General features: G+C 43.0%; 2 protein-coding genes across 2 annotated transcripts; one reads left to right on the top strand and one right to left on the bottom strand.

Annotated features, from left to right (window-relative positions):
• Nucleotides 1-36,304: 36,304 nt before the first annotated feature.
• Nucleotides 36,305-45,005, bottom strand: LOC112250956 (prostaglandin G/H synthase 2). The gene is made up of 10 exons (XM_024421533.2): nucleotides 44,870-45,005; nucleotides 44,435-44,551; nucleotides 44,190-44,333; nucleotides 43,833-43,976; nucleotides 43,259-43,440; nucleotides 41,137-41,220; nucleotides 40,782-41,028; nucleotides 38,539-38,825; nucleotides 38,109-38,256; nucleotides 36,305-37,225 (listed from the first exon to the last, which is right to left on the bottom strand). Exons 1-10 carry the CDS (start codon nucleotides 44,931-44,933, stop codon nucleotides 36,813-36,815), a joined length of 1,830 nt encoding a protein of 609 aa, XP_024277301.1. The 5' UTR covers nucleotides 44,934-45,005; the 3' UTR covers nucleotides 36,305-36,812.
• An 11,229-nt stretch (nucleotides 45,006-56,234) lies between these two features.
• On the top strand, nucleotides 56,235-112,168 carry LOC112250949 (cytosolic phospholipase A2). The gene is made up of 18 exons (XM_024421520.2): nucleotides 56,235-56,665; nucleotides 77,205-77,329; nucleotides 78,238-78,319; nucleotides 78,614-78,762; nucleotides 78,897-79,013; nucleotides 79,450-79,487; nucleotides 83,119-83,263; nucleotides 84,150-84,286; nucleotides 84,493-84,715; nucleotides 84,867-84,981; nucleotides 92,415-92,552; nucleotides 92,728-92,817; nucleotides 93,594-93,659; nucleotides 99,906-100,151; nucleotides 105,893-106,077; nucleotides 109,384-109,573; nucleotides 110,926-111,083; nucleotides 111,760-112,168. Exons 2-18 carry the CDS (start codon nucleotides 77,297-77,299, stop codon nucleotides 111,886-111,888), a joined length of 2,241 nt encoding a protein of 746 aa, XP_024277288.1. The 5' UTR covers nucleotides 56,235-56,665; nucleotides 77,205-77,296; the 3' UTR covers nucleotides 111,889-112,168.
• The last annotated feature ends 32,011 nt before the right edge of the window (nucleotides 112,169-144,179 follow it).

The following is a 144,179-nucleotide window of genomic DNA, read 5'->3' as shown; positions in this document are numbered from 1 at the left end:
CGGACCTGCTTACTCTGTCCCTGCTCCCTTTGCCACAGACTCAGCCTCAGTTCCTGGTTCCTGGCTACCTGCCCAAGCTCTCCCTGGCCTGCACCCCATCTCCCCCTGCTTTTCAGTAAATACTTTGGTTACCTTATCCCTGTCTCCTCATCTGAGTCTGCACTTGGGTTCACCTGCTCCACCCCGCATAACAGCTGCTCTGCCTAAACAACTATCAGCAAGGCAGGTTCTACAGGACTACTGTTCAGTAGTGTGATCAGGTGCCACAAAGAGGGATTTAGGAAAACTGCAGTTGGCTCAGAACAGGGCAGCACAGCTGGCCCTTAAAAGTACACAGAGAGTTGACATTAATGAAATGCATGTCAATCTCTCATGGCTGAAAGTGGAAGAGAGATTGACTTCATCACTACTTGTTTTTGTAAGCGGTGTGGACAAGCTGAATGTACTGAGCTGTATGTTTAAAATACTTGCACACATTGTTATTTTCAATGACAGCCTAGGAACAGGTAAACTGCCTGTTCAGGTTTGAACTTGTAACCTTCCGGTTAGAAGTCCCACGCTCTAACCACTAGGCTACCCTGCTGCCCCGGGTATCTGATGCAAGTAGATTCAGATCAATTAAAAAAACTGGTAAAAATACACGTTATGGAACAACGGGGACTGTGAAGAGACACGCTCAAAGGTACAGACACATACGCATACATTGTGATATTGTATGGTGGTATTAAACATTTTGTATTGTAGATATGTAGCGGTGTAATGTTATATGATGTATAATGTATAATGTAATGTAATGTTATATGTACTGTTTTATATTTAGTTTTATATATAATGTAAGTGCTAACATGTTTGGACCCCAGGAAGAATAGTAGCAAAAACATTTTTACCTTTTTTAAGAACCAATTCTTATTTACAATGACAGCCTTGGAACTGTGGGATAACTGCCTTGTTCAGAACAGATTTTTACCTTGTCAAATCAGGGATTTGATCTTGCAACCTTTTGGTTACCAGCCCAACACTCTAGCTACTAGGCTACCTGCCACCCCAATGGGTGTGTAATGGGGATCTCTAATAAATACAGAATTCCATATGTGTTATTTCATAGTTTTCTTATCTTCACTATTATTCTACAATGTAGAACATTTTTAAAATAAAGAAAAAACCCTTGAATGAGTAGGTGTGTCCAAACCTTTGACTGGTACAGTTTATAGCATTAAATTAGCATTTACCACAACCATTTCGCTCCCCATATCCTAATTTATGCCACCATGAGTGAGAAACCTACATTTAACTGCCAAAATAAAGGAACTACCAAGATGAAGTGTCTTGATAGGGCATTGGGCGACCACGAGCTGCTAGAACTGTGCTTTGTTATAGAGTCTGTTTTATTTATGGTGGTGGAAAATGCTGTCTCATAATTGTCTCCCATAATTGTTCAATTGGGTTGAGATCTGGTGACTGAGATACACACTTTAAACCCCCTATGCTCCCTTGAGAAGCCTCTTTCAAAGCGACATCTTTTTCTAGTCATGGTTGCCAAAATAATGGGCAACTGAACATTTTATACATGGCCCTAAGCTTTGCTTAATTAACACAGGAACCACACCTGTGTGGAAGCACCTGCTTTCAATATACTTTCTATCCCTCATTTACTCAAGTGTTTCCTTTATTTTGTCAGTTACTTGTACATGCCAAGTATACACCATATATTGTGTTCCCTACAGCTTAAAGAAAAGAGCTGAAGCTCTAAACTATGCGTTCAGTCTCCAGTCCTACCTACCTACATTATGGAAAATGTGCTTTTTTAGTATTTACCCAGTAGGTTTCAAGGAGAAAGCTCCCACTTTTATGTCAAAGATAATACAACAAAAATACTACAGTATAGTACAGTCATTTCCGCAAACACAATTTTCACTGGAGTGTTTTTATGCAAAAATACTACAGTGAATATTACAGTAAAATCTGCAAAAAGTCTACAGTGTAGGTTGCGTAGCCTAGCAGTTAAGAGCATTAGGCCAGTAACCGAAAGGTTAGGTGAGCTGACTGCTGATATGCCCTTAAGCAAGGCACTTAACCCAAATTGCTCTGATGTAAATAGTATAGTAATATTACATTATAGTAATATTACAGTATAGCATTTTTTTTTACTTGGGACCAGACAAAATTAGGTCGAACTCTCATAGTGCTATGCTTAGATGTTGTCTTTATCCGCTCACTGCCATTATCTGAGGGGTATACCTAGTGTCTAATCTAGTGTTTAGTTTACACTTTGACTCCGATACCCAGATGTCTTGCATAACGTATCAAACATGTAAGCTGTCCGTTGACAGGAACCACCTTTCCGGAGCCATATAAGGACTCTCTGGGAATGATGTAAGACCAGCTGTGACTGAGGAGCTTTAGGCCCACATTAGACAAACACTATCTTTGAATACGCACTGGAGGGCAGGCAGCTCCAACACATCACGCACAAAAACACACTCAAGTACATACAGTATACAACACACACTGTGACATCACATACAGTATATAGTACCGGTCAAAGGTTTGGGCACACCTACTCATTCAAAGGTTTTTCTTTTTTTAAACTATTTTCAACTATAAGGGCACAAGCCGAGACCCAGATGCAGACACAGGAGGCAGATGGTTGGAGTCTTAGATGTTTATTAATCCAAAAAGGGGTAGGCAAGAGAATGGTCGTGCACAGGCAAAAGTTTAAATCCAGTAGGTACCGAAGGGCAGGCTGGCTCGAGATCAGGGCAGGCAGAATGGTCAGGCATGCGGAAATGGAGTCCAGAAAACAGGCAAGGGTCAAAACCGGGAGGACTAGCAAAGAGAAGAGAAAAAGTAGTACAGGAAAAAACACGCTTGTTGACTTGACAAACATACACGACAAACTGGCACAGAGAGACAGGAAACACAGGGATAAATACACTGGGGAAAATAAGTGACACCTAGAGGGGGTGGAGACAATCACAAGGACAGGTGAAACAGATCAGGGTGTGACATCTACATTATAGAATAATAGTGAAGATCAAATCTATGAAATAATACATAATGAATAATGTAGTAAGCAAAAAGGTGTCAAATAAGTATTGAAATGTATTACAGGTGACTAACTCATAAATCTGGTTAAGAGAATGCAAAGCTGTTCTTTGGTCTGATGATTCCAAATTTCTTGTGAAAGCATGTGGAGCACTGTGAAGCATGGAGGAGGTGTGAAAGTGTGGGTGTGCTTTGCTGATGACACTGTCTGTGATTTACTTAAAATTCAAGTCGCACTTAACCAGTATGGCTACCACAGCATTCTGCAGTGATATGCCATCCCATCTGGTTTGCATTTAGTGGGACTATCATTTGTTTTTCAACAGGATATTGACCCAAAACACACCTCCAGGCTGTGTAAGGGCTATTTGACCAATAAGGCGATGGAGTGATGGAGTGCTGCATCAGATGACCTGACCTCCACAATCACCTGACCTCAACCCAATTGAGATGGTTTGGGATGAGTTGGACCACAGAGTGAAGGAAAAGCGGCCAACAAGTGCTAAGCATATGTGAGAACTCCTTCAAGACTGTTGAAAAAGCATTCCAGGTAAAGCTGGTTGAGAGAATGCCAAGAGCGTGCAAAGCTGTCATCAAGACAAAGGGTGGCTACTTTGAAGAATCTCAAATATAACATATATTTTGATTTGTTTAACACTTTTTTTGGTTACTACTTGATTCCATATGTGTTATTTCATAGTTTTGATGTCTTCACAATTTTTTGAAATGTAGAAAATCGTAAAAATTAAGAAAAACCCATGAATGAGTAGGTATGTCAAAACTTTTGACTGGTACTGTATTTCGTACATCAATCATATGCATCACACAGACATCCTTCAAGTGCACCTTCATGGTACCCAACAGTACAGTGTCATGCCAACATCATTAGTAAGTCCTATACTTAGACTGCTAATAGAACAATAATCATTGTCTTCGTGACAGAGAAGACCAAACAAGCGAAATAATTATGGGATTGTCTCTTATAAGTGGGGTAATTGCTAATTAGACTCTCAGCTGAAAGTAGGCTTGAGATATCAGTCAGTCAGCTAGACTTGTAATTGTGAAATAAATAGCCTAACGCTGCATGCCTTAGACATATTGCATTGGTAACTTGATCTATTATTAATTAAGATTTTTAAAAAGTGTTAATACAATATCATCACAAATATATATCACAAGATTTGCACATGCTTCCAGTTATTACTGGCAAATAATGTAATCTCACCAAGAAATTCCAATATTCTGGTAGTCATAGAAGCATACAGAAAACAGAATATCACACAATTTATCACAAGACAGCAAATGACTACCAATGCTACTACTGTAACTGTGTAATGTATACTCAACGGAGGCCGATTGTCTACAATGTGATCACTAGTCTAACTGCTGTAAAATTCTACATTACGCACTACACAATCGAGGGATAGTATAGTGTGTAGTATAGTATTCTACAGTATACTATGAAATTATAAATTAAGCGCTACACATTATCAAGGGTTACTACAGTGTGGAGTATATTATTGTACAGTATATTACAGTTTACTACAGTCTGCTATATAATTCTATAGTAAGTACTTTAGTATTCTCTAGTAAACTGTAATATTTTTTAATGTAGGATTCAATGTAAATAAAGACAACTAAATAAGTTATACTGTCTATGACAATGAGAACCATTTGGGCTCAATGATCTATTCTCTAGTTTTCCATAGCTGTACAGTTGAAGTCGGAAGTTTACATACACTTAGGTTGGAGTCATTAAAACTCATTTTTTCAACCACTCCACAAATTTCTTGTTAACAAACTATGGTTTTGGCAAGTCGGTTAGGACATCTACTTTGTACATGACACAAGTCATTTTTTCCAACAATTGTTTACAGACAGATTATTTAAAATAGAAAATATTAAATAAATCATTCTCTCTACTATTATTCTGACGTGTCACATTCTTAAAATAAAGTGGTGATCCTAACTGACCTAAGACAGGGAATTTTTACTAGGATTAAATGTCAGGAATTGTGAAAAACTGAGTTGAAATGTATTTGGCTAAGGTGTATGTAAACTTCTGACTTCGACTGTATATGTAGTAAACAGCCAGTCACAGATAATGTACAGAGCTTTGTCCATCTCCATCTGGACAACACAGCACATGACTGAGAAGCCCAGTCACACAGCAGCAGAGTATCATGTTTAAAACTATTTGTTTTATTCATCTTTGGTCCTCTGTCCAAAACAAACATGCAAGTCCAGGCTGGATCCATTGCTCCCTGAAGGCATGCTGACGTGCCTACTAGCACAGAAAGTTCAGAGTTCTGAGTCAGGCCTAGAAAGTAAAACCCCAAACAACATCCTAGACATTGACTCCCCATCGATTCACACACTGACTGATCTAATTCATCTCTCCAGTCACAAACACATATCAAACTCCAGAGGCTTGAGTCAATGCTTCAGGATCCACTGTATCTGCACTGTTTCATAGTGATTAGTTCCAGCACACACAAGCACGCCAGGGAGGCACGTGTGCAAACCCACACATACATGCGAGCACACACACATGCACACACACCTAGAAAGACACATGTCAGATTTAATGAGTCATGAGTCATGTTCATCAGGTGTCATCCCATCCGAAAGCTGTCCGGCCCCCTCACAATCTATAGTCCTTCCTAACTTCAAAGAGCTGGGCGTAGGACAGCCTGTCATATGTCGTTTCACTTGGCACGTCATGGCAGGAAAATGACCTGATTGTGCGTGCAACATTATTAGTGTTCCCCTTTCCGAGTGGCCTGGAGGGAAGGCTTACTGCTGCAGAGGGCCAATGTGGCATGCCCATACCTAGGCTATGAGCTCTGAGAGGAGCAAGCGGGGGAACACATCGGTCTTTGTGTGTGTGTAATGAGCGTGATTGGGTCGTGAGTGGTGGTGTGGGAGAGTATTGGGGCGATAGACCTGTGTGTTTTCCCGCTGACCGCTCCTTGGCTCTGCCTCTCCTCCGCCTACGCCTCGCATCTGCTGGCCCAAGCCCCAGTGTGGACGCTGACACTGTGCTCTGGGGAAAGAATTACGTGCCGGTCCTCAGGTAGAGGGGAGCCGCCGGATAGGCTACTGGGTCCTGGACGCCACCACCATAGTCTTATATAATGATGGCCTTCCACACACATGAGGGCCTGGCAGGGAGATGACACTGCTAATTGTGATTAATGCTAATGATGTTCAATAGCCGGTCATGTTATATAGATGCTAAATGTAAACGCACCAGCAGAGCACACATGATATGGTGCCAGTCTTTGGCTGTCAAATAAGTTTTGTTCTTTGTTCAAATTAATATTTTTTGTTTACTGTGTTGTCATTAGATGTGTTTATGTAGGGGAATATGAGAGTATCTTCACATAATGTGTGAGCCCTTTGAATGGGTGCGTGTGCGTATCATAAATATATGGTGTGTACTGTATGTGTATCTGTATGCATACGTCTCTATGTCTCGGGGAATGTGTTTATGTGTTTGTTTTGAATGTGTGCTGTAGCTGTGTGGTGACAACCTGTCCATACCTGCCCCAGGGGAGCCTCTGATTGGTTATCTCTGGTGCATGAGGTCACACTCTCAGTCTAACTGAGACCTGATTCTCAGACATGATCTGAGCAAACAAAGAGCACTCTACTAATGAATCACTGACATAATCTTCCCATAACACTGCTCTGTCAGACAGAGAGTTACCTGGCTGTGTGTTTATGTTTTGCCTGTCATGGGGACACAAAAGCACTGTATGACACTAGTAGTGAGATGAAGCCTACTGGCACTATGAGTATTAATGTGCCTGGAATCTATCCAACATACAGTGTGGGATTCTGTTTTAAGTCAAAACACTCATCACTCATCATTGACAAAGTGTATCTAATGAACTAAAAAAACAAGTCCCTGAGTCAAGCACCTGATTCCCTTTTTTGTTCATGCTGGGTTGAAGCTTGTTTGGGTACCCTTTCTATCCAATGTATCTAAAGAACTTTCAGTTGATTGATGCCTTGTTGTTTATCTAAGGTGTCATATAACAACAGATGACATTCCTGAAGAGGAGCAGAGAGATAGTGGCTGGCATGTGGACATACTCTGCACGTTTGTAAATTCGCTCTGGCTGTCTACTCTGATTTCAGAGCACTCTCGTCTGAATGTTCCAGAGTGCAGAATAACTCATGTTATCACCAACGCTCTGGATAACATGAAAACAGCCTAAACAGCTCTGCTAGAAGAAGTAAAATGGTCAGAGTGAGGTGTTCTCTCATTTATGTCTGGAAGTAGCTAGCAATCTAGCCAACTTTCCCCAACTACCTCTAAGCCAAATGGAGAGAGTTGTTATAACTGCAGTCAACTGAGTGTTGCTCTTTTAATTAGGAAGCGTGGTGCCGTCTGTAGATTAAGGAGTGTGTTGCAGTCTGTTAGCTGTCAAACTGTGTAAATGTCAAACCGAAACTAACCTTGATGGTTAAGGTAAGAAATTAATTCTGACTGGTTTCATTGGGTTAATTAGAATTGGGTTAATTTGCCGCCTCAATAGTCTAGGCAAGCTCCTGGAGAGTGGCTTGGCTGACAGGCTTCAGAAGCATTTTGATGCAATAGGAGCCTTAGGGGTCAACCAGACAGGGTTCCAAAAAAACATGGTCCACCACGGACAACATTCTGAGATTGACAGAAGACACTCAAAGAGCTTTTAACAAAAAACAAGTAACCATTGATCTATTCTTCGACACTTCGAAAAAGCATTTGACAATATGTGACACAACGGGCTTATGTACAGATTACAGGACGCCAACTTGAAGCTTCCAAAACAGATGGTTGTGATTTTAATCAGTTTTGTCAACCAGTGAGGGTATGGGTAGCTACGTCTGACAGGTTCTCCCAGAGTTGAGAGTTCAGATATTTATTACCTCAATCCCAGAGAGGGCCAGGTCCCTCAGTTCGCTGCTACCTGTGCTACTGAGCATCATCTTTCAACTTCCCCCATGGAGCAAAAAAGCTCCAAAGAAGCACAAATTACATTTTATCCTGGGCAAACACGTGGAGAGTGAAACTGAACCCGATAAAAACCCAGTGTGTCCTATTCTCCAAGACAAGAAAGAGAAACAAAACAGTTGACCTCGCACTCTATGGGCAGACACTTCAGACCACTCCCCACAACCAAGTTCCTGTGTATTACATTCCAAGAAGACATTAAGTGAAACACACATATTGAGAACCTGGCGAAGGAGCCCCTATAACAGCCATCAAAGTATACATTTATGTAATTTATACCAAAGCTATATAATATAAGATAATTAGTTTGGTGCTTACTTTTGTCCTATTTCACATATATACAGTACAAGTGCATGTGTAAATTGGAAATGTTTTTTTTTTTGCTTATCCCACTCCCCGAGACACACTTGGAGAGTGGGGTCAAAGCCAGGGATCAGCCACCAGGGGCACATCTTGTGTTTTTAGATAGAATTCAGGCTATATTAGAACAAATCCAGACAGGAACTATTATTTTAGCAGGTGTCACGTTCTGACCTTTATTTCCGTTGTTTTGTCATTATTTAGTATGGTCAGGGCGTGAGTTGGGGTGGGCAGTCTATGTTTGTTTTTCTATGATTTGGGGATTTCTATGTTTCGGCCTAGTATGGTTCTCAATCAGAGGCAGGTGTCATTAGTTGTCTCTGATTGAGAATCATACTTAGGTAGCCTGGGTTTCATTGTTTGTTTGTGGGTGTTTATTTTCCATGTCAGTGTTTGTTTCCACACGGGACTGTTTCGGTTTTCTTATCTATTCACTTGGTTATTTTTGTATTGTTGTCGTGTTCAGTATTTATTAAATATAATGGACACTTACCACGCTGCGCATTGGTCCGACATTTCTTACTCCTCCCCAGAGGACGAAAGCCGTTACAGCAGGTGACCAAAATCAAACATTAGATAAGATTGACAGACATTGTAATGCAAAAGGAAAATTAAGGGAGCCTCCAAAGAGACTTAACATTTTCATCTCTACAAATAATTTACAGAATCTGGAGATTACTATTCCCAACTTCAAAGGATTATTCCTTTTTTTCTGAAAGTAAGAAAAGTTATTCAAAAATGGACATACTTATTTCCAAAAATGCAATCAACAATTTACTGGATAAAATGTTTATGATATAGTGATATCGGATCATTCTCCGGTATCATGCTTAAATACACCGACAGAAAATTATTCAAGAGACTAAATTCACAAATTCTACAGCACAATGGCAGAGTCATGTCTTAAGTGTAAAACTAGCAATAGTCCATGCTTTCTGGGAATGTAACGAAAGTTACGGGCAGAGCTGGAAAGTTGGCTGTCAGAAGTATTACAAATCAAATCAAATCAAATGCATTTGTCACATACACATGGTTAGCAGATGTTAATGCGAGTGTAGCGAAATGCTTGTGCTTCTAGTACCGACAATGCAGTAATAACCAACAAGTAATCTAGCTAACAATTCCAAAACTACTACCTTATAGACACAAGTGTAAGGGGATAAAGAATATGTACATAAAGATATATGAATGAGTGATGGTACAGAGCGGCATAGGCAAGATACAGTAGATGGTATAGAGTACAGTATATACATATGAGATGAGTATGTAAACAAAGTGGCATAGTTAAAGTGGCTAGTGATACATGTATTACATAAAGATGCAGTAGATGATATAGTGTACAGTATATACATATACATATGAGATGAATAATGGAGGGTATGTAAACATTATATTAGGTAGCATTGTTTAAAGTGGCTAGTGATATATTTTACATAATTTCCCATCAATTCCCATTATTAAAGTGGCTGGAGTTGAGTCAGTGTGTTGGCAGCAGCCACTCAATGTTAGTGGTGGCTGTTTAACAGTCTGATGGCCTTGAGATAGAAGCTGTTTTTCAGTCTCTCGGTCCCAGCTTTGATGCACCTGTACTGACCTCGCCTTCTGGATGATAGCGGGGTGAACAAGGCAGTGGCTCGGGTGGTTGTTGTCCTTGATGATCTTTATGGCCTTCCTGTGACATCGGGTGGTGTAGGTGTCCTGGAGGGCAGGTAGTTTGCCCCGGTGATGCGTTGTGCAGACCTCACTACCCTCTGGAGAGCCTTACGGTTGTGGGCGGAGCATTTGCCGTACCAGGCGGTGATACAGCCCGACAGGATGCTCTCGATGGTGCATCTGTAGAAGTTTGTGAGTGCTTTTGGTGACAAGCCGAATTTCTTCAGCCTCCTGAGGTTGAAGAGGCGCTGCTGCGCCTTCTTCACGATGCTGTCTGTGTGGGTGGACCAATTCAGTTTGTCTGTGATGTGTACGCCGAGGAACTTAAAACTTACTACCCTCTCCACTACTGTTCCATCGATGTGGATAGGGGGGTGTTCCCTCTGCTGTTTCCTGAAGTCCACAATCATCTCGTTAGTTTTATTTCCTGACACCACACTCCGAGGGCCCTCACCTCCTCCCTGTAGGCCGTCTCGTCGTTGTTGGTATTCAAGCCTACCACTGTTGTGTCGTCCGGAAACTTGATGATTGAGTTGGAGGCGTGCGTGGCCACGCAGTCGTGGGTGAACAGGGAAGTACAGGAGAGGGCTCAGAACGCACCCTTGTGGGGCCCCAGTGTTGAGGATCAGCGGGGTGGAAATGTTGTTGCCTACCCTCACCACCTGGGGGGCGGCCCGTCAGGAAGTCCAGTACCCAGTTGCACAGGGCGGGGTCGAGACCCAGGGTCTCGAGTTTGATGACGAGCTTGGAGGGCACTATGGTGTTAAATGCCGAGCTGTAGTCGATGAACAGCATTCTCTCATAGGTATTCCTCTTGTCCAGATGGGTTAGGGCAGTGTGCAGTGTGGTTGAGATTGCATCGTCTGTGGACCTATTTGGGCGGTAAGCAAATTGGAGTGGGTCTAGGGTGTCAGGTAGGGTGGAGGTGATATGGTCCTTGACTAGTCTCTCAAAGCACTCCATGATAACGGAAGTGAGTGCTAGTCGTTTAGCTCAGTTACCTTAGCTTTCTTGGGAACAGGAACAATGGTGGCCCTCTTGAAGCATGTGGGAACAACAGACTGGGATAGGGATTGATTGAATATGTCCGTAAACACACCAGCCAGCTGGTCTGCGCATGCTCTGAGGGTGCGGCTGGGGATGCCGTCTGGGCCTGCAGCCTTGCGAGGGTTGACATGTTTAAATGTTTTCCTCACGTCGGCTGCAGTGAAGGAGAGTCCGCATGTTTTGGTTGCGGGCCGTGTCAGTGGCACTGTATTGTCCTCAAAGCGGGCAAAGAAGTTATTTAGTCTGCCTGGGAGCAAGACATCCTGGTCCGTGACTGGTTTTCTTTTTGTAATCCGTGATTGACTGTAGACCCTGCCACATACCTCTTGTGTCTGAGCCGTTGAATTGAGATTCTACTTTGTCTCTATACTGACGCTTAGCTTGTTTGATTGCCTTGCGGAGGGAATAGTTACACTGTTTGTATTCGGTCATGTTTCCGGTCACCTTGCCCTGATTAAAAGCAATGGTTTGGGCTTTCAGTTTCACGCGAATGCTGCCATCAATCCACGGTTTCTGGTTTGGGAATGTTTTAATCGATGCTATGGGAACGACATCTTCAACGCACGTTCTAATGAACTCGCTCACCGAATCAGCGTATTCGTCAATGTTGTTGTCTGACGCAATACGAAACATATCCCAGTCCACGTGATGGAAGCAGTCTTGGAGTGTGGAATCAGATTGGTCGGACCAGCGTTGAACAGACCTCAGCGCGGGAGCTTCTTGTTTTAGTTTCTGTCTGTAGGCAGGGATCAACAAAATGAAGTCGTGGTCAGCTTTTCCGAAAGGAGGGCGGGGCAGGGCCTTATATGCGTCGTGGAAGTTAGAATAGCAGTGATCCAAGGTTTTTCCAGCCCTGGTTGCGCAGTCGATATGCTGATAAAATTTAGAGAGTCTTGTTTTCAGATTAGCCTTGTTAAAATCCCCAGCTACAATGAATGCAGCCTCCGGATAAATGGATTCCAGTTTGCAAAGAGTCAAATAAAGTTCGTTCAGAGCCATCGATGTGTCTGTTTGGGGGGGAATATATACGGCTGTGATTATATTCGAAGAGAATTCCCTTGGTAGATAATGCGGTCGACATTTGATTGTGAGGAATTCTAAATTAGGTGAACAGAAGGACTTGAGTACCTGTATGTTGTTATGATCACACCACGTCACGTTAACCATGAAGCATACGCCCCCGCCCCTCTTCTTACCAGAAAGATTTTTGTTTCTGTCTTCGCGATGCGTGGAGAAACCAGTGGGCTGCACTGACTCCGATAGCGTCTCTCCAGTGAGCCATGTTTCCGTGAAGCAAAAAACGTTACTGTCTCTGATGTCTCTCTGGAATGCTACCCTTGCTCGGATTTCATCAACCTTGTTGTCAAGAGACTGGACATTGGTGAGAAGAATGCTAGGGAGTGGTGCACGATGTGCCCGTCTCCGGAGTCTGACCAGAAGACCGCTCCGTTTCCCCCTTTTACGAAGTATTTTTTTTGGGTCGCCGGCTGGGATCCATTCCGTTGTCCTGGGTGAAAGGCAGAACACAGGATCCGCTTCGCGAAAGTCATATTCTTGGTCGTACTGATGGTGAGTTGACGCTGCTCTTATGTTCAGTAGTTATTCTCGACTGTATGTAATGAAACCTAAGATGACCTGGGGTACCAATATAAGAAATAACACGTAAAAAAACAAAAAACTGCAGTTTCCTAGGAACGCGAAGCGAGGTGGCCATCTCTGTCGGCGCCGGAAGTACAGTAAACCTACTTTGAATCGATCTGTCTGCATATTTCTAGACATAGCATATGGGGTGTAGTGAGATAACTAATTGGCTGGATGATTTTCTTCTCATCACTCATCTTGAAAAAAACATACATTAAAAAGCTGGAAATCAATCCGCCCCATTAACACAATGGAGAAATCGAATGATTTTTATTGAAATACAAATACAATTTGAGGCCGTGTGGCAAACAATAATGCAGGCACTAGGGAAGGTGGTGTGAATCTGGGCAGATGAGATGTAGCTGTTGTTTGTGTGCATCTGTAAGTTGTTATTAATATGTGTAAGTTTGTATCTGGTGTGAGGAAAAAATGAAAGAAAACAGAGAAAAAAATATTATTAAAAAAGATGGCTTTCACGAAACCATGGTGGTTGCCATGTTACCATGAGGTTGCCTAGGCAGAGCGTTCTTGTACATTTTGTGAATATGTAATCATAAAAATAAAATAAAAAAATATTTTTTTATGAACAATTTATTTTTGATAATGTCTTCAAGTTACAGGACTTTGATTTTACAGTGCCTTCAGAAAGTGTTCAAACTCCTTCACTTTTAACACTTTTTGTTGTGTTACGTTTTTTATGAATTAAAATTATATTTTTTTGTCACTGGTCTACACACAATAACCCATAATATATTTTTTTAAATGTGTAAAATTAAATATGAAAAGCTGAAATGTCTTGAGTCAATAAGTATTCAACCTATTTGCTATGGAAAGCCTAAATAATGTCACGGTCATCGTATGGAGGGGACCAAAGCGCAGCGTGATGTGAATACATACTTTAATGAAAGGATGAAAAAGCACGAAGTACACGAAACAAAACAAACAAACTAACAAGACGAACGTGACTGCTATTGAAACACTGTGATAACATGCAACATAACATAGACAATAACCCACAAACCCAAACTGGAAAATGGCAACCTAAATAGGTTCCCCAATCAGAGACAACGATAAACAGCTGCCTCTGATTGGGAACCAATCCAGGCCACCGTAGACCTACAATATGCCTAGACTAGACACACACACCTAGACAAACAAAACTATAGATGAGACAAAAACACACCTACCACCCTAGTCACACCCTGACCTAACCAAAATATATAAAGAAAACAGAGAATACTCAGGTCAGGGTGTGACAGTAACCCCCCACAAAGGTGCGGACTCCGGCCGCAAAAAACCTAATCTAAAGGGGAGGGTCCGGGTGGGCCTCTTTCACGGCGGCGGCTCGGGTGCGGGACGTGGACCCCGCCCTACCTCAGTCTTGGCCCACTTAGGTGGTGCCTTAGGAACGGGGACCCTCGCATCGGGCCCCGGACTGAAGATCATCGTAGAGGGCGCCACTGGACGGAAAGGCACCTCTGGACTGAGGAGCGACTCTGGCAGCTCCGGACAGCAGGGCGACTCCGGCATCGCCGGCGTGACAGGTGGCTCTGGCAGCTCCTGGCTGGCTGACAACTCTGGCAGCTCCTGGCTGGCTGACGGCTCTGGCGGGTCCTGGCTGACAGACGGCTCTGGCGGCTCCTGGCTGGCTGACGGCTCTGGCGGCTCCTGGCTGGCTGACGGCTCTGGCGGCTCCTGGCTGGCTGACGGCTCTGGCGGCTCCTGGCTGGCTGACGGCTCAGGACAGACTCTGCTTTGGGGCGGCCATATTCCCCTGGCTGTGCCCAGGGTCCTTCGCCGTCTAGAATCTCCTCCCAAGTCCTGCGTTCTTTGCCGTTGCTGCTGCTGGTCGTTACCACGCTGCTGGGTCCATTGTAGGTGGGTTATTCTGTCACGGTCGTCGTATGGAGGGGACCAAAGCGCAGCGTGGTGTGAATTCATACTTTAAGGTTGGAACCAACATGCAGTACCTCAAGCAGGAAGAGGCCAGAACCATTCGTCCGCCAGCTCAGGAACTAGCTACACTATTCACAGCCTTGTGTAATGTTTAATGTTATTGCATTGCTGGACTTTTTGAAACTTCCTGCATTTTATTTAATTTTTGGTACAAATATAAGTATTTGTCTTTAATGTTTATTTGTTTTAACTGTTAGTAATATTTTCATAAGTACATTTGTGTTTACAACATTAAGACTTTATGTATGTGTTATGAATGACCAAAGGTGTCAGACATTATAGTAAGTACAGCGTCAAATGATACGAGGCATTTATGTATGTGTTATAAATGACCAAACGAGTCTGACTTTAAACTACAGTTGAAGTTGGAAGTTTACATGCACTTAGGTTGGAGTCATTAACACTCGTTTTTCAACCACTCCACAAATGTCTTGTTAACAAACTGTAGTTTTGGCAAGTCGGTTATCTACTTTGTGCAGATAGTACTTTTTCCAACAATTGTTTATAGACAGATTATTTCACTTAGAATCCACTGTATCTCAATTCCAGTGGGTCAGAAGTTTACATACACTAAATTGACTGTGCCTTTAAACAGCTTGGAAAATTCCAGGAAATGATGTCATGGCTTTAGAAGCTTCTGATAGGCTAATTGACATCATTTGAATCAATTGGAGGTGTACCTGCGGATGTATTTAAAGGCCTACCTTCAAACTCAGTGCCCCTTTGCTTGACATCATGAGTGAATCCAAAGAAATCAGCCAAGTCTGGTTCATCCTTGGGAGCAATTTCCAAACGCCTGGTACCACGTTCATCTGTACAAACAATAGCACGCAAGTATAAACACCATGGGACCATGCAGGCATCATACCACTCAGGAAGGAGAAGCATTCTGTCTCCTAGAGATAAACGAACTTTGTTGCAAAAAATGCAAATCAATCCCAGAACAACAGCAAAGGACCTTGTGAATATGTTGGAGGAAACAGGTACAAAAGTATCTATATTCACAGTAAAACAAGTCCTATATTGGCATAACCTGAAAGGCCACTTAGCAAGGAAGAAGCCATTGCTCAAAAACCGCCATAAAAAAGCCAGATTACGGTTTGCAACTGCACAGGGGGACAAAGATCGTACTTTTTGGTGAAATTTGGTCCTCTGGTCTGATGAAACAAAAATATAACCGCCATAATGACCATTGTTATGTTTGGAGGAAAAAGGGGGAGGTTTGCAAGCCAAAGAACACCATTCAACCGTTAAGCACAGGAGTGTCAGCATCATGTTGGTGGGGTGCCTTGCTGCAGGAGGGACTGGTGCACTTCACAAAATACATGGCATCATGAGGGAGGACAAATATGTGGATATATTGAAGCAACATCTCAAGACATCAGTCAGGAAGTTAAAGCTTCGGTCTTCCAAATGGGTCTTCCAAATGGACAATGACCCCAAGCATACTTCCAAAGTTGTGGCAAAATGGCTTAAGGACAACAAAGTCAAGGTATTGGAGTGACCATCACAAAGCCCTGACCTCAATCCTATAGAACATTTCTGGGCAGAACTGAAAAAGCGTGTGCGAGCAAAGAGGCCTACAAACCTGACTCAGTAGCATCAGCTCTGTCAGGAGGAATGGGCTGAAATTCACCCAACTTATTGTGGGAAGCTTGTGGAAGGCTACCCGAAAAGTTTGACACAAGTGAAACAATTTAAAGGCAATACTACCAAAAACTAATTGAGTGTATGTAAACTACTAACCCACTGGGAAAGAAATAAAAGCTGAAATAAATAATTCTATCTACTATTATTCTAACATTTCAAATTCTTAAATTAAAGTGGTGATCCTAACTGACCTAAAACAGGGAATTTCTACTAGGGATAAATGTCAGGAATTGTAAAAAAACTGAGTTTAAATGTATTTGGCTAAGGTGTATGTAAACTTCTGACTTCAACTGTAAGTACAGCGTCATGTGATATAGAGTCTTTATCGATGTGTTATGAATGACTGAAGGTAACTCACTTCAATACTCAACTGAGTATTATAGGAAATTACATAAAAGTGTCAATAAATAGGTTTTTAACGTTCTTCTGATTTATGAAGATTATTTCATGATCCACAGGTTACTGTAGGGTGTGAGAGGTTTTTAAATGGTTTGATGGGCCTGCAAAGTTTGCGTTTGGGTTTGTGTGTGTGTCAGAACCAAGCTGATTTGGAGTAGTCCAACCTAAGACTACCGCACCAGGTACTCCTCTTCTGTTCTCATGCTGGAGACCAGGGCTTGACTTCAACCTGTTACAATGGTGCCAACATTTTGTGACTGATCTTTCAGCAGGGGAGTGGGGGAATGTGTCAAAGACCTGACTGGGCCCAGCACCACAAGGTATGGCAAATTTTTGTTGTGTGCGTGTTTGTGTACTGAGGAACATGTAACTTGGTTCCAGAAGAAATACACTTACAATTTATTTAGGTTGGGGGCTTTCATCAAGATAAGTGTTTATTTGTCTAATGTTGTCCACAAGATATTGCACACGTAGAATATGTAAGCCTAGGATGTTAATCATTCAAGTTGGCCTTAGTGGGAGTGACCATATAATTCTATTGGAGTGACCGTACTGAGTAAATTATTTGTCATCGTCACTATTTAACACAGTCAAAAAAAGTCATAATTATTGCTAAACCTTGCCCATTTCCTCATTGTATATCCTCTTAAAATTTGATTTTAAAACTAACACTAAATCATGCATTGGTCCACCAGACCTTCCGCCTATTTGGGCTGAAGTGTCGGGAACGAGATTAGGTTTAATGTGACTAACATGACATCACTTTAGAGTGTATGCCATCCTTCAGCCCAACATGTCACCCTTTATAAAGCGGCTTATATCATATTCGACATAATGGGTTGTCACATTTGACATTGGTGATTAAATCACACAGTTATTCCACATGTATAGCATAACTGACATAGGGTTACAGTTGCTTTGTAACACATGTATGTAGTGCTTAGAAAGGCTTTATGAAGCCTTTATAAATTGAAAGTCATTTAAAGCGAGAGCCAGATAATTGTATGCATGGTGTATAGAGATGATGTAATCATTCAAAAATCATGTTAAACACTATTCTTGCACACGGAGTGAATCCATTCAACTTAGTATGTGACTTGTTAATTCAGCAAAGTTTTACTCCTGAACTTATTTAGGCTTGCCATAACAAAGGTGTTAAATACTTATTGACTCAAGAAATTTCAGCTTTTTATTCACTATTAATTTGTAAAAATGAATTCCATAATTCTACTTTGACATTATAGGGTATTATGTGCAAACCAGTGACAATTTTTTTATTTGATACATTTTGAATTCAGACTGTAACACAACAAAATATGAAAAAAGTAAAGGGCTGTGAATATTTTCTGAAGGCATTGTAGATGTCCTGGAGGGTGGGAGCTCAGTCCCAGTGATGTACAGGGCCGTCTTCTCCACCTGGAGGGCCTTGCAGTCAGCAATTCCCAGACCAAGCTCTCGATGGTACAGCGGTAGCATCTGGAGAGGACCCAGGGTTACATACCACATTTCTTCAGCCGTTGCACCCTCTTAACTAGAGTGGTGGTGTTATTGGTCCATGTAACGTTCTCGGTGATGTGGACACTAGGGGATTTACAACTGCTGACTCTCTCTGCTGCAGTCCCATTGATGTGAATCGGGCAATTTTCCCTCCTCTGCTTCCTGAAGTCAACAATCAACTCCTTTGTTTTGCTGACGTTGAGGGAGACGTTGTCGTCCTTGCACCACAACTCCAGTTCACCTTTAGACTGACTCGTCGCTGTTGGTTATCAGGCCTACAACCTTGGTGTTGTCAGCAGACTTGGTGATGGAGTTGGGGTCGTGCTAAGCCATGTAGTTGTGGGTGAACAGGGAGTACAGCAGAGGGCTGAGGACACATCCCTGGTTGGCCCCTGTGTTAAGAGTCAGTGTGGAGGAGGGGTTGTTGCCAATCCTCACAGCCTGTAGTTTGCCCGTCAAGAAATCCAAGATCAAGTTGCAGAGGGTGGTGTCCAGACCCAGGGCACTGAGCTTGGTTTTGAGCTTGGAGGTAACAATAGGGTTGAATGCTGAACTGTAGTTAATAAAGTTTTTTCTCACATAGATGTTCCTCTTGTCCAGATGTGTTACTGCAGTGTGAATAGCTATGGAAATGGCATCTTCCGTGGATCTGTTGGTGGATAGGCAAATTGGAGTGGGTCCAGCATGCCTGGCCTTGATGTGGGCCATGACCAGACTCTTGGCACACTTCATGATGACTGGGGTGAGTGCGACAGAGTGATAGTCATTTGGGCATGTCACCTTGTTTTTCTTAGGCACTTGTCTTATCTTATTAAAGTAAGCGTGTGTGTGTGTGTGTCCATCCCTATCTAAGTTTGTAGCTCCGACAGCAGATATGCGTCCCGTTTCAGGAAAATAGGCGTATATCGTGTGTCACAAGAGTCATTTTTATCTAAATGCGTTTTCTGCCAGAAAGGCCTTCTGAAACATGTGAACTTTCATGTGCCTTAATAACAAACTTGTATGCCATCTGTAAATAGAAATAAAATTGTTAAATTACGAGCCTAGTTGGTTTAGCCACAGAAAAGGTCAGCAACCTTCCCACTAGCCATCATTGGCTGAGATAATGAGTTCAGATTGGTCTGCCATATAGCACGCGTATGTCTATTTGCGAAGGTCTAACGCTGCTTTAAAAATATATATATATTGCTTTATAGAACTGCATAAGTGTTGCTCTCCACTTTCTGGAGGACCGAGTTTTGAAATCAGTGGAATTAGAATATGATAGCTAAGGAGATGGAGAAAATGCCTGTCTCCGGATTCCATTTTCCAACTAAGTGCAACCATGGCATCCATGACAGGTAGAGTGTCCAACCATGATGTATACGGGCTAGCTACATTTTCAGATGTTACTTGTTTCTAATTTTGACAAAGTCGTTTTCATTTCAAGTTAAAGTGTACTGTTAGCTAGCTAGCAAGCGTGCGCTGGCTGGCTGGATCACTAGACAACATTACGTGTATGATCTTATTATTAATTTCTCAGAGCCATTTGCTAGGCTAGTTATAACCTAATGTTAGCTAGCTAACATTGAACCTGGTTGGTTAGGTACCTGCAGGTTTATGCTGGGTAGTAACGTAATGAGTTGGGGTTCATTGTTTAGCTAGCTAGCTACATGCCTTAACAAAAGTCTCCACTATGCAAGTGTCCTTTAGAATAGAATGTCACTGCGACAACTGTTAGCCAGTTAGATTGGGTGCTTGACTGCTGTTAGGACAGAATACTTTGATCAACCCTTAAAGAGATTGGTGGAGCTAAAGCTTAAGAGAGTGAACGATGCTGAATGGGTGTAGATAAGAGCTCTCCAGTAGGTACCAAAGCAGTCAAGGCCATTTTCTCGAAAGTGAGGTTATAAGTTTATCAACTTTGATAGCAGAATTACTTTCCCAATGTTCCTCAAATGCAGTGCATGATATACCATTTTGTCTCTGCTTTTATTCAATGTATAAAAAACACATTTTGCTACATAAGACCGAGTCAAGGCGGTCGGTCACATATGGAGGACAGAAAAGGGGAGAGAGGGAGGTTTGGCAGCACTGAGACAAGAACCTCTTTAACTACATTTTTATCTTTGCACAAAGTGCCCTCTTAAACAAAAAGACATGACTGAGGATATCACAGTGATGGAGTAAGAGGACTGAATATGAACTTCTGCTTGGAGTGTCATTTAGCAAATGTGAAAAGATAATGGAGTCATGTATTTCATTATAGACAGTGTTTTATTAGAACAATAAGGAGTCAGCTCAAGATTAAAAAATCACAAAGAAAATACTTTAAGGGTTAGAGTATCAAAGTACAATGGACTTTACATACCTAACTAGCTTTTCCCTTGCACAATAAGTGAAGAAGCATCTGTAAGTTAGGTGGAATGTAACATTGTAACATGCAGTTAAGACGGAATGTTAGAGTCATGTTGTCAACTAAACGTGTTGAATTCAAGTATCAGTTGTTAAACAAAGTAAAATGACAAGCATAAATAATATTGCTAGTGCTATTTCTGAGGTCAATAAAATAACAGAATACATTAAATTAGCTCTTAGAATAAATATAACCCAAACGTAAGGATTGGTTTTCATTAAACTTACAAAAGTCATGTCAAAACAATGAGACATTACAAAAAATGTTCTCAACAACATTTCTCAATAATGCTTCCAGAATACAATAAATTAAATAAATATTAACATAAATAAATACATTAAATGCTTATACATTTAAATGCTGAATTGTCTTATCAGAGCTCAGTGGTCCTTTCTCTTAGAAGTACTGTGGGGTTGCGATCGTTACTTCCCGAATGTGCAGTACTGGAATTATTGACATTGGATCCATTGTCTTTTACGTCGGGCACATGAAAGGATGCCAAAGGGCAGGGGCCCTTGATGTTGCTGCACACCAGCCTCTGTAGGGACGCTGTGTTGATGATGTTAAAGCCAATGCTCCCACCGAAGGTGCTGGGCTTCCAGTACTCTGGCGAACAAATGGGGTTTCCCATCAGGCCTTTCAGGGAATAAGGGGCGCCCATCTCCACCGCCATCTCCCCAACGATGGCATTGGTTCTTGGCTTCTCCACCAGCAGGCCTGGGTAGAGCTCCACAGCATCCACATGCCCATACATCTCCTCCAGCTCTGCAGCCATCTCCTTATTGTCACGCTCTGACCATAGTTCTGTTATTTTATCTTTGTTTTAGTATGGTCAGGGCGTGAGTTGGGTGGGCAGTCTATGTTTATTTTTCTATGTTGGTTTTTGAGTTCGGCCTAGTATGGTTCTCAATCAGAGGCAGCTGTCAATTGTTGTCCCTGATTGAGAATCATACATAGGTAGCCTGGGTTTCAGTTTTGGGTTGTGGGTGTTTGTCTTCCGTGTCAGTGGTTGTCGCCATACGGGACTATTTCGTTCATTTCACATTTATTGTTTTGTATTTCGTAGTGTTCAGTTTATGTTTTAAAATAAACATTATGGACACTTACCATGCGTGGAGGGTGGAGAATATCTCCACCCCAAAGCTGAGCTGGGGGCAGTGAAAGCCGAGAGGCGGTGGTATGAGGAGGCAGCACGGCGGCGCGGCTGGCAGCCCGAGAGGCAGCCCCAAAAATGTCTTGGGCGGAGGCACACGGGGAGTGTGGCGAAGGCAGGTAGGAGACCTGCGCCAACTTCCCATGCTTACCGGAGAGATAGAGGGACCGAGCATGCACCGTGTTATGCCGTGAGGCGCACGGTGTCCCAGGTGCGTGTGCATAGCCCGGTGCGGTACATCCCAGCTCCTCGTATCTGCCGGGCTAGAGTGGGCATCGAGCCAGGTGCCATGAAGCCGGCTCAGCGCATCTGGTCTCCAGTGCATCTCCTCGGGCCGGTGTACATGGCACCAGCCTTACGCATGGTGACCCCGGTTCGCCAGCACAGCCCAGTGCGGGCTATTCCACCTCGCCGCACTGGCCTGGCTACGGGGAGCATTCAACCAGGTAAGGTTGGGCAGGCTCAGTGCTTGAGACCTCCTGTGCACCTTCATGGTTCGGTCTATCCGGTGCCACCTCCACGTACCAGCCCTCCGGTGGCAGACCCCGCACCAGGCTGTCTCTCCGTCTTCTCCCTACAGGTGCTCCCGCCTTTCCAGTGCTGTCAGAGCCTTCCTCTCCAGCGCTGCCAGAGTCTCCCGTCTGTCCTGAGCTGCCAGAGTCTTCCGTCTGTCCTGAGCTGCCAGAGTCTCCCGTCTGTCCTGAGTTGTCAGAGTCTCCCGTCTGTCCTGAGCTGCCAGAGTCGCCCGTCTGTCCTGAGCTGCCAGAGTCGCCCGTCTGTCCTGAGCTGCCAGAGCCGCCAGTCTGTCCTGAGCTGCCAGAGCCGCCAGTCTGTTCTGAGCTGCCTGAGCCGCCAGTCTGTCCTGAGCTGCCAGAGCCGCCAGACTGTCCTGAACCGTCAGTCAGCCAGGACCTGCCAGAGCCGTCAGTCAGCCAGGACCTGCCAGAGCCGTCAGTCAGCATGGAGCTGCCAGAGCCGTCAGTCAGCATGGAGCTGCCAGAGCCGTCAATCAGCCAGGAACTGCCAGAGCCGTCAGTCAGCCAGGAGCTGCCAGAGCCGTCAGTCAGCCAGGAGCTGCCAGAGATGCCTGTCATGCCGGCGATGCCAGAATCGCACTTCACTCCGGAGCTGGAATCTTCCGTCCATTCGGGACCCGTGGCGAGGGTCCTCAGTCCTCAGTCGGCGGCGAGGGTCGCTGCTCTTAAGAGGCCACGGAGGCGAATAGAGAGGCGGAGAAGGACTATGGTGGAGTGGGGTCCACGTCCCGCGCCAGAGCCGCCACCGCGGACAGACACACACCCAGACCCACCGTACCTTTGGGGGGGGGGGGGTGTACTGTCACGTTCTGACCATAGTTCTGTTATTTTATCTTTGTTTTAGTATGGTCAGGGCGTGGGTTGGGTGGGCAGTCTATGTTTTTCTATGTTGGTTTTTGAGTTCGGTCTAGTATAGTTCTCAATCAGAGGCAGCTGTCAATTGTTGTACCTGATTGAGAATCATACTTAGGTAGCCTGGGTTTCCGTTTTGGGTTGTGGGTGTTTGTCTTCCGTGTCAGTGTTTGTCGCCACATGGGACTGTTTCATTCATTTCACGTTTATTGTTTTGTATTTCGTAGTGTTCAGTTTATGTTTTAAAATTAAAATTATGGACACTTACCACGCTGCGTTTTGGTCCTCTGATCCTTCTCGCTTCTCCTCCTCTTCTGAGATCCCTTACACTTATCCCCTGAGAAACACACAGAGAGAGAGGGGGAAATGTTACATTACTCAGTCTGGCTTCTGGGAGAAAGGGTTATGTTAGGTACTCTACTCAACCTGGATTATCTCAGTCTGAATAAGCTGATGTGGACATAATGATGATGGCACACTGATGTAATGTATCTACATCTGACCTCGTGTCTTTCCATCTGTGTTTTTGTGTTAACTGTGCCTTTAAACAGCTTGGAAAATTCCAGGAAATGATGTCATGGCTTTAGAAGCTTCTGATAGGCTAATTGACATCATTTGAATCAATTGGAGGTGTACCTGTGGATGTATTTAAAGGCCTACCTTCAAACTCAGTGCCCCTTTGCTTGACATCATGAGAGAATCAAAAGAAATCAGCCAGGTCTGGCTCATCCTTGGGAGATATTTACAAACGCCTGAAGGTACCACGTTCATCTGTACAAACAATTGTATGCAAGTATATACACCATGGGACCATGCAGGCATCATACCACTCAGGAAGGAGATGCGTTCTGTCTCCTAGAGATTAATGTACTTTGGTGTGAAAAATGCAAATCAATCCCAGAACAACAGCAAAGGACCTTGTGAATATGTTGGAGGAAACAGGTACAAAAGTATCTATATTCACAGTAAAACAAGTCCTATATTGGCATAACCTGAAAGGCCACTTAGCAAGGAAGAAGCCACTGCTCAAAAACCGCAGTAAAAAAGACAGATTACAGTTTGCAACTGCACATGGGGACAAAGATCGTACTTTTTGGAGAAATGTCCTCTGGTCTGATGAAACAAAAACAGAACTGTTTGCCCATAATGACCATCATTGTGTTTGGAGGAAAAAGGGGGACGCTTGCAAGCCGAAGAAGACCATTCAACCGCGAAGGACAGGGGTGGCAGCATCATGTTGGTGGGGTGCTTTGCTGCAGGAGGGACTGGTGCACTTCACAAAATACGTGGTATGTGGATATATTGTGGATATATTGGATATATTGAAGCAACATCTCAAGACATCAGTCAGGAAGTTAAAGCTTGGTCGCAAATGGGTCTTCCAAATGGACAATGACCCCAAGCATACTTCGAAAGTTGTGGCAAAATGGTTTAAAACCTGTTATGGCTGCAATCCCCCTATCGGGATAAGTGTCATCAACAACCGCTGAATAGCATAGCGCTCCATACAAGAATTATTACAATAAATATTTATATTCATGAAATCACAAGGGCAATATAGGAAAACACAGTTTAGCCATTTGTTAATCCACCTGTCTTGTCAGATTTTGAAATTATGCTTTACAGCGAAAGCAATCCAAGCGTTTGTGTAAGTTTATCGATCGCACGATAAAACGTTAAGTACACTTAGCATCAGGTAGCTCGGTCACGAAAATCAGAAAAGCAATCAAATTAATCGTTTACCTTTGATGATCTTCAGATGTTTTCACTTACGAGACTCCCAGTTACACAACAAATGTTCCGTTTGTTCCATAAAGATAATTTTTATATCCAAAATACCTCTGTTTGTTTGTCGCGTTATGTTCAGAAATCCACAAGAAAGAGCGGTCACGACAACGCAGATGAAAATTCCAAATAGTTTCCATTATGTCCACAGAAATATGTCAAACATTTTTTTTAATCAATCCTCAGGTTGTTTTTAAAATATATAATCGATAATATATCAACCGCAAATGTCTTTCACAGTAGGAGAGGGGAAAACAATGGCTGTCCAAATTCTGTTGCGTAAGGAAAACTCATGTGACCACTTGACGCGATGTTATCGTTCTGGCTCATTTTTCAAAATAAAAGCCTGAAACTATGTCTGAAGACTGTTGACACCTTGAGGAAGCGATAGGAAAAGGAATCATATCCCTTTAAATGGAGCAAAGGGAGGCTATGGAACATGGAGTTTTCAAAATAGAAGCCACTTCCTGATTTGATTTTCCTCAGGGTTTCACCTACAATATCAGTTCTGTTATACTCACCGACAATATTTGGACAGTTTTTGAAACTTTAGAGTGTTTTCTATCCAATACTAATAATAATATGCATATATTAGCAACTGAGACTGAGGAGCTGGCCGTTTACTATGGGCACCTTTTCATCCAAGCTACTCAATACTGCCCCTGCAGCCATATGAAGTTAAGGACAACAAAGTCAAGGTATTGGAGTGGCCATCACAAAGCCCTGACCTCAATACTATAGACAATTTGTGGGCAGAATTGAAAAAGCGTGTGCGAGCAAAGATGCCTACAAACCTGACTCAGTTGCACCAGCTCTGTCAGGAGGAATGGGCCAAAATTCACCCAACTTATTGTGGGAAGCTTGTGGAAGGCTTCCCGAAAAGTTTGACCCAAGTGAAACAATTTAAAGGCAATACTACCAAAAACTAATTGAGTGTATGTAAACTTCTAACCCACTGGGAATGTGATGAAAGAAATACAAGCTGAAATAAATAATTCTATCTACTATTCTGACATTTCAAATTCTTAAAATAAAGTGGTGATCCTTACTGACCTAAGACAGGGAATTTCTACTAGGATTACATGTCAGGAATTGTGAAAAACTGAGTTTAAATGTATTTGGCTTAGGTGTATGTAAACTTCTGACTTCAACTCTATGTACAGCGTCATGTGATATAGAGTCTTTATCGATGTGTTATGAATGACTGAAGGTAACTCACTTCAATACTCAACTCAGTATCATAGGAAATTACATAAAAGTTTCAATAAATAGGTTTTTAACGTTCTTCTGATTTATGAAGATTATTTCATGATCCACAGGTTACTGTAGGGTGTGAGAGGTTTTTAAATGGTTTGATGGGCCTGCAAAGTTTGCGTTTGGGTTTGTGTGTGTGTCAGAACCAAGCTGATTTGGAGTAGTCCAACCTAAGACTACCGCACCAGGTACTCCTCTTCTGTTCTCATGCTGGAGACCAGGGCTTGACTTCAACCTGTTACAATGGTGCCAACATTTTGTGGCTGATCTTTCAGCAGGGGAGTGGGTGAATGTGTCAAAGACCTGACTGGGCCCAGCACCACAAGGTATGGCAAATTTTTGTTGTGTGCGTGTTTGTGTACTGAGGAACATGTAGCTTGGTTCCAGAAGAAATACACTTACAATTTATTTAGGTTGGGGGCTTTCATCAAGATAATTGTTTATTTGTCTAATGTTGTCCACAAGATATTGCACACGTAGAATATGTAAGCCTAGGATGTCAATCATTCTGTCACGGTTCATGAATCCACTGCCTCCCTCTCTCTTTCTCTTTCTCTTTCTCTCTCTCTCTCTCTCTCTCTCTCTCTCTCCCGTGTTTGTGTGGGCGTGGTTCCCAATCTCGGCCTGATTGTCTGTGCCAGCTGGAATCACTTATCTTCCCTTTATATGTTCTGTAACCAGTGTTTCTTGTTGTCAGATCGTTGTTACTTCTCTGAGGTTGTGTCGTGTGTCCGTGCTCATCTCTCACCTCCCTTGTGTGGATTATCTGCTGTGCTTCCTCCTACCCATCCGGACACACTCCCTGGATTTCTCAGCACGCTATCATCGGAAGATGCGCCCTAGTCCCTGGGTCGGGTTCCGTCTGAGTACAGTCTGTCTGTCCTGTTGCTGCTGTAAACTGTATTCATTAAACCATCGTTGCTTGCATCTTGCATCCGCCTCTGTATTGTCACAGAACGATCTGACCAGACCATGGATGCAGCGAGTTCAACGAGTCTGACCGAATTCATTTCCCGCAGTATCACGAGAATGGATCAACAAGAGGAGAACATCTCCAGCACAGGTCGGGCAGTACAAGCCCTTGCGACGCAGGTATCCCAGCTGACCCAACAATTACAACATCTGAGGGGTCTCGATGCGCCACCTACACCGGCAGTTCAACCCGCCCCGCCAGAGCCGGATTCCCAGCTAGAGCCACGGCTACCGACACCAGAGGGTTATTCAGGTGATCCTGACTATTGCAGAGCTTTTCTTACGAGATGTTCCATGCAATTCTCGTTGCAGCCACGGACCTTCAACCGTGAACAGTCTAAGGTAGCATTCGTACTCACACTGCTATCAGGCAAAGCGGCTCTTTGGGGAACGGCGGTGTGGGCGAACCAGGACCCATGCTGCACCTCTTTCCAGACACTCTCCGAGGAGATGAGAAGGGTCTTCGATCGGGCCGTGGCGGGTAGGGAGGCGGCCAGACTACTCGCTGACCTTCGCCAAGGAGACCGTTCAGTATCGGAATACTCCATCCAATTCCGCACTCTGGCCGCAGAGTGTCAGTGGAACGAGGAGGCGCAGTGGGACATGTTCCTGCATGGGCTGGAGGACCGGATCCAGAAGGAGATTTATGTTCTGGACCTTCCCAGGAATTTAAATGGACTAGTGGAACTAGCCTTGAGGGTCGACGCTCGTCTGAGTCGTATTGGCCGCCGAGCATGCCCTAACAGACCGTATAACGACAGCGGCGGGAACACGGCCAGTTCAGCCTCCGCTCACGAACCCATGCAGCTGGGGAGAGCTCGCCTCTCCCGGGAAGAGAGGGAGAGTCGGAGATCCCAAGGACTCTGTCTCTACTGTGGTAGAGCGGGCCACTTTATCCACTCCTGCCCGGTAAAAGATCAGGCCCGGTAGTAAGCATGAGGCTACTATCGGGTGGTGTCACCACAGAGAAGACCTCATCATCTACTCTCCTCCCGGTAAGACTAAGATGGGCCACCCACACGCACGACACCCAAGCCTTACTGGACTCAGGAGCAGAGGGTAATTTCATGGACTTCAAGCTCGCTCACAAACTCCAGATTCCTATCACCTCACTCTCGCACAAGATATCCGTCAACGCTCTCAATGGTCAAGAACTCCCCAACATTTCTCACACCACTGAACCTATCACACTCATCACTTCTGGCAATCACACTGAGACACTATCATTTCTACTCATGGACTCACCCCTTGCACCATTAGTTCTCGGCCACCCTTGGCTCACCCAACACAACCCCAGAGTTGACTGGGGTCATAACTCTATATCCATGTGGAGTAACAAGTGCCTTGAGTCCTGTTTGGTGTCTGCTTGTTCGTCTGTGTCTGATTCTGTGTTTCTAGAGGAGGCAGTGGATTTGTCTAACGTGCCCGTTGAATACCTCGACCTGAAGGAGGTGTTCAGTAAGTCCCGTGCTGCTTCTCTTCCTCCGCATCGTCCCTATGACTGTGCAATAGAATTATTGCCAGGTGAGTCTCCGCCTAAAGGCAAGTTATATTCACTCTCTGTTCCTGAGAGGGAGGCTATGGAGAGATACATCTCTGATTCTCTGGCATCTGGATTCATTCGTCCTTCCTCTTCTCCAGCGGGGCGGGGTTCTTCTTTGTGGGGAAGAAGGACGGTTCTCTGCGTCCTTGCATTGATTACCGTGGGTTGAATAACATCACAGTGAAGAATACCTATCCCTTACCGTTGATGTCCTCAGCCTTTGAAAGGTTACAGGGAGCATCCGTGTTCACTAAGTTGGATTTACGGAATGCATATCATTTGGTTCGCATAAGGGGGGACGAATGGAAGACGCGTTTAACACCCCCAGAGGGCACTTCGAATATTTGGTCATGCCTTTTGGGCTATCCAACTCCCCAGCGGTTTTCCAGGCACTCGTCAATGACGTGCTGAGAGATATGATTGATCAGTTCATATATGTTTACCTGGATGACATACTGATTTTTTCTTCTTCTCTCCAGGAACACGTTCAGCACGTCAGACGAGTGCTTCAGAGGTTGTTGGAGAATGAACTTTTTGTCACGGCGGAGAAATGCATTTTTCATGCACAATCTGTTCCATTCCTAGGTTACATCGTCTCGACTGAAGGTATTCGCATGGATCCTGACAAGGTTAAGGCTGTGGTGGATTGGCCAAGCCCAGATTCCCGTAAGGCCCTACAGAGGTTTCTGGGATTCGCCAATTTCTACCGGCGTTTCGTTCGCAACTTTAGCCAGATAGTCGCTCCTCTTACCGCCTTAACCTCCCCCAGAGTGACGTTCAGGTGGTCCGATACAGCCGAGGCTGCATTCGCCAAACTCAAGAGCTGCTTTGTTTCGGCTCCCATCCTCATAGCTCCCGATCCCCCTCAGTCAGTTCGTGGTGGGGGTGGACGCTTCAGAGGTGGGGGTAGGTGCGGTACTTTCCCAACGTTCCTCTTCTGACGACAAGATGCACCCTTGCGCGTTCCTTTCCCATCGGTTATCACCTGCGGAACGCAACTACGACATTGGCAACAGAGAGTTGTTGGCAGTGAAGTTAGCACTGGAGGAGTGGCGCCATTGGTTAGAGGGTTCGGGGTACCTTTTATAGTTTGGACCGATCACAAAAATTTAGAATATATCAGAACCGCCAAGCGACTCAACTCCAGGCAGGCGCGGTGGGCACTCTTTTTCGGACGTTTTGACTTCTCTCTCTCGTATCGCCCGGGTTCCAAGAATGTCAAACCCGATTCCCTTTCTCGCATTTTTGACCATTCCGAACGCCCATCCACTCCCGAGTGTATCCTACCCGGGACCCTAGTGGTCTCCACACTCACATGGGAGGTTGAATCGAGGGTCAAAACGGCCTTAGAAGGGGTAACGCCTCCGCCCGGTTGCCCGCCTAATCGGTTGTTTGTGCCGGAGGGGTGTCAGTCCGATGTTATTCGGTGGGGGCATTGCTCCAACGTAGCGTGTCATCCAGGAGTCAGCCGCACTAGCTTTTTGGTTAAGCAACGCTTTTGGTGGCCACTGATGGCTCGTGACATTCACAGTTTTGTCTTGGCTTGCTCGGTTTGTGCCACTGGGAAGACTTCTAATCGACCCCCAGATGGGTTACTCCAACCGCTGTCGGTCCCTTCGAGACCCTGGTCCCACATCGCGCTAGATTTTGTTACCGCCCTCCCGCCCTCCCAGGGCAAGACGGTTGTTTTGACCGTGGTGGACCGGTTCTCGAAGGCGGCTCATTTTATTCCCTTGCCTAAATTACCATCTGCCAAGGAGACAGCGGTAACTGTCGTGGATCACGTCTTTCGCTTACATGGCCTGCCGATGGACGTAGTTTCTGACAGGGGGCCCCAATTTGTGTCCAAGTTTTGGCAAGAGTTTTGTAGGTTACTGGGAGCGAGTGTCAGCCTGTCTTCAGGGTTTCATCCCCAGAGCAACGGTCAAACGGAGAGGGCCAACCAAGATTTGGAGAGAGTGTTGCGATGTTTGGTTTCTAAGAATCCCTCTTCCTGGAGTCAACAACTCTCTATGGTTGAGTACGCTCACAATTCGTTGCCAGTGGCAGCCACGGGTCTCTCTCCGTTTGAGTGTAGTTTAGGTTACCAGCCACCTATCTTTCCCAGTACGGAGTCCGAGGTCACTGTTCCCTCCGCTCACGCTTTCATCCAGAGGTGCCGTCACGCATGGAGCAGAGCCTGTGAGACTCTTCTCCGGGTGGGGGCGCGCACCAAGGCTAAGGCCGATCGCCACCGGTCGAAGCCTCCGGTATACGTCGTTGGCCAAAGAGTGTGGCTTTCTACTAAGAACATTCCACTCCGATCCGTTTCGAACAAGCTTGCCCCCAAATTTATCGGCCCGTTCAAAGTCACCAGGATCATTAGTCCGGTGGCGGTCCGGCTCAAGCTTCCTCCGGCGTATAGGAGAATTCATCCTACCTTTCATGTGTCTAAAATAAAACCTGTGTTTCAGGCACGCATTAACCCGCCGGTCCCGGTTCCCCCGCCGCCACGACTTGTTGATGGGGAACCCACCTTTTCTGTCAATCGTATTTTGGACTCTAGAAGGAGGGGACGCGGATTCCAGTACCTGGTGGACTGGGAGGGTTACGGCCCGGAGGAGAGAAGTTGGGTACCTGCTAGGGACATTCTGGATCACTCCCTTATCGATGATTTCAATCGACAGGTAAATTCGCCTGGGAACGCCAAGAGGCGTTCCTAGGGGGGGGGTATTGTCACGGTTCATGAATCCACTGCCTCCCTCTCTCTTTCTCTTTCTCTTTCTCTCTCTCTCTCTCTCTCTCTCCCGTGTTTGTGTGGGCGTGGTTCCCAATCTCGGCCTGATTGTCTGTGCCAGCTGGAATCACTTATCTTCCCTTTATATGTTCTGTAACCAGTGTTTCTTGTTGTCAGATCGTTGTTACTTCTCTGAGGTTGTGTCGTGTGTCCGTGCTCATCTCTCACCGCCCTTGTGTGGATTATCTGCTGTGCTTCCTCCTACCCATCCGGACACACTCCCCTGGATTTCTCAGCACGCTATCATAGGAAGATGCGCCCTAGTCCCTGGGTCGGATTCCGTCTGAGTACAGTCTGTCTGTCCTGTTGCTGCTGTAAACTGTATTCATTAAACCATCGTTGCTTGCATCTTGCATCCGCCTCTGTATTGTCACACATTCAACTTGGCCTTAGTGGGAGAGACCATATAATTCTATTGGAGTGACCGTACTGAGTAAATTATTTGTCATCGTCACTATTTAACACAGTCAAAAAACGTCAGAATTATTGCTAAACCCTGCCCATTTCCACAATGTATATCCTCTTAAAATTTGATTTTAAACCTAACACTAACTCATGCATTGGTCCAACAGACCTTCCGCCCATTTGGGCGGAAGTGTCTGGAAACGAGATTAGGTGTAATTGTGACTAACATGACATCACTTCAGAGTGTATGCCATCCTTCAGCACAACATGTCACCCTTTATAAAGCTGTTTATATCATATTCAACATAATGGGTTATGTCACATTTGACATTGGTGATTACATCACACAGTTATGCCACATTTATAGCACAACCCTTTAAACAGCATGACATAAGGTTACAGATGCTTTGTAACATGTATGTAGTGCTTATGAAGGCATTATGAAGGCTTTATAAGTTGAACGTCATTTAAAGCGAGAGCCAGATAATTGTATGCATGGTCTACAGAGATGATGTAATCATTCAAAATTCATGTTAAACACTATTCTTGCACACTGAGTGAATCCATTCAACTTAGTATGTGACTTGTTAATTAAGCAAAGTTTAACTCCTGAACTTATTTAGGCTTGCCTTAAACCTCTAGTGACTCCCCATCCCGCATGAGGGAGCGTAATCATCGACTGACACTAATTAGCATAACGCAGCAGACATAAATATTCCTAGAAAATATTCCTATTCATGAAAATTACAAGTGAAATATATTGAGACACAGCTTAGCCTTTTGTTAATCACCCTGTCATCTCAGATTTTCAAAATATGCTTTACAGCCAAAGCTAGACAAGCATTTGTGTAAGTTTATCGATAGCCTAGCATAGCATTTTGTCCAGCTAGCAGCAGGTAACTTGGACACTGAAATCAGAAAAGCAATCTAATTAAATCGTTTACCTTTGATGAGCTTCGGATGTTTTCACTCCCAGTTAGATAGCCAATGTTCCTTTTTTCCCAAAATATAATTTTTGTAGGCGAAATAGCTCCGTTTGTTCTTCACGTTTGGCTGAGAAATCGCCCGGAAATTGCAGTCACGAAAACGCCGAAAAATATTCCAAATTAGCTCCATAATATCGACAGAAACATGGCAAACGTTGTTTATAATCAATCCTCAATGTGTTTTTCAAATATCTATTCGATAATATATCCACCGGGACAATTAGTTTTTCAGTAGGACCGATTGGAATAATGGCTACCTCTGTATTTTACGAGAGAATCTCTCTGGGAGCATCAGGTAACCACTTGCGCAATGTAGCCGCTTACGCGTATTCTTCAACATAAATGCGTAAAACTACGTCACATTGTTGTAGACCCCTTGGGGAATACGGAGAAAAAGTAATCTGGTTGATAGTCCATTCACTGCTCAATAGGGACGCATTGGAATGCAACGCTTTCAAAACATGAGGCACTTCCGGATTGTATTTTTCTCAGGCTTTCGCCTGCGACAATATTTTTGCAGTTTTGGAAACTTTAGAGTGTTTTCTATCCTAAGCTGTCAATTATATGCATATTCTAGCATCTTGTCCTGACAAAATATCCCACTTAGTACAGGCACATTATTTTTCCAAAAATGAAAATACTGCCCCCTAGTCACAAAAGGATAACAAAGGTGTTGAATACTTATTGACTCAAGAAATGTCAGCTTTTTATTCATTGTTAATTTGTAAAAATGTATTCCATAATTCCACTTTGACATTATAGGATATTATGTGTAAACCAGTGACAATTTTTTTTATTTGATACATTTTGAATTCAGACTGTAACACAACAAAATATGAAAAAAGTAAAGGGCTGTGAATATTTTCTGAAAGCATTGTAGATGTCCTGGAGGGTGGGAGCTCAGTCCCAGTGATGTACAGGGCCGTCTTCTCCACCTGGAGGGCCTTGCAGTCAGCAATTCCCGGACCAAGCTCTCGACGGTACAGCGGTAGCATCTGGAGAGGAGCCAAGGTGGCATACCACATTTCTTCAGCCGTTGCACCCTCTTAACTAGTGTGGTGGTGTTATTGGTCCATGTAAAGTTCTCGGTCATGTGGACACTGGGGAATTTACAACTGCTGACTCTCTCTGCTGCAGTCCCATTGATGTGAATCGGGGAATTTTCCCTCCTCTGCTTCCTGAAGTCAACAATCAACTCCTTTGTTTTGCTGACGTTGAGGGAGACGTTGTTGTCCTTGCACCACAATTCCAGTTCACTTGCCTCCTCCATTTAGACTGACTCGTCGCTGTTGGTTATCAGGCCTACAACCTTGGTGTTGTCAGCAGACTTGATGATGGAGTTGGGGTCGTGCTAAGCCATGCAGTTGTGGGTGAACAAGGAGTATGGCAGAGGGCTGAGGACACATCCCTGGGTGGCCCCTGTGTTAAGAGTCAGTGTGGAGGAGGGGTTGTTGCCAATCCTCACAGCCTGTAGTTTACCCGTCAAGAAATCCAGGATCAAGTTGCAGAGGGTGGTGTCCAGACCCTGGGCACTGAGCTTGGTTTTGAGCTTGGAGGTAACAATAGGGTTGAATGCTGAACTGTAGTTAATAAAGTTTTTTCTCACATAGATGTTCCTCCAGATGTCCAGATGTGTTACTGCAGTGTGAATAGCTATGGAAATGGCATCTTCCGTGGATCTGTTGGTGGATAGGCAAATTGGAGTGGGTCCAGCATGCCTGGCCTTGATGTGGGCCATGACCAGACTCTTGGCACACTTCATGATGACTGAGGTGAGTGCGACAGAGCGATAGTCATTTGGGCATGTCACCTTGTTTTTCTTAGGCACTTGTCTTATCTTATTAAAGAGTGTGTGTGTGTGTGTGTGTGTGTGTGTGTGTGTGTGTGTGTGTGTGTGTGTGTGTGTGTGTGTGTGTGTGTGTGTGTGTGTGTGTGTGTGTGTGTGTGTGTGTTGTGTGTGTGTGTGTCCATCCCAATCTAAGTTTGTAGGTCCTACAGCAGATATGCGTCCCGTTTCATGGAAAATAGGCGTATATCATGGGTCACAAGAGTCATTTTTTATCTAAATGCATTTTTTTTGTCAGAAAGGCCTTCTGAAACATTTGAACTTTCATGAGCCTTAATAACGAACTTGCATGCCATCTGTAAATAGAAATAAAATTGTTAAATTACGAGCCTAGTTGGTTTAGCCACAGAAAAGGTCAGCAACCTTCCCACTAGCCATGATTGGCTGAGATAATGAGTTCAGATTGGTCTGCCATATAACACGCTTATGTCTATTTGAGCTGGTTAGTATGTGTAGGTAATTATGTCTAACACTGCTTTAAAAAATATATATATTGCTTTATAGAACTGCATAAGTGTTGCTCTCCACTTTCTGGAGGACCGAGTTTTGAAATCAGTGGAATTAGAGTATGATAGCTAAGTAGATGGAGAAAATGCCTGTATCCGGATTCCATTTTCAAACCAAGGGCATCCATGACAGGGAGAAGTGTTCAACCATGATGTATACGGGTAAGATAGTCTAGCTAGCTACATTTTCAGATGTTACTTGTTTCTTATTTTGACAAAGTTGTTTTCATTTCAAGTTAAAGTGTACTGTTAGCTAGCTAGCAAGCGTGTGCTGGCTGGCTGGCTCACTAGACAACATTACGTGTATGATCTTATTAATTTCTCAGAGCCATTTCTCAGAGCTAGGCTAGTTATAACCTAATGTTAGCTAGCTAACATTGAACCTGGTTGGTTAGGTACCTGCAGGTTTATGCAGGGTAGTAACATAATGAGTTGGGGTTCATTGTTTAGCTAGCTAGCTACATGCCTTAACAAAAGACTCCACTATGCAAGTGTCCTTTAGAATAGAATGTCACTGCGACAACTGTTAGCCAGTTAGATTGGGTGCTTGACTGCTGTTGTTAGGACAGAATACTTTGATCAACCCTTAAAGAGATTGGTGGAGCTAAAGCTTAAGAGAGTGAACGATGCTGAATGGGTGTAGATAAGAGCTCTCCAGTAGGTACCAAAGCAGTCAAGGCCATTTTCTCAAAAGTGAGGTTAGAAGTTTATCAACTTTGATAGCAGAATTACTTTCCCAATGTTCCTCAAATGCAGTGCATGATATACCATTTTGTCTCTGTTTTTATTCAATGTAAAAAACACATTTTGCTACATAAGACCGAGTCAAGGCAGTCGGTCACATATGGAGGACAGAAAAGGGGAGAGAGGGAGGTTTGGCAGCACTGAGACAAGAACCTCTGTAACTACATTTATCTTTGCACAAAGTGCCCTCTTAAACAAAAAGACATGAATGAGGATATCACAGTGATGGAGTAAGAGGACTGAATAGCAACCTCTGCTGCAGTGTCATTTAGCAAATGTGAAAAGATAATGGAGTCATGTATTTCATTATAGACAGTGTTTTATTAGAACAATAAGGAGTCAGCTCAAGATTAAAAATACACAAAGAAAATACTTTAAGGGTTAGAGTATCAAAGTACAATGGACTTTACATACCTAACTAGCTTTTCCCTTGCACAATAAGTGGAGAAGCATCTGTAAGTTAGGTGGAATGTAACATTGTAGAGTCATGTTGTCAACTAAACGTGTTGAATTCAAGTATCAGTTGTTAAACAAAGTAAAATGACAAACATAAACAATATTGCTAGTGCTATTTCTGAGGTCAATAAAATAACTAAATACATTAAATTAGCTCTTAGAATAAATATAACCCAAAACGTAAGGTTTGGTTCTCTTTAAACCTACAAAAGTCATGTCAAAACAATGAGACATTACAAAAAATGTTCTCAACAACATTTCTCAATAACGCTTCCAGAATACAATAAATTAAATAAATATTAACATAAATAAATACATTAAATGCTTATACATTTAAATGCTGAATTGTCTTATCAGAGCTCAGTGGTCCTTTCTCTTAGAAGTACTGTGGGGTTGCGATCGTTACTTCCCGAATGTGCCGTACTGGAATTATTGACATTGGATCCATTGTCTTTTATGTCGGGCACATGAAAGGATGCCAAAGGGCAGGGGCCCTTGATGTTGCTGCACACCAGCCTCTGTAGGGACGCTGTGTTGATGATGTTAAAGCCGATGCTCCCACCGAAGGTGCTGGGCTTCCAGTACTCTGGCGAACAAATGGGGTTTCCCATCAGGCCTTTCAGGGAGTAGGGGGCACCCATCTCCACCATGGTCTCCCCAAAGATGGCATTGGTTCTTGGCTTCTCCACCAGCAGGCCTGGGTAGAGCTCCACAGCATCCACATGCCCATACATCTCCTCCAGCTCTGCAGCCATCTCCTTATCCCCTGAGAAACAGAGAGAGAGAGAGAGAGAGAGAAATGTTACATTACTCAGTCTGGCTTCTGGGAGAAAGGGTTATGTTAGGTACTCTACTCAACCTGGCTTATCTCAGTCTGACTAAGCTGATGTGGACATTATGATGACGACACACTGATGTAATGTATCTACATCTGACCTCGTGTCTCGTGTCTTGTTTTGTCTACAGAACAAGTGTTAGTGAAAACGATACAAGTTTGAGAGCTGTTTCATAAGCATTTAGAGATTGAGTTTGCATACTTGATGCAATACACATAGAAAGTACTTCAAACTCATTCAACATCTTTCTCTCTCACTCTTACTCCCTCTGTGTGAAAAAGAGCGAGAGACACTTTCTCTCACACACACACTTTTTGTTTATTCTCACACTGTCATTAAAGAAAAGCTTCTTCTTTCTGAGAGGAATGCAGCAGGCCTGTGTGAGGCAGTGCAGTTTGTCGACCTCCCAGACGCCCCTCTGCTTCTGCCTGTTTACACCCGGCTCTTTGACATCACTAACTGCTTACACTATCTTTAACTAAAGTACACATCTGTTTGCCTTTGCTCCCTTAAAAGGAGCTCAGTATTGCTCCAATATAACTTACAGCAGCAGGCTCAAATCTGCCCAGGCTAGTTTTATTACTATTTTAATGACCTTCCATCCATTCCCTTTACAGGCCTTAATCGAAAGCAGTATACCACAGGATGTCACACCTTCTACTGTTAATTCTACTCTAAAAAGTGAATTACACTAAATGATCACTGTATTACAATCTTATCACTGTATTACAATCTTATCACTATATACTCAATCCCAATGCTTAGGATGATAAGTGTTTATGTAATAGCTGTGATGCTAATGGTGGTTCTCACCTGTGAGGTCTTCGAAGGAGATGTATGGCTTCATGGAGAAGCGTTTCCTGTAGGCATTAAGGGACTGGTAGCGCATCTGTCTGCTGTTCTCTATGGACTTCAGAGCCACCATTAGCACTGCAGGGGGGACATTACGACCTCCAGCAACCTAAGGAGGAACGAGGGACAAGATGTAAGTCGACCAGCCTTCAATAACGAGTTTCTCTTTATTTTGAATGACTGACATTCCCTCAGGGTAAGCACTAAAGTAAAATATCAAGTCTGCTTAAAACTCACATAATAACATGCAACAATACCATTATCATTCACCCACATTTCAACGTTGGTTCACCAGGCCCCATTTACATTCTTAATTCTGAACCGCACCTTAAGCAGCCACCCAGAGCCCACAGTGTACAACCTAAATCCCACACAGAAAGTGCCTCTTTACCCGTCCAGCAATCTGCTTGGTGAAGGACTCCACCAGGTTGGTGATTCCATGTGTGGTGACCACAGAGGTGTTGAAGACAAACTGTGGGTAGGAGTAGACCTGCTCCTGGATATGGAAGGCGTCGGGCATCAGTGGGTGCCAGTGGTACAGGGTGTTGAACTCTGATGCGATGCGGTTCTGATACTGGAAACGCTCTTTGAAGAGAAGCTCTGGGTCGAACTTTAGCTTGAAGTGGTAGCCGCTCAGGTGCTGCACGTAGTCCTCAATCACAATTTTGATGGTCTCACCTACAGCAAGGAGAGGGGCAATTAGTTATCACCTTTGTTGTTTCTTTATATATGCATGCATCTACTCTTTACTTCAGGTTGTCCCACTGGAACAAAATCCCTTTTTTCAAGAGGGAAGTTATTAAAAATCTCCATAAAGTCAAATTTTGACAAAATATCACAGAGTGATATCAACTCTCAAGTGTTGTTTTGGCGCCATTAAACTGCTGTAATGTTAGGATTATTTACACAGTGACCGATCGACAACTTTTGTTAACTGACATTAACACATTTTACATTTACATTTTAGTCATTTAGCAGAACTCTTATCCAGAGCGACTTACATGAGCAATTAGGGTTAAGTGCCTTGCTCACTCAATCTCAATCACTCAATCTCAATCACACTCCAAAGCTGTTCATTGACTACAGCTCAGCGTTCAACACCATAGTACCCACGAAGATCATCACTAAGCTAAGAACTTTGGGGCTAAACACCTCCCTCTGCAACTGGATCCTGGACTTCCTGATGGGCCGCCCCCAGGTGGTAAGAGTAGGCAACAACACATCTGCCACGCTGATCCTTAACACTGGGGCCCACCAGGGGTGTGTACTTAGTCCCCTCCTGTATTCCCTGAATACCCACGACTGCGTGGCCAAACACAACTCCAACGTCATCATTACGTTTGCTGACGACACAACAATGGTAGGCCTGATCACCGACAAAGATGAGACGGCCTATAGGGAGGTCAGAGAACTGGCAGTGTGGTGCCAGGACAACAACCTCTCACTCAATGTGAGCAAGACTAAGGAGCTGATCGTGGACAACAGGAAAAGGCGAGCCATACAGGCCCCCATTAACATTGATGGGGCTGTAGTGGAGTGGGTGGAGAGATTCAAGTTCCTTGGTGTCCACATCATTGTCCAAACATACCGAGACAGCCGTGAAGAGGGCACGACAAAACCTTTTCCCCCTCAGGAGACTGAAAAGATTTGGCATGGTTCCTCAGATCCTCAAAAGGTTCTACAGCTGCACCATCGAGAGCATCACTGCCTGATATGGCAACTGCTCGGCATCTGACCGTAAGGCGCTACAGAGGGTAGTGTGAACGGTCCAGCACATCACTGGGGCCAAGCTTCCAGCCATCCAGGACTTATATAATAGGCTGTGTCAGAGGAAAGCCCATAAAATTGTCAGAGACTCCAGTCACCCAAGTTATAGACTGTTTTCTCTGTTACCGCACTGTTTTCTCTGGTACCGGAGCGCCATGTCTAGGACCAAAAGGCTCAACAGCTTCTACCCCCAAGCCATAAGACTGCTGAACAATTCATAAAATCGACAATAATATCAACAATTTATGTTGACACCCCTCCCTTTGATACACTGCTGCTACTCGCTGTTTGTTTGTTACTTATGCATAGTCACTTCGCCCCCACCTACATGTACAGATTACCTCAACTAGCCTGTACCCCCACACATTGACTCGGTACCGGTGCCCCCTGTATATAGGCTCGTTATTGTGTTACTTTTTATTATTACTTTTTATTTTAGTGTACTTGGTAAATATTTTCTTCTTCTTGAACTGCACTGTTGGTTAAGGGCTTGTAAAGTAAGCATTTCACGGTAAAGTCTACATTTCTTGTATTTGGCACGTGACAAATAAAGTTTGATTTGATTTATTATCAAGGAGAAGGCCACTTCCTGTGGTCAGACCCATAGAGAGGAAGTGAAAACAATGAGCACTGCTATAAATATGGGTCCACACTTTGGTTCATTAGGTCGAAATACAATAGAATTTTGTAGAATATTGGGTCTGCATACAATATAATAGCTGTTTGCAAATAAATGCAATATTTGATGGGCACAAGCTACAATAGACAATGTAAGATCTGCAGGATCTGACCACATGGCTTCCTTGTTATAATAAGCAGCAAGTCCTATACATCTCTCTTCACATACTGCTCGATTAGACTGCTTACCAATGAGAATGAGGCGAGATGTCTGGAAGAGCCTATCATCATCCCAGTCCGGATGTACCTCCTTCAGGACATCACAGACTCGGTTGTGTTCTCTCAGCCAGATGGTAGCATACATCATAAGACCAGGCACCAGGCCGAATGCCTCATGGCCCACAGCGAAGCGGTGAGACTCAGGGACATGGGGAGGGTAGTGCATATCCACCCCTACCTCCTTCACTGTAGGTGGGTACACCTCTCCCTCCAAGACCTATAGAGAGTAAAGGTAAGAGAAGAGACAGTCAGCTGGGAATATGACAAACAGAATCTGTTCAGTGATGTTCAAGGTTATTTATAGTTGACAAGATCTGTCCAGTACCTGAAACTTCAGCTTGCCATCCTTGAAGAGCCGCAGATTGTGTTGCCTCTCAAGGTTATCACCGTAAATGTGACCCAGGTCCACCTAGAAATCAAGCACATACAGACGTAGGATCTTAATTTGAGTAAATTTGCTACAGCAGGAAAATAATCCTGCAGCAACAGGAAAAGTGAATTATTATGTGGATTATAATTAATGGATATTTTTGTAAGGGATGATACATTTTTAGTAAGGGAAAATAAAGTCTGAGTTTTCAAAATGGAAATTAAACTTCAGAAGCTTTTTTAAACCTCAAATATACTACAAAGTTTACATTTCCTACATTGCAGGAAAGCTCTCCTGCAACAGGGTGATCAATTTAAGATCCTACATACAGTGTATTCTGAAAGTATTCAGACCCCTTGACTTTTTCCACATTTTGTTATGTTACAGCCTTCTAAAATTGATTTTAAAATAATTATTCCCTCAATCTACACACGATACCCCATAATGACAAAGCAAAAACGGGTTTTTAGAAATGTTTGCAAATGAATAAAAAAAATTAAATATCAGTACTCAGTACTTTGGTGAAGCACCTTATAGCCTCGAGCAGCAATTATAGCCTCGAGTCTTGTGTGTAACGCTACAAACTTGGCACGCCAGTATTTAGGGAGTTTCTCCCATTCTTCTCTACAGATCCTCTCAAGCTCTGTCAGGTTGGATGGGGAGTGTCGCTGCACAGCTATTTCCAGGTCTCTCCAGAGATGTTCGATTGGGTTCAAGTCCTGGCTTTAGCTGGACCACTCAAGGACATTCAGAGACTTGCTCCGAAGCCACTCCTGCATTGTCTTGACTGTTTGCTTAGGGTCATTGTCCTGTTGGAAGGTGAACCTTCACCCCAGTCTGAGGTCCTGAGCACTCTGGAGCAGGTTTTCATCAAGGATCTCTCTGTACTTAACTCCGTTCATATTTCCCCTCTGCTGACTAGTCTCACAGTCCCTGCTGTTGAAAAACCTCCCGACAGCATGAAGCTGCCACAACCATGCTTCACTATATGGATGGTGCTAGGTTTCCTCCAGGTCAAAGAGTTCCATCTTGCTTTCATCAGACCAGAGAATCTTGTTTCTCATGGTCTGAGTCCTTTAGGCGCCTTTTGGCCATCTCCAAACGGGCTGTCATGTGCCTTTTACTGAGGAGTGGCTTCCGTCTGGCCATTTTACCATAAAGGCCTGATTTGTGGAGTGCTGCAGAAATTGTTGTCCTTCTGGAAGGTTCTCCCATCTCCACAGAGGAACTCTGGAGCTCTGTCAGAGTGATCATCAGGTTCTTGGTCACTTCCTTGACCAATGCCCTTCTCTCACGATTGCTCAGTTTGGTTGGGCGACCAGCTCTAGGAAGAGTCTTGGTGGTTCCAATCGTTTTCAATTTAAGAATGATGGAGGCCATTGTGTTCTTGGAGACCTTCAAAGCTGCAGAAATGGTACCCTTCCCTCGATCTTTGCCATGACAAAATCCTGACTCAGAGCTCTACGGACAATTCCTTTGACCTCATGGCTTGGTTTTTAATATACCTCATGGCTTGATATTTACTGTCAACTGTTGGACCTTATATTCACAGGTGTGTGCCTTTCCAAATCATGTCCAATCAATTTAAATTTACCACAGGTGGACTCCAAGTTGTAGTAACATCTCAAAGATGATCAATGTAAGCAGGACGCACCTGAGCTCAATTTCGAGTCTCATGGAAAGTCTCCTATCTGAATACTTACGTAAATAAGGTATCTGTTTTTATACATTTTCAAACATTTCTAAAAAATACAAATAAAACGTTTTTGCTTTGTCATTATGGGGTATTGTGTGTAAATTGATGAGAAAAATAAATAATGTAATCGATTTTATAATAACGCTGTAATGTAACAAAAAGTCAAGGGGTCTGAATACTTTCCAAATGCACAGTACGTAGACCTACATACATAAGAGAAGTCTTCTTTCAGTTAACTCAATCTCTATGGTGAGACCAGGGTTGCCAAGATCCCACTAGCCCCCCTGTCATTTGATACCTGGGCAAAACCATGTTGTAATGTTCAGTGCTGGTCTATTATGTGCTGTTATTGTGCTGGTGCTGTCCAGCATTGGTACTCACGCCGTGTCCCTTGGCTTTAGTGAAGGCCGGCCCCATCTTCTGGTCGGATTTGAAGAACTGGTGGGTGAAGTGTTGGGCAAAGAAGGCAAACATCAGACTGGAGCCCTGAGGGTCTGGGATAAACTTCGTCCTGATCAGGAGCTTCTTTGCCAGCATCTCCGCATTAGGCAGCTCCTTCTTACCTGGATGGAGGAAAGCAGAGAGATTGGTTTAATTTAGAGGTTTGCTTTTTTAAATGTTGTAGTTTTATAAGATACACAGGAGATTGGGCTTGTTTTTATCATTAAATGAAATATATTGCCAATACAATATAATAACCTGATCCTATATCCACCAAACCAAAAGCATGCATGGGAATGCCACACGGATTTTGGTGAGGCTCAGTGAGTATGACTTTCCTTCACAGTAAACCTCAGGCAAGCAGCCAGCTCTACTCTACAGGGACTGTCAGGCATGTGCATGATGTAATGAAGCTATGGAGGTGAGGCATCGTTCAAAAATCTGAGAGAACAGGTTCGGATAGAGAGAGAGAGAGAGAGAGAGAGAGAGAGAGAGAGAGAGAGAGTTTTATTACCTACGACTCCCATAGGAGTTGGGCAATCCTTGGGCAGAGGAGGGAGCGTGCGTGTGTAGTAGGAGAGATTTGAGTAGGCTTCCCAGCTTTTATAATCATAGTCTGTATTGAAAGTCGGGGGGCTGTCAATCAGATGAGAGCGAGCTGGAGACAGAGAGAGCTCAAGTCATGAACATGAATTCAAAATAAACTGTGACGACTTTGTATGTTATTGTATTAGTAGCCCTACTTATTGAATGGCCTAGTTTTGACTAAGCAAAATCATCATGTCAAAACATCACTAGTTTTGACATGATCAACTGGCAGGAGAGAAAACCTCATCAAGACTACTGTATGATGCTATTGAACTCAACTCACATGTCAGAACATATCTCATGATAGCATCCCTGAGGAATGATATGCTGTTGATGATGTTCCAGAGCCCCTTGTAGTGGGTGAGGAGGTAATGCACAGTGTTGGGTGTTGGCTTCAGAGACACTTTAATCCACGTGAATAATTTAGCTGTTAAATCAAGAAAAAAGCATATTTATAAGGTGTCTAGGGAGAACAAAAATAAAGGATTTTTTTTAAATGTTGATTTGTTTATATAGGATATAACTTACGTTGTGTGCAGTTGTGGCCATAAAATCCCGTGCGTGTGCAATCGCACTCATAGTCGTCGGGGCCCATGGCCGTACAAACGCCACGGTTCTGGCATGGCTGTGAGCAGCAAGGGTTGCCTGCATAAAAACATTTTTGGTTAAGTTAGACTAAGTGTAATAAATTATGATCACATAAGCATGGAATTATCTGATTGTTTCGATGTACATATAGGCCTACATATCAAATAATTTACATAGATTGGCTATATAAACAAATATAGCCCTAAAGAAAACGCTCATAATGTTCGACAGCTGATAGAAAAGTAATTAGATTAACTAAAATAAAATATAAAAAGAGTGAAACATTTTATTAACACATTGCAAATACGATGATAGAAAACAAACACATTTAGACAGCACCAACGCATCATAATTACTCTCCCATCATGTTTTTACCTCCTTCGCAGACAAATATTATGCCTAGAGACAGAAATAAAAGCGCCGATATGCTTCTGTTCATTCCAATGCCTTTTACCAATAGCGCGCCTCTGTTTTTCTTTCCAGTTTAAGGCTGTGAATGAAGCTGTCTGCAGCGAGGACACGTTTTATAGTAGGCCTACTGGGTGTGGGCTTGAGCGTGAGAACCTAAATTATTCGCTCACCAAGTGGTGTCGTCGACCCATCGAAGCGTTATGCTTATCGATAGATTAAAATGGATTGACCAGTGGAAATATTTGTGATGATGACTTTGATCACAATGAGCCATCTCAATCTAGCGAATATTAATTAAGCTATAGGAAACACACTATTTTTAAAATGTTATTCAGGTTTCAAGAAGATATAGGATAGGCTATAGATATTGCAGTAATGTGACTGCTGAATTTGCTATTAATTCATTTAACAAATCCATATTATGTTGCTAATGTTAATCTTACTTGATAATGACTGAATCTCAATCAATTTAATAGTACTGGTCAACGAATAATGTCCACATTGAACGTGTATTATATTACATTGCCAGACTTTTCAAATCCTATTTGGTATGGTTGCTTGGTGGAAATGTAATTCATAGCTTGTATTATAGGCCACAAATAGGTGACATTTCAATTTAAAAAAAATCCACCTCAGTTTTTTCAGACCACCAGCCACAAAATCTCGCAAATGTCCAGTTTGAGAATCAACAAACAACCTAGTCTTTGCGCGCCCTCGAGTGGAGACATTTTACACACACCAATCACAGAGCATAATGGAAAATGGATTTAAGCTTACACAAATACTGGTACTTGGAAAGCTATTGTGTATTTAACATAATACACTTTTAATAACATACAAAAAATATATGTTATTGGAATTATTGGAGTCTAAGAATTTACATCTAGTCTCTTGTGCTGGGCAACTGGTGTAATACAGAGTACTGGTGACTCCTTAGTCCACCCACTCCATTCACAGCAATGCAATTAATTGTAGGCTATATAAAATATATATTGGGCATACTACATGTCTCAGCTAGAGGGGGTGGAAATTATTCAGTAAGGTCTCTGCTAACAAAATATGTGATCTTTTTGAGGGGAACTGTGTCGTAAATATCCATTAGCACTTTGCACTTTCCTTTCCATTGCCACCAATGCTATACACTGTTTATGAAATACATACTGCATTATAGAGAAACAGGTAAAATAGGTAAAAGTGGGGTTGGAAGTACTTAGTAGGGTCTGTAGAATCTATATCTGTCATTTCATGGGGGACTAGGGAATGCGGAGTGTTGTGGGTTTTTATTTTGAAGGTTTCTTCATTACCATACATAAATAACGTTGTCGTTTGTGCTGCTGGAAGAACCAAGATGGAAGCAGGGCGGCACTTTTGGAAATGGGCGTACCTAGCATGTAACATACCTACTACATATGCATATAGCGTTCCAAAGGAATTGAAATATCTGCTGGTTACTTTTCTCTGGGGTTTATCTGCAATTTATCTCGCCTACTGTGACCAGTGGTGGAAAAAGTACCCAATTGTCATACTTGAGTAAAAGTAAAGATACCTTAATAGAAAATGACTCAAGTAAAAGTGGAAGTCACCCAGTAAAAGTCTAAAAGTATTTGGTTTTAAATATACTTAAGTATCAAAAGTAAATGTAATTGCTAAAATATACTGAGTTATCAAACATAAAAGTTAAAGAATGAATAATTTCAAATACGGCACCAATTTCTTATTTTTTTAATTTACTGATAGCCAGGGGCATGCTGCAACCCTCAGACATAATTTACAAACTAAGCATGTATTTAGTGAGTGCCGAAGATCAGAGGCAGGGGATGACCAGCGATGTACTCTTGATAATTGTGTGAATTAGACCATTTTCCTGTCCTGATAAGCATTCAAAATGTAACGAGTACTTTTGGGTGTCAGGGAAAATGTATGGAGAAAAAAGTACATTGTTTACTTTAGTAATGTAGTAAAGTATAAAGTTGTCAATAAAAAATATAAAAAGTAAAGTACAGATACCTCAAAAAACTACTTAAGTAGTACTTTCAAGTATTTTTACTTAAGTACTTTACATCACTGACTCTCATGGGACGCCTTTGAGGTCAGATAGGTAGGCTAGCCTATAGCAATATCTCTAATACAACCCATGCGCCACATTTCAGGTTTCGATTTGTCCCCCCAAAAGTTCTGACTTCCTACACTATCAAAGCTAGTAGTTGAATTGCACTACAGGGGTGCGTAGTTTGAGAGACCGTGTTTAGCACCTCCTGCTCATAGTACACAATGGAACCATACTTCTGCATATGATTACATATGTTCTAGGATTTATGAGCTGATACTGTTCTAAAGGGAGGTGGGAAAATAACAGGCATTCCTCTATGTTGCATGTTTGTTACAATACAAACACCTTAGGCCTATTATGTAGGACATAGCCTATTTAACCATTTTGACATGCTGCCCTTGTGAGATTGCTGTGTGCAGTGGTGTGTCAAGTGTATTGACTTCCTGATCTTGATGGATTTGGCAAATCAAACATAATATATTTGCCTTATTAGACCACTATTTAATTCCATTGTTAGCCAATTCTATCATAACTTGAAATATCTTACATTTTCTACAACTCAGCAAGGAATGATAAACCCTCCTTTGAATGACCTTTATGCGATTCATAAAATGATCAACCACTGAAGATATTTGGCAAATAGTGATATCTGATCGATCTGGGATTGATTATGCTCAGCATCCTTAACTGGATGATTCCAATCTAGCAGATTAGGCTAACATGACTAACCTAGCGATGAGTAGGCTACTAGTGATGGGAAGTTAGGCTCTTTTTACTGTCTCGGATCTTTTCAACTCATTCAGTCAAAAGCACAAATCCTTCGACTCATTTTCTTAATTTATGCCGAGGTAAAAGTGGGGTTGAAAGTACTTAGTATGGTCTTTGGAATCTACATTGGCAAGAAAAGTTGTGTGAACCCTTTGGAATTATCTGGATTTCTGCATAAATTGGTCATCAAATTTGATCTGATCTTCATCTAAGTCACAACAATAGACAAACATAGTGTGCTTAAACTAATAACACAAAATAATTGTATTTTTCCTTTAACATTCACAGTGTAGGTTGGAAAAAGTATGTGAACCCCTAGGCTAATGACTTTTCCAAAAGCTAATTGTAGTCAGGAGTCAGCAAACATGGAGTCCAATCAATGAGACGAGATTGGAGATGTTGGTTAGCGCTGCCTTGCCCTATAAAAGAGACTCACAAAATGTGAGTTTGCTATTCACAAGAAGAATTGATCGATGTGAACCAAATACCTTGAACAAAAGAGATCTCAGAAGACCTATGATTAAGATTTGTTGACTTGCATAAAGCTGGAAAGGGTTACAAAAGTATCTCTAAAAGCCTTGATGTTCATCAGTTCAGCACTGTTGCTACTCTCCTTAGTAGTGGCCGTCCTGCAAAGATGACTGCAAGAGCACAGCGCAGAATGCTCAATGAGGTTAAGAAGAATCCTAGAGTGTCAGCTAAGGAATTACAGAAATCTCTGGAACATGCTAACATCTTTGTTGACAAGTTTACAATACGTACAGTGGGGAGAACAAGTATTTGATAACCTGCAAAATCAGCAGTGTTTCCTACTTACAAAGCATGTAGAAGTCTGTAATTTGTATCATAAGTACACTTCAACTGTGAGAGACGGAATCTAAAACAAAAATCAGAAAATCACATTGTATGATTTTTAAGTAATTAATTTGCATTTTATTGCATGACATAAGTATTTGATACATCAGAAAAGCAGAACTTAATATTTGGTACAGAAACCTTTGTTTGCAATTACAGAGATCATACGTTTCCTGTAGTTCTTGACCAGGTTTGCACACACTGCAGCAGGGATTTTGGCCCACTCCTCCATACAGACCTTCTCCAGATCCTTCAGGTTTCTGGGCTGTCACTCAGAAATAAGGACTTTCAGCTCCCTCCAAAGATTTTCTATTGGGTTCAGGTCTGGACCTTGAGCTGCTTCTTGCGGAGCCACTCCTTAGTTGCCCTGGCTGTGTGTTTCGGATCGTTGTCATGCTGGAAGACCCAGCCACGACCCATCTTCAATGCTCTTACTGAGGGAAGGAGGTCGTTGGCCAAGATCTCGCGATACATGGCCCCATCCATCCTCCCCTCAATACGGTGCAGTCGTCCTGTCTCCTTTGCAGGAAAGCATCCCAAAAGAATCCATCCATCCAGCATCCATGCTTCACGGTTGGGGTGGTGTTCTTGGGGTTGTACTCATCCTTCTTCCTCCAAACACAGCGAGAGGAGTTTAGACCAAAAAGCTCTATTTTTGTCTCATCAGACCACACGACCTTCTCCCATTCCTCCTCTGGATCATCCAGATGGTCATTGGCAAACTTCAGACGGGCCTGGACATGCGCTGGCTTAAGCAGGGGGACCTTGCGAGCGCTGCAGGATTTTAATCCATGATGGCGTAGTGTGTTACTAATGGTTTTCTTTGAGACTGTGGTCCCAGCCCTCTTCAGGTCTTTGATCAGGTCCTGCCGTGTAGTTCTGGGCTGATCCCTCACCTTCCTCATGATCATTGATGCCCCACAAGGTGAGATCTTGCATGGATACCCAGACCGAGGGTGATTGACCGTCATCCTGAACTTCTTCCATTTTCTAATAATTGCGCCAACAGTTGTTGCCTTCTCACCAAGCTGCTTGCCTATTGTCCTGTTGCCCATCCCAGCCTTGTGCATGTCTACAATTTTATCCCTGATGTCCTTACACAGCTCTCTGGGCTTGGCCATTGTGGAGAGGTTGGAGTCTGTTTGATTGAGTGTGTTGACAGGTGTCTTTTATACAGGTAACGAGTTCAAACAGGTGCAGTTAATACAGTTAATGAGTGGAGAACAGGAGGGCTTCTTAAAGAAAAACTAACAGGTCTGTGAGAGAATTCTTACTGGTTGGTAGGTGATCAAATACTTATGTCATGCAATAAAATGCAAATGAATTACTTAAAAATCATACAATGTGATTTTCTGGATTTCTGTTTTAGATTCCGTCTCTCACTGTTGAAGTGTACCTATGATAAAAATTACAGACCTCTACATGCTTTGTAAGTAGGAAAACCTGCAACATCGGCATTGTATCAAATACTTGTTCTCCCCACTGTAAAACACTAAACAAGAATGGTGTTCATGTGAGGACACCACTGAAGAAGTCACCACTGTCCAAAAAAACATCTGAAGTTTGCAAAAGTGCACCTGGATGTTCCACAGCGCTACTGGCAAAATATTCTGTGGACAGATGAAACTACAGTTGAGTTGTTTGGAAGGAACACACAACACTATGTGTGGAGAAAAAATGGCACAGCACACCAACATCAAAACCTCATCCCAACTGTAAATTATGGTGGAGGGATCATCATGGTTTGGGGCTTCTTTGCTGCCTCAGGGCCTAGACAGCATTCTATTATTGACAGAAAAATGAATTCCCAGGTTTATCAAGACATTTTGTATGAGAACGTTAGGCTATCTCTCCGCCAAATGAAGCTCAACGACCCAAAACATAGAAGTAAATCAACAACAGAATGGCTTCAACAGAAGAAAATAGAGCTAGCCCATGTTAGGCCCATCTCCCGGCTAGCTGAAGAGTTCCATCAGCCACTCCTGGGCTACTATACCTATTTTGCCAATTGGCCTGGACCCATTTTACTTTCGGTGCGGATCCCCGCTGGTCCTTCACGACTAGACTACCAACGTAATCTGCCTGAGGGGGTTATTCAACTGGCCCCTCCGTCGTGACATGCCCTGAATGCCCATCTGCTAGCCTGCTAACCACGGACTGCTAGCTGTCTAGAGCATATCGGCTGTTAGCTGAATAGGTCCATCGGACAATTTCTTGGGCCACTATACCTATTCTGGCAATTGGACTGGTCCACGGTACCACACGGAACCCTACTAATTCATCACGACTGGTCTACCGAAGTAAACGCACGAGGAGGCTATAAACAGACTTCCCCATCGCGACGTCCCTCTGAGGACCTTCTGCTAGCTTGCTAGCCCCGGCCCGCTAGCTGTCTGAATTGCCGTGTCTCCAACCAGCCTCACTACTCACTGGACCCTTATGATCACTCGGCTACACATGCCTCTCCTTAATGTCAATATGCCTTGTCCATTGCTGTTCTGGTTAGTGATTATTGTCTTATTTCACAGTAGAGCCTCTAGCCCTGCTCAATATACAGTAGTCAACCCTTCAGTTCCACCTCCTACACATGTGATGACATCACCTGGTTTAAATGGTGTTTCTAAAGACAATATCTCTCTCATCATCATTCAATGCCTAGGCTTACCTCCATTGTATTCACATACTACCATAACTTTGTCTGTACATTATGCCTTGAATCTATTCTATCGCGCCCAGAAACCTGCTCCTTTTAATCTCTGTTCCGAACGTACTAGACGACCAGTTCTTATAGCCTTTAGCCGTACCCTTATCCTACTTCTGTTCCTCTGGTGATGTAGAGGTTAATCCAGGCCCTGCAGTGCCTAGCTCCACTCCTATTCCCTAGGTGCTCTCATTTGTTGACTTCTGTAACCGTAAAAGCCTTGGTTTCATGCATGTTAACATTAGAAGCCTCCTCCCTAAGTTTGTTTTATTCACTGCTTTAGCACACTCTGCCAACCCTGATGTCCTAGCCATGTCTGAATCCTGGCTTAGGAAGACCACCAAAACCCCTGAAATTTCCATCCCTAACTATAACATTTTCTGACAAGATATATCTGCCAAAGGGGCGGAGTTGCAATCTACTGCAGAGATAGTACTCTGCAGGCTGTCTTACTATCCAGGTCTGTACCCAAACAATTCGAGCTTCTACTCTTAAAAATCCACCTTTCCAGAAACAAGTGTCTCACTGTTGCCACTTGCTATAGACCACCCTCTGCCCCCAGCTGTGCTCTGGACACCATATGTGAGAGCTCGTGCTGCTAGGTGACCTAAACTGGGACATGCTTAACACTCTGGCCATCCTACAATCTAAGCTTGATGCCCTTAATCTCACACAAATGATCAATGAACCTACCAGGTACAACCCCAAAGCTGTAAATACGGACACCTTCATAGATATCATCATAACCAACTTGCCCTCCAAATACACCTCTGCTGTTTTCAACTAATGATCTCAGCGATCACTGCCTCCATGCCTGCATCCGTAATGGGTCTGCGGTCAAACGACCACCCCTCATCACTGTCAAACGTTCCCTATAACACTTCAGGGAGCAGGCCTTTCTTATCGACCTGGCCCGGGTATCCTGGAAGGAATTTGACCTCATCCCGTCAGTAGAGGATGCCTGGTTATTCTTCGAAAGTGCCTTCCTCACCATCTTAAATAAGCATGCCCCATTCAAAAAATGTAGAACCAGGAACAGATATAGCCCTTGGTTCTCGTCAGACCAGCACAGCACCAGCACAAAAACATCCTGTGGCGTTCTGTATTAGCATCAAATAGCCCCCGTGATATGCAACTTTTCAGGGAAGTTAGGAACCAATACACGCAGTCAGTCAGGAAACCAAGGCCAGCTTCTTCAGGCAGAAGTTTGCATCCTGTAGCTCCAACTCCAAAAAGTTCTGGGATACTGTTAGTCCATGGAGAACAAGAGCACCTCCTCCCAGCTGCCCACTGCACTGAGGCTAGGTAACACGGTCACCACCGATAAATCCATGATTACAAACTCAATAAGCAAGGTGGCCATCTTGGACACCTCGGCCAACAGCTCCATGGAGAATAACAAATCCAGATAGCAGATGTTCTGAAAGAGCTGCAAAACCAGTACAAATCAGCTGGGCTTGACAATCTGACCCCATTTCTGAAACTATCCGCCGCCAAACCCCTATTACCAGCCTGTTCAACCTCTCTTTCACGTCTGAGATCCCCAAGGATTAAAGTCATCCCCTCTTCAAAGGGGGAGACACCCTGGACCCAAACTGTTACAGACCTATATCCATCCTGCCCTGCCTATCTAAGGTCTTCGAAAGCCAAGTCAACAAACAGGTCACTGACCATCTCGAATCCCACCGTACCTTCTCCGCTGTGCAATCTGGCTTCCGAGCGGTCACGGGTGCACCTCAGCCACACTCAAGGTACTAAACGATATCATAACCGCCATCGATAAAAGACAGTACTGTGCAGCCGTCTTCATCCCCAGGCTTTCGACTCTGTCAATCACCATATTCTCATCGGCAGACTCAGTAGCGGATGACTGCCTTGCCTGATCTTTGCAGACAGAGTTCAGTGTGTCAAATCGGAGGGCATGCTGTCCGGTCCTCTGGCAGTCTCAAACCACAGGGTTCAATTCTCGGGCCGACTCTTTTCTCTGTGTATATCAATGATGTTGCTCCTGCGGGCGATTCCCATTCTAAACCATTCTATATCTCGGCCCGTCAGACAATCTTCCAAACAAGCTTCAATGCCATACAACACCTCCTTCCGTGGCCTCCAACTCCTCTTAAACGCTAGTAAAACCAAATGCATGCTTTTCAACCGATCGCTGCCTGCACCCGCATTCCCAAAGACTAGCATCACCACCCTGGATGGTTCCGACCTTGAATATGTGGACATCTATAAGTACCTAGGTGTCTGGGACTGCAAACTCTCCTTCCAGACTCATATCAAACACCTCCAATCAAAAATCAAATCAAGAGTACAGACCTATTATCTTCATCACTTACCCTAGTAAAACTGACTATCCTTTCTAAGTCATTACAAAATGGCTTCCAACACTCTACTCAGCAAAACATCACAGTGCCATCCAGCACCTTATACCACCCACCAGACTTGTACCGCCAGACCCACTGGCTCCAGGTCATCTACAAGTCCATGCTAGGTAAAGCTCCGCCTTATCTCAGTTCACTGGTCACGATGGCACACTGTAGCACGCGCTCCAGCAGGTTCTCACTGATCATCCCTAAAGCCAACACCTCTGTTCCAGTACTCTGCTGCCTGTGACTGGAGCTGGTCATCGCTGAAGTGGAGACTTTTACCTCACCAACTTCAAACATCAGCTGAGCAGCTAAGGTCAGCTACATAGTCTATTGGTAAATAGCCCACCCATTTTCACCTACCTCATCCCCATACTGTCTTTATTTATTTACTTTTCTGCTCTTTTGCACACCAATATCTCTACCTGTACATGACCATCTGATCATATATCACTCCAGTGTTAATCTGCAAAATTGTAACTATTCGTCTACCTCCTCATGCCTTTTGCACACATTGTACATTGTATATAGACTCCCCCTTTGTTTTCTACTGTGTTATTGACTTGTTAATTTGTTTATTCCATGTGTAACTCTGTGTTGTCTGCTCACACTGCTATGCTTTATCTTGGCCAGGTCGCAGTTGTAAATGAGAACTTGTTCTCAACTAGCCTACCTGGTTAAATAAAGGTGAAATAAATAAAAATAAAAAACAGCCTTGGTCTCTCAAATGATTGCCTCGCCTGGTTCACCAACTACTTCTCTGATTAAGTTTAGTGTATCAAATCAGAGGGCCTGTTGTCCGGACCTCTGGCAGTCTCTATGGGGGTGCCACAGGGTTCAATTCTCAGGCTGACTCTCTTCTTTGTATACATCAATGATGTTGCTCTTGCTGCTGGTGATTCTCTGATACACCTCTACTCAGACGACACCATTCGGTATACTTCTGGCCCTTCCTTGGACACTGTTTTAACAAATCTCCAGACAAGCTTCAATGCCATACAACTCTCCTTCCGTGGCCTCCAACTGCTCTTAAATGCAAGTAAAACTAAATGCATACTCTTCAACCGATCGCTGCCCGCACCTGCCCGCCCGTCCACCATCACTACTCTGGACGGTTCTGACTTAGAATATGTGGACAACTACAAATACCTAGGTGTCTGGTTAGACTGTAAACTCTCCTTCCAGACTCACATTTAGCATCTCCAGTCCAAAATTAAATCTAGAATCGGCTTCCTATTTCGCAACAAAGCATCCTTCACTCATATCACAGTGCCATCCATTTTGTCACCAAAGCCCCATAACCTACCCACCACTGCAACCTGTACGCTCTCGTTGGCTAGCCTCGCTTCATACTCGTCGCCAAACCCATTGGCTCCAGGTCATCTACAAGTCTTTGCTAGGTAAAGCCCCACCTTATCTCAGCTCACTGGTCACCCCCAAAGCCAATTCCTCCTTTGGCCACCTTTCCTTCCAGTTCTCTGCTGCCAATGACTGGAACGAACTGCAAATATCACTGAAGCTGGAGACACAGCTCACAGATCACTGCACCTGTACAAAGCCCATCCAACTACCTCATCCCCATACTGTATTTATTTATTTATTTATCTTTCTCCTTTGCACCCCAGTATCTCTACTTGCACATTCATCTTCTGCACATCTACTATTCCAGTGTTTAATTGCTATATTGGAATTACTTCGCCACCATGTCCTATTTATTTCCTTACCTCTCGTATCTTACCTCATTTTCACACACTGTATATAGACTTTTTTCTACTGTATTATTGACTGTATGTTTGTTTATTCCATGTCTAACTCTGTGTTGTTGTATGTGTCTACCTGCTTTGCTTTACCTTGGCCAGGTCCCAGTTGTAAATGAGAATTTGTTCTCAACTAGCCTACCTGGTTAAATAAAGGTGAAATAAAAAATAACATAAATAAAAAACGATTGAGATGCTGTGGCAAGAAAGCAGTTCATAACAGACATCCCCAAAACATTGCTGAACTGAAACAGTTTTGTAAAGAGGAATGGTCCAAAATTCTTCCTGACCATTGTTCAGGTCTGATCCGCAACTACAGAAAATGTTTGGTTGAGGTTATTGCTGCCAAAGGAGGGTCAACCAGTTATCAAATAACACGTTTTGTTGTGTTACAGCCTGAATTCAAAAGGGATTACATTTTTTTCTCACCCATCTAAACACAATACCCCATAATGACAAAGTGAAAAAATGTTTTTAGAAACCTTTGCAAATGTATTGAACATGAAATTCAGAAATATCTCATTTATATACAGTAAGTATTCACACCCCTGAGTCAATACTTTGTAGAAGCACCTTTGGCTGCACTTACAGGGATTTTACCATGAGGCCAATGGTGACTTTAAAACAGTTTTTTAAAGTACCCAATTGATTTTTTAAATTAAAATTTCTCGTTGTTTTCATAAATTCCTTCTTGCGGAATAAGCACAATAAAAAGGCCATTGATTAAAATGTAATATCTTTTGAATTAGTTATCGACATTGACATTTTTAAATGCAGGCTTTTATTTGAAAGGTTTCCGCGTTACCATACAGAGTCACTTTGTCGTTTGCGCTGCTGGTGGAACCAAGATGGAAGCAGGGGCGCTCTTTTGGAAATTATTGCGTACCCTACGCATGTAGCGGCGTACCAAGGTTACCAAAGGAATTTAAATATCTGCAGGTTACTTCTCTATCGGGGTTTCTCTGCAATTTCTGTCGCCTTCTCCCATGGGACGCATTTGTGGTCAGATAAGTAACGTTAGGTTAGCCTATAATAATTTCTCTAATACAACCCATGCGCCACATTTCAGGTTTCGATTTGTCCCCCCAAAAGTTCTGACTTCCTTAATTATTACAGCTGGAAGTTGAGTTGCGCTACAGGGGTGAGTACGTTTTTCGTGAGTCAGTGTTTAGCACCTCCTGCTCCTCATATACAGTGGAACAGTACTTCTGCATAGGATGACATATTTTCCTGGATTTATGAGCTGATACTCTTCTCAAGGTAAGTGGAAAAATAACTGGCATTCTTCTATGTTGCATGTTTTTTACAATACAAACACATTAGGCCTATTATGTAGGACATAGCCTATTTTTGAATTACCTTTATGCGATTCATAAAATGATCAACCACTGAAGATATATGGCAAATAGTGATGTCTGATCTATCTGGGATTGATTATGCACAGCAACCTTAACCGGATGATTCCAATCTAGCAGATTCGGCTAACATGACTAACCTAGCGATGAGTAGGCTACTAGTGATGAGAAGTTAGGCTCTTTTTACTGTCTCGGATCTTTTCGACTCGTTCAGTAAAAATAACAAATCTTTCGACTCATTTCGTTCAATTGTGTCTGTAATGCCCAGAGCATGCAGTACCTCTACCCGCGAACGATGAACTGAAAACTCTCTAAAGAGTCATGATTCTACAAGCATCTCGTTCACATGTCGTTCATCATAAGGGGCTTATTGTAGCTGTCATTTGTGAATGAGACTTGTAACAGTGTGCTGTAAAAACAGTACATTGGTTGATTGCTAGGCATACAAATACTACTATTTCTTGATACATTTGAAACGAGGTCTAGTTGTGACCGCAACCTGACTAGATTGTAAACAAGTCGTGGCGGAATGCATTGCTTGAACGCTCTGAACAGGGCCTGGTTAAGAAATCATAGGCCGTGAGGGGGGGGGTTCCGTGCAAATTATAATTTCATGTAAACAAATCCGTGCACCAAGATGCAAATCCGTGCACCACGATGCAATTCGATGTGTGGTACATTTACTATTGAAGAAAAATCCATTTAATAATAAAGGCATAATAACTTTTGCAATGTGGCATAGACTCCACTTGAGCAGACGCATTTTTACGATTTCCACATATGGGGAACATTTGTGAATTGCCTTTCAAAAACGCATTTCTTCAAATGTTATATTATATACATGATAGAAGACATCAGCTGAATGTTTTTCAATAGCACACAAATGACTGAAATAGTGACTACTTTGACAAACTGAGATAAATCTGGTCTTGAATTCAAAGAAAAAATAGCCCAGGCCAATAAAGCGACACACAGATTGTGCCATATTAGGAGGCTATATCAATCTGTGTGTCGCTTCATTGGCCTGGGCTATTGTATATACACACTTCATACGGAAAGTATTCAGACCCCTTGACTTTTCTCACATTTTATTTTGTTACAACTTTATTCTAAAATTGGTTAAATATCCAATAATGACAAAGCAAAAACTGGTTTTTAGAAATGTTAGCAAATGTATAAAAAACAACAACAGAAATTTCACATTTATGTAAGTATTCAGACCCTTTACTTTATACTTTGTTGCAGCACATTTGGCAGCGATTACAGCCTCAAGTCTTCTTGTTTATGACTCTACAAGCTTGGCACATCTGTATTTGGGGTTTGTCCCATTATTCTCTGCAGATCCTCTCAAGCTCTGTCAGGTTGGATGGGGAGCGTCGCTGCACAGCTATTTTCAGATCTCTCCAGAGATGTTCGATTGGGTTCAAGTCCAGGCTCTGGCTGGGTCACTTAAGGACATTGAGAGACTTGTCCCGAAGCCACTCCTGCGTTGCCTTGGCTGTGTGCTTAGGGTCGTTGTCCTTTTGGAAGGTAAACCTTCGACCCAGTCTGAGGTCCTGAGTGCTTTGGAGCAGGTTTTCATCAAGGGTCTGTTCATCTTTCCCTCGATCCTGACTAGTCTCCCAGTCCCTGCCGCATGATGCTGCCACCACCATTGCTGCATCACACTTCCTTGACAACAAACATGGAGAACTTTGACAAAAGTTCACAAATCAAAAGCATATTTTTGATACCTCATAGGGATTTCAAAGACACAAAAATGTTTTTGAACTCCTGGAAAGAGATCGGGGAGGTAAACGGAATAGATGCGATTGGTGCACATGGATTGGCGCACATTCAACAAATCTTCTGTCCAAATAAGTGGATATTTGTCAAATCCATTATGATTGATTCATTGTAACAGGCCCACAAAGTGGAAAATCTGATTTTGACATATTTGGCTTTTTTCACTAGGTAACATTTAGAAGACACTTTTCAGGAAAACTGCTAAATGCTAACTGCCATTCGTATACGCTTGTAACATAGATAGCATACAGAAATTGGTGGTGGTAGTCCAAGTAGTTTTTAACTAATGCAATTGATTGATGACATGAACATGTATTGGGGTTGACATCTATACAAGCATTATAATCACATTTTTACCTCAACATAGTGTGGTTAAAAAATATGATTTTGCTGGGGTTGCAATGGTGGGCTGCCCCGGTCAACTGTAAGTGCTGTTATTGTGAAGTGGAAACGTCTAGGAGCAACAACGGTTAAGCTGCGAAGTGGTAGGTCACACAAGCTCACAGAACAAGACCGCAGAAGCGTGTAGCTCGTAAAAATCATCTGTCCTCGGTTGAAACGTCAGCACACAAACTATTTGTCAGGAGCTTCATGAAATGGGTTTCCATGGCCGAGCAGCCACACACAAGCCTAAGATCACCATGCGCAATGCCAAGCGTCGGCTGGAGTGGTGTAAAGCTCACCTCATTAGACTCTGGAGCAGTGGAAACGCGCTCTCTGGAGTGATGAATCACGCTTCACCATCTGGCAGTCCGACAGACAAATCTGGGTCTGGCGGATGCCAGGCAAACGCTATCTGCCCGAATGCATAGTGCCAACTGTAAAGTTTGATAGAGGAGGAATAATGGTCTGAGGCTGTTTTTCATTGTTCGGGCTAGGCCCTTTAGTTCCAATGAAGGGACATCTTAACAATACAGCATACAATGACATTCTAGACAATTCTGTGCTTCCAACTATGAGGCAAGAGTTTGTGGTAGGCGCTTTCCTGTTTCAGCATGACAATGCCCCTGTGCACAAGCCGAGGTCCATACAGAAATAGTTTTGTCAAGATCAATGTGGAAGAACTTGACTGGCCTGCACAGAGCCGTGACCTCAATCACATCGAACACCTTTGGGATGAATTTTGGTAGTGTATTCTGTGTCAACCCCTTGTCAGATGAATTATGATGTATGTCCGTTTTGTCCCTGTACCTTAGACGTCAGTTCATTTTTAAGTTGAGAATTTATAGGACAGTCTGTTTTTTCATTTCAGTTCAGTTATCCATTTTATCTATTTTAAAGCACGTTTTGGTTTATTTCCTCTTGTAATTATTTGTATTTTTTAAAATTGAGAATAAAACCCCTTCTTGTTTGCAACCTAGCTCAGTGTTTCTCATTGCCTCCATGGTCATCCCTAATACAGTGTTATTCAATTCAAAATGTATTGGCTAGATATTTCACCTGTGTACATGGCACACGTGAATGTCTGACTGAAAGTTTTTTGAGCCTGCTTTGAGCCATAACTCATCCTTTATTAGGTTAACTGCGTGGTATTGAGAATCCTCACGGCCAAGTGAAGAATCTTGTAGTGTGTGACCCTGTCGCGGCCACACAATTTAGTGTGCGCACCCCTACGTTGGCAAGACAAAAAACCCACAGGAGTTGTTTAATGTGAGAGGCTCAACAATGTTAGGATTTTGATAGTCATATAGCCTGGCTTTACAAAATTAAAATCTTGATTTCAACCTGGCCTGATTGTACAATTTACTTCAGTTTGTCGTCACATTCTGCAATTGGCTTGCGAGGCTACGTCAGCCGATCTAGGCTATGTCAGCTGCAGCATCGTGTTTGATCTGCACATGTGCCAGCACCAGCATCCCTCTTACAATATGCAGGTGTGAAGTGAATTTGGAAAAGTATCTATTTTAGAAATAGTTTCGCATACAAACTTTATAAGTCCAAACTAAGAATCAAATAGGATTCCCAAAACGAACATGGTCGCATTGGTAGAATGTTTATTTTGATTGACATTTTTATTCCTTTATCAAAAACCCATCAGGTAGCCTGATTTCAGAAATGACATGTAAACAGGATTATTAGGAAATCATCTGGTTTAAATCAACCCATTATATTAATCTGACTGCATAATCAGTGCCGGCCGTGTTCCTATTGGTCAGTCACTGGGATCGGCTCATAATACCTGCCACACTACATGATAAAGGCTACATTTTTGACACTGACAGAACTTTGTTGGAGCCTATGACCACACCTAGTGGTACTTAAGTGGCAGACCTAGACCTTGTCACACTGAACAAGCCAAAGACCAGGGCCGGACTGGGACAAGAATTCGTCCCTTCCATTTTATCCACACAAGCCTACATCACTGCACGTGGCGCCTTCTTCACCATACTGTCTGTGTGGCGGACCATTTCAGTTTGTCAGTGATGTGTACGCAGAGGAACTTCTCCACTGCTGTCCCGTCAATGTGGATAGGGGGGTGGTCCCTCTGCTGTTTCCTGAATTCCACAATCAGCTCCTTTGTTTTGTTGACTTTGGGTGAGAGGTTATTTTCCTGGCACCACACTCCCAGGGCCCTCACCTCCTTCTGTAGGCTGTCTCCATCATTGTTGGTAATCAGGCCTACTACTGTTGTCATCTGCAAACTTGATGATTGAGTTGGAGGTGTGTGTGGCCACGCAGTCATGGGTGAACAGGGAGTACAAGAGGGGGCTGAGCACGCATCTTCGTGGGGCCCCTGTGCTGAGTATCAGAGAAGTGGAGGTGTTTTTTTTCCTACCTTCACCACCTGGGCGTGGCCCGTCAGAAAGTCCAGGACCCAGTTGCACAGGGTGGGATTCTGACCCAGGGCCTCGAGCTTGTAGGGTACTATGGTGTTAAATGCTGAGCTATAGTCAATGAATAGCATTCTAACATAGGTATTCCTATTGTCCAGATGGAAGAGGGCAGTGTGCAGTGTTATGGCGATTACATCGTCTGTGGATCTATTGGGGCCGTAAGCAAATTGAAGTGGTTCTACGGTGTGAGGTAAGGTAGAGGTGATATGATCCTTGACTAGTCTCTCAAAGCACTTCATGATGACAGAAGTGAGTGCTACGGGGCTACGGTTCAGTTACCTTTGCTTTCTTGGGTACAGGAACAATAGTGGACATCTTGATGCATGGGGGGACAGTAGACTGGGATAGGGAGAGATTGAATATGTCTGTAAACACTCCAGCCAGCTGGTCTGCGCATGCTCTGAGGATGCGGCTCGGGATGCCGTCTGGGCCGGCAGCCTTGCGAGGGTTAACACACTTAAATGTCTTACTCACGTTGGCCACGGAGAAGGAGAGCCCACAGTCCTTGATAGCGGTCCCTCGTCTTTGGCACTGTATTATCCTCGAAGAAGGTGTTTAGCTTGCCCGGAAGCAAGACGTCGGTTTCCGTGACGTGGTTGGTTTTCCTTTTGTAGTCAGTAATTTTCTGTAGACCCTGCCACTGACTGGCGAGACATGGTCCGTCTCATATTTTTTAACCACCTCATGTTTAAAGCAAATACAATTTGAGTTGATTTATTTTATTATTATAGTGTCATGCATCATTAGGATGGCCATCCCACATGGCCTATAAGATACTATATTTGTTGTAGCAAAATAAAATAATCATGCCTATATAGGCACACATACATATACTGAACAAAATATAAACTCAACATGCAACAATTTTACTGAGTTACAGTTCATATAAAGAAATCAGTCAATTGAAATAAATTCATTAGGCCCAACTCTGTGTCACGGATTCCCCCGTTATTGCTGCTCATTCCGTGCACCAGCTCCGGAGGTCTACGTCACTGGCCTCTAGGCGTCACTGAACTGTGTCATTACACACATCAGGTTTCCATTCCCCCTGTTAAGTAATTGTATATATGTGTCCTCTGTTCACCATTGTTTTGTCATTTATTGTTCCCATGTCCGTTGGTCTCGTGAGTACCTGTGCTTTGTTGTTTTGGCTTTCGTGCTGCGTGTATTGTGTACTCGTTATTACGGGTCATGCCCTGTGTATTTATTAGAGATTTAACCTCCCTCTTTTCTTTGGGTTATATCCCTGTGTTTTTGTGTACGTGTTTGTTTTGGGCTTCGTCCCGAGCCTTTCATGGCATGTTGTAATTTTGGGTGGAGTATTACACAGCCCTCCATGTGCTCGCCAGAGGTAGCCTGACTGCCATTAGGTACCGAGATGAGATCCTCAGAACCCTTGTGAGACCATATGCTGGTGCGGTTGGCCCTGGGTTCCTCCTAATGCAAGACAATACTAGACCTCATGTGGCTGGAGTGTGTCAGCAGTTCCTGCAAGAGGAAGACATTGATGCTATGGACTGGCCCGCCCGTTCCCCAGACCTGAATCCAATTGAGCACATCTGGGACATCATGTCTCACTCCATCCACCAACGCCACGTTGCACCACAGACTGGCCAGGAGTTGGCGGATGCTTTAGTCCAGGTCTGGGAGGAGATCCCAGGAGACCATCCGCCACCTCATCAGGAGCATGCCCAGGCATTGTAGGGAGGTCATACAGGCACGTGGAGGCCACACACAGTACTGAGCCTCATTTTGACTTGTTTTAAGGACAGTACATCAAAGTTGGATCAGCCTGTAGTGTGGTTTTCCACTTTAATTTTGAGTGTGACTCCAAATCCAGACCTCCATGGGTTGATACATTTGATTTCCATTGATAATTTTTGTGTGATTTTGTGGTCAGCACATTCAACTATGTAAAGACAAAAGTAGATAATAAGAATATTTCATTCAGATCTAGCATGTGTTATTTTAGTGTTCCCTTTTATTTTTTTGAGCAGTGTATATCATACACTACAGTTGAGGAACAATGGAAAAGTAAGTTGATAAACTTTTAACCTCACTTTTGAGCAAATGGACCTTGAATATTTTGATACCTACTGGAGAGCTCTTCTTTGTCTACACCCATTCAGCATCGTTTACACCATTTTAAGTTTTAGCTCCACCAATCTCTTTCAGGATTCACATGAGGCTATGTACTAAACAACCAAAGATTTCAAGACTAAAGGTTGGCTTATACTACAGGTGTGTTTGTAAATTTCATCTGGAGTGCCAGAGTGTTGTCTGGATGTTTGTAAACTCAGAGCGTTGTCAGATTGTCCATTTGTAAATTCAGAGTGTTTCGCTCTTGGAGCGTTGTTAGGTCAGAACACTCGGAACAACCTTACTTTCCGGCCAGAGCGTCCAGTGTGCGCTCTGGCCGAAAAGTAAGGTTGATCCGAGCGTTCTGATCTAACAACAGCAGTCAAACGCCCAAGCTAACTGGTTAACGTTTGCTAGCTACCATTTTACTCGCCCTAGCAGAGCTGGTTAAGCTGTTTTTATGTTATCCAGAGCATTGGTGACTGCAACTGTGCTGCTGGAAACAATTTAATTAAAACATTTTTGCCAACGTTTACTGACACTGTCCATGTTCAAAAGGTGTTGAGAGTTCGTAAATTCATCAGTTATTCTGCGCTCTGGCACACTCAGATGAGAGTGCTCTGAAATTGGAATAGATAGCCAGAGTGAATTTACCAGCTATGTCACTGCGACAACTGTCGATAGACATCATAAACCTTGTGTTGAAATAGTGACTTGCATAGCAGAGTCTTTTGTTTAGACATGTAGCTAGCTAGCTAAACAATGAACCATTATCCCAACTCATAACATTTACTACCCTGCAGGTAGCTAACCAACCATGTTCAATTTTAGCTAGCTAACATTAGGCTCTAACTAGCAATGCAAATGCTTCTGAGATCCAAATAATATTGCTACACAGATCATACACGTGGCGTTAGCTAGCCAGCCAGCCAGCTAACGTTAGCTAGCTAGCTAACAACAGTACACTTCAACTTGAAATTAAAATTACTTTCTAACAAAATTAGAAACGTATAATATCTGAAAATGTTGCTAGCTAGTCTCTTACATGGATGGGCGCTTCTCCCTTACTGTCACGGATGCCAAATACATTTGATTGACAACTAAAATGAATGCTAATGTTGGATAACAATCATTCAAGTTCAGCATAGCTAGCTACCCATACCCAAACGGCCCATACCGTTTTAATTGTATAATTGTTTTATTAGAAAAAAATATGGCCCTTTTTATAATGTCCATTTATGTACATAAGATGCTGTATATAGCATTTTAACATATTAAAACAAAAGAAGAGATGCATTCTTTTGTCCAGCCTTTGCTGCTATGCTTACAGATGTGCATAAGTAGCCACCTTTTGCCTTGATGACAGCTTTGCACACTTGGCATTCTCTCAACCAACTTCATGAGGTAGTCACCTGGAATGCATTTCCAATTAACAGTTAATTTGGGGATTGTCTTTGCTTCTTAACCTTTTCACACATACCAACAAATGGGTGTGGTCATTCTATATCGGTCCCTGTTGTGTAAGATCAAACCGGTGTGATTAGAACGCTTATTTAGAACATCCATTTTCGATTGACGCAACAATCAGCATTTGAGCTGGCAACACTTTTTATCACAAACATTTTACACAAACATGGTCCTTACAAAGTTATGCCCAGAATGTGATCGGTTTATTTTTGAATGCAATGTTCAGACATTCACAGAAGTAGCTACAGCATAACACAATCATCCAAACCGGAAAATGTAGGCTACATTTATCCGAGCACTAACTAAAGAAAGATTGAAGTAACACAAGCGGTCATATGTTTATAACTCTCAGCTGACAGAAACTACAATATGAATTCGCTTTTTGTTGACGTATTAACTGTCCTGTTGTGTAATAATCACATTTTGGAACAGTGAGTGCATTCTGACATCTCGTGCATAAAACAACTCTCGCTGGGGCGACTGTTAGAAATATTTGGAACTCGCATGTGAAAAGGTTAATGCGTTTGATGCATCAGTTGTTTAATGTGTCAGTTGTGTTGTGACAAGGTAAGGGTGGTATACAGAAGATAGCCCTATTTAGTAAAATACCAAATCCATATTATGACAAGAACGGCTCAAATAAGCAAAGAGATCCGACAGTCCGTCATTAGTTTAACTACACCTAAGCCAGGCAGAGTTCAAGTAACAGACACATCTCAACAGCAACTGTTCAGAGGAGACTGCGTGAATCAGGCCTTCATGGTTGAATTGCTGCAGAGTAACCACTACTAAAGGACACCAATAATAAGAAGAGACTTGCTTGGGCCAAGAAATACGAGCAATATACATTAGACCAGTGGAGGACCAGTGTCCTTTTGAGTCCAAATATGAGATTTATTTTGTTCCAACCACTGTGTCTTTGTGAGATGCTGAGTAGGTGAACGGATGATCTCCGCATGTGTGGCTCCCACTGTGAATCATGGAGGAGGAGGTGTTATGGTGTGGGTGCTTTGCTGGTGACACTATGGGTAATTTATTTAGAAGTCAATGTACACTTAACCAGCATGGCTACCTCAGCATTCTGCAGCGATACGTCATTCCATCAGGTTTGCGCTTAGTAGGACTATCATTTGTTTTTCAACAGGACAATGACCCAAAACACGCCTCTAGGCTGTGCAAGGGCTATTTGACCAAGAAGGAGAGTGATGGAGTGCTGCATCAGATGACCTGGCCGCCACAATCACCTGACCACAACCTGGTTGTGATGATTTGGGATGAGTTGGACTGCAGAACAAAAGAAAAACAGCCAACAAGTTTTTTAAATAAGTAAACTTCAATGAGTAGGTGTGTCCAAACCTTTGACTGGTACTTTATATAAACAATATGTTTTTGTGGGTGTTCATTTTTACCAGCCCACCCAACATAAATGGTCCAATCTGCCCCTGGCCAAGACGTCCAAAGATTGTTTCCAACTTTAGAATTCGCCAACAACGTGGACATTTTAAAATCACTTCTAAAATCACACAGTCCATGCGGGCCTTAAGCGGATTAAAAAAGGGGGAGAGGCTGTTTTTATAGTTTGTGAGGAATCTAAATGAGCTACCTGAACACTGCGAGTTTGGCATTACAAAGGGCTAACAAATAAGGGACAGGATTGTGATTGGCATTATGGACAGTGATGTTTCACAAAAGTTACAACTGGAGCCTGACACTGGCGAAGGCGATTGAAATTGCATGCCAGTCAGAGCAAATAAAGAAGCAACACACAGACATGTGCGCCGGAGCCCATAATGAAGTTGACGAGGTGAGACAAACCACAGCGTTACAAACATTCTAAAAATAATACAGGCGGACAGGGTAAACAGTTCAAGCAAAATAATCAAAATATGGAAATTAATCACGTTGTGAACGCAGCCATGATGTCAGTAAAAATTGTCCAGCGCGCAATAAAAGATGCTGGTAGTGTAACAAAATGGGGCACTGTGAGATTGCATGCAAAACAAAAATGGTCGATGAAATAACTGAAGAAAATGAAGAAGAAAAGCAAATAACATTATTTTAGGGTCAATTACAAGGCCGTCCGATTCTGATGAAGAGTCATGTTAAGCTCCCAGTGAATGGCACACGTAAAGTTGACACAGCTATTACAGTGATGTCTTCGAGCAAGTAATAGAGCTTGCCACAGTGCCCTCAGCTGGTCAACACTGAACAAGGCTTCTGCAGCCCAGGTGGCAGATTGATTGCGTGGGAAAATTCCAAACCACAACCGAGCAAAACATAATAAAAGTACAAATTCTGGATCTTTGTGACCATATACAAGCAGAACTGTTGCATGCCAGATGGGTTTGATCCTCAGAGGAGACGAGATCAATGCAGATGTGTTACTGAACTGTGAACCAGTTAAGATTGATTTAGGCCGGATGCAGTCCCCTATTCCCTGACTTCGCCACTCAGAATTCCTTTTCCACTCGTTCCAAAAGCGGTGGTAGAATTGGACAGAATAGAAAGAAATTACATCATTGAGGAAGTCACCGAGCATTTGTCAACGTATTGTGACAAGGAATCTACGTGGAAAATACATTGGATTTGAAAAAGTAATCAATGTCAACTGTTGTTTTGACGGTGAACTTTCAACCACAGGAATATGTCATATCACTGTAACCAATTTTCAACATTTCTTTATTTAATTTTTATTTAACCAGGTAGGCCAGTTGAGAACAAGTTATCATTTACAACTGCGACCTGGCTAGGATAAAGCAAACAGTGCGACAAAAATAACAGAGTTACACATGGGATAAACAAACATACGGTCAATAACACAATAGAAACATCTATGTACAGTGTGTGCAAATGTAGTAAGATAAGGGAGGTAAGGCAATAAATAGGCCATAGTGGTGAAATAATTACAATTTAGCATTAACACTGGAGTGATAGATGTGCAGATGATGATGTGCAAGTGGAGATACTGGGGTGCAAAAGAGCAAAAAATAAATATCAATATGGGGATGAGGTATTTGGGTGTGCTATTTACAGATGGGCTGTGTACAAGTACAGTGATCGGTAGGCTGCTCTGACAGCTGATGCTTAAAGTTAGTGAGGGAGATATTTGCAATTCGTTCCAGTCATTGGCAGCAGAGAACTGGAAGAAAAGGCGACCAAAGCAGGTGTTGGCTTTGGCGATGACCAGTGAAATATACCTGCTGGAGCGAGTGCTACCTGTGGGTGTTTCTATAGTGACCAGTGAGCTGAGATAAGGTGGGGCTTTACCTAGAAAAGACTTATAGATGATCTGGAGCCAGTGGGTTTGGCAACAAATAAGTAGTGAGGGCCAGCCAACGAGAGCATACACGTCGCAGTGGTGGGTAGTATATGGGGCTTTGGTGACAAAATGGATGGCACTGTGATAGACTACATCTAATTTGCTGAGTAGAGTGTTGGAGACAATTGCCGAAGTCAAGGATCGGTAGGATAGCCAGTTTTACGAGGGTATGTTTGGCAGCATGAGTGAAGGAGGTTTTGTTGCGAAATAGGAAGCCAATTCTAGATATATAATTTTGGATTTGGGGGGGGGCAAGTTGCTGCGGGGTGCAGGGCTGTTGGCCGGGGTAGCCAGGTGGAAAGCATGGCCTGCCGTAGAAAATGCTTATTGAAATTCTCAATTATTGTAAATTTATCGGTGGTGACAGTGTTTCCTAGCCTCAGTGCAGTGGGAAGCTGGGATGAGGTGCTCTTATTCTCCATGGATTTTACGGTGTCCCAAAACTTTTTGGATTTAGTGCTACAGGATGCAAATTTCTGCTTGAAAAAGCTAGCCTTAGCTTTCCTAACTGTATATTGGTTCCTGACTTCCCTGAAAAGTTGAAAATCGCGAGGGCTATTTGATGCTAATGCAGTATGCCACAGGATATTTTTGTGCTGGTCAAGGGCAGTCAAGTCTGGAGTGAACCAAGGACTATATCTGTTCTGCTAATATCTGCAATGCTAAGCATATCCCAGGTTAGGTCACCGAACAGTACGAACTCTGAAGATAGATGGTGAGCCATCAATTCACATATGGTGTCCAGGGCACAGCTAGGGGCTGAGGGGGGTCTATAACAAGCGGCAACCGTGAGAGACTTATTTCTGTAAAGGTGGATTTTTAAGAGTAGAAGCTCAAGCTGTTTGGGCACAGACCTGGATTGCCTTCAGAGTTCTGTCAAACTATCTCTGCAGTAGATTGCAACTCCGCCCCCCTTGTCAGTTCTATTTTGATGGAAGATGTTGTAGTTTGGGATGGAAATTTTTGGTGGCCTTCCTAAGCCAGGATTCAGACACGGCTAGGACATCAGGGTTGGCGGAGTGTGCTAAAGCAGTGAATAAAACACATTTAGGGAGGAGGCTTCTGATGTTAATATGCATGAAGCCAAGGCTTTTACGGTTACAGTAGTCAATAAATGAGAGCGCCTGGGGAATAGGTGTAATGCTGGGGCTCCAGGACCTGGGTTAACCTCTACATCACCGTAGAAAGAGTAGAATAAGGGTACGGCTAAAGGCTATAAGCACTGGTCGTCTAGTGTGTTGGGAACAGAGAATGAAAGGAGCAGAATTCTGGGCGTGGTAGAATAGTTTCAAGGAATAATGTACAGACAAGGGTATGGTAGGATGTGAGTACACTGGGGGTAAACCTAGTCATTGAGTGACGATGAGCGAGCTTGCATCTCTGGAGACACCAGCTAAGCCAGGTGAGGTCTCCCCATGTGTGGGGTGTGTGACAAAAGAGCTATCTAAGGCATGTTGACCTAGACTAGGGGCTCTACAGTGAAATTAAACAATAATAACTAACCCAAACAGCAGTAAACAAGGCATATTGATATTAGAGAGAGGCATGTGGAGCCGAGTGAACATCGGGTCCAATGAGCAGCAATAGGTGAGTCAGGGTGTCGTTCGGTCGTCGCTATTATGCTAGGTGAGCGGGAGGCACAGCGTTCAGAAAGCTAGCGATCCGGGGCTAGAAGATTGGTCTTCGGTGACAGCGTAACGGAAAAGCCTGTTGAAACCACATCAGACGATTACGTCAGCAGACCAGTCATGATGGATTGGCAGGGCTCCGTGTCGGCAATAAAGGGTCCAGGCCAATTGGCAAAAGAGGTATTGTAGCCCACGAATTAGCGGGTATACCTCTTCGGCTAGCCGGCAGATGGGCCTAGCTCAAGGCTAGCCCACTTTTTCAGTGGGTGAATAATCTCGTTGATCAACGTCTCGTCGAAATATAAACAAAATGTCCACTTTGAAATTACGTGGTGTGCCCAGTGGGACATGGCTAACCTAGCAATGAGTGCTAGTAGACAGAAGCTCTGTGGACTGCATGCTAAGTTCAGGGCCGTAACCAGAGTTTGAGTGTTAGTGAGGTCCAGAAAACTCCTCCGAAATTATTTGAAAGTTGAAGCTCGATACGGTTACATATCAGGATTTATTTATTTTTTTGACAATATCATTTCAGAGCTAGTTGGCTGTACCTCCACCAAAACTCCAGCACTTTTCCTTCCTAGCTTGTTGTCCATCTTCTTTTTACATAGGGAAGCAATTTGTTTTCAGCTCTTATTTCCATGACTGATCAAAACTCTCTCTTTTCCCTCTGCAGCAGACATATGGTGAGCAATAGGTTTGGAACATCGAATCGCAATAAATATAGAATCGCGAGAATCGCAATACATATCGTATCGGCAGCAAAGTATCGTGATAATATCGTAACTTGATGTCCCTGGTAATTCTCTGCTCTACTGGCCATGTAAAATGTTATTATTTTATCTTCATTTTTGTCATTGACTTTCATTTGGATCAAAGTCAGGGCATTTAGGTTAGTTAAATGCTATTGTGTCCCGCCAATCTCTATGTGCAGAGTGATACCTTAACATAATAACACAAGTGTTCCAACATGGCATATTACTGCATGTTAGTTACTGGTATGTCTGTGAAAGGAGTTTGGAATATAATGTTAAAATAGAGAGAAATAGAGTCTACATTCTCTGACCATGGCTTTGTGCTTAGGAACATAAAAATGCAGTCATGATATTCTCATTTAAATGTGATCAACCATTATTGTTATTCCATTCCAATAATGATGCCAGTAGTTATTAAGTACATTGGCACTGCTTTCTTTAATGTCCCTGGCAGCTAAAGAACCAGACGACCACTCAGTAGTGGCAGAGCGTCAGGCCCTGCTGTGTCTGTGTTCCTGTCCAATCTACTCAGCTCTTATTGCTTTGTGGATCATTCAGAAATATGGTGCATATGCAGGTCACCACGTCGCAGACCGAACAAGCTCATTCAAAACTTGGATCATCCATTCACACTACGTGACCAGCACTGCAAACACACACCCACAATACGTGCATGAACTGCTCACAGAAATGCTACGCTTTATTGAACAAGTGAGAACTGAGGAAAGCCTTTTAGCCACACTGGGCTTGTGAGACACACACGCGAGGTAACACACACAACATTATTAAACTGTGGTAGCATCTTTTACTTTGTTGCGTCACATAGGCCTCACACACACACACACACAGAGAGGCCTATATCTCAGTCCTGTGGCTTTGGCACACTTCCTCTCTCCCCGGTCCTACATTCACTACAGTAGTTGCTAACCAGTTACACAGTTATTTCAAGGCATTATTTTAGTATTTGCATCATCACTGTTGTAGTAAACCTGACCAGCTCCCGAGTAGCGCAGCGGTCTAAGGCACTGCATCTCAGTGCTAGAGGCGCATCGTGAGGCCCCACAACCGGCTGTGATTGGGAGTCCCATAGGGCGGTGCACAATTGGCCCAGCTTTGGCCAGTGTAGGCCGTCATTGTAAATAAGAATGTGTTCTTAACCTTTATTTAACTATGCAAGTCAGTTAAGTAAAAAAATCTACCATTTCACACACCAGCACAAATCAATTTTTTCACTAACTGCCAGTCTGTAGATGCTACCACACCATCCCTTACATCAGTGGTATACAAATTTGGGGTTTTGGTGGAACTGCAGTGGGGTCACCAAAGTAAAAGTAAATACAAGCATTTTTTTTTCTTTACAAAAATGTATGAGTACAGATTTTTGTATGGAACAATATGCAAACATTTTTGAGAAAACATTTGAAATTGACAATTTTATTGAGTACATTTACATTTATTTTGATAAGAGATTATTTGGTTATTTGTTGATGTAAAAATATAAATTTACCGACTACAATGTTGTGTCATTAGATTTGGGGTGGGGTGGGGTCGCAAGAAATTATTGTGAAAAGAATGGGTCCCTGCAGAAAAAGTTTGACTACTGCCTTACATGATGATTCTCTGTGCGTCACCAGTCTAGATGCTACCACAGCATCCCTTACATCAGCCAAACTCAACTTGCGGACCGCGGTCAGGGTTCTGGACTCAGAGACGGGTCAATCCGGGTCGCATTTTGTTATATAAAAGTGAATACATAATTTTTTAGACATCTTTAAAAAAAAAATACCTGGCTCAGCGGCCTCTTGTTCTCGCTCTCTCTCGAAGCAACGCCCACTGCTACTAGTGCCAGTCTAATCCAATCGCGTGGTTATATGCAAATACAAGAGGCCGCGTCTTACCCAATCACATTAATCCAAATATCCTCCGTTGAACCTTGGGACAAGCAGGCAGAAAGAAACCGAAAGATTAGACCGCAGTTCAACTGTAAATATCACAGATTAAAGGAGCTTAGTTACCAGTATCTTTGTTAATATGGCTTGTTTTTAAAAAAAAAAGTGAGTTGACTCTGAAAACCGTATGTTCAAAGTTGAGTGGACGGAACAGTATTTATTCATTCTGCCGCAACTAGCACAAAACCAATGTGCCTGATATGCAGTGAGTCCAAAGCTCTCATGAAAAGTGTCAATGTTAAGTGCCATTATGACACCAGGCATAGTACATTTGATCAGATGTATCCCCTGAACACAGAAGTGAGAACAAACAAGGTTAACCAACTCAAATCTCAATATGAGATGTCCAACAAAGTCCTTGTCAATCCCTGAAAGCCCAAGAACTTGCAATTGAGTGTTCACTGAGTATAGCTTCGGTTTTGGGAGAAGAAAATACAAAATTCAGATGCTGAGATGGTAAAGAATGAATGTGTGAACTTGCTGACACCTTGCTTGGAGGTAAACAAAAAGATGAGTTTAGGGAAAAGGCCAAACAGATCCCACTGTCAGATTCCACAGCAATGAGGAGAACTGAAATATTAGCTGAATATTTAACTTCAAAACTTGATGAGGCCATTCAGTATGCACCATGCAGTTCATTAGTTCTGGGTGAATCAACAAATAACACTGATAATGCCCAGCTTCTTGTGTTTGTCAAATTTGATAACGAAACAAAGAGGAATTCTGTGAGGAGCTGTTGGGCTTAACAAATTTAGAAGCACACACACGGGAAGAAGATATGCAGTACCAGTCAAAGGTTTGGACATTTTGTACTATTTTCTACAGAGGAGAATAATAGTGAAGACATCACAACTATAAAATAACACACGGAACCATGTAGTAACCAAAAAAGTGTTAAACAAATTAAAATATATTTGAGATGCTTCAAAGTAGCCACCCTTTGCCTTGATGCACACTCTCTTCATTCTCTCAACCAGCTTCACCTGGAATGATTTTCCAACAGTCTTGAAGGAGTTCCCACATATGCTGTGCACTTGTTGGCTGCTTTTCCTTTACTCTGCGGTCCAACTCATCCCAAACCTTTTCAATTGGGTTGAGGTTGGGTGATTGTGGAGGCCAGGTCATCTGATGCAGCACTCCATCACTCTCCTTCTTAGTCAAATAGTCCTTACACAGCCTGGAGGTGTGTTGGGTCATTGTCCTGTTGAAAAACAAATGATAGTCCCACTAAGCGCAAACCAGATGGGATGACGTATCACTGCAGAATGCTGTGATAACCATGCTGTTTAAATGTGGCTTGAATTCTAAATAAATCACTGATTGTGTCACCAGCAAAGCACCCCCACACCATCACACCTCATCCTCCACGCTTCACGGTGGGAACCACATATGCGGAGATCATCCGTTCACCTACTCTGCATCTCACAAAGATACGGCAGTCGGAACCAAAAATCTCAAATTTGGACTCATCAGACCAAAGGACAGATTTCCACCGGTCTAATGTCCATTGCTTGGGTTTCTTGGCCCAAGCAAGTCTCTTCTTATTATTGGTGTCCTTTAGTAGTGGTTTCTTTGCAGCAATTCAACCATGAAGGCCTGATTCACACAGTCTCCTCTGAACAGTTGATGTTGAGATGTGTCTGTTACTTGAACTCTGTGAAGCATTTATTTGGGCTGCAATTTCTGAGGCTGGTAACTGTAATGAACTTCTCCTCTGCAGCAGAGGTAACTCTGGGTCAAGGACCATATCACCTCCACCCTACCTGACACCCTAGACCCACTCCAATTTGCTTACCGCCCAAATAGGTCCACAGACGATGTCCACAGACGATGCAATCTCAACCACACTGCACACTGCCCTAACCCATCTGGACAAGAGGAATACCTATGTGAGAATGCTGTTCATCGATTACAGCTCGGCATTCAACACCATAGTACCCTCCAAGCTCGTCATCAAGCTCGAGACCCTGGGTCTCGACCCCGCCCTGTGCATCTGGGTACTGGACTTCCTGACGGGCCGCCCCCAGGTGGTGAGGGTAGGCAACAACATCTCCTCCCCGCTGATCCTCAACACTGGGGCCCCACAAGGGTGCGTTCTGAGGTGAGGGCCCTCGGAGTGTGGTGTCAGGAAAATAACCTCACACTCAACGTCAACAAAACTAAGGAGATGATTGTGGACTTCAGGAAACAGCAGAGGGAACACCCCCCTATCCACATCAATGGAACAGTAGTGGAGAGGGTAGCAAGATTTAAGTTACTCGGCATACACATCACAGACAAACTGAATTGGTCCACCCACACAGACAGCATCGTGAAGAAGGCGCAGCAGCGCCTCTTCAACCTCAGGAGGCTGAAGAAATTCGGCTTGTCACCAAAAGCACTCACAAACTTCTACAGATGCACAATCGAGAGCATCCTGGCGGGCTGTATCACCGCCTGGTACGGCAACTGCTCCGCCCTCAACCGTAAGGCTCTCCAGAGGGTAGTGAGGTCTGCACAACGCATCACCGGGGGCAAACTACCTGCCCTCCAGGACACCTACACCACCCGATTTTACAGGAAGGCCATAAAGATCATCAAGGACATCAACCACCCGAGCCACTGCCTGTTCACCCCGCTATCATCCAGAAGGCAAGGTCAGTACAGGTGCATCAAAGCTGGGACCGAGAGACTGAAAAACAGCTTCTATCTCAAGGCCATCAGACTGTTACAGCCACCACTAACATTGAGTGGCTGCTGCCAACACACTGACAATGACACTGACTCAACTCCAGCCACTTTAATAATGGGAATTGATGGGAAATGATGTAAATATATAAACAATGCTACCTTATATAATGTTACTTACCCTACATTATTCATCTCATATGCATACATATATACTGTACTCTATATCATCGACTGTATCCTTATGTAATACATGTATCACTAGCCACTTTAACTATGCCACTTTGTTTACATACTCATCTCATATGTATATACTGTACTCGATATCAGCTACTGTATCTTGCCTATGCTGCTCTGTACCATCACTCATTCATATATCCTTATGTACATATTCTTTATCCCCATACACTGTGTATAAGACAGTAGTTTTGGAATTGTTAGTTAGATTACTTGTTGGTTATTACTGCATTGTCGGAACTAGAAGCACAAGCATTTCGATACACTCGCATTAACATCTGCTAACCATGTGTATGTGACAAATAAAATTTGAAATAAAATTTGATTTGATTTGGGTCTCCCTTTCTTGTGGCGGTCCTCATGAGAGGCAATTTCATCATAGCGCTTGATGGTTTTTGCGACTGCACTTGAATAAACTTTCAAAGTTCATGAATTCCGCATTGACTGACATTCATGTCTTAAAAGTGATGATAGGATGTCGTTTCTCTTTGCTTATTTGAGCTGTTCTTGCCATAGTATGGACTTGGTCTTTTACCAAATAGTGCTCTCTTCTGTACACCACCCATACCTTGTCATAACACAACTGATTGGCTCAAAAGCACACCTGTTAATTGAATTGCATTCCAGCCGACTACCTCATTAAGCTGGATGAGAGAATGTTAAGTGTGCAAAGCTGTCATCAAGGCAAAGGATGGCTAATTTGAAAAATCTGAAATATAAAATATATTCAGATTTTTTTAAACACTTTTTTGGTTACTACATGATGTGTAGTATGTGTTATTTCCTAGTTTTGATGTATTCACTATTATTCTACAATGTAGTTAAAAATAAAGAAAATCACTGGAATGAGTAGGAATGAGTGTCCAAACCTTTGACTGGTACTGTACCTGAGGCCATCAACGAGATGCTGACAAAAATGGGGATAGATCTGAAGTCAGTGGTCTCCATCACCACAGATGGAGCTCCAGCCATGATTTGAAGAGGGAGGAGACTGGTTGCACGTTTGAAAGAGGACAACCTTGACCTGACATCATATCACTACATAATCTGTCAATCTGTCCTGTGTGCCTTCTGGGGCAATAGTATTCTGAGGTCATGACAACAATAATGAAACTGAGCAACATCATCCCTACAACACCGCCTGCTACGAGGCATTCTGACAGTTTTGGTGACTTACTACTGCACACCAATGTCAGAGGGATCAGCAAAGGCAAGGTTTTGGAACGATTTTGGGCCATTTAGGAGGAAATCAAAAGCTTTCTAATCAGAGCAAAAGAGTGACAAGGCAACTCAATTTTCTGAGTTTTTGGAAGATGAGGAGAAGATGGAAACAGTTGCATTTTTGACAGACATTTTTTACAGACATTACATCACACCTTAATCAACTGAATGTTAAGCTGCAAGGACGGGACAACACAGTGTGTGATTATCGTAACAGCAGTCCAGACTTTCCAGGAGAAAATTGGATGTTGCACATGTTTACATTTGAAATAAGTTCTAATTAATTCAAATTCTTAGTCTCATTTAATGTATTTAATGAACATTTTAGATGGCAACATGTTTCCTAAGTCGTAGACGACTATGTGTGTTACTATCCTGTACCACAGCACCAATAAAGGACGATATCCATCCGGAACTTTGCCACGTAGTAAATATGTGTCACTGGACCTTCTCAAATAGTAGTTGAGTACCCCTGCCTTACATTATGATGCTCTGTGTGTCCCCAGAGTCTGTAGATGGTACCCAGTATCACTGGAGGATCTTCCTGAGTTCAAGGACACTAGAGACTGGACAAGAGGGTAACACCAACCAGCCAACAATGTCTTCCATGGACCCCTACCAGTACATTATTGTAAGTCCACACATGTCCACTTTCATTCAAAGTCTATGGCAGGGGGGACCCACTGCATTGGCTTGTGTGTAAGCTCAGACCCTGTTGAGGAAATAAACAGCAGTATAACTTCAGTTGAAAACCTCTCATCTGTTTTCTGTCTCACTCTATCAGCACATTAGTGGGCAGCACTGCATGTTTCTCGTCATTGAAGCTCTAGGCATACTATATATCATGGTAGGATAAAGAAGACACCCTGCTGGTGCTGGAGTCTGGTCTAGTGGTAGTGCTGCTGACTCAAGACCACACATTGTCCCTTTGTGGGGCATAGGTTCAAACCCTGCCTCCACCTTCATATATGTATTACTCTACCTAGCTTTCTGCTCTTCTCATTTGTGACCTTTCTATTTCAATCAAGAAAACACAAATAAAAACAATTTTTATATGAAGAAGGCACCCAACTGGCTTGACTAGGAGATATGCCACTTTTCTGTAGCCCCACCATGGCACTCTAGTTCCCAGTGAAATCTGTGCCTGCTGCTCACTCATCACTGTAGTGAACACTAGCAGATCTACTGATTCACTACAAGAGGAATGGTGATAAGACAAAATGACGTCATCATGCCTTATGTTTACAAATGAATGCAAAACAATAGCAAGGCAACAAAAAAGACCAGCGGCTGCCCCTTAGTTGGGGTAAGGGAGCTCTGATAATCTTAAAGAAAAGGGATAGGACTCACTCCTCACCTTGACACCTCTTGTATCACATGGTTGTATCTAAGCCTAGGTTTAGACAAAAAGCACAGTTAATATCGTACACACGGTCCCTAAGTAGTTCTAGGCAGTTGTTGGAGTTCAAGTGTGATAGATCTGTGCATGTGTGGTGAGTGTGTCCTTGCTCACAGGTTTCCGTTGTTTTTTCTGTGCAGGTGGAGCAGCAGTTCTCTCACAAGTTCAGAGTAACAGTGGTGCGAGCTAAGAATGTCACTAAGGGAGCACTGGGTGACATGTGTGAGTCTTACAACACCTGTTATTCCACATGCTCCTAGTTCACATGTTAACAATCACAAATTCTCCAACATAAAAACATATCACAGGGAGTTGTCATTTATGTATGTAAAAGCAAATAATTTATATTGTGTCGTGAAATGTAATTATTCCAAATACTCAAGACCTGGCAGAATATTCAAACACTTCATATTAACTTGCTCTTATAGCTATGTAATAACAATATATTCTATGTTAGCGTGTATGTAAATGTGAGTACTGTATGTAACGCATGCATTTGTGTGTTTGTGTCTGCAGTGGACACTCCTGACCCCTATGTGGAGCTGTTCATTCCCACCACCCCTGAGAGCAGGAAACGAACGAGGCACATAGACAACGACATCCACCCAGAATGGAATGAGACCTTTGACTTCATACTGGACCCAAACCAGGACAATGTTCTAGAGGTGAGCGATGGAACCGTGTCAGTTCAACTCAGATCAGCACAGTTTAATTTAAGTCAAATCAACTGAACTCCCAGTCAGGTCAAGATGTGGAAGCTGAAGCTTTAAGCCTGTTGGTTGGTGCTGTACTCAATCAGATAACATTAATGGACGCCAATTACGTGATGGATGAGAAGCTTGGGACTGCATCGTACAACATCTCCAAGATGTTGAAAACTGGCCACACAGAGACAGTGCCTTTCCTCATCGGAAAAGTAAGACCTCTATACTTACACTGTCTGTCTGTAGAGTATTCTGAAGGAAAGCGTGTGCCTGAACGACATTAGCTCACACAAATATAATTGTCTGTTGAGTGATGTTGACTAATCTATGGCAGTGAGATTTTCCACTCTTCTCCTCCTACCTCTTACTGAATATCCCTCTCCTTTCTCTTCTCTCACCCTCTATCTATCCCTCTTCCTCCACTCTTCCTCTTCCTTTACTGTAGCTTACCCATCTGCATTTCTCTCCTCAAATTACCCTCATCCTCCTACAGTGTTTCTCACCCCCCCCTCCTTGTGAATGTTGTACTGTATCCCAGGGTGTTTTGCTGTTGACAGATTGCTTTTTTGTTTTGTTTTATCCCAGACAGATTAATCAATGTTTTCTCTTCTACAATAACCACAGCGTATTTTGTGTTGTTTTTGACAGGCAACCAATGTGTACTTAGAGATGGCCCTGGAGGTCTGGTACGTGTACTTCCATTAACACTCCCCTCCTCATCTCTGTTTATTTATTTTGATCCCCATTTAGCTTTTGCAGAAGCAGCAGCTACTCTTACTGTGGTCAGCTTAAACAAAGCACAGGAATTCACCTCAAGCTGTGTGAACGATACCATTGTGTTTTAGTACAAAACATTTGAAAATAAATGTAATTTTTTTTTTTGATGAGCAGCTTTTTATTTAGGTTGTCCATTTTCAGAATGGGTTTACAGGTACCACCTTCCTGTACATGTGGGCTACCACTCAAACAAAGAAATCTGAGAAGTGCACACAGAGACAAAGAAGAGCATCAGCAGTTTAAGTAATATTCTGTATGAATTCTCCCTCCCCTACCGGAAACCATGTTTCCCATCCCTCCTAGACCCCCTCTTCACACATCTTCATTGTAATTTTTTCCATATTCTGGTCCAGTAAAAAGGACGATTCAGTTACATTTAGATCTGTGGGCCGTACTTTTTTTGATGGCGAGCTTTCCAAAAGTTGTTGAAATATTACCGAGATTAGTCCTTTGGTGAGACCAGATAATCTGTTTACAAATTCCATCCATTGGATGAATCGACAGCTGGGTTTCCCATGGAACCTTGTAAACCAGAACAGCTGACCTAAATTGGAGATAAATAAGAAGAAAAAAAGAGTTACCTGGTAATATAAATAAATGCTTCTTTCAGATCTTGGAATATCCTCAAACCATTACTCTCCATGATATCGCAAAGGGTACAGATACCACACTTGGACCATTGAGGCGATGTGAAAGGCCATCCTCCAGACCGCAAGGCATTATTTTTAAATATTGGAGGCTGGGGGTGCCATTTAATTTACCAGTTGAGTTGTTTGTCAATTTTGCGCTAAATAGATTGTTTGGGCCAAAGTGTAGCTTGTTTAATAAGAGAGAGATCAATAAACACCACTTCTTCCAGGGCAATGGGAGCCACCATATTGCTTTCTATTCCTTTTTTAACAACTGTAACTGTTTTCAGTAAACACATGGCTAAGATGTACTGGACTGTATATTTTCATATACACTGGAATGTGTTGTTTTACAGGGTCAGCGATAGTAGTACATCGCCCCTGGAACAAATCGGGGTTAAATGCCTTGATCAAGGGCCCATAGACAGATTTTTCACCTTGTCGGCACGGGTATTCAAACCAGCAACCTTTTGGTTACCGCCCCAATGCTCTAACCAGACTGTTATTTTAGGTGAAGGGGAGGACATGCTTGGCATGATTGTAGTCTCAGTAATGCGGAGGTGGGAGGTCGGAGGTCTTGGGTGTGTTTGTCTCTGGAGGTCTATCTCAGACCAGACCAACTTGGAGCCAGATCTAATCACATCTGGAGCCTAAGTTAACTTCAGTCATGGCTGGCTAACCTACAGAACATAAAATCAATCATCATGGCTGACTAAAGAGAATACAGTGATGTCTGTCGGTCTCCATATGGGAAAACGTGATGTTTTTAAAGCAGTTGTCGAAATGTAATGACATAAGTGTGAATGTGTTTTGTCTGCTTTCGTTTATGCTTATTATTGTAGGTCTTCTAAACTAATCTTACTTCATTTCACTCAACAACACACATCCTAAACTCCCTGACCCCACAAACAGGCTTTTGCTAGTGGGACACATTCAACTGAGCACTCTAACAATCTAAATTGATAGTAAATTATTACAGTGGTCCAATATGACAAATATTTATTGGTAACACTTTATTTGGATTGTCTATAGATGCTCTACATACTATCAGTAACATTTCAACTATCTACAAACTCTAACCCTAGTTATGGTTAGGGGTATTCTTAACCTAACCGTAACCTTAGCAAGCAGTTGCTTATCAACAAATAGTTTATTCGTAGTATGAAAATCCGGACTATCCAAATAAAGTGGGACCTATTTATTTGATAAACATTTTGTCTTGCTTATGATGGCCATACAGTGCCTTGCGAAAGTATTCGGCCCCCTTGAACTTTGCGACCTTTTGCCACATTTCAGGCTTCAAACATAAAGATATAAAACTGTATTTTTTTGTGATGAATCAACAACAAGTGGGACACAATCATGAAGTGGAACAACATTTATTGGATATTTCAAACTTTTTTAACAAATCAAAAACTGAAAAATTGGGCGTGCAAAATTATTCAGTCCCTTTACTTTCAGTGCAGCAAACTCTCTCCAGAAGTTCAGTGAGGATCTCTGAATGATACAATGTTGACCTAAATGACTAATGATGATAAATACAATCCACCTGTGTGTAATCAATTCTCCGTATAAATGCACCTGCACTGTGATAGTCTCAGAGGTCCGTTAAAAGCGCAGAGAGCATCATGAAGAACAAGGAACACACCAGGCAGGTCCGAGATACTGTTGTGAAGAAGTTTAAAGCCGGATTTGGATACAAAAAGATTTCCCAAGCTTTAAACATCCCAAGGAGCACTGTGCAAGCGATACTATTGAAATGGAAGGAGTATCAGACCACTGCAAATCTACCAAGACCTGGCCGTCCCTCTAAATTTTCAGCTCATACAAGGAGAAGACTGATCAGAGATGCAGCCAAGAGGCCCTTGATCACTCTGGATGAACTGCAGAGATCTACAGCTGAGGTGGGAGACTCTGTCCATAGGACAACAATCAGTCGTATATTGCACAAATCTGGCCTTTATGGAAGAGTGGCAAGAAGAAAGCCATTCCTTAAAGATATCCATAAAAAGTGTTTTTTAAAGTTTGCCACAAGCCACCTGGGAGACACACCAAACATGTAGAAGAAGGTGCTCTGGTCAGATGAAACCAAAATTGAACTTTTTGGCAACAATGCAAACCGTTATGTTTGGCGTAAAAGCAACACAGCTCATCACCCTGAACACACCATCCCCACTGTCAAACATGGTGGTGGCAGCATCATGGTTTGGGCCTGCTTTTCTTCAGCAAGGACAGGGAAGATGGTTAAAATTGATGGGAAGATGGATGGAGCCAAATACAGGACCATTCTGGAAGAAAACCTGATGGAGTCTGCAAAAGACCTGAGACTGGGACGGAGATTTGTCTTCCAACAAGACAATGATCCAAAACATAAAGCAAAATCTACAATGGAATGGTTCAAAAAGAAACATATCCAGGTGTTAGAATGGCCAAGTCAAAGTCCAGACCTGAATCCAATTGAGAATCTGTGGAAAGAACTGAAAACTGCTGTTCACAAACGCTCTCCATCCAACCTCACTGAGCTCGAGCTGTTTTGCAAGGAGGAATGGGAAAAGATTTCAGTCTCTCGATGTGCAAAACTGATAGAGACATACCCCAAGCGACTTACAGCTGTAATCGCAGCAAAAGGTGGCGCTACAAAGTATTAACTTAAGGTGGCTGAATAATTTTGCACGCCCAATTTTTCAGTTTTTGATTTGTTAAAAAAGTTTGAAATATCCAATAAATGTCGTTCCACTTCATGATTGTGTCCCACTTGTTGTTGATTCTTCACAAAAAAATACAGTTTTATATCTTTATGTTTGAAGCCTGAAATGTGGTAAAAGGTCACAAAGTTCAAGGGGGCCGAATACTTTCGCAAGGCACTGTATGCAGGGTTATAACCTTACCTTGTCTCTGTGTCCCCATGCAGTGCGAACCTGGACCTTCGGTTCAGCCTGACCCTGTGTGACAAGGAGAAACTATTCAGACGGGCCCGCAGAGAGAGGGTGATGCTGGGCATCAAGAAGCTGCTGGACATGGAAAAGCCCCGCTTCCTCCCCAGCACCCCTCAGGAGGTGTGCATACCTGAGTACTGTGGGCCCAGGCTTGCAAAGCGGCCTACTGCCAACCACAGTGTTCTTTTTTAAATCAGTTTTTGACTTAGTCAAATGCAGTGTTTTACATGTGAAACCTCATGTATTAGGATGCATTGCAGGGTAACCATTTCAAAATGAACTTACAATATAATAGACATGAGCTAAATAACGCATTTATTGCCATAGAAGGGGGCTTACTCTGCAGCATTACTGAGCATAGTGGTCAAGTTCATAGACGAGACAATATTAGCCAACGGCACCACTTTTTACATGCAAGAACACGTACACCACATCCACAGGTCTCTTAGTATTCAAACATGATCATTTTATAGGCCCTAACGTCCTCTCACACCGAAAGCTCTGAAGGCTGGTTCAGAGGCAGCTGACATTTGGCCCTGTCCTCCTGGTTGTAGCCTCTATCCGACACCTCTCACTGCCTGCCTGTGTTCTCGGATGATCCGGAAACTACCAGCCATAATGAGATAATAATCCACCACATAAAAGTGTTGTTGCAGAACTTCTGACCTGCCACACCGCATTCCCATTGAGGTTAGTAAATACTAGAACATTTCACAACTCAGTGAAGTGCAGTTGTTGTGTCAGAGTGGGTTATAATATTTTTTTGGAAATGACTGGTTCTAGTTCAGAGAAGTCAGTGCAGAGGCGGAAAGAGACCCAGGAACATCAGCAAGTAGAGTGAGGCAACAACAGTCATCTACTGTAGACTGACTGACGAACGAGACATCAGGAAGTAGGGCTTACTGGCAGTTGAGCTGCTATGAATCTCAAGGAGTCATGTTATGACAGGCATCCGAATCCTTTCCAATCTCTTCCTGTCTGTGGCTGTCATTGTCTGTCTGTGCAGGTGCCGGTGATCGCCATAGTGGGTTCAGGGGGAGGCTTCAGGGCCATGGTGGGCTTCTCTGGGGTTATGAAGGGCCTGTATGAGTCTGGGGTCCTGGACTGTGCCACCTACATTGCTGGCCTCTCTGGATCCACCTGGTCAGTCAACTATTCATCTGTTTATACCATGCTCCCTCCCACTCCTCTTTTCTCCTACAGTATCTACCCATCTACCTCTGCACCAAAATTTAACCAGTTTTTAGATGGAAGACTGTATGTACTCTACCTGTGTGTTCTCATGCCTCCCTTCCTCCCTCACTATCTCTTTCCCTCTCCCTCCCTCTTTATCTCCGTCCCTCCCGCAGGTACATGTCGACCCTGTTCTCTCACCCAGAGTTCCCATCTAAGGGTCCTAAGGAGATCAACGCGGAGCTGATGAAAAGAGTGAGCAGTAACCCTCTGAGACTGCTATTGCCCCAGCATATCACCAACTACATCCAGTCTCTGTGGAGCAAGAAGGCCAACGGACAGCCTGTCACCTTCACTGACATCTTCGGCATGCTCATCGGAGAGACACTCATCCCTGCTGTGAGAGGAGAACCGCACACACCTGTTTTTGTTGTTACTGCATTATTTCACCTATCTTTCGCTCTCTCTCTGTCTTCTCTCTGTCTTCTCTCTGTCTTCAAGAGGATGAAACTAAACTGACTATAACCCAGTCTTTCTCTGTTTTCATCAGAGGATGGACACAAAGCTGAGTGAGTTGCAGGAGAAGGTGAACGAGGGCCAGTGTCCTCTCCCTCTGTTCACCTGTCTGCACGTCAAACCAGACGTGTCCGAGCTCATGTTCGCAGGTCAGTGTGTGTGTGTGGGTGGGTGGTCTGTGTTTGTTCACACAATGGTTACGCAACAATCACTGTTGTCAGTTTGAGTAGACCTGCGTAAGAGGGGGAGGATAGAGTGATGAGCCCCTGTTATTGCCTTTACCTCACTGATTTACATTCATAATGGTATGTTAACATTTGTTTGTGTGTGTGGGTCTGTGTGTATTACTGTAGATCACAAGGTCAGTGTGGCTCCGAGGCTCTCCTCCGTTCTCAGTTTTTCAATGAAGCGTATCATTTCAGTAGGAGTTCATGTACCACAGGAGGCTGGTGAGAGGAAGACTGCTCATAATAATGGCTGGGATGGAGTGAATGGAAAGGTATCAAACTCAAACTCTTTGATTTATTTGATACCATTCCAATTATTCTGTTCTAGCAATTACAATGAACCCGTCCTCCCCAATTAACATACCACCAGCCGCCTGTGTCATGCACGTAGTGTGTGTGTCCGCAGTATTGGGCATGTAGTTGGTTCAAGTTCTGAAGTGTGTGTGTGTCTTTGGATCTCTAGTACAATGAATATGTGTATGCCTTTTGCATTATGAGTAATCAGAGATGGTCAGATAATCTCTCCCGCATGCAAATTTCCATTCTCTACATTTGCTTGGAGCACTCCTTTCACACACACTGATGTGCCATGGTTGGCTGATATTCAAATGTTGCTTTGAGAGAGTCATCCATGAATGTACTGCAGATAGCCACTGTGCATATGGCCAGAACTGGTGAAGTTTGTCCCATTCATTTTAAACAAATTAATAGTGACACGAGTCTGAACAATTTGCAGATCTGAAACAGTCTCTGTTACTGAAGGTAAGGAGGAACCTGTTTACTTCCGGCGCCGACAGAGATGGCCGCCTCGCTTCACGTTCCTAGGAAACTATGCAGTTTTTTGTTTTTTTACGTGTTATTTCTTACATTGGTACCCCAGGTCATCTTAGGTTTCATTACATACAGTCAAGAAGAACTACTGAACATAAGAGCAGCGTCAACTCACCATCAGTACGACCAAGAATATGACTTTTGCAAAGCGGATCCTGTGTTCTGCCTTTCACCCAGGACAACGGAATGGATCCCAGCCGGCGACCCAAAAAAACGACTTCGTAAAAGGGGGAAACGGAGCGGTCTTCTGGTCAGACTCCAGAGACGGGCACATCGTGCACCACTCCCTAGCATTCTTCTCGCCAATGTCCAGTCTCTTGACAACAAGGTTGATGAAATCCGAGCAAGGGTAGCATTCCAGAGGGACATCGGAGAGTGTAACGTTCTTTGCTTCATGGAAACATGGCTCACTGGAGAGACGCTATCGGAGTCGGTGCAGCCAACTGGTTTCTCCACGCATCACGCAGACAGAAACAAACATCTTTCTGGTAAGAAGAGGGGCGGGGGCGTATGCAACATGGTTAATGTGACGTGGTGTGATCATATCAACATACAGGTACTCAAGTCCTTCTGTTCACCTGATTTAGAATTCCTCACAATCAAATGTCGACCGCATTATCTACCAAGGGAATTCTCTTCGATTATAATCACAGCCGTATATATTCCCCCCCAAGCAGACACATCGATGGCTCTGAACGAACTTTATTTGACTCTTTGCAAACTGGAATCCATTTATCCGGAGGCTGCATTCATTGTAGCTGGGGATTTTAACAAGGCTAATCTGAAAACAAGACTCCCTAAATTTTATCAGCATATCGATTGCGCAACCAGGGGTGGAAAGACCCTGGATCATTGTTACTCTAACTTCCGCGACGCATATAAGGCCCTGCCCCGCCCCCCTTTCGGAAAAGCTGACCACGACTCCATTTTGTTGATCCCTGCCTACAGACAGAAACTAAAACAAGAAGCTCCCATGCTGAGGTCTGTCCAACGCTGGTCCGACCAAGCTGACTCCACACTCCAAGACTGCTTCCATCACGTGGACTGGGAGATGTTTCGTATTGCGTCAGACAACAACATTGACGAATACGCTGATACGGTGTGCGAGTTCATTAGAACGTGCGTTGAAGATGTCGTTCCCATAGCAACGATTAAAACATTCCCTAACCAGAAACCGTGGATTGATGGCAGCATTCGTGTGAAACTGAAGGAGGAACCACTGCTTTTAATCAGGGCAAGGTGTCTGGTAACATGACTGAATACAAACAGTGCAGCTATTCCCTCCGCAAGGCTATCAAACAAGCTAAGCGCCAGTACAGAGACAAAGTAGAATCTCAATTCAACGGCTCAGACACAAGAGGCATGTGGCAGGGTCTACAGTCAATCACGGACTACAGGAAGAAACCCAGCCCAGTCACGGACCAGGATGTCTTGCTCCCAGGCAGACTAAATAACTTTTTGCCCGCTTTGAGGACAATACAGTGCCACTGACACGGCCTGCAACGGAAACATGCGGTCTCTCCTTCACTGCAGCCGAAGTGAGTAAGACATTTAAACGTGTTAACCCTCGCAAGGCTGCAGGCCCAGACGGCATCCCCAGCCGCGCCCTCAGAGCATGCGCAGACCAGCTGGCCGGTGTGTTTACGGACATATTCAATCAATCCCTATACCAGTCTGCTGTTCCCACATGCTTCAAGAGGGCCACCATTGTTCCTGTTCCCAAGAAAGCTAAGGTAACTGAGCTAAATGACTACCGCCCCGTAGCACTCACATCCGTCATCATGAAGTGCCTTTGAGAGACTAGTCAAGGACCATATCACCTCCACCCTACCTGACACCCTTGACCCACTCCAATTTGCTTACCGCCCAAATAGGTCCACAGACGATGCAATCTCAACCACACTGCACACTGCCCTAACCCATCTGGACAAGAGGAATACCTATGTGAGAATGCTGTTCATCGACTACAACTCGGCATTCAACACCATAGTACCCTCCAAGCTCGTCATCAAGCTCGAGACCCTGGGTCTCGACCCGCCCTGTGCAACTGGGTACTGGACTTCCTGACGGGCCGCCCCCAGGTGGTGAGGGTAGGCAACAACATCTCCTCCCCGCTGATCCTCAACACTGGGGCCCCACAAGGGTGCGTTCTGAGCCCTCTCCTGTACTCCCTGTTCACCCACGACTGCGTGGCCACGCACGCCTCCAACTCAATCATCAAGTTTGCGGACGACACAACAGTGGTAGGCTTGATTACCAACAACGACGAGACGGCCTACAGGGAGGAGGTGAGGGCCCTCGGAGTGTGGTGTCAGGAAAATAACCTCACACTCAACGTCAACAAAACTAAGGAGATGATTGTGGACTTCAGGAAACAGCAGAGGGAACACCCCCATCCACATCGATGGAACAGTAGTGGAGAGGGTAGCAAGTTTTAAGTTCCTCGGCATACACATCACAGACAAACTGAATTGGTCCACTCACACAGACAGCATCGTGAGGAAGGCGCAGCAGCGCCTCTTCAACCTCAGGAGGCTGAAGAAATTCGGCTTGTCACCAAAAGCACTCACAAACTTCTACAGATGCACAATCGAGAGCATCCTGGCGGGCTGTATCACCGCCTGGTATGGCAACTGCACCACCCTCAACCGTAAGGCTCTCCAGAGGGTAGTGAGGTCTGCACAACGCATCACCGGGGGCAAACTACCTGCCCTCCAGGACACCTACACCACCCGATGCTACAGGAAGGCCATAAAGATCATCAAGGACATCAACCACCCGAGCCACTGCCTGTTCACCCCGCTGTCATCCAGAAGGCGAGGTCAGTACAGGTGCATCAAAGCTGGGACCGAGAGACTGAAAAACAGCTTCTATCTCAAGGCCATCAGACTGTTAAACAGCCACCACTAACATTGAGTGGCTACTGCCAACACACTGTCAATGACACTGACTCTACTCCAGCCACTTTAATCATGGGAATTGATGGGAAATGATGTAAATATATCACTAGCCACTTTAAACAATGCTACCTTATATAATGTTACTTACCCTACATTATTCATCTCATATGCATACGTTGATACTGTACTCTATATCATCGACTGCATCCTTATGTAATACATGTATCACTAGCCACTTTAACTATGCCACTTGGTTTACATACTTATCTCATATGTATATACTGTACTCGATATCATCTACTGTATCTTGCCTATGCTGCTCTGTACCATCACTCATTCATATATCCTTATGTACATATTCTTTATCCCCTTACACTGTGTTATAAGACAGTAGTTTTTTTGGAATTGTTAGTTAGATTACTTGTTCGTTATTACTGCATTGTCGGAACTAGAAGCACAAGCATTTCGCTACACTCGCATTAACATCTGCTAACCATGTGTATGTGACAAATAAAATTTGATTTGATTTGAATCCCTATCCCAGTCTGTTGTTCCCACATGCTTCAAGAGGGCCACCATTGTTCCTGTTCCCAAGAAAGCTAAGGTAACTGAGCTAAACGACTACCGCCCCGTAGCACTCACTTCCGTCATCATGGAGTGCTTTGAGAGACTAGTCAAGGACCATATCACCTCCACCCTACCTGACACCCTAGACCCACTCCAATTTGCTTACCGCCCAAATAGGTCCACAGACGATGCAATCTCAACCACACTGCACACTGCCCTAACCCATCTGGACAAGAGGAATACCTATGTGAGAATGCTGTTCATCGACTACAGCTCGGCATTTAACACCATAGTGCCCTCCAAGCTCGTCATCAAGCTCGAGACCCTGGGTCTCGACCCCGCCCTGTGCAACTGGGTACTGGACTTCCTGACGGGCCGCCCCCAGGTGGTGAGGGTAGGCAACAACATTTCCTCCCCGCTGATCCTCAACACTGGGGCCTCACAAGGGTGCGTTCTGAGCCCTCTCCTGTACTCCCTGTTCACCCACGACTGCGTGGCCACGCACGCCTCCAACTCAATCATCAAGTTTCCGGACGACACAACAGTGGTAGGCTTGATTACCAACAACGACGAGACGGCCTACAGGGAGGAGGTGAGGGCCCTCGGAGTGTGGTGTCAGGAAAATAACCTCACACTCAACGTCAACAAAACTAAGGAGATGATTGTGGACTTCAGGAAACAGCAGAGGGAACACCCCCCTATCCACATCGATGGAACAGTAGTGGAGAGGGTAGTAAGTTTTAAGTTCCTCTGCGTACACATCACAGACAAACTGAATTGGTCCACCCACACAGACAGCATCGTGAAGAAGGCGCAGCAGCGCCTCTTCAACCTCAGGAGGCTGAAGAAATTCGGCTTGTCACCAAAAGCACTTACAAACTTCTACAGATGCACAATCGAGAGCATCCTTTCGGGCTGTATCACCGCCTGGTACGGCAACTGCTCCGCCCACAACCGTAAGGCTCTCCAGAGGGTAGTGAGGTCTGCACAACGCATCACCGGGGGCAAACTACCTGCCCTCCAGGACACCTACACCACCCGATGTCACAGGAAGGCCATAAAGATCTTCAAGGACAACAACCACCCGAGCCACTGCCTGTTCACCCCGCTATCATCCAGAAGCCGAGGTCAGTACAGGTGCATCAAAGCTGGGACCGAGAGAAGCTGTTTTTCAGTCTCTCAAGGCCATCAGACTGTTAAACAGCCACCACTAACATTGAGTGGCTGCTGCCAACACACTGACTCAACTCCAGCCACTTTAATAATGGGAATTGATGGGAAATGATGTAAAATATATCACTAGCCACTTTAAACAATGCTACCTAATATAATGTTTACATACCCTACATTATTCATCTCATATGTATATGTATATACTGTACTCTACTGCATCTTTATGTAATACATGTATCACTAGCCACTTTAAACTATGCCACTTTGTTTACATACTCATCTCATATGTATATACTGCACTCAATACCATCTACTGTATCTTGCCTATGCCGCTCTGTACCATCACTCATTCGTATGTCTTTATGTACATATTCTTTATCCCCTTACACTTGTGTCTATAAGGTAGTAGTTTTGGAATTGTTAGCTAGATTACTTGTTGGTTATTACTGCATTGTCGGAACTAGAAGCACAAGCATTTCGCTACACTCGTATTAACATCTGCTAACCATGTGTATGTGACAAATAAAATTTGATTTGACAAACAAAGGATTATGCAAACAATGTTATTCCAATACAATGAATGAAGCTATCAACATATTGACCCCAGGCATTCTTGTCGTTATAGTGCTGTAGGGTGAGAAGGAACATCAACAATGTGTAAGTGTTCGTGCTGGGAATTGCCAGGGACCTCACGATATTATCAAGATACTGATTCTCACAATTCTATATGTATTGCGATTCGATACTGTGATTATTATTAGCGATTCGATGTTCCAAACATATGGCTCCCCATATGTCTGCTGCAGAGGGGAAGCCATGAGAAAACATGTTTTGATTAGTCATGGAAATAAATGTGCTGAAAACAAATTGACTGCCTATTTAAAAAGGAGATGGAGAACAAGCTATGAAGGAAATAGGGGCAGGTACAGCCAACTAGCTCAAAAATAATAGTGATATTTTCAAAATGACATATCATCAAAAATAAAATCCCGATATGTAACTATATAGATCCCCCCTCCCCCATCACTAGTAGGTGTAGTAAGTAGTACAATGTGGAAGGGCAATGTTATGTAGGTGTCAATGTGGTTGTGGTACGCACCTAGTCCTGATCTAGGATCTTTCTCAAATTTGAACTTGACTCATAATGACATGACATGTAAAATGGACCTCAAAACAGTCCTTAGGGGAAACCAATCCCGTGTTAGGGTGACTGAGTCCATTACTGTATGCTGAGTCATTGGTACTGTGACCAACGTATTTGTAATAATATTCATGCAAATTAATGTTGGTGTTCCAGTGTATTTTACAGATTAGCTGGAATAGAATATTAAATCGGTTAGTCATTTACCTTTTTGTTTTACTGTAAATCCCCCACCTTTTATCTCTGATGTGACAAGGTAACGCTGTCACAACTACTCCAGAGAAAGGCAAAAAATAACACCACATAATTTACAGTACGGTAGTAACATTATACTCCTTAATCCAGGACCAATGATAGGCTGAAAGGTGATAGTGTATTGTCATTCTGAGGAACTCTTGTCAGACTTAACATGTGTGAACAGTGTGTTGTGTTGTGCCTTACAATTATATGTGTGGGTGTTGTTGTGTCACTAGAGTCAGGTAGGGCATATACCCCCCTGTCACCTGGTTCCAGTAATGGAGGTCATAATGACAGTTGCTTCTGGCCTGCACCGTTACTGTAAATCTGGGCTACCCTTTTTCCATAACAAAAACATACACACATTTACTGCAGGATATACACATTTTCCCAATTACATTGCACTTACAAGTGTGCTCCCCTAATTAAAGAGTTAGTTAGTTACATACACGGATTGGTTTTTATCAATGGATGTTGTTATTTTATTTATCCATTTTTTTTGACAGACTGGGTGGAGTTCAGCCCGTATGAGATTGGAATGGCAAAGTACGGAACGTTCATGACCCCTGACCTTTTTGGAAGCAAGTTCTTCATGGGAATCACTGTGAAGCAGTATGAAGAGAACCCACTACATTTCCTTATGGGTAAGAAACCCCACACATAGACACACACATACATACACAAACAACAGAATATTGCTGGCACTTCTGCATATGACATCCTAAAGAGATTCTTCACATGATAAGCTATCATCAAACATGATATTCATAAGTCATCACATGATATTGATGTTGATCTAGTGGGTTTATCGCTCTCCAGGGGTTTGGGGGAGTGCCTTCTCCATCCTCTTCAACAGAGTGCTGGGTGTCAAAGACACTGTCGGGGGGAGCACCATGGAGGAAGAGCTCGGTAAGAAACCACACACACTTGTCTTATAACCCCAATCCTAACCCTGACCTCTGGTCTGATCTCTGACTCAAATGAAGTCATGCACCCTGTACAGATAAAGTACCACATCATGGTCTCCTCTACAGTTAGTACAGCACACACACGTGTCTTGTATCTACTCACAGTGAAGCTCATACATTGCAGCATATAGACCTGAAGACAATGACTGTGCTTAGCCCAAAGGCTTAGTTCCTATGTGTTGTGTTAGCCCATAGTCCCGATCCAATGTGTTGGATCTGCTCTGCACAACACAAGCCAACTGCACCTCCCATTGTAGTCTGTTTTATTTTTATTATGTACGGTACGCCTGACTCTTTGTGAATGCAGATGAATGTGATGCCAGCTCACAGATGTGAGTGTGATTCCCTTTTGGTCCAAACAAAGATAATGTTCAGCTTCCTGTCATTATTTATAACTGCTTTTTAAGTTTGTTTTATGGGCTGTTGGTGTTTGATTTGACCTTTTCGCGTGTGTTTCACATGTTGCACTCACTGCATCTGCAAGCAGGTACACCTACACCCATTCCAATAAATGCCAATTGTTTTGTGTTTGCTATGTAAGCCATTGTTGCAAATGAGTTTATAAAAAGGTAGGGCCTAAACAATTGAAAGTTAATTGGACAGCCTAATGTAAGCGATACATGTCATGCTATGATAACCTCTGTTTTGAGATGGAGTGAAGACTTGGATATGAGTGAAAGTGTGATTTAAAGAAGATGTCCTTGTCTTTTCCTGCAGAACAGTTAAAGCCTCAACACATTGTGGGGGAGGACAGACTAGATAATGACGAGAGGCCTTGGAAAGGTGAGAACTGCAATATCCATGATGCATAATGATTCATACAAAATACACAAAAACCTGAATAATTGTGTGGTCTACATTTATTTTAACACATTCAAACTGTTCAGGGGAAGTCACAGCCTTGATGCTGCAGTGACTGTCTGATGAGGAACAGGCTCTCTCAACATAGTGAGCTAGGTTATAGGGCTACATCATGGGCTGGATAGAAGCAGTCTACCATCTTCAGAACTAGATAATAATTGCTTTATTTGCCTCATAAAATAATGGAAAATAAATAATTGTTTGTTCTATCTCTCATAAAGCTGTGATTGAGAATAGCATATGCCTAGGCTGAGGCTATAGACTTTCATTCTTGTTATTTTTGAATATCACGACATGCTCGAATACCTTACGTTTTTAGGCTATTCAAATAACCTTTGGAGATGGAACTCTGTTCCATTTTATTGTTTGATTGGGAGAAAGACCTGTATAAAACAATGAAGTGTAGCCTTCAGTCATATTCATAGCCTATCGAAGGGAATATAGGCTACATTACTTTAAACAGCTTGACACTAGATAGTTAAAGGAGTGTCCATTATAAAACAAAATTAGGTTTAGGCTATTGCCTAATGCCCATGCATCTGTCAGAGAGAGAAACAATAGGCTATTTTCTGACTGGACATTGTGCTGCTTTGGTGGAATTCTCTGCTCTGTCTGGCCTATAGTCCTCTCTTGCATTCCTCTCTTTCTATATTCCTCTCGTTCTGTATAGTTGGCTATATAGTTAAAATAGGCTAAACCATTGTCTGTCACATCACAATGTTGTCACCATCAGCGACGGCAGTCAATTATCGGCGATAGACGATGCTATGGTAATATCGCCCAACCCTAGTCGTGCATGTAGGGAAGAACTGGGACGAAAGTAACACTTTTTGTTTTTTCCTAATCACTCAAAGATCGATAGAACTAGAGAGACCATCTTTCATGACAAACAACTTATATACACTGAGTTAAAAACATTAAGGACACCTTCCTAATATCGAGTTGCACCCCTCCCCCTTTGTGCCCTCAGAACAGCCTCAATTCATCAAAGCAAGATGTCAAAAGCGTTCCACAGGGATGCTGGCCCAATGCTTCCCACAGTTGTGTCAATTTGGCTGGATGTCCTTTGGGTGGTGGCATATTCTTGATACACATGGGAAACTGTTGAGTGTGAAAAACCCAGTAGCATTGCAGTTCTTGACACAAACCGGTGCGCCTGGCACCTACTACCATACCCCATTCAAAGGCACTTAAATATTTTGTATTGCCCATTCACCCTCTCAATGGTAAACATACCCAATCCATGTCTCAATTGCCTCATGGCTTAAAAATCCTTATTTATTCTGTCTCCTCCCCTTCATCTACAGTCATTGAAGTGGATTTAATGGTCAACTGTAGGAGGAAGGTATATGGTGGGTGCAATTAAGCTTAGAATGTAGTGAGTGTTGGGAAAACGATCATATGTGGCAGGCATTGATAAGGGAAGAGAGTCATGTATTAGTGATGAAGGGGGCCAAGGTCGGGTCACGTTAAGGGAGAAGGAAAACGTTATTGCCCGTATCACTTAGTTTCCTGCCTAGCAATAAAGATACAATGTTTAGCAAGAAGGAGGAGGCTCCAACAAAGTGGGATACATATACCACCACTATTGTAAATATGTTTTTGTCGGTTCAGCTGTTCGATTCTTTGGGAAGAATCAACTTGGTTTAAGCTTTCGTAGTGTCCGTCGAGTTCTTACTCTGATAATTACAACCTAACACAGTCAAAGGTTTTGACACACCTACTCATTCAAGGGTTTTTCTTTATTTTCAATATTTTCTACATTGTAAAATAATAGTGAAGACAAACTATGAAATAACACATATGGAATCATGTAGTAACCAAACAAAATGGTTAAACAAATCAAAATATATTTTATATTTAAAATTCTTCAAAGTAGCCACCCTTTGCCTTGATGACAGCTTTGCACACCCTTGTTATTCTCTACCAGCTCACCTGGAATGATCATCCGACAGTCTTGAAGGAGTTCCCACATATGCTGAGCACTTGTTGGCTTCTTTTCCTTTACTCTGCGGTCCAACTCATCCTAAATCAGGTTGGGTGATTGTGGAGGCCAGGTCATCTGTTGCAGCACTGTCACTCTCCTTCTTGGTCAAATAGCCCTTGCACAGACTGGAGGTGTGTTTTGGATAATTGTCCTGTTGAAAAACAAATGATAGTCCCACTAAGCGCAAACCAGATGGTATGGCATATTGCTGCAGAATACTGTGGTAGCCATGCTGGTTAAGTGTGCCTTGAATTCTAAATCAATCACAGACGGTGTCACCAGCAAAGCACCCCCACACCATCACACCACCTCCTCCATGCTTCAAGGTGGGAACCACACATGCGGAAATCATCCATTCACCTAATCTGCATCCCACAAAGACACGGCGGTTAGAACCAAAAATCGCTATTTTGGACTCATCAGACCAGAGGACAGATTTCCACCGGTCTAATGTCCATTGCTCGGGTTTCTTTCCCCAAGCAACTCTCCTTCTTATTAGTGTCTTTTAGTAGTTGTTACTTTGCAGCGATTCGACCATGGAGGCCTGATTCACGCAGTCTCCTCTGAACTGTTAATGTTGAGATGTGTCTGTTATTTGAACTCTGAAGCATTTATTTGGACTGCATTCCGAGGTGCAGTTAACTCTAATGAACTTATCCTCTGCAGGAGAGGTAACTCTTGGTCTTACTTTCCTGTGGCAGTCCTCATGAGAGCCATTCATCATAGCTCTTTATGATTTTTGCGACTGCACTTGAAAAAACTTTCACATTTCTTGAAATGTTCTGTATTGACTGACCTTCATGTCTTAAAGTAATGATGGACTGTCATTTCTCTTTGCTTATTTGAGCTGTTTTTGCCATAATATGGACTTGGTCTGTTACCAAATAGTGCTATCTTCTGTATACCACCCCTACCTTGTCGCAACTGATTGGCTGAAATGTTTAAAAAAAGATATTCCACAAATGATCTTTTAACAAGGCACACCTGTTAATTGAAATGCATTCCAGTTGACTACCTCATGGTTGAGAGAATGCCAAGAGTGTGCAAAGCTGTCATCAAGGCAAAGGGTGGCTACTTTGAAGAATATAATATATATATTTATTGAACACTTTTTTTTTGGTTACTACATGATTCCATATGTGTTATTTCATAGTTTTGATGTCTTCAGTTTTCCACAATGTAAAAATGTTTTAAAATAAAGAACCCTTGACTGAATAGGTGTGTCCAAACTTTTGACTGGTACTGTATATACTGAACAAAAATATAAACGCAACATGTGACATGAGCTGAAAAAAAGATCCCTGTAATTTTCTCATTCTCACATTTTTCTCAAATTTTGTGCACAAATTTGTTTCCATCCCTGTTACTGAGCATTTCTGCTTCGCCAAGATAATACATCCACCTGACAGGTGTGGCGTATCAAGAAGCGGATTAAACAGCATGATCATTACACAGCTGCACCTTGTGCTGGGCACAATTAAAGTCCACTCTAAAATGTGAAATTTTGAAACACAATGCCACAGAGCATGCAATTGGCATGCTGACTGCAGCAATGTCCACCAGCGCTGTTGCCAGAGAATTTTATATTCATTTCTCTACCATAAGCCACCTCCAACATCGTTTTAGGAATTTGGCAGTACGTCCAACCGGCCTCACAACTACAAACCACATGTAATCACGCTAGCCCAGGACCTCCACATTCAGCTTCTTCACCTGCGGGACAGTCTGAGACCAGCCACCTGGACAGCTGATAAAACTGAGGACTATTTCTGTCTGTAATAAAGTCCTTTTGTGATGAAAAACTCATTCTGATTGACTGGGCCTGGAAGGGCTTAGGCCCAACCACTGGGGAGCCAGGCCCACCCATGGCTGCGCACCTTCCCAGTCATGTGAAATCCGTAGATCGGGGCCTAATGAATTTATTTCAATTGACTGAATTCCTTATATGAACGGTAACTCAGTAAAATTGTAAAAATTGTTGCATGTTGCGTTTATATTTTTATTCAGTATATTTTTAACCACTAACCTGTCGCTAAAGGATCATGTGAGAAGCTTCAAGTCAATTAATTAAGACCTAATTCTAATGATGTCATATCATTTTCAAACATTCCGTCACTTGTTGATATATTTTGCTAACATTATAAAATCAATATGAACTAGAGGAGACCAAATGGCCTGTGCTTAAACATTTCGTATTTTCTTTTTCAGGTCATCAGTTAAATCAAATCAAATCAAATTTATTTTTATAGCCCTTCGTACATCAGCTGATATCTCAAAGTGCTGTACAGAAACCCAGCCTAAAACCCCAACCAGCAAGCAATGCAGGTGTAGAGGCACGGTGGCTAGGAAAAGTTAACATTTGTCCCACCCATCTCTCCTGTAACTTCTCCCAGGTGAACACCCAAGACTAGCTAGCATGATACTTGAAACTTATCCAGTCTCATTAGATGGGTTAAGAAAATTACATATGTTTGGAATCTTAAACAACATAACTGTACAACCGAAAAACACTTCTGGGGACATTTTTTACTTACATTGCTCAAAACCACTTTTTGTTGATAACTCGGTGAAGCATGGTCGATCTGGGCTGTTTTTTGTTGTTGTTGGGAGCTCGTCCTCCGCATTAGGAACATGCTGACTCCTCTACATCATTCAAGCTTCTGTCTTATCTGAGAAAATGGGTGTTTTACTTTAATCCCGGCTCTCCCCTTGCCTTGTAGTATCAGATAATATACCTACTATGCAGTACAGTTCATTCAGAAATTATTCAGACCACTTCCCGTTTTCCACCTTTTTGTTACTTTACAGCTTTATTCTAAAATGGATTAAGTAAAAAAAGATCTCATTAATCTACACAAATTACCCCATAATGACAAAATCAAAACAGGTTTTTAGAAATGTTTGGAAAAAACATGAATACTTAATTAACATAACTATTCAGACCCTTTGCTATGAGACTCGAAATTGACCTCAGGTGAATCCTGTTTCCATTGATCATCCTTGATGTTTCTACAACTTGATTGGAGTCCACCTGTGGTAAATTCAATTGATTGGACATGATTTGAAAAGGCGCACACCTGTCTATATAAGGTCCCACAGTTGACAGTGCATGTCAGATTAAAAACCATGCCATGAGGTCAAAGGAATTGTCCGTAGCTCTCCAAGACAGGATTGTGTCGAGGCTTAGATCTGTGGAAGGGTGCCAAAACATGTGGTCTGATGAAACAAAGATTGAACTCTTTGGCCTGAATGCCAAGCATCACGACTTGGGGAAAACATGGCACCATCCCTACAGTGAAGCATGGTGGTGGCAGCATCATGCTGTGGGGATATTCTTCAGCGGCAGGGACTGGGTGTTTTAGTCAGGATCGAGGGAAAGTTTAACTGAGTAAAGTACAGAGAGATCCTTGATGAAAACCTGCTCCTGAGCGCTCAGGACCTGAGACTTGGGAGAAGGTTCACCTTCCAACAGAACAACGATCCTAAGCACACAGCCAAGACAATGCAGGAGTGGCTTCGGGACAAGTTTCTGATTGTCCTTGAGTGTCCCAGCCAGACTTGAACTGGATCGAACATCTCTGGAGAGACCTGAGAATAGCTATGCAGCGATGCTCCCCATCCAACCTGGCAGAGCTTGAGAGGATCTGCAGAGAAGAATGGGAGAAACTCCCCAAATCCAGGTGTGCCAAGCTTGTAGCGTCATACCCAAGAAGACTTGAGGCTGTGCTTCAACAAAGTAATGAATAAAGGGTCTGAATACTTTTGTAAATGTGATATTTCAGTTTTATTGTTAATGCATTTTGCAAACATTTCGAAATACCTGTTTTTGCTTTGTCATTATGGGGTATTGTGTTGATTAGATTGATTAGGAAAAAATAAAATTTAATCCATTATAAAATACGGCTGTAATTTCACAAAATCTGGAAAAAGTCAAGGGGTCTGACACTTCCCGAATGCACTGTATATAATATTTTTATACCTGGCCGTGTTGACTAAACGATTGATCAATTAAACTGTGACCCTCGGAACTGTGCACTTCAGATCAAGTCCTATCAAGCACCTCTAGCCACCAAATGCATTCTGTAAACCTACTGTACATCCCATGTGGCCTCTCTTTATCAACATTGTCCCCTTCTCTCTCCCTTGCCTCCCTTCTTTTTCTCCATCTCTCCCCTCTCCAGGAGGCAAGGAGAACCCAGGGGCGGAAGATGAGTACAGAACCGCACAGAACAGCTGGGTCCAGCGAATGATCACCTCCCTCTTCAGTGGCGACTCCTTGCTCAACACGCGAGAGGGGCGGGCGGGGAAGGTTCATAACTTCATGCTAGGCCTCAACCTCAACACCAACATGCCCTTCTCTACCTTCGGAGACTTTATGTACCAGAACTCCTGCGCCTCCTTCGAGGATGAGGTTGACGCTGTCACAGGTCAGATGTCAAATCTGGAGATCAAGGAGTTCTAGATGTAACACATTCTAGATTCCAGATTCCAGATATATGACAGGTCTATGACCGTTCTTAGATTCTAGTTAAAGCAAATCAAATCAAAGTTTATTTGTCAGGTGCACAGTTCAGTGAAATGCTTACTTGCTAACTCTCCTCAACAATGACCAAACCATCAAGAATCAAATGCCAAAAGCAAAAGTAAAAAAATAACAAGTAGTAATAAAAAGTCAGATCCTCTGTGATGTGCACGCCGAGGAACTTGAAGCTTTTGACCCTTTCCACTGCAGCAAAGGTTTCCAGACTTTTTCACTCGGGGGGGGCCCCCCTTCCAGTATTGGGGAACATCCCGTCCCCGCGCGCATGTGCCACATCTATTTCTATGGGCACAAGCACTGTTCATAACAAAACTGTTCACACCCCTCTTGTTGGTGGAGAGAATTTAGCAGGTTTAAAGCTTATTTCGTGCAATTCTGCACATTTTGTCATGGGGTTGTCAGGTTCTAATTCTCAGAGTAAAAAACTCAACAGACGCTATGGAAGTTTAAACCAAGTTTATTCTTCCCAGAGGATCAATACAGCTGCATTAGACAAAACATGTTTCCACCAACACAAGTATATATACTCCAATTTAGATGCACTCCTCCTTATCTCCAACCATGACATATGTTATGGTTCAACAGGAAGACGAAGTGATGGGGTAATAAACTGTTCCTCCTCCCTTAACTTCTCTGGGATATGTAGGACGCTAGCGTCCCACCTGGCCAAAAGCCAGTGAAAATGCAGAGCGCCAAATTCAAATAAATTACTATAAAAATCAAACTTTTGTTTCACTTGTTGTGAATCCAGCCAATATGTCAGATTTCAAAAAGGCTTTTCGGCGAAAGCAAACGATGCTAAATTCTGAGGATAGCACCTCTGTAAACAAAGAGAAGGCATTTTTCAACCCTGCAGGCGCGACACAAAACAGAATTAAAAATATAAATCATGCCTTACCTTTGATGACCTTCTTTTGTTGGCACTCCAATATGTCCCATAAACATCAGAAATGGTCCTTTTGATCGATTTAATTCCGTCGATATATATCCAAAATGTCCATTTATTTGGCGAGTTTGATCCAGAAAAACACCGGTTCCAACTTGCGCAACATGACTACAACATATCTCAAAGGTTACCTGTAAACTTTGCCAAAACATTTTCAAACTACTTTTGTAATACAACTGTAGGTATTTTTTATCGTAAATAATCGATAAAATTGAAGACTGGATGATCTGTGCTCAATACAGGAGGAAAACAAACTGTAGCTAACTTTCTGGTCACGTGCCTCTATCTACTTCTTCATTACACAAAGTTTTGAGGTTCACACACGGGTTCACTGTTTGTGGTCAAATTATTCCTACCATGCATTAATACACGATCTGACGGCACCTTCCATTGATGACCTCAAAAAAGGACAGATCAGAACAACAGTTTAGTTCAATTCATATCTGTTTCAGGAAATCCAGACAAGCATTGACTATATGACAAATTATTACATTAACATTCATATCCATACTTTTTATGATTATTTGAATTGCTCGCCCTCCAATTTCACCGGAACGCCTAGCCCTAAGAAGTTTTTAATAACATTATCTCTACGACAAATGTCAAAGAGCATAGCAACATACTGTTACTGTTAAAACCATTTTCAAGTTAGTTCATACTCCCTTATTTTACTGGCAACCTCTCGGAAGAGTTATCAGATCAGGAAGTTAGCACCCTAACCCATCGGGGAATCCCACACTCCATAAGTCCCAATCTGGTGAAATTTGTATCGAAACAAAGACAAAAAGGAAATCAGCAATACACATGTCACAATCCATTTGGAGTAACTGTCATCCCTATTTAACCCCATAAGGAAATAATAGTATCTCATAAAGTAATGGTAAAATAGAGTAGAAACTGGTGTTTCTCATTCATTTTATAATTCAAGGCCATCTGTTTCTATCATTTCTAGTGAGTTTGATCAGGGCTCTCCGGAAAGTCAGGATACAGGGCATTTGACACAATTAAATATTCCCCCTCCCTTTTCTTTCCCTGTCCTTCAGAAACCATTTCAAAACCTTCCAAACATTTCCATCCTTCTGTATACCCAATTTAAAACTGAATTGAAAATACCCCATCCAAAATAAATCCCACAGTATCAACACCACTAACACATATTCATAACCTGTAAGTTGTGTGTGCGTGCTGGTGTGTGTGTGGTAAACCATAGGTCAAAAACACACATGAACAGGCCTCACTTATCTGGAACTCTGTTTATGGCCTACTCAATTTATTTATCTTTTTATATAGCATGTACTATTTATTCTCCATAACCACCGCACCACAATGTTCATGAAAAAATGGGGGAAAAAATCATTTCAACCCCTTTGCTAATTCCTCGTTACCCCACCACCCTTTCGTACATTCTAGAAATCAATTTCATAATAGAACCACATAAAATGTCTCATGAGATCAAAAAAAAACTAGGCTTCTGAGTATTTGGCCAGATAATTTAAATTTGTTACCTCTAGAATCCATTCCCCTGGCATTCTGCCTAGATTCTTCAACCCAAAATACTTTTTCCTGTGGCAAATTTAGCCAATTTCTCATAAAGAGTCCGTGATATTTGATCCTGGCATCTATTAAAAAGTTGGGTACGACTTGATCTCATATGTCTTCCTTCACATAAACTGTATGAACCACTATAGATCGAACTGAAAAAACACTTGCATAGTGGCATTCCCTCCGAATGCAGCAGGTTCCATTCCTACACTAATTCTTCCAATCTGATAGCTCCCTGTTTTAGATGTGGGACTATCTCCTTATGCTTTGATGTTTTTTCGCTACGTTTCTTTGACTTACTTTGGCCATTGAAGCCACTGTTAGTGACTCACTGTGGCCGTATTAACTCCTCGCACGTCTGAGAAGTGAGCGGAGTTATATTCCACTCTCAAAGCATCTTGCTCGATTTCATCCACAATCCCCGCAATTGCCGTTTTGATCACAGGTTTCAAACCTGCCATCAAAGCCAAAGTACAAATTCTATGAATGAACTCACGTACCCAGTCGTTTTGTAGCTCAGTACATCTATTAATTCCCCATATTTGAGCCGAATTGGTAGAATGCTTGTGTGCTTCTTTCAACGCCTCCATGGCTTTATTAAACTCCTCTAGCTCCGCTTGGAGAATCGGGGCCATCTGTCGCCATATCAATAGTTATTATTCCCCAACCTCTCCCATTTGTGTTTAGGGTGTTTTAAATTTCTTAACTCCCATCTATAATACACACATATTAACTATTTTCCACGGTAGCGCTACCCACTTCCCCGGAGAATAGTTATGGTTTTGTACCTAATTAATTGGTCATGGCACTTAATACCTTATATTAGTACCAATACTATAGCGTCTGCAAATGTATTACTGGAGAATACAGATTCCAATATTGCACCACAAAAATCACTGTTGTTGATAACATACGTTACCAAAATTATTCATCCTTGTCTTCCTAATTTCCACATAATCTTTCATGGTTCCCCCTCCCCATAGGGCATAAACCAACCTCTCTCTGTATTGCTACTGCATGTAACTCAGTGTCCGAATATCTTATTTAAAAAAAAAAATTACTCACTAGCTTCTAGAACTCTCATCTTCTTCTAAAACTCACTAGTTGCTAGAAATCTCGTCTTCCTAAAACTCATTATGTTCTAGAACTCTCGTCTTACAAAAACTCACTGCAGCTGGGACTTTTGTCCCTTTTACAGATCTCGTGGGGGAATACCCCCATTAGGGACCTGTAACGGCTTTCTTCCGTCGAAGGAGAGTCGGACCAAAATGCAGCGTGGTTAGTTCGATACATGTTTAATGAATAAATAAACACGACAAATACAAAAACAAGAAACGGAACGTGAAAACCTGTACAGTCTGTCTTGTGCTAACACACACAGAGACATGAACAATCACCCACAAAATACACAGTAAAAACCCAGGCTACCTAAATATGGTTCCCAATCAGAGACAACGAGAATCACCTGACTCTGATTGAGAACCGCCTCAGGCAGCCAAGCCTATGCTAGACACACCCCTAATCAGCCACAATCCCAATGCCTACAAAAACCCCAATACGACAACACAATAAACCCATGTCACACCCTGGCCTGAACAAATAATTAAAGAAAACACAAAATACTAAGACCAAGGCGTGACAGGACCTACCCTACACTGTATTGTCACTCCTAGGTCTCGCAGAGGAAAACCTCCACTCGGGACCTATCCTTATGGATCCTACCCTAAACCTGATTTTTACCTGGATCTTGCAGAGGAAAACCTCCACTCAGGACCCATCCTTAAGGAACCTACCCTCCACTAGATATTTACAACCGGTTGTTACACAATGGGCCTACCGAATAAACTCAGGCTCTCTAGGTCCATATCCTATAATTGTTCAGCCTATGTTTTCTCATCTCCCCAAGATGTCAAAATGAGTGAATAACAGGTGTGGGAACTGTGCGTATGTTGTTTGTTGCCAGCTCCTGCTCCACTGATCTGGACTCTCTGGTTTGACTACAAATCGTGGTGAACCCTGCTCGCAGCGCCAACTGTTAGGTTCTAATTCTCAGAGTAAAAAAGTCAATGGACACTATGAAAGCTTTTTTTTTACGTTAGCTGACATGAGCTAGTTGATCAGGACATTTCTGACAAATTATAAATAGCTCTCTAAGGTGTGCAAAGACGAACATGCCATGAGGAACTGATGATGCACTACTCAATTTCGAAATGTCAGCTTGTACACTCTGCTATTACTACTTTAAAGAGTATAAAGTATAAAGCCAGACTGGGTTCCTTTAAAAATAAATTGTAGGGTGCGCCCCGTCCTGCCCACCCCTTGCACCCCCCATAGTTTGGGAACAACAGTACTAGAGGTCTTCACTTGTCCAAAAAGTTGGAACTGATATGCATGAAATAGAGAACGGTTCCGAACAGACGCGAGGACAACTAGATCTGTTCTGTATTGACCTGGTTGGATCCAGTCTTGGTCCAAACCGGGTGAGGGAAGCACTAGAAAAGTCATTTTTTTAAGCTACTTTATTAAGCATAGCTGATAACCTCTCTCCCTCCTCTCGCGCTTTAAGGTGCCGCTCTAGCAGGCGGGGGAGGGGCCATACTGTGAGCGTGGGAAACGGGCAAGCAGGAGCGAGAGAGACATAAGAGACAGCAACCAACCAAGCCGACTTGCGCTATAGTAGTCTAATAGCTGCCATAGCTAGGTTAACTTATTAAATATGATTACGTAGTATCGGTCTCGACTGCATAAAACTGAGAGACACTTGTCAAGCAAGCTGTTGGCTCTTGGTAGTTGTAGCCTATCCTTCTCCTTTAACTTTTAATTACGTAATTGTAATTCCATCTTTCATTGATTAGACGTCTAACATTTGCCACACACTGAGGCTCTTTGACTGTAACCTATTGCCGCAATGATGACTTATGATTGGCCAGCACAACAAGCTACACACGCAACGTCCACTCGAGTGAAAAGCAAGAGCAGCGGCAAAAATTATAGAATTTCTCTCTCTACTGCAACAGTGGCGTTCAAATCTGTATGGGCCCACACACACACCCAATCAACACACACATCCGTTCCCTTACGCATTTCTACTATAACACCTTCTGTTATTTATTCTGCATTGTATTCCATAACATTCTCAGACCCAGATGAGTTTGCTGGTATCTACGAGCCACTGGACGTGAAGAGTAAGAAGATCCACATAGTGGACAGTGGTCTGACCTATAACCTCCCGTACCCCCTCATCCTGCGCCCGCAGCGTGGCGTCGACCTCATCATCTCCTTCGACTTCTCAGCCCGCCCCAGTGACTCCAGTCCACCCTTCAAGGTCAGTAGATTGTGCAGGACAGTCCCACGATTTGGACCTTTTGTCCTGAGTCCCGAAACCAATCATGTCCCACATTTTATCAACAAATTCAAACATCACTAATTGTTGTTTTGTTCCATATTTCAGTCAGACATTTCAACCTGTCTCTTCCAGTCACGTTGTGCTTATGAACAAATACATATCATAATGATGTGGTACTGGTGATGTTAAACACTTCTCCAATCGTTGTTGAGATCTGATACTCTGCGCAACGCATATGCCTATTGTCAATCAATCATATTTCTCAAATCTTTTCGGGTTAAATTCCAGCTAAAATTGGAGAGGACAGTTAGACAGTCCCTCCAGGATTCTGCGATCGCATAATTCAATGCAAAATCAACTAATCAGCGCATATTATGTGAGAGCTCGCAATTTTGAACAATTCCCGCACTTTTAGCGCATTAAAGGGTCCAATCAAAAGCGGGTTCGTAATTTTGACTAATTACTGCACTGTTACCATGGAAAATGGCCCAATCCAACCACACGTCAAAAAAGTTTTCCCCCTGGCCTGTCAGCGTATTCACGTGCGAAGATGATGGGTGATTGTTGATGGCTGGTGCAATGAACAGAAATCAATCTCATTTGCAAACAAAAATAACAGCTAGCGACCGTGCAAAACAATTTCAAAATTAACGTGAAAAAAACATCGCAGAATTTCAGAAAAGCTGCCGCAAAATCAAGCATTTTTGGCCGCAGAAATCACAATCCTGGAGGGACTGGTTAGGCCTAACAACTTGTAAAAAGTGTACTTCTGATGAAGAGCTACAAATTTAAGTAAATAGATGTATTAAACTCAAAGATATAAGGTCATTTCAACAAACTTGTGAGGCTCTCCATGCTCATTAGTTTCTCATTCAACATATTTGCTGCTACTTCACTCAATCCTGTTTTAAAAGTCTCCCTTCCTAACTGTGTTACAATCCCTTTGCTCGCTCAGTGCAGCGGGAGCAGGTGTGGCCGGAGCATTGTGAAGTTAGATCATAACCTGAATCAATGTCTAGGAAGATCACATAATGAATAATTAGTACTCTACATAACAGAACCAAATATAATCACATGATATAACATTACTGTTACACCAAAAACACCACCTAATTTGTTATGAGAGTTTAGGATGGTCAGCTGAATAGTAAAAAATAATAATAATAATGCAGCCAAAACTCAAAAGCATGCAGAATGATACAGGAAGGCTACAGTATGTGCCTTGCAAAAGTATTCACCCCCCTTGGCATTTTTCCTATTTTGTTGCATTACAACCTGTAATTTAAATGGATTTTTATTTGGATTTCATGTAATGGACGTACACAAAATGGTCCAAATTGGTGTAGTGAAATGAAAAATATAACATGTTTCCCCCCAAAAAAAATTTAATGGAAAAGTGGTAAGTGCATATGTATTCACCCCCTTTGTATGAAGCCCCTAAATAAGATCTGGTGCAACCAATTACCTTCAAAAGTCACATAATTAGTTAGATTGCACACAGGTGGGCTTTATTTAAGTGTCACATGATCTGTCACATGATCTCGGGTGTATATATACATCTGTTCTGAAAGGGCCCAGAGTCGGCAACACCACTAAGCAAGGGGCACCACCAAGCACACGGCACCATGAAGACCAAGGAGCTCGCCAAACAGGTCAGAGACAATGTTGTGAAGTACAGATCAGGGTTGGGTTAAAATATATATATCAAAAACTTTGAACATCCCACAGAGCACCATTAAATCCATTATTAAAAAATTGAAAGGATATGGCACCACAACAAACCTGCCAAGAGAGGGCCGCCCACCAAAACTCACAGACCAGGCAAGGAGGGCATTAATCAGAGAAGCAACAAAAAGACTAAAGATAACCCTGAAGGAGCTGCAGAGCTCCACAGCGGAGATTGGAACATCTGTCCATAGGACCACTTTAAGCCGTACACTCCACAGAACTGGGCTTTATGGACGAGTGGCCAGAAGAAAGCCATTGCTTTAAGAAGAAAATAAGCAAACACATTTGGTGTTTGCCAAAAGGCATGTGGAAGAAGGTGCTCTGGTCAGATGTGACAAATTTAGCTTTTTGGCCATCAAGGAAAACGCTATATCTGGCACAAACCCAACACCTCATCACCCCGAGAACACTATCCATCTAGCATCATGCTGTGGGGATGTTTTTCATCGGTAGGGACTGGGAAACTGGTCAGAATTGAAGGAATGATGGATGGTGCTAAATACAGGGAAATTCTTGAGGGAAATCTGTTTCAGTCTTCCAGAGATTTGAGACTGGGATGGAGGTTCACCTTCCAGCAGGACAATGACCCTAAGCATACTGCTAAAGCGACACTCTAGTGGTTTAAGGGGTAACATTTAAATGTCTTGGAATGGCCTAGTCAAAGCCCCGACCTCAATCCATTTGAGAATCTGTGGTATGACTTAAAGATTGCTGTACACCAGCAGAACCCATTCAACTTGAAGGACAAGTTTTGCCTTGAAGATGGGCAAAATCCCAGTGGCTAGATGTGCCAAGCTTATAGAGACATACCCCAAGAGACTTGCAGCTGGAATTTCTGCAAAAGGTGGCTCTACAAAGTATTAACTTTGGGGGGGGGGGGTGAATAGTTATGCACGCTCAAGTTCTCATTTTTTTGTCTTGTTACTTGTTTGTTTCCAAATAAAAAATATTTTGCATCTTCAAAGTGGTAGGCATGTTGGGTAAATCAAATGATACAAACCCCCCAAAAACTATTTGAATTCCAGGTTGTAAGGCAACAAAATAGGAAAAATGCCAAGGAGGGTGAATACTTTCACAAGCCACTGTAGTTTGTTAACATCATCGGTTCTAATTTGCACACGAACAGTAGTTCAAGAGGATCTAAATGCATATTCCCATGAAACTGATTGAGATCTAATGGTTGGCATGCACATGCAGTTTATGTAATAGTATTCACGATTGTCAGTGATGATGGCCTATTTTGAAATTAGGTATGCCTAACTTGGTGTTTGTATACGTTTCTTTAGACGATAAGTGTAGTCATAGGCAGTACATTGCAAATGGAGGATGCATTTTTAATATATTAGGTATTTTAAATGTGGTCACCCTTCAGGTTAGATCATTGTACTGCCAAGCTCTGCCTGCCAGTACTTTGCTTTAAAATGTTTATTTCATTTTATCATTGAAGATTATTTTGTGTGATGATTAAGTAGTTATGAGTTAGGATAAAAGTTACAATCATTTTACTATTCCGTAGTAATCGAGATGTGAACTTTTTGACTTGTTTTTTGTATATAGGAGCTGCTGCTGGCTGAGAAGTGGGCCCGGATGAACAAGCTGCCATTCCCTAAGATCGACCCCAAGGTGTTTGACCGCGAGGGCCTGAAAGAGTGCTACATCTTCAAGCCAATAAAGGGGGAACGGAACTGCCCCACTGTCATCCATTTTGTCCTGGTCAACATCAACTTCAGGATGTTCAAAGCCCCTGGTAAGTACTGTATATGTACAGTGTATGCCATATGTATGTCTGTACATGTTGTTTGTGTACATGTGAAATATGTGAGCCCTGTTTGAAAGTGATTTCCTCTTCAATTAAGCTATGTTTAGCTATAATTAATGTTATTTTAGTGACTGGTCTCCCCTATCTTGGTTTTGGTTCCTAGATCAATTCCAGTGTATTCCGATCAAGTCTGGTCTGTTCCGATGTATTCCATACATAATAATAGGCCCCTTACTGACTGTTTATCCATAGGGAATATGCCCCTACGGAAGTTGAGGGTTTATAGTGGAGAACTGGGCCATGTGTGGGATTGGTATTTTAAGAGTTGCCTAGTGGGGTGACTTATGAACCCATAAGGAGCAGATCTGTGACCAGGTGCTATGGGGGGAATCTCTCACTATGCTGGGAGAGCAGTGTGTGTAAACAGGGTAAACATCATCAGCCATAGGTACACATATATACACTGGCCTGGCCTCTGCGCTGCCTCACACACTGAATTATAGTGTTTAGGGCCTCATGACGAGGGCCACTCACATGTTGTCATACACTGATATATTTATGTCTGTGCAGGAGAGAGAGTAGGTTATATCACTGGTCTGTTAATCCCCTGTATAGTCAAAGACAAGTGTACCCTCATTTAGGATGCCTTAAGCTAAAGTGTGCCTTAAGCTACATTCCTAGGGTGCCTCGAGCTACATGCCTTAAGCTAAGGTGTACAACCCCTGTTGAATATGGCCGGTATCATGAGTGAAATTGTTGCCTGCAGAGCTGGTAAGGCTGTTTTCATGTTAGCCAGAGGTAAACAAATCATTGGCCAGAGCGTCAAGTGTGCGCTCTGAACTCTCAGAGAGTGAAATGAGATGGGTACTGCTAAAGCTTAAGAGGGTGTGAACGATGCTGAATGGGTGTAAACAAAGAAGAGCTCTACACTAGATACCAAAACATTCAAAGGCCATTTTCGCTAAAGTGAGTTTACAAGTTTATCAACTTTCAAAGCAGAATGACTTTCCCATTGTTACTCAAAAATGCAGTGTATAATATACCATTTTGTACCTCTGAGTCTCTACTTGTATTCCATGTCAAAAACAAACATGATTTCAAATTTTGCTACATAAGACCGAATCCAGGTGGTGAGTCACAAATGCCTAACCATCACGTAACTTCGCCATTGTTAAAATGGATTGTCAGTGCGTAATCCACTGGAGTTGGGGCTGAAACAACCGTAGTTCTGAATTAGTCATATGATATAGGCTATTATTAGCTGTATATGACCATTTATTAGTTAGTCATAGTCCCTATCATCCTGAAATAAATATCATCCCTTTGCTGTGTGTTTGAAGGAGTGCCTCGTGAAACAGAACAGGAGAAGAAGATGGCTGACTTTGACATCTTTGATGACCCCGAGACGCCGTACTCCACGTTTAACTTCCAGTACTCAAACCAGGCCTTCACACAACTCCACGACCTCATGGAGTTCAATACGCTCAACAACATCGAGGTATGTTCAGCCTTCAACAACATCACCACTGCCTACTGTACAGCCGTCTCTAATATGTTAGGTCAGACAGTTTTTGGAACAATTAAGTGCTCTTTAAAGCGCCAGGAATATGTTGATGCGGAGCCATACTAGTTTTGTCTGTGGTTGGTGCGTTATCGTGAAGTGTTTTTAACATCCAGGTCAAATTGATTCTTAAGCACTGTGTGTGGGTGTGTAAAAAGATCCCACGAATCAAAAAGTCAGGTCAGTCGGTCAGACCTAAAATGCCAGTGACTGAAGTGGTTTTCCAATATGACATTAGTACTGTATGTGGTAGATGGTAATGTGCATCCTGACTCCTGTTCAAACCACCCTCCACATAGAGGTGAGTTCAGTTAGCCAGAACTAATGTCTGTAAAACAATATTTCAACAACGTAAATGTCAGTTCAGCCAGCCAGATTTAATGTATGTTAAACATTCCAGCAACATCAACATTTGCTCAGTTATCCATCACTAATTATGGGTCCCCTGGAAATCAAACGCCTGTGTGTAGGCCTATGCTGATTGTTTTTTTTAATCTAACCTATAACCACACTGGAATTCATTATGATTGCTTGTTAACGGTCAATTGACTAACCACATGTGTAGGTTAATACAGTGTTTAATCCATTCCACATCTTCCATCCACCTCTCTAGGTGATAAAAGAGGCAATTAAGGAGAGCATTATGTACAGGAAGGAGAATCCATCACGCTGCTCTGTGTCCCTCTCACTCAACGAGATCCAGAACAAAATGTTCCTGAAGCGGGAGAAAGCCCGGAAGTGAGAGCCGGAATGCTGGCAGAAGCAACATCAAGCTATCAGACAAGACTTTGCGAAATGACATACACAACCAGTCAAAAGTTATTTCTACATTTTTTTTAAACTAAATAACACATGGAATCATGTAGCAACCAATAAAAAGTGTTAAACAAATGAAGATATATCTAAGATTCTTCAAAGTAGCCACCCTTTACCTTGATGACAGCTTGGCAGACATGCTCTCGACATAAGGTATTTATTTCAAGTTAAAGTGTACTGTTTTTATTTTATTTATTTTTTATTTGACCAGGTAGGCTAGTTGAGAACAAGTTCTCATTTGCAACTGCGACCTGGCCAAGATAAAGCATAGCAGTGTGAACAGACAACAGAGTTACACATGGAGTAAACAATTAAGAAGTCAATAACACAGTAGAAAAAAAAGAGTCTATATACATTGTGTGCAAAAGGCATGAGGAGGTAGGCGAATAATTACAATTTTGCAGATTAACACTGGAGTGATAAATGATCAGATGGTCATGTACAGGTAGAGATATTGGTGTGCAAAAGAGCAGAAAAGTAAATAAATATAAACAGTATGGGGATGAGGTAGGTAAAAATTGGGTGGGCTATTTACCGATAGACTATGTACAACTGCAGCGATCGATTAGCTGCTCAGATAGCAGATGTTTAAAGTTGGGGAGGGAGATAAAAGTCTCCAACTTCAGCGATTTTTGCAATTCGTTCCAGTCACAGGCAGCAGAGAACTGGAACGAAAGGCGGCCAAATGAGGTGTTGGCTTTAGGGATGATCAGTGAGATACACCTGCTGGAGCGTGTGCTACGGGTGGGTGTTGCCATCGTGACCAGTGAACTGAGATAAGGCGGAGCTTTACCTAGCATGGACTTGTAGATGACCTGGAGCCAGTGAGTCTGGTGACAAATATGTAGCGAGGGCCAGCCGACTAGAACATACAGGTCGCAGTGGTGGGTGGTATAAGGTGCTTTAGTAACAAAACGGATGGCACTGTGATAAACTGCATCCAGTTTGCTGAGTAGAGTATTGGAAGCTATTTTGTAGATGACATCGCCGAAGTCGAGGATCGGTAGGATAGTCAGTTTGACTAGGGTAAGTTTGGCGGCGTGATAGTGAAGAAGGCTTTGTAGTGTCGGAATAGAAAGCCGACTCTAGATTTGATTTTAGATTGGAGATGTTTGATATGAGTCTGGAAGGAGAGTTTACAGTCTAGCCAGACATCTGGTACTTATAGATGTCCACATATTCTAGGTTGGAACCATGGGGGGTGGTGATGCTAGGTTGGCGTGCAGGGTGCAGGCAGCGAACAGTTGAAAAGCATGCATTTGGTTTTAAGCGTTTAAGAGCAGTTGGAATCAAGGAGTGTTGTATGGCATTGAAGCTCGTTTGGAGGTTAGATAGCACAGTGTCCATGGACGGGCCGGAAGTATACGGAATGGTGTCGTCTGCTAGAGGTGGATCAGGGAATCGCCCGCAGCAAGAGCAACATCATTGATTTACAGTGTCCCGAGAACTTTTTGAAGTTAGTGGCACCCCATAGAGACTGCCAGAGGACCGGACAGCATGCCCTCCGATTTGACACACTGAACTCTGTCTGCAAAGTAGTTGGTTGAACCAGGCAAGGCAGTCATCAAAAAAATCAAGGCTATTTGAGTCTGCCGATAAGAATATGGTGATTGACAGATCGAAAGCCTTAAGGTCGATGAAGACGGCTGCACAGTACTGTCTTTTATCGACAATGCAGTTATGATATCGTTTAGTACTTTGAGCGTGGCTGAGGTGCAAAAAAAAAAAACCCTGACTGTCATAAACCAGTGCACAGCGGAGAAGGTACGGTGGGATAAGAGATGGTCAGTGACCTGTTTGTTGACTTGGCTTACGAAGACCTTAGATAGGCAGGGCAGGATGGATATAGGTCTGTAACAGTTTGGGTCCAGGGTGTCGCCCCTTTGAAGAGGGGGATGACTGCATCAGCTTTCCAAGGATGGGGATCTCAGATGATATGAAAGAGAGGTTGAACAGGCTGGTAAGAGGGGATGAACAATGGCGGATAGTGTCAGAAATAGAGGGTCCAGATTGTCAAGCCCAGTGATTTGTGGTCCAGGTTTTGCAGCTCTTTCAGAACATCTGCTATCTGGATTTGGTAAAGGAGAACCTGTCATTGAGAGGCTTGGGCAGTAGCCACTCAGCTGTTGGCCGAGGTTGGCTAGTTTAGGAGGAAGGCATGGCCAGCCGTTGAGAAATGTTTTTGAAGTTTTCGATAATCATGGATTTATCGGTGGTGACCGTGTTACCTAGCCTCAGTGCAGTGGGCAGCTGGGTGAACAGGAGGTGCTCTTGTTCTCCATGGACTTTACAGTGTTCCAGAACTTTTTGGGTTAGAGCTACAGGATGCAAATTTCTGCCTGAAGAAGCTGGCCTTTGCTTTCCTGACTGACTGCGTGTATTGGTTCCTGACTACCCCTGAACAGTTGCATATCGCAGGGACTATTCGATGCTATTGCAGTCCGCCACAGGATGTTTTTGTGCTGGTTGAGGGCAGTCAGGTCTGGAGTGAACCAAGGGCTATATCTGTTCTTAGTTCTGCATTTTTTGAACGGAGCATGCTTTTCTAAAATGGTGAGGAAGTTACTTTTAAAGAATGACCAGGCATCCTCAACTGACGGGATGAGGTCAATATCCTTCCAGGATACCCGGGCCAGGTCGATTAGAAAGGCCTGCTCACAGAAGTGTTTTAGGGAGCGTTTGACAGTGATGAGGGGTGGTCGTTTGACTGCTGATCCATAGCGGATACAGGCAATGAGGCAGTGATCGCTGAGATCCTGGTTGAAGACAGCGGAGGTGTATTTGGAGGGCAAGTTGGGCAGGATAACGTCTATGAGGGTGCCCTTGTTTACAGATTTAGGGTTGTACCTGGTGGGTTCCTTGATGATTTGTGTGAGATTGAGGGCATCTAGCTTAGATTGTAGGACTGCCGGAGTGTTAAGCATATCCCAGTTTAGGTCACCTAACAGAACAAACTCTGAAGCTAGATGGGGGGGCGATCAATTCACAAATGGTGTACAGGGCACAGCTGGGAGCTGAGGGGGGTCGGTAGCAGGCGGCAACAGTGAGAGACTTATTTCTGGAGAGAGTCATTTTTAAAATTAGTAGTTCGAACTGTTTGGGTATGGACCTGGAAAGTATGACATTACTTTGCAGGCTATCTCTGCAACTCCTCCCCCTTTGGCAGTTCTATCTTGACGGAAAATGTTATAGTTGGGTATGGAAATCTCAGAATTTTTGGTGGCCTTCCTGAGCCAGGATTCAGACACGGCAAGAACATCAGGGTTAGCTAAAAGTGCTAAAGCAGTGAGTAAAACAAACTTAGGGAGGAGGCTTCTGATGTTGACATGCATGAAACCAAGGCTTTTTCGATCACAGAAGTCAACAAATGAGGGTGCCTGGGGACATGCAGGGCCTGGGTTTACCTCCACATCACCCGCGGAACAGAGGAGGAGTAGTATGAGGGTGTGGCTTCAGGGTATCAAAACTGGTCGCCTAGAGCGTTGGGGACAAAGAATAAAAGGAGCAGATTTCTGGGCATGGTAGAATATATTCAGGGCATAATGCGCAGACGGGTATGGTGGGGTGCGGGTACAGCGGAGGTAAGCCCAGGCACTGGGTGATGATAGCGGTTGTATCTCTGGACATGCTGGTTGTAATGGGTGAGGTCACCGCATGTGTGGGAGGTATCAGGGGTATGAAGAGTGGAACTAGGGGCTCCATTGTAAACTAGAACAATGATAACTAACCTGAACAACAGTATACAAGGCATATTGACATTTGAGATAGACATACAGTGAAGCATACAGTAATCACAGGTGTTGATTGGGAGAGCTAGCTAAAACAGTAGGTGAGACAACAACAGCTAATCAGTTAGCACAACAACAGCATGTAAAATGGCGTTGACTAGGCAGAGAGGGTCGGATTAACTACACACAGAGCCTGAGTGCGGCTGGGGCCGACAGATAAAAACATAAACAAACAGAATGGAGTACCGTGATTAATGGACAGTCCAGCAGGCATCAGCTATGTAGCCAAGTGATCAGTGTCCAGCAGGCATCAGCTATGTAGACAAGTGATCGCAGTGTCCAGGGGGCAGCGGTAGATGGGACAGGGAAGCTAGACTGGCGAGTATTATCCAGGCTAAAAAAAAACTGTCTGGCTGTGCAGAAGGTAAAAGCCACTAGCAGTGGCTAACAATGACTAAATAGCTTGTAGCTAGTTAGCTGGTTAGATTCTGGAGGTTCTTGAATGTGTTCTAAAAACATCGATAGACCGGGTCATGGGTCCGGATATTGTAGCCCAGAAGTATGCTTCGGTGGTAGCACAGGAGCTCTGGCCGGGCTAGCTTCAAGCTAAGTGGATGGAAACGCTAGCCAGTAGTAGTCATCCGGGTTGTGGTTAGCTAGTTAACTAGTTGTGAAGATCCAGATGAAAATGTTCAGTTTGCAGTGGGAATCCGGGGATAAAAATAATAGGTCCGTTATGCTCTAGTTAGAGTCGCGTTGTTCGAACTGGCGAGAGCTTTCCGAGCTTAGCTGATGACCACTAGCAATGGTTTGCTGACTGATAGCTGGCAGTTAGCTGGCTAGCTTCAGTTGAGGGGTTCCGGATCCGAAGTAAATATAAATACTTTAGGGGGAAAAAAGCAGATCCACGCTACATTGGGTGAAGTGGGTTGCAGGAGAGTATTTAGATGTTGAGGTTGAGCAAAATGTTTTAAAAGATATGCGAAGAAAAATATGTAACAAAACGATATATACAAGGGACACGGCACGATGTCTGACTGCTACGCCATCTTGGATAATTATTAGCTAACGTTAGCTGTCTGGCCCGTTAACTAACGTTACGTCATGCATTGGGATTCATAGTTTACCTTAACTCTCGTCTTAGTGTGCCAGAGTGCAGAATAACTGATTCATTTTTATGCTCAACACCCGTTGAATATGTCTGGTGTAAGTTAACGTCGGCAACAAAGCGTAATTCAATTGTTGCCAGCAGCAAAGTTACAGTCACCAATGCTCTGGACAACATGAAAACAGCCTAACCAGCTCTGCTAGGGTGAGTAAAATGGTCAGAGTGGGGTGTTATCTCATTATTTGCCTGGAAGTAGCTAGCCAATGTCAGCCAGTTAGCTTGGGTGCTTGACTGTTGTTGTGAGGTCAGAGCCTTCGGATCAACCCTAGTGTGCGCTCTGAACGCGAAACACTCTGAAATTACCAACTGTCTGACAGCACAGTTGCAGTCATCAGCGCTCTGGATAACTTAACAGCCTAACCAGCTCTGCTAGGGCAAGTAATGTTCAGTGACCTGTTCTCTCTCGATGTCTGGATGTAGCTGAAAAGTTAGTACAGAATGCTCCGATCAACCCTTAAAGATATGGGTGGGGCTAAGGCTGAATGGGTGTAGAAAATTGTAGTACCAAAACAGACTGTTTTCTGAAAGTTTTGCAACTTTCAAAGCAGAATTACTTTCCCATTGTTTTCTCAAATGCAGATTATGACATACCATTTTTTGTAGCTCTGAGTCTCTACTTTTATCCAATGTAAAAAAACAGAAATAAAAATGTTGCTACATAAGACCGAATCCAGGTGGTGAGTCACATACAGTTGAAGTCGGAAGTTTACATACACCTTAGCCAAATACATTTCAAATACATACCTTCCTGTGCGGTATGACAGCTGCGTAGTCTCATGGTGTTTGTACAGATGAACATGGTACCTTCAGGCGTTTGGAAATTGCTCCCAAGGCGTTTGGAAATTGCTCCCTTGGGAAAACATTTCTGAGGTCTTGGCTGATTTCTTTGGATTTTCCCATGATGTCAAACAGAGGCACTGAGTTTGAAGGTAGGCCTTAAAATACATCCACAGGTACACCTCCAATTGACATAATTTATCAGAAGCTTCTAAAGCCAGGACATCATTTTCTAAGCGGTTTAAAGGCACAGTCAACTTAGTGTATGTAAACTTCTGACCCACTGGAATTGTGATACAGTGAATTACAAGTGAAATAATCTGTCTGTTAACAATTGTTGGAAAAATTACTTGTGTCATGCACAAAGTATATGTCCTAACCGACTTGCCTAAGCTATAATTTGTTAATAACCTCTTAACAAACTATAGCTTTGTGCAATTTCTGCCTGAAGACATACCCAAATCTAACAGCCTGTAGCTCAGGCACAGAACCAAGGATATGCATATTCTTGGTACCATTTGAAAGGAAACACTCTGAAGTTTGTGTAAATGTGAATTGAATGTAGGAGAATATAACACAATAGATCTGGTTTAGATAAAACAATGAAAAAACCATACGTATTTTATTTTTGTATCATCTTTAAAACAAACATTCAGATAGGATGATGGGGCAATTTCAGTGAAAAATATAAGAGGGCAACAGTACTTGTGCAAAGTTTCAGAATGATAACTTCTAAAATGAGTGTGCTACATGACATTTATCATGAAGTCACCCAGGTGTCCCACACAAGTTGCCCAAATGTACCCAAGTGGCCAAATTGGTGAAGGTGTACATTTTGTAATAAATAACTATATACGAAATACCAAAATGGTATTCTAACACACCCGTCCCCCAAAAATTGAGATAAATAAATAAATAATAAATTTAAAAAATGGCAAAAAAATTAATATATACACATTTACAAAATAACATGGGTAACTATTTACACACTTTCAATATTTGGAAGACCCTCAGTCCTCTATCAAATCAAATCTATTTATATAGCCCCAGCCTAAAACCCCAAACGGCAAGCAATGCAGGTGTAGAAGCATGGTGGCTAGGAAAAACTCCCTAGAAAGGCAAAAACCTAGGATGAAACCTAGTCCTCTTCTGGCTGTGCCGGGTGGAGATCACAGTGGCTGTAGAGGGTGCAACAGGACAGCACCTCGAGTAAAAATGAACAGTTTAGGGTTCCATAGCCGCAGGCAGAACAGTTGAAACTTGAACAGCGGCAAGGCCATGTGAACTGGGGACAGCAAGGAGTCATCATGCCAGGTAGTCCTGATGCATGGTCCTTAGGGCTCAGGTCCTCTGAGGGAGAGAAAGAGAGAATTAGAGAGCATACTTAAATTCACACAGGACACCGGATAAGACTCCCATTCGGAGTCACTGTCACTGTGAAAGAAAATGTTCAGTTAAAATAGTTTCACATATGAGCCCTGTATCAACAGGCATAATAAACAGATATATATAGAGAGTACAGGGAACATAAGGTTGAATATATTATTATGACCTGCTATAGATCTGTCTCTTTTATATTATGACATTTCAGCTAGATCTACTGTCTCCGTTATATTATGACAGACCAGCTGTATCTACTGCCTCCATTTCACTTTGGCCATTGTTGTGGGCCTGCCCTCCCCTCAACAGCCTCAAATAGGCTATTTCATGTGGGTTGGGGTGGAGCGGCAGACACACGCATCTCACATTTCATGACATTACATGTTTATATATTGCTTTTAAAATAAAAAAAAATCACATAGTATTTTATATTATTAATTTCAAACAAGGGCATTAGCATGAGAAGAACTTACCAGTCCAAAACGATGTCCTCTCCCGTTCAAAAAATATTCCTCCACAATCACTAAATGAATCGTCCTACAACAATCTATCTCACTTTCCCAATCAATTTATTCTAAAATTGTGTGTACATCTGTACATCTAGACTTAGATTTAGCTTTCCCTGACTTAGTCACCATAATGATTGATATATAAACAGCTGAATCTGCGCGTTTACCAAGCAATGCAGTGCGTAATATGTGTTTCTCCTTCCGGTATGAAACTTCAACAGGGAATGAATCTCGTTATGCTGGAGCTTACTACATGGGTTGGTCTTGCAACACATAAACATGGCCTATTGCCGTTTACCTCAGCTCATTGGCTGTCTACCCAGCTAGATTTCAAGACGATCAGTGGTCATTGGGTTAAAAGACAGTCAATCAACGAAACAGCGGGCAAATCATTGGTGCACAATGATGTCATGACTTGTCTTCAAATCGGTTTCTTTCAGTCAATACGTCCCGCGAAATGGCCCATCAGGTTTGATTGTGTTACAAACAAACCAGTTGATTGCAGTGAAACCAAACATGACTGGAAAAGTCACTTTCTGTGTGGGTTATTTACCTGGAATGTGTCGTCAAAAATGGAATGAGATGGAATTCACGACACAAGCGGTTCACAAAATGTTTTGTGTTAGGCTATAAAAACTGATTTAATCAAACAAAAGATCATTCATTGTGTAACAATGAGCATTGGAATTGCAAACAGACGAAGATCGTCAAAGGTAAATGATTTATTTTAATGCAGTTTGTGATTGTTACGCCTGTGCTGGTTAAATTTTTATTTTATTTTTATGGGGCTCTCTGCTCAGATAATCGCATTGTATTCTTTCGCAGTATATCCTTTTTTAAATCTGACAACGCAGTTGGATTAGCAAGATTCTAGGCTTTCGATACATGTCAGGAATGTTTAATATGACTATTTATGTAGCGATCACCGTATGTTGTGGAATTTCAGCCCGCTAGCGGGTTCCGGGCGCAGGGAGGTTAAGCAATTACTTTTTTCATGAAATTTGTAAAGGGGATGAAAAATGAGTTTTAATGCCTCCAATTTAAGTGTATGTAAACTTCTGACTTCAACTGTATATTTATATTTGTTTAACACTTTTTTGGTTACTATATGATTCCGTATGTGTTATTTCATAGTTTTATTCTACAATGTAGAAAATAGTGAAAAACCCTGGAATGAGAACATGTATACAAGATTTTGACTGGTTCTTGCTTAATTAATTTGATTACATTTGTGTTTCTACTCCAAGTAAAACGAAAAACCCTCTGGGTTTCTGTTAGGATGGAACGGAAAATATAGCACTCTACAACGTGACGGTCTTGAGTAGTCTACAGTGCTGGGCTATTTAGCTGAAGAATCTCTGTGTAGTGCACCGCACGCAGGAGACTGGGGTTCAATCCCTCAATGGGGAGGAAGAAGTAGGCTGTCCTTGTAAATATAAATTTGTTCTTAACTGATGCCATGTGTTATTTCATAGTTGTGATGTCTTCACTATCATTCTACAATGTAGAAAATAGTACAAAATAAAGAAAAACCCTGGAATGAGTTGGTGTCCAAACTTTTGAGGCCATCAAGACGTTTTGGCTAGAGAAATTGAAAAGCTACAATGCAACAAATACATTGATCATCTCAGCAAGGATTTACCTGTGGTTGTGGAGCTGGGTGGAAGTGCAACTAAAATGTAGTTTATATAACCATCTGCATTTTGAATGTCTTTTTTTCTAGTTATTTTTTAACGAAAGCATAAAAATGTTGATGAAGAAATACTGTACCGCTGTTTTGAGTTAGAAATGTAACACTTCAGAGTACTTAATACGTAAGCTTCGAATACATTGTAGGTAGGGGGATGTTCACACCTACAGAAGCCAGGCTATAAAGGGTCCATTGTCCTGCTAATCGGGCTATTACTAAAAGTGTTTGAAAACCTGTTTTCAAAATGCCACCAGCTGTCCATCACTACTGTAAATAAAAACACAGCATCTTGTTTACATTCTTTATTGTAACCACATCACAAATAATTTGTATCTACCTTTCCAATTATTTTTAGAGTTTGGGATTAATTTGATGGTGTTTATATTCCAAGAAAACCGAAAAACCCTCTGTTTCCATTTGGATGGAATGGAAAATATGGTGCTGTACAAAGTTACGGTTGGGTGTAGGTTATACAGTACTGGGCTATTTAGCTAAAGCATCCCCGTGTTGTGCAGGCACACGGGAGACTGGGGTTCAATTCCCCAACGGGGAGGAAGGAGTAGGCTGTCCTTGTAAATAAGAATTTCTTCTTAACTGACTTGCCTAGTTAAATAAAGGTTACACTAAGAAAGAGCATAACATTTGTGCACCATAATTTTAGTCTAAGCAATACCAAAACAGATGTTCAGTGAAAATAAAAATCTCATTGATTTATAAAGACCAGTCCCTATGCTTGTCTCAGAGCAGCGCAAAACAGTGCTAAAATAGTTTTAGGCTATCAAATCCTATTGCTTCTAAATTCAATATGCTCTTTAAATAAATAAGACCTACACCACTTGTAACAGCACATTACTCAACACTAGTGAGACTCATGTCACCTACTGTAGACCTACAGGATATTCAAATCAAATGTATTTATAAAGCCCTTCATACATCAGCTGATATCTCAAAGTGCTGTACAGAAACCCAGCCTAAAACCCCAAACAGCAAGCAATGCAGGTGTAGAAGCACGGTGGCTAGAAAAAACTCACTAGAAAGGCCAAAACCTAGGAGGAAACCTAGAGAGGAACGAGGCTATGTGGGGTGGCCAGTCCTCTTCTGGCTGTGCCGGGTGGAGATTATAACAGAACATGGCCAAGATGTTCAAATGTTCATAAATGACCAGTATGGTCAAATAATAATCACAGGCAGAACAGTTGAAACTGGAGCAGCAGCACGGCCAGGTGGACTGGGGACAACAAGGAGTCATCATGTCAGGTAGTCCTGAGGCATGGTCCTAGGGCTCACGTCCTCCGAGAGAGAGAAAGAAAGAGAATTAGAGGGCATACTTAAATTTACACAGGACACCGGATAGGACAGGAGAAGTACTCCAGATATAACAAACTACTGCAGCATAAATACTGGAGTTTGAGACAGGAGGGGTCAGGAGACACTGTGGCCCCATCCGATGACACCCCCAGACAGAGCCAAACAGGAAGGATATAACCCCACCCACTTTGCCAAAGCACAGCCCCCACACCACTAGAGGGATATCTTCAACCACCAACTTACCATCCTGAGACAAGGCCGAGTATAGCCCACAAAGATCTCCGCCACGGCACAATCCACGGGGGGGGCGCCAACCCAGACAGGAAGATCACATCAGTGACTCAAACCACTCAAGTGACGCACCCCTCCTAGGGACTGTATGAAAGAGCCCTAGTAAGCCAGTGACTCAGCCCCTGTAATAGGGTTAGAGGCAGAGAATCCCAGTGGAAAGAGGGGAACCGGCCAGGCAGAGACAGCAAGGGCGGTTCGTTGCTCCAGAGCCTTTCCGTTTACCTTCACACTCCTGGGCCAGACTACACTCAATCATATGACCGACTGAAGAGATGAGTCTTCAGTAAAGACTTAAAGGTTGAGACCGAGTCTGCGTCTCTCACATGGGTAAGCAGACCATTCCATAAAAATGGAGCTCTATAGGAGAAAGCCCTGCCTCCAGCTGTTTGCTTAGAAATTCTAGGGACAATTAGGAGGCCTGCGTCTTGTGACCGTAGCGTACGTGTAGGTATGTACGGCAGGATCAAATCAGAGAGATAGGTAGTAGCAAGCCCATGTAATGCTTTGTAGGTTAGCAGTAAAACCTTGAAATCAGCCCTTGCCTTGACAGGAAGCCAGTGTAGGGAGACTAGCACTGGAGTAATATGATCAATTTTTGGGGTTCTAACCAGGATTCTAGCAGCCGTATTTCGCACTAACTGAAGTTAATTTAGTGCTTTATCCAGGTAGCCGGAAAGTAGAGCATTGCAGTAGTCTAACCTAGAAGTGACAAAAGCATAGATTAATTTTTCTGCATCATTTTTGGAAAGAAAGTTTCTGATTATTTGCAATGTTACGTAGATGGAAAAAAGCTGTCCTTGAAACAGTCTTGATATGTTCTTCAAAAGAGAGATCAGGGTCCAGAGTAACGCTGAGGTCCTTCACAGTTTTATTTGAGACGACTGTACAACCATTAAGATTAATTGTCAGATTCAACAGAAGATCTCTTTGTTTCTTGGGACCTAGAACAAGCATCTCTGTTTTGTCCGAGTTTAAAAGTAGAACGTTTGCAGCCATCCACTTCCTTATGTCTGAAACACATGCTTCTAGCGAGGGCAATTTTGGGGCTTCACCATGTTTCATTGAAATGTACAGCTGTGTGTCATCCGCATAGCAGTGAAAGTTAACATTATGTTTTCGAATGACATCTCCAAGAGGTAAAATAAATAGTGAAAACAATAGTGGTCCTAAAACGGAACCTTGAGAAACACCGAAATTTACAGTTGATTTGTCAGAGGACAAACCATTCACAGAGACAAACTGATATCTTTCCGACAGATCAGATCTAAACCAGGCCAGAACTTGTCCGTGTAGACCAATTTGTGTTTCCAATCTCTCCAAAAGAATGTGGTGATCGATGGTATCAAAAGCAGCACTAAGGTCTAGGAGCACGAGGACAGATGCAGAGGCTCGGTCTGATGCCATTAAAAGGTAATTTACCACCTTCACAAGTGAAGTCTCAGTGCTATGATGGGGTCTAAAACCAGACTGAAGTATTTCGTCTACATTGTTTGTCTTCAGGAAGGCAGTGAGTTGCTGCGCAACAGCCTTTTCTAAAACTTTTGAGAGGAATGGAAGATTCGATATAGGCCGATAGTTTTTTATATTTTCTGGGTCAAGGTTTGGCTTTTTCAAGAGAGGCTTTATTACTGCCACTTTTAGTGAGTTTGGTACACATCCCGTGGATAGAGAGCCGTTTATTATGTTCAACATAGGAGGGCCAAGCACAGGAAGCAGCTCTTTCAGTAGTTCAGTTGGAATAGGGTCCAGTATGCAGCTTGAAGTTTTAGAGGCCATGATTATTTTCATCATTGTGTCAAGAGTTATAGTACTAAAACACTTGAGCTTCTCTCTTGATCCTATGTCTTTGCAGAGTTGTGCAGACTCAGGACAACTGAGCTTTGAAGTCCGTAATTTGCTTTCTAATAATCATTATCTTTTCCTCAAAGAAGTTCATGAATTTATTACTGCTGAAGTGAAAGCCATCCTCTCTTGGGGAATGCTGCTTTTTAGTTAGCTTTGCAACAGTATCATAAAGGAATTTCGGATTGTTCTTATTTTCCTCAATTAAGTTGGAAAAATAGGATGATCGAGCAGCAGTAAGGGCTCTTCGATACTGCACGGCACTGTCTTTCCAAGCTAGTCGGAAGACTTCCAGTTTGGTGTGACGCCGTTTCCCTTCCAATTTTCTGGAAGCTTGCTTCAGAGCTCGGGTATTTTCTGTGTACCAGCGAGCTAGTTTCTTATGAGAAATGTTTTTCATTTTTAGGGGTGCAACTGCATCTAGGGTATTGCACAAGGTTAAATTGAGTTCCTCAGTTAGGTGGTTAACTGATTTTTGTCATCTGGCGTCCTTGGGTAGACAGAGGGAGTCTGGAAGGACATCAAGGAATCTTTGTGTTGTTTGTGAATTTATAGCATGACTTTTGATGTTCCTTGGTTGGGGTCTGAGCAGATTATTTGTTGCAAATGTAATAAAATGGTGGTCCGATAGTCCAGGATTATGAGGAAAAACATTAAGATCCACAACATTTATTCCATGGGACAAAACTAGGTCCAGAGTATGACTGTGACAGTGAGTGGGTCCAGAGACATGTTGGACAAAACCCACTGAGTCGATGATGACTCCAAAAGCCTTTTGGAGTGGGTCTGTGGACTTTTCCATGTGAATATTAAAGTCACCAAAGATTAGAATATTATCTGCTATGACTACAAGGTCCGATAGGAATTCAGGGAACTCAATGAGGAACGCTGTATATGGCCCAGGAGGCCTGTAAACGTAGCTATAAAAAGTGATTGAGTAGGCTGCATAGATTTCATGACTAGAAGCTCAAAAGACGAAAACATATTTTTTTTAATTGAAATTTGCTATCGTAAATATTGAAAGATATGTTACTCCGCCAGTAATTACATATAGAGGATTGGAGGATTCTAAATTAAAACCAAAAGCTGCCTCATGGGTCTCCCGGGGGCAGCCAGGACAGGTATCCGTAGCAACGCATTTTGCGTTGTGATGTGGTGACTTAGACAGCTGCACCACTGGGGAGGCCCCATCCACAAAGTGTCAAACTACAGAGAGGTGTTGGTAAAGGTAAATTGTTCTGCTAATAGCCCATAATGGGTTATTATAATAATGTACATGGTGTCCAGGTCAGGATAACCAAAACATTTATTTATTAAAGACTATCAGAAAGAATGTTGGTACTTATTTATTTTGACCCAAAGCCATAAATGAGTGAGTCACTCAGCTTTATGTAGGTGCCGGCTATGTGACTGTGCCATCAACTTGATAATATATAAAGATTTTTTGGGAGGTTGTTTCGTTTTCAAAAAAACAAAAGTGAGCGATTGTAATCAACTGTAAATTTGTGAAGGCCAAAACATTTATTTATATTTTTAGAGGGAGAAAAACACTGGGCCAATATATTCCCCCAAGCAGACACATCGATGGCAGGAACTCAAGTCCTTCTGTTCACCTGATTTAGTCTTCTGGCATTATCTCGAACGAACTTTATTTGACTCTTTGCAAACTGGAAACCACATATCCTGTGGCTGCATTCATTGTAGCTGGGGATTTTAATAACAAGGCTAATCTGAAAACAAGACTCCCTAAATTGTATCAGCATATCGATTGCGAACCAGGGCTGGTAAAACCTTGGATCATTGCAATTCTATCTTCCGCGACGCATATAAGGCCATCCCCCGCCCTCCTTTCGGAAAACCTGACCACGACTCCATTTTGTTGCTCCCTGCCTACAGACAGAAGCTAAAACAAGACGCTCCCGCGGTCTGTTCAACGCTGGTCCGACCAATCTGATTCCACGCTCCAAGACTGCTTCCATCACGTGGACTGGGATATGTTTCGTATTGCGTCAAACAACAACATTGACGAATACGCTGATTCGGTGAGTGAGTTCATTAGAACGTGCGTTGAAAGCGAACCACTGCTTTTAATCAGGGCAAGGTGACCGGAAACATGACCTAATACAAACAGTGTAGCTATTCCCTCCGCAAGGCAATCAAACAAGCTAAGCGTCAGTATAGAGACAAAGTAGAATCGCAATTCAACGGCTCAGACACAAGAGGGCATGTGGCAGGGTCTACAGTCAATCACGGATTACAAAAAGAAAACCAGCCCAGGCAGACTAAATAACTAAATAAGACTAAATAACTTTTTTGCCCGCTTTGAGGACAATACAGTGCCACTGACACGGCCCGCAACCAAAACATGCGGACTCTCCTTCACTGCAGCCGAGGTGAGTAAGACATTTAAACGTGTTAACCCTCGCAAGGCTGCAGGCCCAGACAGCATCCCCAGCCGCGCCCTCAGAGCAGACCAGCTGGCTGGTGTGTTTACGGACATATTCAATCAATCCATATCCCAGTCTGCTGTTCCCACATACTTCAAGAGTGCCACCATTGTTCCTGTTCCCAAGAAAGCTAAGGTAACTGAGCTAAACGACTACCGCCCCATAGCACTCACTTCCGTCATCATGAAGTGCTTTGAGAGACTAGTCAAGGACCATATCACCTCCACCCTACCTGACACCCTAGACCCACTCCAATTTGCTTACCGCCCAAATAGGTCCACAGACGATGCAATCTCAACCACACTGCCCTAACCCATCTGGACAAGAGGAATACCTATGTGAGAATGCTGTTCATCGACTACAGCTCAGCATTTAACACCATAGTACCCTCCAAACTCGTCATCAAGCTCGAGACCCTGGGTCTCGACCCCGCCCTGTGCAACTGGGTACTGGACTTCCTGACGGGCAGCCCCCAGGTGGTGAGGGTAGGTAACATCATCTCCACCCCGCTGATCCTCAACACAGGGGCCCCACAAGGGTGCGTTCTAAGCCCTCTCCTGTACTCCCTGTTCACCCACGACTGCGTGGCCACGCACGCCTCCAAGTCAATCATCAAGTTTGCGGACAACACTACTGTGGTAGGCTTGATTACCAACAACGACGAGACGGCCTACAGGGAGGAGGTGAGGGCCCTCGGAGTGTGGTGTCAGGAAAATAACCTCACACTCAACGTTAACAAAACTAAGGAGATGATTGTGGACTTCAGGAAACAGCAGAGGGAACACCCCCCTATCCACATCGATGGGACAGTAGTGGAGAGGGTAGTAAGTTTTAAGTTCCTCGGCGTACACATCACAGACAAACTGAATTGGTCCACCCACACAGACAGCATCGTGAAGAAGGCGCAGCAGCGCCTCTTCAACCTCAGGAGGCTGAAGAAATTCAGCTTGTCACCAAAAGCACTCACAAACTTCTACAGATGCACAATCGAGAGCATCCTTTCGGGCTGTATCACCGCCTGGTACGGAAACTGCTCCGCCCACAACCGTAAGGCTCTCCAGAGGGCAGTTAGGTCTGCACAACGCATCACCGGGGGCAAACTACCTGCCCTCCAGGACACCTACACCACCCGATGTCACAGGAAGGCCATAAAGATCATCAAGGACAACAACCACCTGAGCCACTGCCTGTTCACCCCGCTATCATCCAGAAGGCGAGGTCAGTACAGGTGCATCAAAGCTGGGACCGAGAGAAGCTGTTTTTCAGTCTATTTCAAGGCCATCAGACTGTTAAACAGCCACCACTAACATTGAGTGGCTGCTGCCAACACACTGACTCAACTCCAGCCACTTTAATAATGGGTATTGATGGGAATTGATGTAAAATATATCACTAGCCACTTTAAACAATGCTACTTACTATAATGTTTACATGCCCTACATTATTCATCTCATATGTATACGTATATACTGTACTCTATATCATCTACTGCATCTTTATGTAATACATGTATCACTAGCCACTTTAAACAATGCTACTTACCGTAATTTCTGGACTATAAGCCGCTACTTTATTCCCACACTTTGAACCTCGCGGTTTATACAATGACGCGGCTAATTTATGGATTTTTCCCGCTTTCACAAGATTCATGCCGCCAAAAAACTGAGCACCGTCACATAATGTGACGTAAATCGAGAGCGCTCAAACTTCCCATCATTCTGATTACGGTAGTAATTTTGTCACCCTCATCATGGCAAAGACACGGAGAAATGCATATGATGCAGCTTTCAAGTTGAAGGCGATCGATCTGGCTGTTGGAAAAGGAAATAGAGCTGCTGCATGGGAGCTTGGCCTTAATGAGTCGATGATAAGACGTTGGAAACAGCAGCGTGAGGAACTGACTCAGTGCAAAAATACAACAAAAGCTTTCAGAGGGAAGAAAAGCAGATGGCCCAAAGTATTTGCAGCTACTCGACATCAGTGTAAATCGTGCATTTAAGGTGGCGCTCCTTGTTCAGTGGGAGGCTTGGATGACAAGTGGGGAGAAATCCTTCACTAAAACGGGCCGCAGGCGAAGAGCATCTTATGGTCAAGTCTGCCAGTGGGTCCTGACAGCGTGGAGCATTGTCAAAAAATCCACTATCAGCAACGGATTTCGAAAGGCTGGACTGCTGCGTGTTGAAGGGGCAGCATGAGCTTAGCGGGGTATTTGCCTCAGGATGAAAGTGATGAGAGCGACAATGAAAACGATCCAACATCGGATGAAGCAATTCTGAGGCTATTCAACTCCGACACCGAAGGAGATGACTTCAGTGGTTTCAGTGCACAGGAGGAGGAAGATAGTGACTAATTACTTTCTTGGTAGGCTACTGTTTTAATTTTTGTTACAAGCCGTGTTTCGTTAAAGCCTATTTATTTTTGTTACAAGCCGTGTTTCGTTAAAGCCTATTTATTTTTGTTACAAGCCGTGTTTCGTTAAAGCCTATTTATTTTTGTTACAACGCCGTGTTTCGTTAAAGCCTATTTATTTTTGTTACAACGCCGTGTTTCGTTTAAAGGCTGTGTAAAGTTAATTTGTTTCAATGTACCGGTAGGCACCTGCGGCTTATAGACATGTGCGGCTTATTTATGTACAAAATACATATTTTTTTATAATTCAGTGGGTGCAGTTTATATTCAGGTGCGCTTAATAGTCCAGCAATTACGGTAATATGTTTACATACCCTACATTAATCATCTCATATGTATATACTGTACTCGATACCATCTACTGCATCTTGCCTATGCCGCTCTGTACCATCACTCATTCATATATCTTTATGTACATATTCTTTATCCCTTTACACTTGTGTGTATAAGGTAGTAGTTTTGGAATTGTTAGTTAGATTGTTAGTTGGTTATTACTGCATTGTCGGAACTAGAAGCACAAGCATTTCGCTACACTCGCATTAACATCTGCTAACCATGTGTATGTGACAAATAAATTTGATTTTGATTTGATTTTAAAATGATCAAGAAAAAAAGCCATTCTTGAACATGGGGTGAGACATTGTAACTAATTTGTAAATAAAGCCAGTTTGTTATTTAGAAGTAGAGAGAAACCAAAAAGTCAACTCCTGGGTCTCCCAGTCAAAGCCAGCACAGGTATAGAACCAGCATCTGTAGCAACACAGCTTGCACTGCTATGCAGCGTCTTCGTACTAAACTACACATGACCTCTAAGTACTGTGCTTCCGATGATACATTTTCCGCTTTGTGGGGGACTGAAACTCCTTACAATGACACTCACTCAGTTCAGCAACTGACCCGATGACTTCTACTGTTGAAACACTGTGCGATATCGTGGACAGATATCCTTGTCTCACTTCGCAGGTACTGAAATGGTTGCCACACGCAGACGCTGTGGTGACTGACAGGCCTCGAAAACCTCTGACCATTTTGAAGCACTGGTATACCAACACCAACCGCTGGTGGGGGGGTCCCGAGATATAAAGGGGGGGAATTCTAGCCAAGCCGTGAGCCTCGTCGAGGCCGGTGTGGGGGTTGAGACTACGTGCAACACAGTACGAGGCCGCCAGAGCAGGATATAAATCTATTTGTAAACTCCCTATGAGACCCTTCTCTCCTCCTCTCTGCAGCGAATTTTGCAAATAAATTCATTAAAAATCCTACAATGTGATTTTCTGGATTTCTTTTTCTCATTTTGTCTGTTATGGTTGAAGTGTACCTATGATGAAAATTACAGGCCTCTCATCTTTTTAAGTGGGAGAACTTGCACAATTGGTGGCTGACTAAATACTTTTTTGCCCCACTGTATGTAATCAATAACATATGCTGTGTGTTTACGTATTCTGTGTGGTGAATAAATAATTAAGCCAATTTGTTTATCGCTGATTCATCTCAGGTTCGAGTTCGTGGAGAAATTCAAGAATTGTTCAACGTTCAGAATGAGACTGATGAGGTAATAATTCATGATTGACTTATTGACGTAAGAGATAAATTTAGAGTTTAAGTAGGGAGACAGTAACTCGTTAAAGAGCTTTTCCCGTGGTGCCCCAAATTCCTAATGAGTTAATTGTATATGATTCATTTAATTGATTATCTATTAAATGTAGTAGGTAATTACTCAATAAATAGCAATAATCACATTAATGATAGTCACGTCATGACAAAGAGGAAGGAAAGGAGCACACCAAGCTTGGCTGAAAAGGCTACATGGCCTCCTCTTCGTAGTATCCAATCGCTGAAAATAAACTTTGTATACTCAGAGCAAGGCTTCAATCGCAGAGAGACATCAGGGAATTCGGTGTCTTTATTTTTACTGAGACATGGCTTACGGACAATACACTCGTCTCTGCTATTCAACCAAACGGCTTCTCCATATTCCGAATGTCCGCTTCTGGTAAGAGTCGGGGAAGAGGTATGTTTCCTCATAAACAATTCCTGATACCAAAGTTGCGAGCTCCTGTTTAACCGACCTGGAGTTTCTGATGCTAAAATGCCAACCCCACTATATGCCGACGGAATTCACATGTTATCACAGCTGTGTACATACCACAAGCAAGCACAAAGACGGCAGTCAAGATCATTAGCCAGCAAGAATCCTCTCACTCAGAAGCAGTCTTTATTGTGGCGGGTGACATTAATTTAGAATGTCTAAAAAATGTAAATACATTTCACCAACATGTATCATACACCACAAGATGATCCAGCGTGCTTGACTATGTATACACAAACATACCAGTCAATACCGAGCCATCAAGGAAGACTCCCGCTGCTCCGATGCTGACATGAGGAAAATTTGCCAACCACTCCAACAGATCCACGGAAGTTGCCATGTCCATCGCTATTCACACAGCTGTAACAAAAATAATACCTGCTGTTCTTTGACTACAATTTAGCATTCAACACTATTGTTCCCTCCGAACTCGACACCAAGCTCAGAGCCCTACTTTTGGATACCACCCTCTGCAACTAGATCCTGGACTTGTTGATGGGCAGACAACAGGCAACAACACCTCCACCACACTGACTCTTAACACAGGGTTCCTCCAGGGGGGTGTCCTCAGTCCTCTGCTGTGCTCCCTGTTCACCCACCACTGCGTGGCTTAGCACGACACCAACTCCATCACCAAGTTTGCTGACAACACCACAGTTGTAGGACTGATAATCAACAGTCAGCCTATAGGGAGGAGGTACTGTAAGGGAACTTGCATTGTGGTGTCATGATACAATGCAGCAGAACATCAGCAAAACAAAGGAGTTGATTGTTGACTTCGGGAAGCAAAGGAGGGGACATGCTCAGATACACATCAACGGGACTGCAGTAAAGAGTCACACCGAGGACTTGTCATGGACCAACAATACCATCACTCTTGTCAAGAGGGTGCAACAGTGTCCCTACTTTCTAAGCCGGCTGAAGAAATTCAGCATCTCACGCCGGGTCCTTTCCAAATATTATGGCTGCACCATTGACTGTCCTCACCAGTTGTATCATGGCCTGCTACAGGAATTTCTCCATCCATGACCGCAAATCCCTCCAGCGGGTGGTGAAGACAGCCCAGTACATCACTGGGACCGTGCTCCCACCCATCCAGGGCATCTACTCGAAAAGGTGCCTGAGAAAGGTGCGCAGCATCATCAAAGACCTCACATACTCCAGCCATGAGCTGTTCTCTCCCTTACCGTCGGGCAGATGGTATCGGAGCATGAGGTATGATATAAACTACATCTATAATCCATCAGACTTTCTGAACAAATGAACTGGACTGACGACCTGCTCTGATTCTCGGCACCTTAGAACACATGCACTCCAGTCGCGGTATGGAACGTAGGACGATTAGATTTTTTATGAGCATGGCATTATTTCTATTACAGTATATTTGATAGTCATTCATATTCCATTCATCCAGCTCAATGTAGCATCGATAGGTTTAGGTTTCTACATGATACTCAAATCTTTCCTGTAGCTTATGCTTTCTGTACTACATTCATTCTCTGATCCTTTGATTGGGTGGACAACGAGTCCGTTCATGTTGCAAGAGCTCTGATAGGTTGGAGGATGTCCTCCAGAAGTTGGTATAATTCATGTGTGCATCTATGGAAGGGGATGAGAACCATGAGCCTCCTAGGTTTTGTTTTGAAGTCAATGTACACAGAGGAGGATGGAAACTGTCTCTCCTCCAGCTACACCATGGTGCTACTCCAGAGAGTTCTGTTGAGGCTACTACTCATTGCAAAACAGTGTGTTTTAATTATTTGGTGACATGAATATAGTTAGTAATGTTTGACTATGGATGGTCTTCCCCTTCCTCCTCAGGAGCCTCCACTGATGCAAACACCCACACATCACAACTTTTGTACTCCCTTGGGAGTGCTTAGGCAATAGGCCTGTGGGCATACATATACCAGTAGTATATACTCTGTCTATGCACACTAGGTAAGACCTGGGTGGACGATCCCCTGCATTTTGGTTAGTGCACCAGGTGGTGACTTCCCCTTACCCCCTGGGAACAAAACAGAAAACAAACATTCAATAATCAAAACAGTCCTTTGGACATAAACATACCTCCTCAGGACCGCTACAAAATACTTCACAACAATTATACAGACCAACAACGAAAACACAGGACACACTCATCTGCCTCATCTCCCAACAACTACCAACAACAACTACCAACAACTACCAACAACTACCAACAACTACCAACAACTACCAACAACTACCAACACGGGTTATCACCCTCATCTCTCTTCTCTCAGCAATCATCTCCCTTCTGAGCAACAGAACACTGGTTTATATTGCTTCAGAAGGAGTCTGTAATTGAAGACAGCTGTTTCTGACGAGAGGGCGGGGTCAGCTCCAATTTGCCATGGAGTTGACCAATCAGCTGATTGGGGCATTCCAGGAAGCCATTTTCCTGAAACACACATAAAACTGGGGAACGTAACACCAAATACAATTCTATTTCTCTGTAAACAAATGAATAGATTTTCAGTATGCTTATAGAGAAGGCCACTCAACATGTACTGCACTGACACAAATTACTGATGATTGGTTGAAAGACATTGATAATTAGAAGAATGTGGGCGCTGTACTGTTAGATTTCAGTGCTGCCTTTGAAATTACTGCATTGTATTTTGCACAAATCATTCCCTAAGTTCTAGACATCAGCTGAATCTGGCAATGAATGATGTAGGTGTTGAGCAAGTTAAGGAGACTAAGTTACTTGGTGTTACCTTCGATTGTAAACTGTCATGGTTGAAAAAAATATTGATTCAGTGTTTGTAAAGATGGGTAGAGGTCTGTCTGTGATAAAGAGATGGTCTGCTTTTTGACACCACACTCCACAAAGCAAATCCTGCAGGCTCTAGTTTTATCTTATCTTAATTATTGTCCAGTCTTATGGTCAAGTGCTGCAAAGAAGGACCTAGTACAGCTGCAGCTGGCCCAGAACAGAGTGGCATGTTTTGCTCTTCATTGTAATCAGAGGGCTAATAGTTTCCCTTGGCTAAGAGTTGTCTTTATAAAAAATAATGTGTTAGAAATTCCAAATTGTTTGCATAGTCAACTTACACACAGCACTGACACACACACACACACACACACACACACACACACACACACACACACACACACACACACACACACACACACACACACACACACACACACACACACACACACACACACACACACACACACACACACTTACCTCACCAGACATGCCACCAGGGGTCTTTTCAAAGGTCCAGAACAAATTCAAGAAAACATGGTTAGAGCATTGGACTAGTAACCGAAAGTTCAAATCCCCGAGCTGACAAAGTAAAAATCTGTCGTTCTGCCCCTCAACAAGGCAGTTAACCCACTGTTCCTAGGCCGTCACTGAAAGTAAGAATTTGTTCTTAACTGACCTGCCTAGTAAAATAAAGCCATGATTGCATGGAACTCCCTTCCATTTCACATAGTGCAAGTGAACAGCATACCTGGTTTTAAAAATAATAAAGCACCACCTCCACTTTGACCTTCTTTTTGTGTGTATGTACTGACAAGTATGTGGACCTGATAGATGCAAATGCACGCACACTACATGTTAATGTTTTTAAATTGTCAAGAATTTTGTCTGTAAATGTTTTTTTCATTATGTGTCAGACACCAGTAAGACTATCTTTCGCCATTGCTTTGGAGGGTGTGCATGGATGTGTCTGGGTGGTACATGTAAGGTCAGCCAGGTCACACATCTGAGGACATTAGAGAGTGCGTCACACTCTCTTCCCATTTTACTCACACTTCCGCTGACACTACACAGAGCTATTCTATTCCAGTTAGTCAGATTCCACCACACACACTCCCGACACAGTTACACGCACTCCTAACACAGTGAGCAATCCTTTCTCACACATCTGACACAGACTGGAAACAGCCAGATACAGTGGTCAGGCCCAGTATGTCTGACCTAATGGGAAGTAGTGTGTTTATGTTATCCTTTCTCTTCAATAAGAGGCAAAAGGCCAACTGTCTAGACACGGCCCATTAGATGTGTTACAGTAAATGTCCATTCTCATAAATGATATTTAGGCCTACCAGTAAGTGTAGTTTCTTTTGAGTCTGGAATTTATTTAAAAGTGCTGTTTTTTTGGAAAGATGTGTCTTTTGTGCTTTTAACAAAGACCGTCTCTGTGGGCTTCATGATGACAAAGCTAAAAACCAGCTGGAAAGTTTTCCTTATTTCCTGCAAACCTAAAAAGACCACTTCAAAACAATTTGACGTAGTCGTGACATCATGGAGTGTGAGCTGCACAGGGTTTCTCTTTCATCTTTCATGGGGGACCGCCACGGTCGACTGGCTGGCAGTTTCTACCCCCTGAACCAGCACAGCACGGTCGGTAAAGTACATACAGTGCCTTCGGAAAGTGTTCACACCCCTTGACTTGTTCCGCATTTTGTTGTGCTACAGCCTGAATTTACATGTCGTTTTTTTTGTCACAGGCCTACAAACAACACCCCATAATGTCAATGTGGAATTATGTTTTTCAAAATGTTTACAAATTAATAAAAAACGAAAACCTGAAATGCCTTGAGTCAATAAGTATTTAACCCCTTTGTTACGGCAAGCCTAAATAAGTTAAGGAGTAAATATCTTCCTAACAAGTCACATAACAAGTTGCATGGACTAACTCTGTGGGCAATAATAGTGATTAACATGATTTTTGAATGACTACCTTATCTCTGTGCCACAGTGGCGGATTTAGGTATAGGCGACATGGGCAGCTGCCCAAGGCGGCTAGCCGGGGGCGGCACGGGGCACCCGCACAATTTTTGGGGGGGAATGGTCACATTTGCGCGATCGGTTTTCTATCGCTCATTTGCACGTCACAGCAATGATATTATGTCACTGTGTGGGCCTGTGGGTCAATTAACCTTGTCGGAGTGGGCTCACTGATTCTAGTTTGTGAGCTAGGCATGCCACTGCCTGGGAAGGTCTCCCACTCAAAAATACGAGATGGGGAGGGGGGCGGGGGTAGGTAGAGTTCTAGGCAGATTTCCTCTGTCCAGTGTCTGTGTTCTTTTGCCCATCTTAATCTTTTCTTTTTATTGGCCAGTCTGAGACATGGCTTTTTCTTTGCAATTCTGCCTAAAAGGCACTCTGCCTAAAAGGATCAATATGATGTTATTTTAATTGAAAACATGTTTTGCTTTTCTTTCAAAAAAACAAGGACATTTCTAAGTGAGGCAGTGTATATAGACACACACTATCTTCATTGAGAAAGCTAAATCAAACAAATGTTTAAGCTCTGTCTCTGACTCTGCTGGTGATCCTTGCACTGAAGTGTATAAATTATTCTTCAACCCTGCTTAAGCAAGTTCTGTCGGACTCCAACATCATAACTGAGAAGAATGGTAATGCTTTTAATCATAATTTTATCACAGCAGGCTTTTATTTGAGCGAAAGTGTGGTTTAACTGGCCCTGTTCAGTCAAATGAGTGTTCTTCCCTCTAATAGCCTCTACCTGACTCAACAGTTTACCTGTCAACTTCTATTGAATCTTTGAACAATTTACTATCTGTCATGTGCTAGATGCCTTGATTGATGTAAAAACAAATCTACTGGGGCTGATATGCTCGATCCATTATGGCTGCAGCCCTTCACAAAGGTTTGTGACCTTAACCAACATGCAGTTCAAGAAATGGAGTTAAGAAAATATTTACTAAATAAACTAAAGTAAAAAATAAAATAAAGAGCACCACAATAAAATTAAAATAACAAGGATTTATACAGGTGGTACCGGTACTCTGGTCACACTTTCTTTAAGCAATGGCTTTTCTCTGGCCACTCTTCCGTAAAGCCCAGCTCTGTGGAGTGTACGGCTTAAGTGGTCCTATGGACAGATAATCCAATCTCCTCTGTGGAGCTTTGCAGCTCCTTCAGGTTCATCTTTGGTCTCTTCGTTGCCTCTCTGATTAATACCCTCCTAGCCTTGTCCATGAGTTTTGTTGGGCGGCCCTCTCTTGGCAGTTTCGTTGTGGTGCCATATTCTTAATTTTTTTTATTATAATGGATTTAACGGTGCTCCGTGGGATGTTCAAAGTTTCTGATATTTTTTTATAACCCAACCCTGATCGGTACTTCTCCACAACTTTGTCCCTGACTTCTTTGGAGAGCTCCTTGGTCTTCATGGTGCCGCTTGCCTGGTGGTTACCCCTTGCTTAGTGTTGTTGCAGACTCTGGGGCCTTTCAGAACAGGTGAAAATATACTGAGATCATGTGACACTAAAATTCCACTTGTGTGCAATCTATTGAACTAATTATGTGACTTGAAGGTAATTGGTATGCACTGGATCTTATTTAGGGATCTTATTTAGGGGCTTCATAGCAAAGGTGAATACAGTCATGGCCAAAGGTTTTTGAGAATGACACAAATATTAATTTCCACAAAGTTTGCTGCATTCAGTGTCTTTAGATATTTTTGTCAGATGTTACTATGGAATACGGAAGTATAATTACAAGCATTTCATAAGTGTCAAAGGCTTTTACTGACAATTACACAAAGTTGATGCAAAGAGTCAATATTTGCAGCGTTGACCCTTCTTTTTCAAGACCCCTGCAATCCACCCTGGCATGCTGTCAATTAACTTATGGGCCACATCCTGACTGATGGCAGCCCATTCTTGTATAATCAATGCTTGGAGTTTGTCAGAATTTGTGGGTTTTTGTTCATCCATCCCGCCTCTTGAGGATTGAACACGAGTTCTCAATGGGATTAAGGTCTGGGGAGTTTCCTGGCCATGGACCCAAAATATCGATGTTTTGTTCCCGAGCCACTTAGTTATCATGTTTGCCTTATGGCAAGGTGCTCCATCATGCTGGAAAAGGCATTGTTCATCACCAAACTGTTCCTGGATGGTTGGGAGAAGTTGCTCTCGGAGAATGTGTTGGTACCATTCTTTATTCACGGCTGTGTTCTTAGGCAGGATTGTGAGTGAGCCCACTCCCTTGGCTGAGAAGCAACCCCACACATGAATGGTCTCAGGATGCTTTACTGTTGGTATGACACAGGACTGATGGTAGCGCTCACATTGTCTTCTCCAGACAAGCTTTTTTCCGGATGTCCCAAACAATCGAAAAGGGGATTCATCAGAGAAAATGACTTTACCCCAGTCCTCAGCAGTCCAACCCCTGTACCTTTTGCAGAATATCAGTCTGTCCCCGATGTTTTTCCTGGAGATAAGTGGCTTCTTTGCTGCCCTTCTTGACACAAGGCCATTCCCCAAAAGTCTTGCCTCACTGTGCATGCAGATGCACTCACACCTGCCTGCTGCCATTCCTGAGCAAGCTCTGTACTGGTGGTGCCCCGATCCCGCAGCTGAATCAACTTTAGGAGACGGTCCTGGCGCTTGCTGGACTTTCTTGTGCGCCATGAAACCTTCTTCACAACAATTGAACCGCTCTCCTTGAAGTTCTTGATGATCCGATAAATGGTTGATTTAGGTGCAATCTTACCGGCAGCAATATCCTTGCCTGTGAAGCCCTTTTTGTGCAAAGCAATGATGACGGCACGTGTTTCCTTGCAGATAACCATGGTTGACAGAGGAAGAACAATGATTCCAAGCACCATCCTCCTTTTGAAGCTTCCATTCTGTTATTCAACTCAATCAGCATGACAGAGTGATCTCCAGCCTTGTCCTTGTCAACACTCACACCTGTGTTAACGAGAGAATCACTGATCCTGATTCTTTTGTGGCAGGGCTGAAATGCCGTGGAAAAGTTTTTGGGGGATTCAGTTCATTTGCATGGCAAATAGGGACTTTGCAATTATTTGCAATTCATCTGATCACTCTCCATAACATTCTGAAGTATATGCAAATTGCCATCATACAAACTGAAGCAGCGGACTTTGTGAAAATTAATATTTGTGTCATTCTCAAAAAATGTGTCATTCTCAAAAAAAGCCATTGAATTATCAATACATATTACATTAAATAGGAGTTGAGCTTACTCCTTTTTTAAAGGCCATGTATTTGGAATATGATCCCAGAGAATGTGTTCAGTTAAAAATGCTATCATACATTAGGTAGGACAGTATTTTGTGGTGCACAAACAAAGTTTGCTGCATTCACAATTTGACAAGCACTTGATAATGCTTCAAATTTCCTGGTGGCATCCCATTGTGTGGCCATAATCCCCCCTAAACAAATCCATGCCTTTTGCAGCCAGTGGCCGTTGTGCTCTTGGGGTGAATATAATAATTATTGTACCCTTCTCCCAGCTGCACGCTCCAAAGCACCTCTCACTCAAATGGCTCTCTGTCACCTGATCGGGTCTTTCTCACAGGCTAGAAGTGAAGACAGACCCATCGGGGACTCAACTGCATGCATCCTTATCCAATTCTGAGGCGAATATTAAAGATATTGGAAGAACTGTCCACATTTACTTTTCGTCAGCCCATAAGATGAGTAGGCCTAACGAACAGCAAAACTACTAGCCTATGTCAATCTATTATCCCCCATAGTACAAAAGCGGACCTTTTCTGAAATAAAACATAGTCTGGGACAGTTGTGGGATGCAATAGATCCCAAATTTATACAACCACTAGCATCAAAAAAACTTTTTTAAGCAATGAGGCTGACACAATGGATCAGAATATTTAGCTTAAAATGTTGATAAACTATTAGGCTATTTCTTCACATTGTAAACGCAGCAATGTGCACATGACAGTAGACTATAAGCGCAAATGTTCTATTAGTGGGAAAACACCATTCTCAAAAGTGACTGCAAATGCAATTATGCATGTAATGCTTTTATTATAAAGGTGCATTTTTATGGTGAAAATTATCTTCACCAAACTTGAAACTCATGTGCTGCGTATGAATGTCAGTTAGGCTCTAAACCTGTTGTAAAGCTGATTAATGTGCTTAATTTTAAGAAGTTATTTGGCCACTATAGTTGTGATACAAACCATTACTCTGTTTTCTCACACAATTGCATAGCCTATAGAAATGTTGCACACGAACTCATGGGCTCTCATGAAGTGTTTGATTAGATTTTCGATTACATTTCCATTGATGTCTGAGTGATTAGAGGTACAATATAGTGCTGAGTAACAGGTAGTTAGCAAAGTTTTGTAGGCTACTAATGACCATCAGCAGCATCAGAGCTTGGAGAAGCCTAATTACCATGACTAAACGGTCACATGGAATTTGACTGCCATCAAGACTTGTGACCGCCGGTGTGGTGGTAATACGGTCACTGTAACAGCCCTAGTTCCCCTTCAGAATAGCTTCAATTCGTTGGGGCATTGACTCTACAAGGTGTCGAAAGCATTCCACAGGGATGCTGGACCATGTTGGCTCCAATGCTTCCCACAGTGTATGTCAAGTTGGCTGGATGTCCTTTGGGTGGTGGACTGTTCTTGATTCTCTGTACAGGCCAAGATAATGACGGCTACTCTGATCTAACCATACATTAATATGTGGTGCAACTGGCCTGAGATTATTGATGTTCAAGATGTAGCCTAGATGTATCCTAGTAGTCTCACATTAACTAGCAAGCTCACTTAGCTGGTCCATTGTTGCCCATGCGATGAAGTGAGGCTAGCAAGCATTTTAGCTAGGTAGCCTATGACAAGAAAAACTAAAAGTGTACTGTAATGACAGAGCCATACACCGTTTTGCCAACATGAAAGAGGATGGCATTGGCATTCAACTAGTCTACAAGTAGGGTGAGTCAACATTTTAATGTTTTACTCGCTCACACACACAGCAACATGATATTTATCAACATTGATTGGACTAAATCGTTTTTTGGTATCTTTAAGTTTGTTTTCATTGAATAAACTAAACCTTGTTGATTTGATGATGATTAAGTGTTTAATTTGAAATGGTTCTGGAATAGCTGAGGCCGTGCTCCTGTTGTATTTGTACTGACTTGCTGTAACTCTGTGGTAGTTGTTTAGTAAACTGTTGAAAACATTAACTTGCTTGACCATGCTGCAGGTCATATAGCTGTTTGTTACATGTAATATTTGCTTTGTGGACTTCACCGGACAGATGTTACTCTCCGGTTTTGTAATGAAACAAACGTATGTGTAGTGGAATGTATTCCACCACTGTGTGACTATTGTCGTTTTGTTGTCACGGCCTTGTTGTATATTACCGTGGCATATGAATGAATGGGTTACAAAGCAATTATCACAACGTAGGTTGTAATATGGCTTTTTTACAGGCTTGGGTTGGCTTCCTCAGTGATTTTAACCAGGCACCACCACTACTGTACTGCCATGAATATATCCTGAAAAAAAAGACAATGAAAGACAGCTTCCAAGGTGGCGTAGAGCATAAAAAACCTGACTTGGGAATCAAACATGGCAGAGTACAGTAGAGTGCAGTACAGTAGAGAATACTACAGTAAAGTATAGTTTAATTCAGTAGAGTACCATACAATACAGTATAGTTTACTTCAGTAGAGTACAGTAGAATACAGTATAGTTTAGTTCAGTACAGTACATTAGAGTAAAGTAGGTAACAATATCGTACAGTATACTTTTCTTTACTGTATTCTAGTATGCTCTACTGTACTGTGCTATACTTTTTTTTTACTGTACTGTGTACTGCAATGTACTGTACTCTGATGTGCTCTACTGTACTGTGCTGTCCAAATTTGTGAAAGATAGATGTTTATTATTGATTCAGATTTGGTTCGGTCTGGACCAAAACTAAACGTCCGTGAACGTTGCAATCAAGACCGGTCGGAACCACACCATAAAAAGACCCAAAAGAAGATGGGAGGACCATAAAAAGATGTACAAAAGACATCGCCTGAAGTTAAATGCTTAGTGTGGAGTGCCCTCCTCTCCTCGCTACGCAGCAGAAATCCCAGGGACTTGACTTGTAGAGCACAGCTGTATTTATACATAGGAGAAACATAAAACAAATACAAACAAATAAAGCTGAAGACAAATGTGTTTTTCCAGGAGTGGCCATGAGTAGTTTGATGAGTTATCCCTGAGAATGTAACCGTATGGGGTAAAACTCTTATTGTTGCCTAAGGTCCAGAGTTTTTCTTGGTGAGAGCAGATACAGCCAGGGACAGGGCTAATGTACTATGGCTGTTCAAGATTTTTTTTTTTACTTGTCTTGTCAGAAGAAAATAAAAAAAATCAGGATAAACAAAGCTGAAAACAAATGTTTTACCAGGGACTGGTCCTACATAGGTCCAGGAGATGTGCCTATTACCTTTTTTGTTGTTGTTGCTGATGTTGCATGGTCATGGAAAAACTTGATCCACTTACCATATTACCACTCCTGACAGCACATTTGTTTTCAGTTAGGTTCGTTTGTATTTATTTTGTTGTTCCTCATCATAAACCCTGTCCCAGGGCAGGGCAGAGCAGGGTCCTCACAGTGGAGAGTGATGGAGGGAGGCTGTGCCAAGCTGTACTCAATATAATCAGAAACCCCCAGCCAGTGTTAGGAACATTTCTGTGATAACCTGTGTTTGCAGTGAGGTCAGATTACTGTACCGTAGCATACATCTCACCAACGTTAGCTACAATCCTCTGCTTTGATCCCTGCCAGCCCAGCCATCACTCAGGCTAGGGTCTGGGAGAATTCCAGGCCTTAGCCGGAGGTCCGACCGGACAGCCCCAGGTTCCAGGGCCCAGAGCCAAAACCCTGAAGTATTGCAGCAATCTCAATAAATTAATATTGTTTTAGTGTTGGTATCATTTCATGGCCAATACCGTGTGTACCATGAAAATAGAGAGCACGGGGGCTCGTGGTGCAGCCTGTTACCGATCTGGGCGGTTGCCTTGCCAACAAAAACTGACTCACTTCGTGGAATCTTTCAATTTGCAAAAATAAATCAGGACAGGGGGTAGCGGCCAGTCAATCTACCCAGGGTCTCAAATTCAAGCCGTCACGTGTGTGTGGCTGGTGTGTGTGTGTGTGCTGCATGTACATGTGTGGCTGGTGTGTGTGTGCTGCATGTGCATGTGTGGGTACAGTCTGGGTACAGTATGTGTGTGTGTGTGTGTGTGTGTGTGTGTGTGTGTGTGTGTGTGTGTGTGTGTGTGTGTGTGTGTGTGTGTGTGTGTGTGTGTGTGTGTGTGTGTGCGTGTGTGTGTGCGTGTGTGTGTGTGCATACGTGTGTTGGGTCTAGGGGCTCAGAGTGAGGCGTCTCTCTAGATCATATCTGTGCCACTTAATCATGTCTCCCAGCAGATGAACAAATGGAGATTGATGTTGTTCCCACTTCCGCTCTCATCCCTGTGAGTGGCTTACACACAGGCGTGACCGATCCCAGCGCATGCGGGTCACAAGATATACGAGAGGCTGCACGTATGAACTACTTCACAAAACGTGTTGAAGAATAGAGAGGAAGTGTGCACTACGTCAAACAGAGGACGAGCTAGGAATAGGACAGTTTGGGTCTCCACGTACGTGAGGATTTTGTGACTTATGTTCTGACAAGCCCTCCCCTGCTAGCACAAACTACTTGGCTCACAAGCAATGCGGTGCAAAAGGGAGTATGAACTAACTCAGAGCAGACCTTCACAATTCCACTGGTCCAGGTAGTTT

Source organism: Oncorhynchus tshawytscha, linkage group LG01 (genome assembly GCF_018296145.1).
Source record: "Oncorhynchus tshawytscha isolate Ot180627B linkage group LG01, Otsh_v2.0, whole genome shotgun sequence".
Lineage (NCBI taxonomy): Eukaryota > Metazoa > Chordata > Actinopteri > Salmoniformes > Salmonidae > Oncorhynchus > Oncorhynchus tshawytscha.
Note: the sequence above shows the minus strand (reverse complement) of the source record. Positions and strands in the feature narration are given on the sequence as shown.

What these genes read in the sequence shown, in the direction of transcription:
- LOC112250956 (XM_024421533.2), bottom strand. Translation starts at nt 44,933, where the DNA reads ATGAACAGAAGCATATCGGCGCTTTTATTTCTGTCTCTAGGCATAATA. An exon ending in ATGGCAAGCTGAAGTTTCAG is followed by an intron (nt 41,029 to 41,136) that starts GTACTGGACAGA and finishes TACTCTCTATAG; the next exon opens with GTCTTGGAGGGAGAGGTGTA. An exon ending in CCAAGCAGATTGCTGGACGG is followed by an intron (nt 38,257 to 38,538) that starts GTAAAGAGGCAC and finishes GTTCCTCCTTAG; the next exon opens with GTTGCTGGAGGTCGTAATGT.
- LOC112250949 (XM_024421520.2), top strand. Translation starts at nt 77,297, where the DNA reads ATGTCTTCCATGGACCCCTACCAGTACATTATT. An exon ending in GGCCTCTCTGGATCCACCTG is followed by an intron (nt 84,287 to 84,492) that starts GTCAGTCAACTA and finishes TCCCTCCCGCAG; the next exon opens with GTACATGTCGACCCTGTTCT. An exon ending in ACTCCAGTCCACCCTTCAAG is followed by an intron (nt 106,078 to 109,383) that starts GTCAGTAGATTG and finishes TTTTGTATATAG; the next exon opens with GAGCTGCTGCTGGCTGAGAA.